The 144,179-nt window shown below is 42.9% G+C and overlaps 1 protein-coding gene across 2 annotated transcripts; it reads left to right on the top strand.

Annotated features, from left to right (window-relative positions):
* The first annotated feature begins 43,564 nt into the window (after positions 1-43,564).
* Positions 43,565-110,849, top strand: Hycc1 (hyccin PI4KA lipid kinase complex subunit 1). 2 transcript variants are annotated; one of them, XM_051152142.1, is made up of 12 exons: positions 43,565-43,779; positions 70,603-70,681; positions 78,630-78,731; positions 84,025-84,204; positions 86,118-86,198; positions 86,563-86,678; positions 86,972-87,067; positions 90,972-91,088; positions 95,898-95,985; positions 96,197-96,356; positions 108,786-109,081; positions 109,850-109,995. In XM_051152142.1, exons 2-11 carry the CDS (start codon positions 70,631-70,633, stop codon positions 109,052-109,054), a joined length of 1,260 nt encoding a protein of 419 aa, XP_051008099.1. In that variant the 5' UTR covers positions 43,565-43,779; positions 70,603-70,630; the 3' UTR covers positions 109,055-109,081; positions 109,850-109,995. The 2 variants fall into 2 exon arrangements, with proteins under 2 accessions (XP_051008099.1, XP_051008098.1); XM_051152141.1 differs by lacking the exon at positions 108,786-109,081 and having other exon boundaries at positions 43,566-43,779; positions 109,850-110,849.
* Positions 110,850-144,179: the final 33,330 nt, after the last annotated feature.

Raw genomic sequence — 144,179 nt, 5'->3', positions numbered from 1 at the left:
TGCATACCCAATCATGCATAGGCATAAGATGGTAAGTGCATGACTTTCTCTCAATGTTCATTCAGAGGACAGGATTTGCCTTGCTGTGTGTGCACCCCACACCAGGGCACATGGTCCCTACCTCTGAAATATGTTCCAGGATACATTTGGCCATGCATGAGGAGTTACCAAGGGGTTGCTATGGAGCTCTAGGCTGCAATGACCAGATTGCTTTGTTTGGAGAGGGATGTGTGTGTGTCTCCATGTATGTGCAGCTCCCAGGTTGCTAAGTGCTTGGTTGAGAGGTGGACAAGGGAGGGAGAGAAGGAGAGAGGAAGGGAGGGAGGGAGGTGTGGGGAGCCATGCCAAATTCTGCCGTATCAGAAATCCCGCGCTTAGGCTGCATACTGTGACCTTCCAGTTGCTGAGCTCTGCCGGAGGAGGAGGTCTTTGTGTTCCAGGCCATCCTTGGACTATTTTCCTTTGAAAGAAGTAGGGAAGTCCCTACTGAGAAACACCTGGAGGGTTAAGGAGGGAGGGAGGGAGGGGGAGAGAGAGAGAGAGAGAGAGAGAGAGAGAGAGAGAGAGAGAGAGAGAGAGAGAGAGAGGAGAGAGAGGAGAGAGAGAAGAAGCTCAAGCTAAATGGGGTCCCGGGTTGCTAGGTTACCACTTTGCTTGCCTGTCTCAATCTCAAAAGCACATAAAAGTATTAAGTATATCTTTTATCGATAATCTGTGGCATAGTCTAATTATAACATTGTGATTATAACATAATAACTATCCCCCCATGTGTCTGTGCATGCGTGTGTAAAAGAGCTCGATATCATATTTGCGCCTGTGTGAGAAACAGACTAGACATTTGAGAGATCCTGTGAGTTCGGTGCTCAGGCCAGTGACCACCTACGAGAGAAATCCCTCTTCTGGGCCCTCTGGCTGTCTCACAGGGAGGCTGGGAGAATGCCTGAGCCCGATAACTCAGATGTCCCTGTATTAATGGTGGCCAGACCTTTCAGAGCCAAAGAGCCAGCCTTAGTGGTTACTTTCATTCCGTGGGCAAGGCAGGGTGTAATTTTGTGTCTATAAAAACTTTAGCTATGGAGAGGAAACAAAAAACAAAAAACAAAAAACCTTTAGAATCAAGTGATGCCTGATTTCCACCAGAGGGGGGAAAACCCACAATGTGTCTCTTGCTTAGGGACTATAATGACAATTCCAGAGTCCTTCAAGACCCCGAAGTCTCTGTCACTGCCAAATGGGAAGTTAAAATTAATCTTTTACCTATTACCTCAAATAAGACAATCTAGTTCAAGCCCAGGGGCCTGGAGATTATTTGAGATGGAGCTCGTTTTTTCTTGCTTATAGTCCATATCTTGCCTCTGTGCTGCGTCTAATGTGCTTTTGCGAACCCGTCCACTTTCTGACCTTTCCCCCTTTCTGCTCTACAGAATCATTTATAGGATTAGAGTAAGGAAGGAAACAAATTCAAATTCAAACATAGACTATGTTTATAGCCCTCCCCAAACTTTCCCTCTGGACGTGCATCTCCCCCTCTCTGTTAATCAGGCACAGTATCTTTTGCTTAAACAATAATAGTAAAGTCTTAGAGGTGAGTGAAAATCCAGATTATATGAAATGAAGGGCACAGCAGTTTAATGTGCTGGGAAAATCAGCATGAACTCAAGCCTTCCAGTGACACTTTCCAGCTCCATGGTCTCTCAAGAGGCCCTGCAGCAAAAGCGCTGACTGCAGACACTCCAGGCCAGACCCAAGGCTGTGAAGTTTCTCTCCACTAGACGGCGCCTTATGCCTTAAGAAAAGCAACTTCCAAGACTGGAGACAGAAAATTAGTTTTTAAAATGGGTTATAAAGTAGCCTTTATGTACTACTGCTAGAAAATAAGACCCCTATACCTTAACAACAACCTCTCTCTCTCTATCTCTCTCTCTCTCTGTGTGTGTGTGTGTGTGTGTCTGTGTGTGTGTGTGCGTGCACGTGCAACCTTCTCCCAACATATATGTACAGGTCAGAGGACAACAACCTCAGGTATCAGTCATTGCCTTCCACCTTGTTTGAGAGGAATATCTTGTTTGGTGCTCTGCACACCAGCTAGCTGCCCCACAGGCTTCTGGGAGTTCTCCCTTTTCTACCTCCTATCTCTCGAGAGAAGCACTTGGATTGCAGATACACACTACTTTAAGTAGATTCCGGGAATCTTCTTACCCATTGAAGGATTGATTACCCAGCCCTAGAAAAGGAGGATTCTTGTGTGTGTGTGTGTGTGTGTGTGTGTGTGTGTGTGTGTGTGTGTGTGTGTGTGTGTGTGTGTGTATTTCAAGACCAGGCTTCTCTGTGTAGTCTTGGATGTCCTAGACTCACTTTGTAGACCAGGCTAGCCTCCTGGTCTACTCACATAGACCTGCCTGTCTCTGCCTTCCTGAGTACTAAGATTAAAGGTGTGCTGTTTATTAGATTGAACACTGACACATTGATTTTTTTTTCTTATCTGTGTAAGGAGTTAGTAAATAAAATAGAAATTTCTTTTCAATTAATTACATATCTGGCTAAAGAATAATTTTTAAAAGATTATTATAACCACATGACTTTCTTATATAGGTATAAAGTCAATGTGAAAGGTTTTAATTAACTAATTAGTGAAAAAATAGTGATTTGTTAGATTTTATCAAGGAACCGGGGGTGGGGGTGGGGGGTGGGGGGAAGATGCTGAAATGAATTTACAGCAAATAGGTGCAAAATACATCTTTACAAAGGACAGTAAGCAGCTGCATTCCACCGGTAATTTGTATTTCTACACAGAAGAATCCTTTGTAATACTATTAGTTCATTACAATTTAACCAAGTTGTAAAATATTTCAAATAAAACCTGGAAAGATGTGCCAGACAAGACTGCCAATAATCTTAAGAATTTCATTTTTAGCCTTCCTTCCTTCCTTCCTTTCCTTCCTTCCTTCCTTCGTGTGTGTGTGTGTGTGTGTGTGTGTGTAAGCACACACACGGGCACACATGTGTGAGTACAGTCACATATGTGATGGCATAGCTCACATACAGAGGGCAGAAGGTAACTTGCAGGAGGAAATTCTCTCTTTCTACCGTCTGGGTTCTGGGGATCAAACTCAGATTGCAGATAAGGTGGCAAGTGTCCTCTGTCTGCTCAGCATCATCTGGCCAAGCTTTTCTTAAAGCTCCTATTCCCTCTTTCGGTTGAAATCTATTGGCAGAGCAGCACTGTGGTAGATTAGTTGTCCACCTGCACATCTAGAGCTGCCTCGCTGTTCTGAGCAAGCTTTCGTACTAGAATCCTGGAGGCTAGTCAGTGTCCAATTGAGCAACTAGAGCTGGCTGGTAATGAGGGAAACCCAGATGCCTGTTAGATCTGAATCACAGTCCCTTGGGTTAATTCAGTTCCAGTTTCTGGCTGTGTTACTAACGCTGTTGTGGTTTCTTTGCTCTCCCCGGTGCAGGGTAGCTCCTCAGTGTTGGCTGATCTGGGTTCTTGAGTGGCAAAGACTTGTAGACTGGGCTCCCAGGCTCCAGGGCTTACACACAGCTCCATCTCTGTCTCCATCTCTGTCTCTGTCTCTCTGTCTGTCTCTGTCTCTCTGTCTCTCTGTCTCTCTGTCTCTCTCTCTCTCTCTCTCTCAAGTATTAGACAGCACTACGGCATTTTGTAGCAAAGTGCTTTAGTGGTTCAACCCCATCTCCCTGACCTCGCTCTCCTCCTAATCTCTTTTCCTCTTTCATTACTCACATGTCCTTTTGTCTACACCCATCATTCTTCATCCTCTATTTTTTACCATTTCATTTTTTTTAGTTTTTTTTTTTTTTTAGGGTTTTTTAGCTTTACCCACACTTACACTCATTTACATGTAGATGTGTTTCTCTGTGCACATGTGTGTGCATTTGTGTGAGTATGTATGTGTGCACATATGTGCTTTACAATCTAGGATTCACATATGAGACAGAATATATGGTTTTTGTCTTTCTGAATTTGAGCCATCTTATTTAACATTATAATTTCTAGATCCAGCAAATTTCATGATTTCATTTTTCTATGTAGCTTAATAAAATGTCCCTTTTGTTTATGAATTATATTTCATCATCCATTCCTGTGTTGATGAACATCTAAACTTGTTTCATTTCCTTGCTGTTGAAAATAGAGCAGCAGAGAACACAGACGAGCAGGTATCTCTACAGTAGGATGTGGAGACCTTTGGTTATATGCTGAGGCGTGACATAGCTGGATCATATGGTAGCTCTGTGTTTCATTTCCTTATATACTTCCACGCCGATTACCATAATGGCTGTATTAGTTAGCGGCAGTGAATAAGGGCTCTAATAATCTCTTTTGTTTTTCACATTTCCCCCTAACAGTTTGATTATAAAATATAGAAATATCTTTATTTCTTTATCTGTCTACAAACATATACAGGGAAGAAACATCAATAGAAGTAGATATTGTTCCAAGAAAGTGAGAAATTGATTGTCATATAGAAGTGAAGGGGGCGGGGGAGAGAATTGGCCACAAGAGAAAATACTTTTTCAACTTTGCAATGCAATTTGTAGAATTTGTAGTTCAACAGCCATGTGGTTGACATCATTTGCTTGTTACACGGGAAGAATCTCAGGCCCTGTACCAGCTCAGCTAAAACACCATCTGTATCTTGCTAAGCTTCTCAGGTAATTTGAATGTGCCTTAGTTTTCTGCAAAACCTTCATCTATGTTCTCTATTCACTGTGAGGAGACTACCCAGACGCTGGAAATCTCCAACCATGTCTTTAGACCAGAATATTCTGCCAGAGAGGTTTGGTGCTGCTGGACGTGGAAAACATAGAGCACGAATCCTTTTGTTCAGAAACCAGGTATCAAAAATACAAGTCCAGGGACCAGTGCAATGGCATAGTAGATAAAGTCACTTGCCGCCAAGCCTGACAACCCAAGTTCAATTCCCAGGACCCACCTGTAGAAGGAGAAAACTCATTTCTGAAAATTGTACTCTGATGTCCATATATGTGCACAAACATACACATAAAATAAAAAGGTACATATATTCTAAAGGCACAAGTCTATTTAAAGACAACTTATTAAAAGCAAAAGTGAAATTTAATTATAATATGGCTTCAATTTAGTAACTAGTGGTGCAAAGTTAAATAATTTTGGGAAGCGTGATCAGATTTCAAGTTCACTTGAGATTCAATCCTTTAACAACTTAGATCATGCAGAGCTGATAATCAATATAATATTGATATATACTTTATCTCTATTATAAATTATTTAAAACATGTACAAGAACGTGATACAGCAAAGTTGTCATTTTAAGTGTTTAAAGAGTATCAGTTTCTGTGGCTAAAGGTGTGACAGAAACAACTCAAAAGAGGAAGGACTAAAATAAAATAAAATAAATTAAAACAAAACAAAACAAATAAATTTTTAAAAAGAGGAAGGACTTACTTGCCCCTGGCTTCAGAGACTTCACTTCGGGATTGATTGCTTGGCCCAGTGTACTCAGCAGAATGTGACGGGAGGTGGGAGTATGTGGCACAGGAGAAGAAATTTCACAATAGAGAGGTGTGGGGGCTGGTGGTGGGTGAGGAGACTATGCTCACCTCAAAGGCACATGTCCTGAGATTTACCTTTGCCAGCACCATCCTGGCCTCTTAAGTGTCTGTAAGTTCCTGTGTCACCAGCTACAGACTGAATGTTCACTATGTGATCCTGTTTGGAGACATTGTATATTCAGGCCACAACATTTCACTCCTGATTTGCATGCATCTCATAGTACAAATGTATTGAATTCAACCTCATGAATCTCCAAATGATTTTTATTTTTAAGGTCTTTAAAATATTTACTTATTTGTTTGTATGTATGTGTTGGCGAGTGTACATATGTGTACCATGTGTGTAGGCTCCCACTGAGGCCAGAAGAGATATTGGATACCCTGGAACTGGGTATCTACCTAGATAGCCACCAGGTGGGTGCTAGCAATTGAACCCCAGTTCTCTGCAAGAGTGCTAAATGCTCTTAACCATTAGGCCATCTCTCCAGCCCCAAGAGTTTCCAAATTCTTATTCGTTGCAACATTGTTCAAAAGTCAGCTCAAAGATTCTACTGAGATTCAAGGCAATTACTTATCTATAAGCCTCTGTAAAATCAGAGTGAAAGTTACATATTTCCAAGATACCATGGCACAGAATAAATACTTCCATTCCAAAGGGGAAGGATAGAAAGAAATGATTGGACCTAAGTGAGACCAAAACCTAACTAGGCGAACATTAAGCCCTCTGATTCCATGTGCAGCACCTGGAAGGTGTGGCAGTGTGACGGAAGCTCCAACAGACTCAGACAGCCCTACCCTGCAGCCTTCCTGGCTACAGGCCACAAGACTTGTCTCTCGGGCTGGTTTAGTTTGTTGCCTGTGGCTTTGCTTAATAGATGCTCTATGTTACTGGCTTGTTCAACTTCCTGGACTCGTTGTTGGAGTTTAGGTTTTACACTCATGTCTTCACGTCTTGTCCCGTCAGGAACTTCTTACAGGGAAGCTGACTCTGTCACACATTGCTTGCCCTCCCAGGCTTTCCTTTGACACTGGGGCGGGAGGTGGGGGGTGGGTCTGGAGAAGTCCTCATGACTCTAAAATGTTTATATTGGCATGATTGTAAAATCCTAAGGCCACTGGGCAGTGGTGGCACATGCCTTTAATCCCAGCACTTGGGAGGCAGAGGCAGGCAGATCGCTGTGAGTTTGAGGTTAGCCTGGTCTACAGAGCAAGTACAGCACAGTCAAGGCTACACAGAGAAACTCTGTCTCAAAAAAACCCCCAAACAACAACAACAACAAACAACAACAACAACACCCCAAAAAACCAAAATCCTAAGGCCAAGATCAGTTCAGTAGTAGCTAGGCCTTTCTCTACACTGTGGCTGCATTGACCTCTGAGGGCCCGGGCTGATGGGGGAACACAGAGCTCTGGGGGACACTCAAGGAGAAGGTTCTATTGACTTTATGTACTCATTCCTTCAAGCCTATAATGGCTGGGCTCTGGCCAATTCCTGAGGCACTCTCAAGGCATCTTTCTTACTATTCCAGTGCAAAGTCCTTAGCTTGTTTTTACAACACTAATCTTCTCAGAAACTGTAACTTTGTGACACCCAACTTTTACAAGTCTCTCAAGTCTTTCTTCCTTTGTCTACTTTTTTGCTTCTATTCTTACTGTGAACTGGCTAAAAAGCATCCAGTGATGCCAGCGCTATAGCCTGGATGCTGGACAGCTTACATATTTCCTCTATGGTGAGGTCTCAGGATAGCAACACAATATGGACAAATTCTTTCCCACAGTGCAACATGCACAGTATCTAGTACAATTCCTATCTGAGACCACGGAGCAGTGCTGCACCCCCGCTGGCCTTCTTCTCCAAGCTTGCATTGGAATTTCCCATAATTAAAACTCAGACAGCATGCTATGGTGTCTCCAGCCTCCAAACTCCTCTAAATCTCTCTCCCAAATAATTCCAAGCTCCTCTCCCCCGACCCATCACAGCCAAGATCACAGTTCTTAGGTGTATGTGTGTGTGTGTGTGTGTGTGTGTGTATGTGTGTGTGTGTGTGTGTGTGTGTGTGTGTGTGTATTCATCACTGTGACCTGACAAACACGTTGCAAGAGAAAAGGGTTGCTTTGCGCTGGTGGCTTTAGAGGGTTTACATTATAGCTGCTTGGTTCTCTGAATGTGAGGAAAGCCATTCCCTTCTGATGTGCAGAAGCTGGAGAGGGGGTGGGAGGAGGGTAGGGAGAAGGGGAGGGGAAGGGAGAGAGGGCTGGAGAAGAGGCTTACCCTTCAAAGCATGCCCTTGGGTCCTATTTCCTCCAGGCAGGCCCCACTTCCCACCATTTCCACCATCTCCACCATATCACGACCAGCTAGGGACCAAGTGTTCAACAAGTGAACCTGTGAGAGACACTTCATATTTGAATGCCTATAATGATCAACCTCTCCCACTCAGGAGACTGAGGCAGGAAGGCGGCTGCATGGCTTTCTGAAATACGTGTCAGTGTGAGCTTCAGCAAATATAGCTGGTCAGTGTAACAGCAGTGGCAGTTTTTAAAAAACTCAGGAGCTTTCTTCTTTGGGTTTTCTTAAACATGTTTTTTTTTTTTTTTAACGAAGAGCTGAAAGTGGGTCTGGGGAGATACTGCTGTGGGTAAAAGTTCAGAGGCAGCTCAGACAGGAAGATCACAAGTTTAAACCACCTTGGGCTACATACTGAGACCTTGGCTTAAACAAACAAACAACAACAACAAAAAAAACCATAATACTATTCTGAAAGCAGAAGTAACTTACAGTGAATGCCACACTTGCTCTTTAGGGCTCGCAAGAACGTGAAAGCACTCCATATAAATTGTTTAGCTCATATACCGTATTTTTTGGACTGTAAGATGTACCTGACCATAAGATGCACCCAGTTTTTAGATCAGTAAAACAAGAAAACCAGTAAAAACAGCAATTGGATCATAAGGCCCACCCCAATTTCTCCCCAACTTTTGAGGGGGAAAGTGTGTCTTATGGTCCAAAAAATATGGTAATGCTATCTAGTATAGATTATTGAATGGTTTCCTGCAGGGGGTTTCAAACTGATCTGAGATTCCATCAGGACTTGCTAAAATCTTGAAGACCAACTGACTTCACCAATGAGAAGGAAAGGCAGTGCTCGCTGCGTCTGTTCTCCTCTGACTGTGGTGACACAAGGGCCTCTGTAACACTTCAACAGGATTGTGCCTCAAGTGACACAATTATACTGATGCAAGTATGTAAATGCCCCCAAACCCAGTCACTGTACCAGCCCTATTATCCCTAGCCTACCCTTGGACCGAGGAGATGATGCTAAAGTCAGAGGCAGTGATTCTTGTACCATTTTGGTTCCCTACACCCTGGGAAATCTTGGGTAAGCGTGGGCCAGATTTCCTTGAAGGGCCTTGCAGAGCTACTTTCTCTCTTCTTCTCCCTTGCTCTGTGCCCTGGAAGGCCACCTAGGTGACCTACCTCAGGGGCCTCAGAGGAATTTAGCAAAATCAGGAGGAGGAAGATGGTGACAGTGGTGATTATCCTTCAACTCTGCTCCGTCCTGAGTGGCCACATGTCTGTCACATGTCAGGAGTCCCTTCATGCAGTCTTGCTTTTCTTTTCATAACTGCTTACTTCCTCTCCCCTTAGGCCTGGAGTGTGAGTCTTCCCCATTAATCTTAATCTAGTCTTTTCCCTAAACTCTAGCCACCCCTTCATTACCCCCTGAGTTAATATGGTCACTAAATGTTTCTGAGCCCCTATTCCTTAGTTTACACATCACATGATAGATGTTATTATTATCTTATCACACATATTTTAGATTAGTTTTGTTGCTATCTGTTTTTCTTGTGGAGAAATGTTCTTACTTGGCAAAAAAAAAAAATCTTGCTAAGTAAATAAAAAGTACATTAGCTAGCTGTTATTGCATTAAGAATCACCACAAACATAGCAGCTTAAAGCAACACACATCCGTTAGCTCACACTTCCTGTGGGCCAGGAGTCAGGGCTAGCTTAGTTGGCCGTTTCCCCAGAGTCTCCCTTGACTGCACATGAAGGGTGGTTTCATCTGAAAGTTTGACTTGGGAAGACACTTCCAGATTCACAAGGATTGTTGGCAGGATGCATTTTTTTTGATAAGACTGAGGACCCAGGCTGCTTGCTGTATGTAGGCTGTATGTAAACTGCCCTCAGTTCCTGGTGACCTTCCAGTCCCTAGAAGACACGCCCAGTATCTGGGTGAGCAGGACTCCCAATGTGGCTGATTACTTCATTAGGTCAGCAAGGAGAGTCTCTTGAGGGAGTCTGCTTGCAAGAGAGAGTCTTGTATATGCCAACATAACCACGGAACGGATATTTCATTAACGTTACCACATTTTATTCACTAGCAGCAAGCTTCAGACGGTGCCCACATGCACCATCTGAAAAGGCATGGGTACTCCGAGATGTAGCTCCTAAGAGCCATTTTATAGATGGTCACACATGGAAGAGGAAAAAAAATGTCTGCTGAGAGCTTGAGTGTTGGATGTGGCCAAGATCTGGGGCTTGAGTAGAGATAATGCAACATGTTTGACAAAGGTAAAGAAATGAAAGAGAGAGGGAGAGAAAAGGGGGGTAGTGGTGGGAAGAAGGAACCAAGATGATAAAACAAGGCTGGAGTCATTGAGGAAGCTCAGTGGGTAAAGGCCCTTGCCAGACATGACTGCCTGAGTTTAATCCCCAGGTTTTAATCCCAAAAGGTAGAAGAAAACAGGCTCCTATTTCAATATGTGTGCACGCATGCACACACTCAAGCACAACATGCACACACACACACACATAAATGTAATAAAATTTAAAGTAAAGGCAATGCTCAAAAGACAAAAGTTAAAACACGGCTTAATTAAGCAAAACTGGTAAAACAAAAACAAAAACAAAAACCCATGGCTCAGGCAGTATAACAATGCCTGCCTATTGAGTGTACACCTTCTTATCCTACCTGAGCATGGAGAGTCTACCACAGCCAGGAATGAGAGGTGTGCGGGACTTTGCTTTTGATGCTGTGAAAATTCACCTAAAAGCCCCAAGTTTGACCTGAAAGAAGAGGTATAGGGCAGAAGTGCCTTCAAAAATACAAGAGCTCAGGGGACCTGGTGGCAACAATTAAGCAAAATCTTACAGAGGCTCTTGTTTCTCTTACCCATAGAAGCAGCCAGAGACCTGGGGGGCTGGGAGCTCCTCCAGGGGAGGAGGAGATTTGAACAGGATTGTGTCTAAATTGGGGAGGGAAGAAGGGGGGGAGGGAATGAGGGAGGAGGAAAAAGAGAAGGCAATTGGGATGGGGCTTTATTTGTCACCCAAGTCAATCTCAATTATTTAATACAAGGTATATGGTAACCAAATTACCCCTTTCCTGTGTGCCCTGGGTCTGCATAGCTGAAGGGAAACCAGGAAAGAGAGTGTATTTTATGTATATATTTGATCCTTGCCACAAATACTACTAAGTAGTATCTATTGTTTAGCCCGTTTAAAAAACAGGACATTGAGGCTCAGAGATAAAATAATTTGCATAAGGTCTTGTTTCGGGTTAAGCAGCAGATTTCTTTTGGTTTGGTGATGCTGGAACAGACCCAGCACCTCAGGACAGGCTGAGCACTTGCTCTACCAAGAGGCTGCACTCTGGTCCCCTCACGCCTTTGGCTTTGGCTGTGTGACCACACCACTGAAATACGGCCAACTATGATTCATTCCTAGAGGCAGACTCTTCCTTCCCTGTGCAAATTGCTGCCTGCTCGTTGAATGAATTTGGCATTCTGATGGCACCGGGAAATGGTGGGACTGCAGCCACAGTGTCTACAGCAGGACTGGAGCCCAAGGGGGCCTGCCTGCACTGGGCCTGTGTGGGCCAGCCTAGCTGCTGAGTCACAGGCTTGCTGAGAATTTGCCTTAGTAACCAAAGTCTCTGTCATCCCGCCCCAAGGCTTATGCAAAAGGGTTTGGTTCAAAAGAGTTTGTCTTTCCACTTGGAGAAATAACTGCCTTTCTTTGTTCTAAGTTTTTACTATTCAGTATCAAAAGTTTTTGAGGGCAGACTAATAGAAGTCTTACACAGTGTACGAATTGTACCCCCCTTTGAAAAAAAGCAAATGCCTCCCCAAATAGCAAGCATCTTATCACTATGCCCATGTCTTAGCATATCACAGTCATATGATAACAGCAGTAACGGTAACCGTAGTGGCTAATCTAGTAAATACTACCAGCCACCGGGGGAAGAACAGTCACTGTTTACAAACTCTTAGCTTTAAGTCTTTCACTGTGGTGTGGATGTTCCCAGGTCACAGATGAGGGAGTGCATGTCAGTGATGTCATCGGCCTGGCCAGATTACACCCAGATGGGCGCTGGACTTTGCATCCTGTCCCTGCCTCACTGAGGCTCGAATGACTGGTGTGGCACCAATGGAATCCATGACCTCACTTGCTTCCGATTCTGAATGAGGGGGAGACACAGAATAGGAAATTTCTGTGCATTTCCAATTCCGAACTATATTTAAGAATTTAAAAAATATTTTACGAAGCCAGGCATGGTGGCACATGTCTGTAATCCCAGCACTTGGGGGTGGGGAGAGTGGGGGGGGCAGAGATAGGCAGATTGCAGTAAGTTCAAGGTCAGCCTGGTCTACAAAATGAGTCCAGGGCAGCCAAGGCTACACAGAGAAACCCTGTCTTGAAAAGAATAAGAATAATAAGAAGTAAAAAAACTATGATTTTATGTGTATGAGTTTTGTCTGTATCTATATTTGTGTTCCATAGAGTGTCTGTTTCCAGGGGAGGCCAGAAAAGAGCCTCAGATGGCTGTGAGCCTCCACAAACTGTGGTCCCCTGAAATACAGCTAGTGTTCTTAACTGATCTTTGAGCTATAGTCTTAAATACTGTTCTTGTTTCTTTTTGATTTTCCAAGATAGGATTCCTCTGTGTAGCCCTGGCTGTCCTGGAACACACTCTGTAGACCAGGCTGGCCTTGAACTCAGAGATTCACCTACATGCCTCCACTTCCGGAGTGCTGGGATTAAAGGCATGCACCATCACGCCCAGCTTTGCCAAGCTCTATTATTATGTTCAGTCTCAGTTGGTGAGCCGTTTTGGAAGGATGAGGAGGTGTGGCATTTGTGAATGCCTGTGTGGAGGTCAGAGGTCAACTTTGTGGAGTGAGTCAGTACTCTCCTTCTACCACGAGGCTCCTGGCAGCCAGTTCTTTAGAGGGCAAAGCTATTTTGCAAGCCTCGTGTGTGTTGTTTTAGAGATGGGGGGGGGGTCTCTGTGTTACCCCAGCTGACATCTACTGCTGGGGTAAAATGGTCCTTCTGCCTCAGCCTCAGGTAGCCTGACTATAAACCTATGCTCCTGGGTTTCCTAGGGCCCCCTTCTTAACCAGATGTCACAGAGGAGGAGACTTTGACGATGGAGTCACCCTGAAGTCCCAGTGATCTCTATAATTATCATGTATAGTGAAGACCTAGAAATATTTGAAACATTCAGAATAAGGCAAAGAGATGCATTTGTTTTCAGAGTTTAGGCTGGTAGAGATTACATCAGGAGAGTCTTCTAAGGCCTCTCACAGCTGGCACTTTTGCCCTTTGGATAAAGAGCTATTAGCCACTCTGGTAGGAGACACCGAGCAAGCTATGCGCAGGGTAGGACTGCAGTGAACATACTGAGATTCACTTCCTTTGGTTCAGGTCTTCATCCATGGCAACCTTCTCCTTAGCCAAACGCCACACACTTTAAATGCATTAGACCAAAACAAACATCTCACAACCCCAAACATTCCTGTGTTTCACCTAAATAATATGAAAAACTGTGTTTATAATCTTATCTTACAGCGATTATTTTCCCCTGAAAGTTAAGGTTAGACTTTCTCAGGAGTATTTAGGAGTGAAAGCAGAAAGTTGTCATTCTGCAAAACGTTAATTACAGCAATAGCTCAGGCAGAAGGATGAATTGCTGTCCTGAGATGGTACAAGCCATCACCCAAACGTCAGCTTCCCTTCGAACTTTTTAAGATGGCCTAATGACATTTCAGCATTAGTAGGCGTGGTGGCTTAGTAAGAATGTCCCCACAGGCTCATTCATATATATGAATACTTAGTCACCACGGGAGTGGAACTGTTTGATAGGATTAGACAGATTAGGTGGGGTGTTGGTGGCACACACCTTTAATCCCAGCACTTGGGAGGCAGAGGCAGGCAGATCTCTGTGAGTTCGAGGCCAGCCTGGTCCACAGAGTGAGTTCATGGCTATACAGAGAAATCCTGTCTCAAAAAAAAAAAAAAAAAAAAAATCAAAAGGTGTGGCCTTGTTGGAGGAAATATGTCACTGGGGTCGGCTTTGAGGCTTTGAAAGCCCATGCCAGGCCCAGTCTCTCAGCCTGAAGATCAGGATGTAGCTCTCAATGACTGCTCCAACACCATGTATGTTTGATGGCCCCATGCCCTCTGCCATGGTGATAATGGACTAAACCTCTGAAACTGTAATCAAGGCCCCAATTAAATGCTATCTTTCATAAGAGTTACCTTGGTCACGGTGTCTGTTCGCAGCAATAGAGCAGCGATTAAGACAGTAGGCACCAGGGGTTCCCACGAAGACCCACAGGGACCATGATCTGCTAAGCTGCCACTCTTCTGTAGGATGAAAAGGTAACCAGTTTCGAGTCCTGCAGGTTTTCACAATTGAATTGACAAACCGGAAACGCTTTTTGGTTTTCACCAGCATCTGGGGAGCAGATCTCCCCACCGCACCACCACGCGTTGCTTGGTTGGCGGTGCTTGCTGTTCCTGACAGCTCTTGGCAAGAGCTTGAAGGATGGAGCCCTCCTCTCCCGTCCTGGCAAGTCACGGTGGATTTATAGCACTTTCTGGGAACGGCAGGGTCCAGTCCTAAGGGGCACACGAGGAAAAGCTCCCCAAACGAAGTGTTTAAGTTTAATCAGCCCGAGAATTAAGTACAAAGTGTCTCCTCCTGGAGGCTCCCCCAGGCAGAACAGGCCTCCTGTTGGGGGCGTGGTTACAAGAGCACCAAATAAGTTCCGGGGGTTGGCGATGGGCCACTGAGATGGGCCACAGGGGAAGAAAACACTAGAGTAAACGTAAGCCTGTCGAGTTCCTTACTCATGAGCTGGCAGGAGTTCCTAAGGAAATGTAACAAATAAGTCCTAAAATACGTCCAATGCAACAAGAATTGATTTCTTTTACTTTTAAGCTAATAGACTAGTTTAGAGCAGATTTAGATACAGGGAGGTTGAGTAGAAAGGGTGGTTTCCACAAATCCTCATTTCTTCCGACTCCTCAGCTGCCCCCACGACCCAACATCTTGAGTGGACGTGTTACAGTTGATGAACTGGATGGGCACCTCAGTGTTGTGATCAACAGTGCCACTTCAGGGCTCAGGCTGTGTGGCACGTGTTCTGAGCTTTGGCAAATGTGTGAGAACACGCATCCGCACAGGGCACTTTTGGTGCCTTATGCATCCTTCATGCTTATCTATTCACATCGTCTTCTTCTGCAGCTCCTGGCAACTACTGACTTTCTTTTGTCTCCATGGTGTTGTCTTTTTTTGAATGTGCTATACACAGAATACGCACATCGCACCTTTCCAGACCAGCTCTCTTGCTGAGCAGTACGCATTTAAGGCTCATCCAATACGTTATGGTTTCCTTTCATTGTTTAGCAACGTTTTAGATGCATATGCCACAGGTTTTGTTTTCGTTTACCCACTTGAAGGCATATTGGCTGTTTGAGATAGTGCTGATTATGAATAAAGCAGACAAAAATGCTTGTGTATATTTTTGTGTGGACAAATGCTTCCAGGGTAATACCATGAGCATGGTAGTTTGACCACTTTGTGAGAAGCTAGCAGACTGTCTTGCCAAGTGCCTGCACCACCTTCCTTTCTATGGGCACTGGGTAAGCACTGGCTGCCCAGCTCCTGCCCCACATTTGGTACTGTTGGTGTCCTGGACTTTAGAATCCCAAAGAGCCTCCACAGGGTTCCTAGCTGTATTACTGATAGGATGTGTTTCAAGGTATCTGAAAACACACTTCTTTCTCCTGGCTCTGCACCTTCTAGCTTTGTGTCTGAGAAATGAGATTAGGGAACCTCATAAAATTATAAGATTGCATGATATTTTTCTGGGAGACAGGAGTTATTTTATTATTAGATTTTTTTTTTTTTTTGAGACACAGCTTTATATAGCCTGTTCTTGTTTGCTTTCTGTTGCTGTGATTAAAATACTCTGACCAAAGCAACTTAGGGGAGGAGAGAATTTATTTGGCTTACACCTCTAGGTCACAATATGCCACTGAGGAAGTCAGGACAGGAACTCAGGGCGGAGCCAGGAGGCAGGAACCATAGAGGAATGCAGTTTTCTAACGTGCTCTCTAGCTTGCTCATGCTCAGTCAGTTTTTCTTATATAGCTCACCTGCCTAGGGGATGGTGCTGCCCATTGTGGGATGGGCCCTTCTGTATCAATTAATAATCAAGACAACTCCCCCCCCCCCCCCCCCCACACACACCAATGTGCTCTAGGCAATTTCTCAATCAAGGATTCCTTCTTGGGTGGCCTTAGGCTGTGTGTGTTGAGAGTCAGAGATAACTAGGACACCCCACGCTAGCTTCAAACTTGCTACATAGCAGAGGCTGGCCTTGAACTCATGATCTTCCTGCTTCGTCCTCCCAAGTACTGGGAATTACTGACATGCTTCACAGCACCCAAGCTTGTTATTATTGGAATTTAAAAGACGTCTGTCAGCTACAAAGACAAAGCATTCCCTCTCTAGACCAGGCTGGCCTCAAACCACAGAGGTTGGCCTGCCTCTGGCTCCTGAGTGCTAGGATTAAAGGTGTGTGCCATCTCATCTGTCCCACTTGTTTTAGAAGATTTTATGAATATTTTTTTAAAGCCTCAGTCACTCTTAACCAATGCCTCCTGACTTCGGGCCCATTCTTTTTTTTTTTTTTTTTTTTTTTTTTTTTTACAAAGGTTAAACGATAAGTGAGTCCGTTTATAGTCATCCATCAAGGCTTTGGAGCATCTGTAGAGGAACAAGCATGATGTGGCACTTGGAAGTACAGACGCTGCTGTGCACGGTCTCTGGTCTCTAGAGATCCAGCCCCCGTGCTTTCTGTTAGTCCGAGGGGCAGACTCCAGGGCTGCACTGCCATTTTTTTTTTTTTTTTTTTTTTTTTTGGTTTTTCGAGACAGAGTTTCTCTGTGTAGCCTTGGCCATCCTGGACTCACTTTGTAGACCAGGCTGGCCTCGAACTCACAGCGATCCGCCTGCCTCTGCCTCCCGAGTGCTAGGATTAAAGGTGTGCTCCACCACGCCCGGCTCTGCACTGTCATCTTGAAGGTTACCTCTGCACCCTCAGTGCTGGCTACGCCGGTGGATGTCACTTCAGTGAGAGCTGGCTGGCTCGCCTGCTTGATGACCATCAGCAATCTCTCGCTGCCCTCTTCTCCCCTGTGCAGCACGGTATACATATCAAATGGGTCTGCGTGAAGTTAGAACACTGTGGGCATAAAATCGTACTTATTTGAAAAGCTTAAGGAGCTTTTTGAAGCCTAATTAAAAATACGTCTTCAAAGGGCATATGAAAACCTACCAGTATTTTTAATCTAATATATGATATAGCTGGCATCTATAGACTATAGCTTTATAGCTGTGGGGTTTGCTGAAATTTCTAAACCAACCATTGCTTATGTTTGTAGTGTCTTCCCTCCTTTAAGACCTACCAAACGGGGGGGGGGGGGGGGGGGGAATGAACCAAAAAAATAAGAGCTTTGCTTTAATTTTAAAGGGCACATAGGGTCACTAAATAAAATTTGCTAATTCTTTAAATTTTCCATTATGTGTGCTAATATTTCAGTGAGTGTGGGTTTTCTGAAACAAAAAATAAGTAACGATTACACCGATAAAACCAGACTCACTTGGATTTAATGTGTTTTCTTTAGTCCCAAGACCCCAATAAACTGATGAGCTATCTTCAGCTACACTATGTTGAGGCTGAGAAGGTTTTCCTTGATCCTCAGGATCTGTTGCTCTGGGATGGCAGCTCATTGCATCCACAGCCCAGCGAGCCTTGACCAGTGCAGACCTCTCTTTCTTCAGTCATCTGGAGAAGTATTTGTTTGTAAATGTTCATCAAGTCATGAGGCATCGCAGGGGTGGGGGGTGGGGTGGGGTGGGAGGGAGAATGGAAATCTATGGACTGCACTGGAAAGGTCGGCATGGGAAGCTCACCTCATACAGCCAGTATTGTTTCATCTGTTTTCTGTGCAGAGGATGCTATTTTGAGAAGCTACTTAACCCATCCTTTGTTTTTTGTTTTGTTTTGTTTTTTCTTGTTTTGTTTTGAGCAGGAGTCTCAGGTGGTATTGGTGCATGTCTTTAGTCACAGAGCTTAGGAGGCAGAGTTGGGAGGATCTCTGAGTTTGAGGCCAGCCTGGTCTACAGAGTGAGTTTCAGGGAGGCCAGGGTTATACAGAGAGATCCTGTCTCTAAAAACACTAAAAACAAACAAACAAACAAACAACAAAAGAGTCTCAATGTGTAGCCCTGGCTGACCTAGAACTCAAGATGTAGACCAGGATAGCCTTGAACTCACAGAGTTCCGCTTGGCTTTGCCTCTCTATTGCTGTGATTAAAGGTGCGTGACACCATTTCCAGCCAGGAATTTAATTTAGAAGAAACTCAGGAGCCCATATAAACATTTTTATGCTTGAAAACTCAAATCTGTGAGGTCTCGGGACATAGCTTGTGACTACCGGGAGTCATGGGAGAAAACCAGCCCTCCAGTACTGCTGGAGAGCGAAGGATCAGGAGGTGTGGGCAGGACAGGGAGAGCTGTAAGGTCCTTGCATCTCTGTTTTGGAATCTCTTCTGTAGACAGGATGGCGCTACCAGGATATCTTACTTAGAGCAATGATGTGCTTAGATTTGTGTGCCAAAATAGCTAATTTGCCTGCATTTCTGGAATGTTGGCTAAGGGAGGAGCCAATATAGAGGGAAACAGTCTGCTTTTTGCTACGGAAATTGTCATGTGCTACACTGAGGGCCTGAATATAGATTAAAAAGCGCTTTTGAGAAATACCTAAGACGTGAAACTACTGGGCCTGGTCATCAGCTGAAAATGTGTAAAAAAGAGCGGCCCGGGGAGACAAGGCTGTCACCCCGCATTCTGGTTTGGATGGGTGGACGGTGATGCCTTTAATCTACTCAGTTATAGAGAAAGATCAGATTCAAACACAGCCATCTAATAAGAATTTAACTTTTCACACAAACAGAACAGATGAAAACTAGAGAAACATGTTAATACAATGCCCAAGTCTTTACGCCCTGTTCTCTTTTCCCGTCAAGGGCATGAGTTCTTTGTTATTTTTCATTCAATTACTGAAATAAGAAGAGATCTGAGATCTTTCAGACCATGACCAACTCTTGCTTGGAATGGCTCCCCAGTGTTCCAGCCGTTTCCTTAGGAATGAGACAAATACAGAATTGTTTCCTTTGCTGTGAACAATTGTCTTGTTGCCTAGGCAGAAAAACTCTAACCTCAGGGTCTCAGTTAAAGGGTACCACTTGTTCTTTTTCTAAGTTTATTTTTTTTCTCTCTGCTTCAAGATTTTCATTGCAGCCTTAAACCAAGTGCCTCAAGCTTATTGAAAAAGCCCACATTTAGGGCTGGGGAGATGGCTCAAAGGTTGAGAGCACTAATTGTTCCTCTAGAGCACAAACGTTTGGTTCCCAGCACCCACATGGTGGCTTACAACAGCCTCTGATCCAGTTCCAGAGGATCTGACCCTCTCTTTGGGCATCGAGTGCACATGGTGAGCACCCACATACACGCGGGCAAAACACCCATACACATAAAAAAAAAAAAAAATCTTAAAAAAAAAAAAAACAACAGTCCACATTTTCAATAATTTCTATAATGTGACAGCGGTTACTGACATTGTCTGTGTTAAATCTGAAAGCTATGAGGAGAAAGACCAAATCCACGGCCATCTAATTAAAACAAGCTTTATTTTGAGGTGCACCCGGAACTGGCCAGCTGGCAGTCTTACCCAAAGTCAGGATTTTAGAGAGCAGGCCTGGATGTGAAGAAGACAAGGTTTTTATATAGCTCAGGGGTAGGGGCTTTCCAAATGCGGGTTTGTGGGTTTTGGCGGGCAAAATAGGCGGGGTTCCAGGAACAGAATAGAAGCGTAACTACTTAGTCATAGGACCCCGGAAAGAAAGACGCGATCGCCATTCCTGGAACAGGCAGTACAGAACGGTCTGTAGTTAAGAGAAATAGAGGTTTAATCACAGAGGGGAATGGATCCAGCTCGTCTTTACGATAAGATGGCTTTTAAGCCTAAGATGGAGCAGGCTGTCCTTCATCTGCTCTGCAGAAGCTACTGTACCAAGGCTGAAGAGGTGCGGTTTCTTTTCATTTCCATGATACCTGTGAGGCATAAATCAGTACCATCACCTTAATGATAAAGCAGAAACTGCAAGCTTAAGAATCTTCCCTCAGGTGAGACTTTTATTAACTAATTAGTGAAAAGAGCACGTTTTGTAGTTGTTTTACCTGACTCCAAACGCTTTGAAATTTCCATTCAGCACACTGGTTAAAGAAATACATAGAAAAGTAAGCAAAAAATTAATAGAAAATTTGAACATAAACAAAAGGGGAGGGAACATGACACAGTGACGCCCGTATATCCCTCTTTTGTCTTCAGTTCCCTTTTTACCGGCTTACAATTAATTTCTCCAATACCTCCTCCTTCTGTTCATGCTGTGGAGCATGGATAAAATATCGAAAAAAATATATACATGTAGTTTCAAGAGGTAAATACTCTAGACAAACAGAAACATGTGCTATAGTTTGCATCTCAGTTTCACTTATTTTGTTGTTATAAAATATCCTGGTTGACAGAAGGGCACAAGGAATGGCCTATCTGTTTAGAGCTCTTGCTGTTCTAAAGGACTTGGGTTCAGTTCCCAGCACCCACATGGTGGCTCACAACCTTCTATACGTTCAGTTCCAGGGTCCTAACACCCTCTGCTTATCCCCTAGGGCACCGGCATGCGCAGGGTACACATACGTATATATAGGCAAAACACTCATACATATGAAATAAAACATAAAACTAAGAAAAAGAATTAAAACCAAGTTAGGGGTTTTAGCTCACAATCCCAGGTTACAGACTCACACTCCAGGGAAGGCAAAACAAGAGGAACTTGAAGCAGGCACATCATAGTCACAGTTACGAGCAAAGAGAAATCAGTTTGCGCATGCTCGTTGATTGCTTGCTTGTGCGCAGCTCAGTCCTTCACTCTCAAGACCCCCTTACCTAGGGAATGCTGCTCCCTACAAGGGGCTGGGTTTTCCACCTCATGCCTGCAGGCCAACCCAATGTAGGCAATCTCTCCTCAGCGAGCCTCTCTTTCCAGGTGCTTTCTAGGTTACATCGCATTGAAAGTCAAAGCGAGCCACCATATGATGTCTCAGGTTTAAACCTTGCTTCCGGTGCAGCGATGTTCAGAAGTGGGCTTTGGGGAAGTGACGGGCTCTGACTTCACCATTGGCAGGGTCATAATTTGTTGGGAAGTGATGGAAATTAGGTAGAACCTGGTTGGAGAAAGCAGGTCATTTAAGGGTATGTCTCTGAAGTGTTTGTTTTCCCAGGTTCCTTCCTGTCTGCCTCTTTTCTGCTTCCTGGCCATGCTGAGGAGTTCCTGTTCCCTTTGTCATGAGGTCCTGCCTCACCACAGATCTAGAAACAATGATGCCAAATGGTACCGGATGACCCCTCTGGAATTCTCCCTAAGAGGCATCATCTTCTCCCTTAAGTTATCAGATTATCTTGTCACAGCGTTTTAAAAAATTCTAATGTGTCATCTAACTATCATACTATTATTGTTTGTTTGGTTTTGTTTTTAGAGACAGAGTTTCTCTGTGCAACTCTGGCTATCCTGGACTCGCTTTCTAGACCAGGCTGGCCTTGAATTCACAGAGACCTGTCTGCTCTGCCTCCCAGAGTGCTGGGATTAAAGGCATGTGCCACTGCCCCTGGCTGGCTGTACGTTTCTTAACATTGAAAATTCCATCAGTATTCATATTTTATTTTCTTTATGTATTTGAGTGTTCTGTGTGTGTATGTGCATTTGTGCATGTGTTCATGTGTGTGCCTGTTTGTGTGCATGGAGACCAGAAGACATCTTAGGTGTCAATCCTCAGGTGTCATCCACCTTGTTTTTCAGATAGGGTCTCTCACTGGTTGGAAGACTCCCAAAGGCCAGACTGGCTGCAGAGCAAACCCCAGGGACCATCTGTCTCTGCCTCCCCAGCTCTTGGATTACAAGCACATACCACCGTACCTGGCTTGTTTTTTGTTTGTTTGGTTTGGTTTGGTTTGGTTTTTGTTTTAATGTAGATTCTGCAGTTTGAACTAAGGTCCTTGTGCTTGCAAGACCTTATGAATTGTTGAATATGTTGATGGATGGTGTTTTTCTTTCTCTGAGCCCTGGGGGGAGCTAGTGAGCACATGGTGCTAGTAGAGAGATCTGGCCCATCATAACATGAGAAGGAAAAGGATCACCTTACCTCATAAATATTCTGTACACTCATGAATATTCACAATAACATCTTAAAATCCACACACAGAGCCACCCAGTGGGCCACTGACTGCGCTCACCCCCACCCCCACCTCCCCCCACCCCACCTCTGCCTGCTCCAGCTTCTCTCTGCAGACTGTGCATCCTTTGCGTTGTATGGTAAACCTCACTTCAACTGTCTGTGTCTCTTAGCTGAGCTCTCTCCTTTGAGAAGGTTTCACCGGTAACACCTATAACTACACTCACATGCACCCGAGCTAGGGACATTCCTGTGGGAAAAATTGTAAATAAAACTAACTAATCAGCGTGTGACCTTGCATCTCGGGTTCTGAGATAGCCTGGGGCCCCGTGGCAGGAGCCAGTCTCAGTGCCATCACCTTACACAATGTGCAGAGGTCACAGCATTAGAGCACCTGTGGCACATCAGCTCTGTTCAGCTTCCTTTGCTGACTGCTTCAAAAACAAGCTGAACAATCAAATGGATACAGAATTAGAATATAGACGTGTATAATTAAAATGTTGCGGGATAAAAAGTGTAAGTGTTGTACACATCTCGTTTCCCTATAGCACCAAGCCCATGCCTGAACGTCAGACTCTAATCTGAGGGTGTTGAAAGGTCAGAGGTTGCTGGTGCAACTGTGTCAGGTTCTTCTTCTCCTTCCATCCATCTCATCGATGGGTGGTGCCCCTGATTTTTTTTTTTTTTGTCCTTTTAGAAGCCCTTAGCATTTGTTTAGGCACAGTCTGATCCCAGTTTCATGTGTCCCAAACTGTTCATGTTTTGTCCCCTTCTCTGAACAAAAATCTTTTCCCATAAATCAAGCCAATGTGGGAGAAGCTGATAGCTTCCGGAATCAGACATTCTCATGGGAATTGTGGGTCAAGTTTCAGGCCTACACTGGGTGACCCTGGTCAAGCTGCTTAGTTTCTCTGAGCATTAACATACTGAATTACAAAATATATTAAATATTGAGCTGTAGGCATGAGTACATTTCTGCACTCTGCGTTTTCAGCTAGTCCCATGTCCCAGCCTCAATTTTATGTGATGAGCTCCAGTGGCTTTCCTTTTCTGCATCCTTTAGGATGCTTTTGGGGACTTAATTTGGATGCAGTGGGACAATACATGAGAGAAAACTGGAGCATGCTGGGCAGCTTGCTTCATTCTTTGACCCAGCAGAGAAGCCGGTGTTTGCCAAGTGTGTCGGCACACACCTGTAACCGCAACACGTGGGGACTGAGGTAGAAAGATCTCACGTATAAGGTCATCTTGAGATTCACAGCAAGACCATGTTTAAAAAAAAAAAAGAAAGAAAGAAAGAAAGAAAAGAGAAAAAAATGTCCAGGACTGTGAGTGTAGCTTAGTGGAAGAGCATTTGCCTGGCATGAGTGAGACCCCAGGTTCAATTCCTAGCACAACCAAGAAAACAGAACAATAAACAAAACAAATCAAACTCTAACCAAATGAAAACCTCATCAGTTCAGAAGCTAAAAAAAAAAAAAAAAGCCAAAAAAACTACAACAACAACAAAAAACATTATTCCAGTCATGAGTGGATCCAGTGCTTCCGGGGTGGGGCCTCTATTGACAGCTCTGGGTTTTCTCGCTGCATTTGAAATAAGCCTTCATCTGGTAGTGGGGTGTATGTGTGTGTGAAATATATATATATATTTCACACACACATACATATATATATATATATTTCACACACACACACACACACACACACACACACACACACACACACATATATATATATATATATATATATATATATATATATATATATATATATATATATAACAAAGAGCCTTGCTAAGCACACACATATGTACGCCCACAGCAAACATTTGTTCAAGGGAAAGCTAAGGAAGGATCATGGGACAGACAGTAAGGCCCTTGAGCTTGTCTGTATTTTGACACTGTTACTAGAAGGATTCCTATCTTCCCAGTGAGGTTAAAAATATAGTGTTCACTTGTGGTGGGTAGAATCCATGAACTGTAGTCACCTGGAGACCTTGCAAGAACAAAACAAAACAGACCACTTGTGTCCTTGGCCTTCAGCCCATGGCATCTCAAGGGCTTTGGTATGAAGCCAGCTTTGGTTCTAGTAATTAAAACATCCATGCAGTAGTATTAGAATAATTATAAATTATAATTATGTGTAATAGCTCAATTACAAGTTTTGTTTTGTTTTGTTTTGTTTGTTTTTTTGGTTTTTCGAGACAGGATTTCTCTGTGTAGCCTTGGCCATCCTGGACTCACTTTGTAGACCAGGCTGGCCTCGAACTCATAGCGATCCGCCTGCCTCTGCCTCCCGAGTGCTGGGATTAAAGGTGTGCGCCACCGCGCCCGGCTCAATTACAAGTTTTATTGATTAAGAGTGACCATAAATAATGACATTTTGGCATGTTTTTTTAAAGTTTTATAATTCCTTGTGCTTATGAAGAGCAACATAAATGGCCATGGGCATTACTGACATTGTGATAGAGATGGGTTAAAATAGCTTTTATTATTTTGTGTTTTCTCAATGAGTCAGACATATAATAATATCCATTTAGCGCCATGATTGTTTTAGCATCTCAACTCTGAGGAAGAACATTTTAGAGATTTGTTCTCTGGATGGATGTCACCTATTTGCTTCAGAAGCTGACTGTAAGGATTGCTGGTCATAGCTTTGTAAAACACAAAACCATAAGCGTCCACTGTGCTCAAATACAGTGGGAAAAAAAATACAGTTAAAAAAAAAAGAAAGTGTCGAATAACTTCAAGAGCTGTTTGCTATAAACTTTCTTCAAGGCGTCTGCTAGTCTTCAAGATGACAAAATTAAACAGTTCACCACCAACTGTAATGTGAACACTCAAAGCAAACCCAGGGACTTCGTCCTTCCAAGAGTTTAAAGTGGACGCTTCCTAATTCTGTTATTTCTCAGTATTGAAGGTGAGATGATGATAGAGCCAGAAAAAAATGTCCTAAACAGTTCTTCAAAGGCCTGGAAGTGAGTCATGATAAGCACAACACCCGTCTGAGCTAAGAGGATAAACACCTTCCTCCTTGAGGTAGCTGTTGGCGGAAACCGCAGGCTTTGCCGTCAAATGCTAAATACTTCTTCTGAAGCTGTGGGTGCTGCTAACCACTTCACTGAATGGTGTGTGTGTGTGTGTGTGTGTGTGTGTGTGTGTGTGTGTGTGTGAAAGAGCAGACTTTTTAGCCCATAGAGACTATGTTATGTTCAGATCGACACCAAAGAGATACTTTGGAAGTTTGACTATGATGTTCCTGGTTTAATGTGGACCTTTAAGCTCCCATATGAAGATTGTGGCATGAAACGGTTGGGAGGGGATAGACTTGGGGAGAAGAATGGAAGGTTCCAGACTTGTCCTTGTCTGGATAAGGTTTTCTGCCTGGGTTTTGAGGTCTGATAACTGCCCAGCCTACAGGTCACAAGCATTTTTTGTTTTTTGTTTTGTTTTCGTTTTTCTTTCTATTACTGGTAATACTTTACAAGGTCACTTACAAATGGAAATATTTATTTGGGGAATTAAATAAAATTCCCAAAATACTCCCCCTTCATTCAGCAGATAATATTATCCACAGGGCAATAGGCAGGGAGGGAAAAAAAAAGAAAAAAACATTAACTGAGTATCTATTATAGCCAAGGAGGCATTGTGGAAAACACTTTTATGTGTCTCGTCTCCTTTAATCTTCATTTACATATTTTAGCTCTTACGGATACTGTGCAAGAGGTTATTTCACAGATTAAAAAATTAAAGTTGCAGAGGAGCTAGTTAACTTGTCCAAAATCATGCACCAGTGACTAATTCAAGATTCAAATTATAGCCTAAATTCAAAGTCTATATTCTTTTTATTATTCTTTTGCCTCATGCCAAAAAATCTGGTAAGCTAAAGCCACAGGAGTTGTAGAATTGTGAAGAGTTGGTTTGACAGGGCCTGCGGGGAAGTGGGGACACAAGGCATAGTGTGAGAGTGAGGGGGTCATGGCACCACGCAAACCAGGTTTCAGAGCACTCACTGAGTTAAATTACACGTATCCTGGGGGCTAAGCCAAGTATTAAATGGTATTGTGATCATTAAAACCTTGCTGACTCATGCACACAATAAGTACACCATAAATACTGCCTACAATTGTTTTCCTTTTAGAATTTAAGTGCTATATAGAAGTAAAATCTGAGAATCCAGATCAGCTCCCTAAAGAAAAGAAAATAAGAAGCAAGCCCTTTTGGAATTTCTGGCATGACTATGCTGAGTTAGAAGGTAGAGTTCTCAGGTCTGTGGCTCTGGAAGGCTCCAAGGAGTCTCTTTGGTGTTCTCTTTCTTTGTTTCCACACAGGGTTTCTCTATGTGGCCCCCTGGCTGTCCTGAAACTCACTCTGGAGACCAGGCTGGCCTTGAACTCACAGAGATCTGCCTGTCGCTGGGTTTGTCATTTTCTTTTGTTTGAGAAAATGTGTTCAGTGAATCTCAACACTTCTGAGCTCTTTGAAAGCTGATTTTTAATCTTTTTTTCTGATGGTTTTAAATTTATTATAATTTATTCAGATTAAATCTCAATTGTTATCCCTTTGCTTATATCTTCCTGTCCCCTCCCTCCCTCTCTCTTCTGCCCTATTCCCCTCCCTTATACCTATGACAGAAGAAGACCTCCTCCCCTACCATATGGCCACAGCCTATCAGGTCTCATCCAGATAGCCTGCTTCCTCTTTGTATGCCTGCAGGGCCTCCCCACCAAGAGGAAGTGATCAAATCAGGGGCACCAGAGTTCATGTCAGAGGCAGTCCCAGCTCTCATCACAATCGTGGAGAATGAGCTATCCGTTGGCTAGATTTGAACAGGGGGTCTAGGTTTACTGCACACACTGTCCTCGGTTGGTGCAACAGTTTATGCAGGCCCCGCTGGGTCCAGATTCTCCAGCCTTGATGGTCTCCTTGTCGGGGTCAATTTCTAATGTTAAAAAGAAGTTTCCCAGGCTGGGAATATGGCTGGCTTAGTAGAGTGCTTGCCAGGGTGATCAAGGGCCTGGCTTTGATCCTCGATGTTTTTCACTTCAAGATTTTCTTTTCTATAACCAGTGTCTTCTCAGTCTCCCGAGAAGGGCACATTACCATCTACAGGGCAGGTTGTAATTCGGTGGCTGCTTGCTCTCCATTGCTCAAAATAAAACAGCAAGCAGGGCAGGAGCATAGCTTAGCTCGGAGACTGCCTGTGCATGCGTAGAGCCCTGGCTTTGAGTCTTAGCACTGCATAAAGTTATGTTTTGGTTTTTTAGTAAGGTCTCACTCTGGATGTATGTAGTCCACAGATGGCTGGGAACTCACCATCAAGATGTGTATTTCTTTCTTTCTTTCTTTTTTGTTTTTTGTTTTTGTTTTTGTTTTTTGGTTTTTTTTTTGCTTTTGGTTTTTCGAGACAGGGTTTCTCTGTGTAGCATTGGCTGTCCTAGACTCACTTTGTAGACTAGTCTGGCCTTGAGCTCACAGTGATCGCCTGTCTCTGTGGTGTGCACCACCATGCACAGCTAAAATGCCTATTTCTTGATTGGAAGATTTACTCTGTCCTGCACTGGTTGAGAACAATATTGTTCTAGAGTTTGCTGGTGACCATGTTACAGTGTGAGGAAGAAGCCAGCATCCTTGAGAGGCTGCTGCACTTGATGCTGGAGAAGAGGGACAGATGGAGCCCACATCTTTCATAACAGCAGTAGGCCCTGACGAAGGCTTGAATATCCTGCACACCTCCCCACGTGACAAACTGTGCAAGGATCTTTGTTGTCTGACTAGTTCAAACAAGAACTTCTGTGATTTGGGTCAAATGTAACGACTTAAAGTCAGATAAATTCCCAAGATTCAACGGAAGGAAGATACGTGTATTTAAAATAAGGATTGTTTTAGTATACTATCATCCTTTTCTCTTGAAATAACTGGCAACTTCATCTTTTGCTAACGAGCTAATGCATGTATGTGCACAGATCTATTTCTGGGCTGTAAATTACAAAATGTGTTCAATAAAGGCAAGGCCCTCGTCTTAATGCTTCCTTGATACGCTGTGGGCAGGAAAATAATTCTCTTTCAAAAGAGTTGGTGTGATTGCTTAGATGTCAGTGAGAACTTAGCCCAGTACATTACTAAATTAGGAAACACTTGAAATTCTCAGACAAGCTCCATCCCTTCCCAGGAAGTCGAGCTGCACTGTGCCAACTATTGCCAGTTTATTTGCACGACTCTTCTGTTTTATAAGCCCAACTAAGATCAGAAATGAGAGCGAATCCCCAGCTGCTTGCTCTTCTATACCCACGTCGGCAGCCACAAGAGTGTTAAGAGGAGCAAGGGCAGGCTCACACTCCTAGAGCAGGAACCAGCAGCAGACCAGTCAGGATCTAGTCACTTCTTTCTTGTAGAAACCTGCCATTCACCGTTTATGGCTGAGCGAACATTTTTTCCCATGACTGTGGTGCACTGTCACGTAAGGCTTCGCTGTGTGAAAGGTCACTTTGTAGTACTGTGAGCATTTGGATCTCTCTGGAAACTCTAGGTTACCAAGCCTTTAAGGCTTCTAAACTAAAGCCCCTGAACAGTAGGGACAATCTGACATTCTTTGAGACTTTACTCCTTTTCAGGCACTGGGTTAAGCATACCTCAATGTTTTTCAATTTAGTTCAGTCATTAATTCATTCAGACCATTTATTAAGCATGGCACTTTGTGACATCTTCTGCTAGAATGTTCACTGTGTGGGAAGGAGCATTGTCTGCTCTGGGACTCCAGGGCAAGAACCATTTTGCCAGAGAGACAAACAGTGTGGAGGCTGGACATCATGTGACCCGAGTTTCTGATTCCAGTGTGGGACATCAGTGATAACAGGTGTCATCTGAAGAGTAGGCAAGAGTTCAACCATTGAAGAGGATTTGGGGCAGGGGGGCTATGAGACGCCTCAGCTGGCTAGGGGCCTGTTGCCAGGCCCGATGACTGAGTTTGAATCCCAAGACTCACATGGCGGAATGTGAGAGCGCCACCCCCTCTTGTTGTCCTCTGACCTCTGCATGAGTGAAAAGAGACACTGTGGTTTGATTGTTTTAAGATAAGAGCTCACGTAGCTTGGACTGGCATTGGGCTCCCTGTACAAAGGAGATTTTTACTGCCGGGTCCCAAACCTGATCATAACCTCTCTCCTCACCAGTGTCCCTATAGGGGCATCTAGGTTATTGGGGTACCAAGGCACAAACTCAAGCTGTTTTGTGCTTGTGGGGGAAAAAAAAAAACAACTTTGGGATATGTGGCGTCAGGGAAGGCAAAATAAGTTTGAAGCCCAAGCTAGCCTGGAACTCTCTAGGTAGCCCACACTGGCCTCAGACTTGCGAGCATTCACTTGCCTTAGCCTCTGACGTCACGAGATCACAGGCCTGAATCCCGACGGCTGGCTTGGGCAGTCTGTCTTTTGCTGGTCCTCCTGTTTGTTAATGCCCTGAAAGCTTCTGATCTTTGTTCTCTACGGTTGCAAACTCCCCACCAACCTTCTGCAACTTCAGCATTTCTAGTTTCAGCTGTCCCAGGAGTTTCTGGTCAGATCTGGCCCATGTGTGATTGACATTTAGCTCCTTAAGTCCCTTGGCTCCAGGATGAGTAAGAGGCCCGCCATCGGCAGTCACTGGCTGGGAGGGGCTCGGGAGAAGAAGAGGGCATAATGAGGAAGCCTAGGACCAGAAATGGAAAATGTAAATTTCAGCAGAGAAATGAAAACTTGGCACAGCCCTTCTGAAAAACTGCCAACTCCTGTCTGAACCCAAAATGTATTTAGATTAAAGTAATGGATCTCATTTATCTTTGGCTACAAGCGGGAGGGAGAACTTGGAAACTTCTGGCTTAATCTGGTTTCATTTTGTGATCACGTCCAATAATTCTGGTTAGAGGAAGTGTGGAAAGGGACAGAGTGGCCTTTGGAAGCCGCACCCTGCAGTTTGGCCTTTCCTCATAGCCAAGGAACCCAGCCATTTCCATGCCTGGGTGTCTCTGGTGTAAGTGTGAGGCTGCGCCATCCTTAGTTGCTGCCCAAAGTGTGCCAGGTGGGACACAATAGTGTAAGTAATAGAAAAGGGACATTTTAATTCCGTGTACTTTTCTCTCTTTCAAGTAATTACAATTCTCCAGACCTCAGTCCTCTCTAGCAACAAGAAATGCCATCATTGTGTGTATGTGTGTGTGTGTGTGTGTGTGTGTGTCTGTGTGCACGCATGTGAGCGTGTATGCAATGGGTGACTGCGGAGCTCTGCAATCACAGCTCTCCTTTTGAAGAGGAACTTCTTGTGTCACTCAGAGTCCTGGTAGGATGCAAAGTCCCCACCTCATTGCATTAACTGTAGCTCAGGGTGACTATGTGGCACTCAATGTGCAATCACTAACCCAAGGGGATTGGCAGAGCTATCATTAAACATTTATCATTTCTCTCTAGTTAAACATTCAAGACCTAATTATCTTAAATAGTATATATTATACTGTAATCACTCTGCTGGATCACAGTACATCAGAACTTATCCCACCCTGTACCCTGCCTGTGATATTAATTCATTACATTACACGTATAGGGAAAACATGTGGCATTTGCCTTTAACTGTCGTACTGACATCATGTACTATTGTCCAAGTTCATTTGTATTATTGTAAATGACAGGGCCTGTTCTTTATAGAGGCTGAATTGCACCTAGTGTGTGCATGTATGCACTCTCCCTCTATTCTCTCCTGGTCACAGTTTTAACCCATTCCTCTGTGGGTAGATGTCTAGTAGATTCCACTGCTTGCCTGCTTGTAGAGGTTAGAGCACCGTTCAAGGAGAGAGCTAGGATGCTAAGTCCCCAAGGACAAGCAGTAGCTGGCGTTCTTACTGCTAGTAGGCTGAGTTATCAAGAGAGGGGAAACAGGCTACCAGACAGGAGGGGCCGTCGCACAGAAGCTGTCCTTGGAGCTGCAGGACACCAATGCAGGAAGGAGGCAGAGAACAAAGGCCATGACTCATTGGTTCTCCCGTAATAAAGCAGCACCAATTGTGTAACAGAAATTTATTGGCTCATATTGGGAAGTTCATTGTCGAGGTCAGACAGATTGGTGATTTAGGTTCCAAGGTAATGCCTAGAATGACAAGTTTTCACACAGCAGGAGGCGGAAGGACAGAGAGGGCGAGAGAGTCGCAGGACCTAATTATCTCCTAAGGCCAACCCACCCCATCCCTGCCCCATTAGGAATTAGGTTTGAACAAATGAGTTTTGGAAGGGATGAAACGTTCACATCAAAGTAGCTGCTCTTACTCCCTCTTCTGCGGGCCTCGACTCTCTGCTATGACAGGAAGACCGAGATGAGCACAGCATGGGTGATGAGTTCAAGGTCTCCCTTGTGATGTTTTGACATTGGCTTATTCTAAGCCCTGACTTTGCCTTCGATCTTTCTAGATCTCCTCATGCCCTTACTTGTCCTCAAAGTCCACTCTCCAAGATCCCCTGTTTCCTACAGAAGGAAAACCAGAGATACAGGTTTCCTCTTCAAGCAGACCATCGCTGGGTGATTGACCTGAACCAGGGCAGCTTCCTCAGCTGCTGCAAATATGACAGGGAAACGAATCCCACAGAAATCAGGGGGCTATGATCTAATTGTCTTTCGCCCAAAAGGTTTATGTGTTAACGTCTTTGGTCCCCAGAGTAGTCTTTTTAAGAAGGACCAGTGTCTTTATGGTGTGTGGCTTGGTAAGAGGAGCTCAGGTCATCGTGCATGTGAGGCTATTCTGACAATCGTCACGGTTGGAGCACAGCTGTGACATCCCCTCCCACTGCCTTTGCTCCTGGTCTGATACAAACACTTTCTCCCAGCTGCCCTTGTCATTGCTCGCTGTGCCATGAGGCAGTGTAGCCAGGGGTCAGGTGCGGCATAAAAACTTGCACAATGCTGTTTGTACTTCGCACTTGCAAATGTGCAAGCAAAGGAACCCCAACTTCTGAGGTAGCCTGTGTCAGGTATTCAATTTGGCCCTGCGAGTCTGACCGACGCAAACCTATGTGTTACTTTTTGGTCCAGCTGGAGGCATTTGAAGAACTGGCTCACCAAGCGAGATCAATATGATTCGTCTAAGTGTTCCCAGGTGAGCTGTGTGGCAATTTGAGTGCGTGCTTAAAGAAGCCAAAATGTTGGTTTCATTAGGGCTGGTCAGAGCTCAGGCTGCCCAGGGGCGGGGGGTTGGGAGGGGGAGGATGTTTAGGTTGCAAGGCTGGCTTTTGGAGACACTGGGAAATGGATGATTTCCGGGGGCTGGGGGAACTTCATGCTCATCTTCTTCCAAGTCCCCTTTCTCCTCTTTTAGTACACCCCTTCTCCAGCTCGGAGCCACCCTCCTTCCTTTTCACACATGGTTCCTCACTTCGGGCTACCCTTGGCCTTCTGCTCAGCGGAGGTCTGCCTGTCTTTAGGGCTTTCCTTTCAGTGAGATTTCAACTGGGACTGTGCCAGACAGAGATGAAGCTAGCTGTGCACTTTTGCTTAGTGTATTGTCCCAAATGCTCTCCTTAGCTCTCTTTCCCAGCTACTCTTTCCACACTGACCTCATCTCAGTCGGGTCAGTTGGTCTTAGATGGAATATTCATGCACTGTGCTCAGCCTGTGACAGAAGCAGCATAGAGTAGCCTCACTGGTATGGCCTCTCTGTTGAGATGCCCTGGAAGCAAGTTCAGACTGTCTTCAAAAATCGTTACAAGCCTCAGCTTCCCTATCCCCACATCTACCTAAAGCTACTAGGTGGGATTCCAGGCCAAAGTAAACCATGTTTGGCTCTCAAAGTACAGTGTGTTACCAGGGGTTTGTGCACGCTTTCAGAGAGCTGGTTCTGTCTGAGTTGCTCCCAGCAAGGTCATTCTGGGCCACTCTTACAGTACCACCCCACAGCAGTTCAACTTTCTCTTGCATATGAGAACCGGCGTTATTGGAAGCACTATTAGTTGCCAACCTAGTTTCATGACTGATACTGGGAGTTTTGCTAACTGTTCTCCACTCTTTCAGAGCTGTAAGGTTTGAAAGTCCATCTGTTTTTTACTCTCCACACTCAAGCCCATCCCTACCCTGCCGCCTTCACCACTACTTGGACACTCTTCATTTGGAGTTGCCTTCTACACAGTGTTTATGATAATATATCACAGGGCTTAGTCAAGACTAACCACCCAAGCCAAAAAAAAAGTGCTCCGGGTGTTGAGTATGGCAGGCATCAAACCTGTGTGGACTGTGACTCACCATTGGGACTTAATAAATGATTGTTGCTTCTGAGTCTAAATACTGCCGAGCAATGATTTGCAATAAAACAGACAAGCGGAGATACTTTAAAACAGCATGGCATGAAAAGGTAGAAATTAGTCATCACGGAAATGCAAATTAAGCCCACAATGAGATAGTACTGCACACCCACCCGGATAGCTAGAGTTTAAAAGACTGATACTTCAAATATTGGCAAGAATGTGGAGCAACTGGAATTCTCATATTCCACTGTGGGTGTGTAAGAGGTACAAGTACTTCTGAAAGCGGTCTGGCAAAGTCGTGTAAAGGAGAGATTGTGCTGATTCTGCACCCGGTGTTTGCATTCTCGGCTGAGTACCACGGAAGTGCGTGTGCATGTGCACCAGAAGCAACTACTAGAAACACTTCAGTGTCCCCCAGATGCCCCAACGAGCCAACACATGTTCCTATAGGAAAACATCAGCCAGCAATGAAAGTGCACAAACTAGATCTACAAGAAACACGCGGAGTCTTCAAACACAATTATTGAGAGAAAAGTCAGAGCTGGAAGTCTAAATTCCATAAACTTAACAGGCATAGGTCAACTAAAGTGGTCGTCTGTGGGGATGGTGAGAACAGTGGTAGAAACAGATGCGCTATTGTTTTCTTGACCTGGTTGCAGAGTGTCCCTTGGGATGATATTGACCTAACTGTGTTTGGAGCTTTTTAATCTTTAATGTATATGTTGTACAGTAGTCCCACTGCCTCACCCAAGGTTTTGTTTTCTAACTTTTCAGCTGCCTGTGGTCTATGGTAGCCTGAAAATATTAAGTGGAGGATTGTAGAAGTAAATAACTATAGCTTTGAAATTGTGAGACATTCTGAGCAGCACAATGAAATCATATGATGGTCTACTTGTTGCCACCCAGAGCATGAAGCATCTGTTTGTCCAGTTACCTGCCCATTTGCCCCTTGTAGCTGCCTCACTTAGAATCTAGACTGTTTCAGTATCATAGACCTGTGTTCGAGCAACCTTCATTTCATTTACTGGCCCTCAGTGTATAAATGTAGTGATGGTGCCAATTTAATTACAGCATATTGTTATAATTATTCCTTTATTAGCTTATTGTTGTTTATCTCTTTGTGTTCTTTTTTTTTTTTTTTTTCTTTTAATGAGGGTTTTCTTTTCAAGAAAGTTGCTCTGTGTAGTCTTGCCTTTCCTGGATTTGCTTTGCAGATCAGGCTGGCCTCGAACTCATAGAGATCCACCTGCCTCTGCCTCTCGAGTGCTGGGATTAAAGGAGTGCGCCACCACATCCAGCTTGTTGTTCATCTCTTAATTTGCCTAATTCATAAGTTAGACGTTATCACAAGTACACATGTATCGAGAGAAAGAAGCCCATAGTAGGTACACAGTTTGATATGATGCTCACATATCCAGGCACCCCTGGCGGGTCTTGGAATACATCCTCTGTCAGGAAGCAGGAAAATACTGTATCTCACCATTATTGTAATTTTTTAAAAGTTTTTTTTTTTTTTTTTTTTTTTTTTGCTGTTTTTATGTGTATGGGTGTTTTACTTGCTTGCTCGTCTGTGCACCACATACATGTCATTTGAAGGGCATCTTCCTCAAAACCTCTACCCCTAGCCCGGCGTTGGTGGCGCACGCCTTTAATTCCAGCACTTGGGAGGCAGAGGCAGGCGGGTTGCTGAGAGTTCAAGGCCAGCCTGGTCTACAGAGTAAACTGCAGGACAGCCAAAGGTACACAGAGAAACCCTCTTTCGAAAAAACCAAAAACCAAACAACCTCCCCCCAGAAAACAAACAAAAACAAAACAAAACAAAACAATCTGCCCTTATAGGTTAGACCATGGCTGTAAGCCTTAAAGTCACTCAAGGATTTTTTTTTTCAGTGTTGGATTTATCAGTGAGATCAGCTGTCAAAAACTTACCAAAGGGTCACTGTTATCCTCAAGAAAGAATATTGGAAAGAACATTGGAAGACATGGAGATCTGTGATTAGGATGGTGCTAGAGAGCTCTGGAGACTACAGACAAGAAGACAGACATGAGGCTGAGAAGGACCAGGGTGACCACTGAAGGGTCATGGTGCGGCAGGCTGTATAGAGCTGGGGCAGCCCCACCGGTTCTGTTATTGTGACCTTTTACATTGAAATGCAGGGTCTGGAGAGATGGCTTAATGGTTAAGAGCACTGACTGCTCTGTCAGAGGACCCAGGTTCAATTCCTAGCACATGGATACTCTCAACCTTCTGAAACTCAAGTTCTTCCTGAGACAAAGCTTTCTCTGGCTGTCCCAGAACTTGTTCTGTAGATGAGGCTGGCCTCGAACTCACAGAGATCCTCATGCCTCTGCCTCTGGAGTGCTGGGACTAAAGGCGTGCACATCACACCTGGCAGAAGTACCTTTTAGAGACATTTGAATAATACATTGGCTTTGAATGAAAAGGAAGAACGCCGAACGGAAGTTCACTCAGGAAGAATTAACAGCCAGCTGTGTACAGTCTGAGTTGGCCTCATCTTAAAAAATAATTTGTACTTCCTCTTATTTGATTATAAACTTTAATGCTGAGGGCTGGGGAGATGGCTCAGTGGTTATGAGTGCAAACTACCCTGGCAGAGGACCCATAGATGGCCCACAGCAACCTGTAATGCAGCTTCAGGGGCTTCCACGGCCCCCATGGGCACCTTCATGCACATGCGCATACCCACACACAGACACACACACACATGCATGTATATACATAATTACAAATTAAAAAGGACTTGATGTATTATAGAACATTGACCAATGTAAAAGCACACAGAGAAGAAAACAAAGGTCATGATTTCTCCATGTTCATGCAATGCTGGGCTTGTCTTCTTGTGAAACTGTGACCTTGTCACTTATAAAGCCTCCTACCTCTCTAGCATGATGAAGAAAATGTCTTTCACCAGATCAAAAATATTTTCAAATATATGATTTATGAAAGAGACATGATACTCCTTCCCCAACAATAATCCTTTCAGAAGACATTGGCTAGTATGATAGCTTAAGAGATAACATGTTTTTTTGTTTGTTTGTTTGTTTTCATTTTCATTGGATTTTCAGCCTTTTCTTCATGGCTTGCCAGTAAGTATGATCCAGGTGAGCCCTATTACTAAAAGACAAGAGGAAGCACATCCCCAGCCCCCTCAAATGCTTGTAGTGGTTGATAGTTTAACTTGGAGAGCTTGCTGCCCTGAAGGCTTAACCCCAGGGCTTTCCTTGTGGCAGACAAATGCTCTGCCACTGGACTGCACCCTGACACAGCTCTTTCCCCTTTAAGATTTGGAGCTCCTTCTCTTTTTTCCCAGGCTTATTATTTCTAGAAAACTGCATCACCAACCTTGAAGGGTAAATTCTTTTTGCAAAATGAGATCTGTCTAGCTTCTTTCACTTTCCACCGGGGGAGATAGAGACAGCTCAGTTTTCCCTGCTACATGCCCGTGCCACAGACCGTTTTTATGATCCCCCACGTTTGGCGCTTTCTCCCCACCGGCAAGCTAGCAAGCAGAGTGTCTAACATGCTTCACTTCCGACTTTTCTACCTGGAGATAGTGTTTGATCCCAAAGGCTCAGGTGCCAGTTAAGATCCCAGGCTTCTAAAATTTCTGATCATTGGACTGAAATCTGGAGCTCTCATAACCTCTGCTTTAGGCATAACTAATTTGCTTTAAAAAGCCTCGCAGAACTCAGGGAAACGTTAATGTTGCTATGCCTCCTGGCTTCCCCAGGACTCACTCTTAAAAGCACACAGATGAGCAGGTAGTTTTCTGCACGTGCATGAGCTGTTCTGGACTTCTGCATGCCTCCACATGTTGAGCTGCCCAGCCAGCCCTCCCTTGAGCCTGCTCTTGGGTTTTCATGGTTATCTGCTGCATAAGCATGGTGGAAGCATGGACAGTCATGTAGAAGAGTGATTGGACGGAAAGGCATGATTTAAGGCTCACAGACTGAGTGGGGGAAACCCAGCAAAGCCTGTCTGTTCAGATTCCTCCTGGCTTCTCTGTGCAGCATTCTTTTCTCCTGGGTGTAGGACAGCACTTTTTTTTTTTTTTTTAATGGGGGCGGGGAGGGGTCTAAGGTCTGCTTTAGTCAGGGGACGTGGGAGTATTTCCCTGTGGCCAGCTCTAAGACTGAAAGTTCGGGGAAGATTAGACGCCATTTCTGGTTTGTCTTGCCTGCCTTTGGGAGAAAAAGGAGCTGGCGAATGAAGGCCAGAAGGTCAGAAAGAAAGATTTTGCTAAAGCCTGTATAGGAGTCCTAGAGTGCCCCAGCAGGGTAACAAGAGATTGGCTTTCTCCTTTATCCCTCTCATGCCATATCAAAGTTGCTTTAGAACCCAAAGTCAAAAGTCCAAATACTCTAAAAAAAAAATTGTCTCAATCATTTAGAGGAAAACAACTGTGACAGTTATGAGCCAGGAATGAGGACAAAACCCCAAATATGACTCCCTTCACTGTCCACAACTCTGAAAATCTACTTACTGGTTTCTACAGGAGCAAAGGGCAGTGTGAGTTGTGTTGAATGCTGTAGGCAGCTGCAGCTGGACCTCCCAGATGTGGAATGCAAACAGGGGTGGGAGTGTGAGCAGTGATCCAGCTACAGGAAACAGATTATCTCACTGTCCTTGGGGTCTTAGGTGCCCCAAGCTTTATGGTAGTGACTTGCTCCTTCTCTGTCTTCCATCCCCTCTGCTGTGTATGTCCATCCTCTCCCTCCCAGCTGTGTATGTCTCCCTCCGAGCTGTGTATGTCCATTCCTTCCCTCCCAGCTGTGTATGTCCATCCTCTCCTTCCCAGCTGTGTATGTCCATTCCCTCCCTCCCAGCTGTGTATGTCCATTCCCTCCCTCCCAGCTGTATATGTCCATTCCCTCCCTCCCAGCTGTGTATGTCCATCCTCTCCTTCCCAGCTGTGTATGTCCACCCTCTCCCTCCCAGCTGTGTATGTCCATTCCCTCCCTCCCAGCTGTGTATGTCCATCCTCTCCTTCCCGGCTGTGTATGTCCATTCCCTCCCTCCCAGCTGTGTATGTCCATCCTCTCCTTCCCGGCTGTGTATGTCCATCCTTTCCCTCCCAGCTGTGTATGTCCACTCTCTCCCTCCCAGTATCACTGAGTTCATTAACTTTCCCCCTCCCCTGGCTTCTGATGCCTTTACTCCCTGATGTTTTAGCTTTAGCTCCCATGCGTGATTGATGTTCTTTTCTTCCAGTTGTCAGTTCAAGTTCTTAAACTGTATAGGTAGCCATCATCATTCTGCTGTGTGCATTGCGATGTTCCTACAGGGTCACCTCTTAAGCTTTACTGCCCCAGGTCACGTGCTCTATGAAATGGGTCATATGGACTCTGGTCTAGCATCTGAAATGACAAATGTACTCCGACCTTTTGGGTATGCTAGAATCTTAGACTGTCATATGTTTAACATAGTATTGAAGTAAAACTTGGACACAATTTTACTGTTTTTTGTTTGTTTGGTGGCTTTAGACAGTACTTCACTTTGTAGCCCCTGCTGGCCGGGTACTTGCTGTGTAGCCCACAGTGGCTTTGAGTTGTGGCAGTTCTCTTGCTTTAGCCCCTCCCCCACAACCCCCGTCCTGAGGGGATAGGTATGCACCGCCATGCCTGGCTTCCCCACATTTGTCAAAATGAAATTCTTTCTTTTCATTAAAAAGTCATGCTATTTTCTTGTTTTCAGACGACTTTAATAGAAATACATGTTAGATAGCCTTCTCTTAGCATTCCTGGGCTTCAGCACCATAGAGAGAATGTTCAACTGGCTTCTCATGGATTCACTTCTAGTACGGTGAAGTGTCTTAACAGTGTGTGTGGACTTGTCCTCACAGACACCAGAGACTAGCAAAGACAGGCAGGAAGGGCTGGGAATATGATGGCCTTCATAAAGAAGTTTAAAAGCATTGCCCCTTTAAAACAGAACGTTCCAAGCTTAGGCTCTTCCTCCCTCTGTTGTTTAGCTACTAAAATATAAATGGTTCTGTGTAGCAGTTGACTTATTATTAGACTCTTATTATTAGGAATTAACGTGTACAAATTGTGACGGAAAATAGATGGCAGACAGGAGTTTGTTCTTCGGTTTGATTCTGGCTTAGAGGAGGACTTAACGTTAGCTTTATATTAGCTTACAACTGTAGAACAGGAAGTGAAGGCTGGCAGCAAACCATTTCCTGTCTTCCTAAAGGAAGAAACAAATTTATTTAAAGTATACTTAGACTTCAGAGTCACTCCGGTCAATCCAGCCACACAGTCTGAATTTAGCCTTAGAAAAATGTTCCAATGTGATATGCTTGACCTCATCCCTACTCCTCAGTTTTCTGATTAGGTGGCTGAGCATTAGCATTTTAGGAAAGTATCCTAAGGAATTCCAGTGAGTAGACAGAGAACAGATAAAGAATACTGTCTTCCTGGACACTTGTGCTTGTACTCAGAGTACTGTGTTCACAGCCACAGTGCCAGGCTGCGGCCAGCTGTCCTGCATCCAATGCCCTCTGAGCATCGTTTGTACTGGCCCACTCCTGTTATTTTCCCAGGCATGCTAACAGTTTCCTTCTTAGGCCTTTTTTTTTTTCTAATTCAGATTCCTCCCAGTTCAGCTGATACCTCCTCCACAGAGCCTCTCCTCATCATCTTTGACTAGAAGGCTTGCTCCTCTGACTCCTCTGAGGGCCACAGTGAAGTAATTGTGTACTGCCTTACGCCATCTTGTTGACTGTTGCATCAAAAGATTAACCATTAACTTGGCACGTTTGTTATCGGCTATCTGTGCTGTAGGACTCTAGCCTTGGGTTGTATCTGTGACTGGATCAAGTGTCTGTACCACCCAGTAAGCTGATATTTCCTACCGCTTTCCATAGGTGTGACTTGGCTCTTCAGTTCTTTGAATCTTGTCCTGGTTCTGTCTGTCCTGCCATCAGGTTCCCTGGATCTTGAAGTCAGGCCAACAAATCAGTGACCAACATGGCCAACAGCCAGTGAAACTGATTGTGTCTTATGCATAGCTTCTTTATCTATTTTATGACCTCGTTGAGTCTTTGGATTTCCTCCTCTATTCCTCAGGACCTGAAAGCAGAATTAACTTTACAGGCTTTGACTGTGTGTTCTCTAAGAGGTCAGTGTGTGATCGACTCTCTGGATCTTCCTGTCCCTGCACCCTGGGGCCACACACTCCCACTCAGCACATTCTATCCCAGGGTCACAGAAATGATCACATCAGTTCTCTTACCAGGAACTGGGCTGATCTGGTAAGATTCCCATAAAAGGGAATAGACTCAGTCTACTGCTTTGGAATTATTTTGGGGAGTGGGGTAGGGCATAGAATGTCAATGTCTCTGTGTAGCCCTGGCTGTCCTGGAACTCACTGTGTAGACCAGGCTGGCCATGATCTCAGAGAATTGCTTGCCTCTGCCTCCTGAGTGCTGGGATTAAAGGCAAGTGCCACCATGAGTGGCTTGAATTTTTACCTTTTAAGTGAAGCAGCATTACAGCGGCCATGTTATTTAAAAGTTCTCTTGAATTGGACATGGGAGTGCACTCCTGGAGGCCGTGAAAGAGGTGTGCTCAAGGCTAACACAGTGAGACTATGTTTCATAAAAAGAACTCAAAGAAATCCTTTATGGTGGTTTCTCATTGCCTGTGGAGTGAAATATAAACCCAAGGTGTTCAACAGGGGTGTTAGTAAAATTATGTTAAAACTGGAGTTCCTGGACTGGCATCATGGCTTACTGGTAAAGACACTTGCCACGCAAGTCTGACTATCTGAGTTAGATCTCTGGAACTCATATAAAGATGGAAGGAGAGAAGCAATTCTATAAAAACCAACCAACCAACCAACCAACCAACCAACCAACCAACAACTCCCCCACAATCTCCACACACATGCTATAACACACGCACATTTATACACTTGCTTCTTTCCCTCCCTCCCTCTCTCCTCCTCCCCTCTTTGACATACACACACCCCCCAATAAATTAAAAACACAACCCCTAAGTTCCGTAATCATGCTGTATCCCAAGTGCTCAATAGCCACATTTACTGAATTGTTTTCATTTTGAACAACACAACAGAGACCACGTCTAACATTGCAGACACCACTGAAGAGCGCTTTGACTTCAGACACAGAGATGCAGAATTTGGAGTTTCCCCAGCTGATTTTCCATCTTTCTCAGTAAGCTCCTTCTCTTCTCTTTTGGGATGGTAATGTATATCCTGTGCCATTATATGTTACAAGTGTGTTATCTACTTTTTGATTCTGATTTTACAGGGAATTACAGGTAAGAGATTTCCATGAGTCTTAGAAGAGATTTGGAACTTTTAAACATTATTGAGGCTGTTATAGACTATGGGGACTTTTGAAGCTGGACGAAATGCATTTGCATTATGACACGGCTACAAACCTATGGGGGCCAGGCAGTGAGTTCCAGGACAGCCAAGGTTACACAGAGAAACCTTGTCTCAAAAAAAAAAAAAAAACCCAAAATTAAATGTTGCGTAGTGCTTTGGGAGAGCTTTTTTTTTTATGTCTAGCCTTAAGTCAGAATGGCTTCCTGTCTTCCAGGTTGAAGGTTTGCTCTTCATCCCCAACCTTCCCCCAGGCACTTTTTCCAGTTTAACTAGATTAGAGTTGAAGGGCTGTAATAGGGGGATTTTGGAACATATGCAGTAGCTGGCTCAAGGGGGTCAATTTCCAGTCCTTATGTGTAATATATGTAGGGAAAAAGTAGGTAGGGAAGATAAAAAATGGCTAATGGAAAAAAGTGGGGACGTATACTTGACATTTTTGCTTTTTTTAAAAAAAAATCTTAATTTATTATAATTTATACATATTACATCCTGATTGTTATCCCCTCACTTGTCTCTTCCCATTTATACTCTCCTTTTCTCCCTCCCTCCCTCTTCAGCCCTATTCCCCTCCCCAAGATCTCTGACAGAAGGGGACCTTCCCCCACCCCATATGACCACAGCCTACCCACAGTTCTCATATATTTGAAATTTCTTTTCTTAAAAAAAGATTTATTTTGCTGGGAGTGGTGGTACACGCCTATAATCCCAGCACTTGGGGAGGCAGAGGCAGAGGCAGGCAGATCTCTGAGTTTGAGGCTAGCCTGGTCTACAAAGCAAATCCCGGATGTTCAAAGCTACCTAGAGAAACCTTGTCTTGAAAAACCAAAAAACCAAAACCAAAACCCAAAACATAAAAGTTTATTTAGTGTGTATATATGTATGCCTGAGTGTGTGTATGTGTACCACATGTGTGTACAGGGGCCTTCTGAGGAGCCCCTGGAAGTGGAGTTACAGGTAGCTGTGAGCCCATTCATCTGGAAGATCAGCAAGTGCTCTTAAACTCTGAGCCAATTCTCCATTCCTTTCTAGACTATGAAAATATTTTAATTTGTATGTATGTGTGTGCGTTATGTACACGTGTGCACACATGACTGTAGAGGCCAGAAGATGGCAATTGATCCCCTAAAACTGGAGTTATATTGGTTGTGAGTCCCACCACCAACTCTCACATGGGCCCAAGAACAGTATTTTTAACACCTAAATCATCTCAAATACCATATTTGAAAATTTCAAAACTAAGGCCAAAAGCAGTGAATATAACAAAAGGGAAGAAATGTCATTGCTGTTTTCGAAAACATACTCCCCATCCCCCTTTCAGAGGATCTGATTAAATTTTGTTGTAATCTTGTGAAATGATTTACTTGAGTAATTAAATATCAGCTTGGTTTTAATTTAATTTAATTTAATTTTTTATTTTTATTTTTCTGATCGCGTTTTACAGCATCTGGCAATACTTAATTTTTTCTGAGAAGACCATAAGCTCTAAAGGGCTCAGAGAGAGCCTGATCATCAGCATTTAGTGGCCACTACAAGCCCTGTAGTCACTCATGTCCCCTAGGCGGTCCCCGATCACCGCCCATCTCTCAGACCACGCCCATTCAAGTCGACCCCCTCCTAGTCTCAGCAACTGCAGATTCTCATTGGTGGAGAAGTTATTCTGGTCCCACCTCCAGGGCTAGTGATAGGCTGTCCCGGCGTGGGGCGGTGGTGGTTGGCTGCCTGGGGACGGGTCCCTGCTGGTGCCTGTCAGAGAGGCTGGCGGCAGTGGCGGCTGTCGGGGCTGGGTTGTCAGCCAGAGAGAGGAGGGAAGATGGCTCGCCCGGACCGGTGCTGCTAGGAGGAGAGGGGCAGGTGGCGCGGCTGCGGGCGGAACGCAGTCGCCCGGTCGCCGTGGTCGCGGTGGTCGCGAGGCGAGGCCGCGGCCGGTCCCGGAGCTGCTCTGGTGAGTCCGCCTCGAGCCGCATGACGGCCCCCGGGGAGCCAGGAGACCGAGAACTTTCTTTGGTTTGGGAGGAGCGGGACTGGGGCAGTTGCGGGCGGAGGGCAGGACTTCGTCCTGGAGCGGCGGCCCGTTGCGGGTAACGGCTCCCGCGCGAGGGCAGGGCGGCCTGGGAACCTGAAGTTGGCCACGGCGGCGGTCTGCCTGCTGCGAGCGAGGCTCGGTTCCTTGTTGGGGCGGTGAGTTGGGGGCGTCCCAGGGTCGGCCTAGCGCGGAGCCCACTGTAGCCTTAGGCCACTGCCCTTTAGTCCCCCGCCGCCCAGCGTCCGGCCCACGCGAGCTCCACAGACCCGGTCCGGTGCTCTTCAAAGCCGTGCTTGCCCGGGTCTCGAGTCCAGCGGGGCTCGGGGTTCCGAGGACCAGCCCGGTGTGTCCATCACCCGAAGTGCTCTTCTGCTGGTGCCGCCCTGGACCCTGGAGTTCTGCCTCTTCTGAGGCTGCTGTGGCAGTGCCAGAGAATCGTCGGGGTTTCCGTTGAACGGTTTTTCCCCCACGAATACACCCCAAGTCTGCACGCTTCGGCAAAACTGGGTGTCTGTTCTTCAGCGTGTACGTGTGTGCTTTGTACCTTTGGAGTTTAGATGTTCCTGAAGGATTTAAATTTGGCCCTAGTGGTTTTGCACTGCACCGAATCCTTTCTGGGATAAAACGTTACAGCACGCGGGCAGCGGCTGCGCGGCTCAGGTAGGGGGAGTGCTGCTACTCCTCAGAGACTGCTATGGGCTGCATGAAGGCGACACTAGCCTTTTGTCAAGTGGGTGTCCTTTGGGTAACAGTAGGTTTTGGAGGAGATGTGCCAGCCCTGTGGTTCATGCAACGCGTTACAGTTTGAGGTTTTCAGTTTTTAAACTTTCATCTACATAAAGCCATAAAGATTACTGTAACCTTGAAGCAATGAGATAGTTCTGGGAGGTGTGTTTTCCTAAGACCGATCTGCTGCCAACAGCACTAGCCCTCCCTCTATCGTTTGTGAGCACCTTTCCCCTTTAGGTGAGTACATTATAGGTTTACAGAATGAATCTTTGAAGCACAAGAAAGAAAAAGAAAGAAAGAAAGGCTGCTTTGTCAGGAGCAGCATCAAAGTCAAATATTCGGATAATCCGATCACTTTAGGGGCCAGGGGGATGCCTTTTCGTCTATTTAGAAAACAGATTTACAATTGACTCCCTTTCCAGTCATTTGCTTTATAGCATTATTTCCAGAAACAGATTAGAAATCCTGCTAGTAATCAGCACCAACAGGCTCTGGATATGAACACCGGGTGGGAATGGGTTGCCTCAGTGCACAGTTGCTTTTGTCTTTCTTTTTGAAAAAAAAATTTTTTTAAAGTGTGTGTGTGTGTGTGTGTGTGTGTGTGTGTGTGTGTGTGTGTGTGTGTGCATATGAATGCATGTAATTGCAGTGACACCAAGATCAGCCATTTGTCTCCTTCCACCTTGTGGGTGCCTATCCTACCTGGTCATCAGGCTTTGTGGCAAGTGCCATTTGAGTCATATTAAAGACCCTCTTCTTCCATTTTCTAGTTTTTTGTTTGTTTTTGATTCTTCTATTTTCTCAAATTCCCTTTGGTTGCATTTTTAAAGAATGGTGTAATTTTGACAGTAAGTTTAAATATATCTTCTAGTTCACTCTTATTCAGCATTCTTGTTGCCTATTATTTATTTTGTAATCAAGACTAAAAAAATCTTCATAGGTGACTTTTAAGAATGTAGCTCAGAGTAATCTGTTATTACCTAAAAATTAAAAATAAAAAGAGTAGCTCAGAAACCAGTCATCAGATTACTGTGGCAATAAAGTAGAGGTGTGTGTGTGTGTGGTTTTTCAAGAAAACTGAAGTAAAGAAAAGAGAAAATGCTGGCTATGGAATAGCACTTCTCTATTTGGCCACATGTAAATGATCTTTTGCAGAACTTATTTTTTTTTTCAACTCTCAGAAAGACCCCCACCCCCACCTCTTTGCCAATGAGGGCAAGATAGTCCCTTTAGATCAGCATTTATTTAAACAAGAACTTTCTCAAGTATAATTGGCATGTAATAGACTATACATATTTCAGTTGTGGCATTTAATGCCTAATATATTTATATTTGTAAGATCATTGCTACAATTAAAGTAGTGAACCCATACATTACCTCCTGAAACGTGTTTCTATCCTTTGTGACCCTCCCCTCTGATTCCCAGTGAACACTGACCTTCTGTTGATACAGAATGCTAACCTTTAAAATCTTAAAACTTTAAAAACATTATTATTCTAGATAATCTATCATGTGAACATGGTTGAAAAGCCACTCAGGGCCTGGGTACATGGTTTGGTGATTAAGAGCGCTTGTACATGCAGAGGACATGGTGTGGTTCCTATCACCCACAAGGTGTTCACAATCATCCATGACTCCGATTCCAGGAGATCTGATGCCCTCATCTGACCTTCAGAGGCAGCAGGCACACACGCAGTTCGCACACACATATGTGGGCACAACACTCAAATGCGTAAAGTCTTCTATAACAAGCCCCTTCAGTAAAGCGTAGGTTGAAGGAAGTTAATGTTTGCATGCACGCATGATGAAAGAGAGTAGACTGGAGGTAAACATTGGTGGGGGTTGGGGGTGAGGACGAGATAATTGTTCAAACTTAGTCCTTGGGAGCTGGAGAGAAGGTTGACGGGTAGGAAAGGACATTTCTGATAAGAAAGATGTTTTCTGGAAGCAGCAGCTCTAACAAGGAACAAGATAATAAAGACAGTGTATTTCTTTGTTATAATTGTTGATGTTGTCGATAGTACCAAGAGTGGCTTCCTGAAGTGCCTTTTAAAGGTTCTCAAAAATGTTAAGAGAGTGTCCTAACATTGTAAGAGCAGATGTCCTTCAGAAGCACACCTTCTGTGGAGCCTGAGACCCTCAGCATCTCTATGGAATGCTTGTTGGTTTTATTGGGGGATAGGGAGAGGAATTAACAGTTTGTTGCTTATTTTTGAAAGCCAAGTGCTGCCTGGTGGCCTTTTCAGTCCTCCAGACTTAGGCTGCTTATCTGAGTGGAGGGCATTTAGCAGTTGAAAATGACTGTCTAAAGTGGCGATGGGGTGCCTACCTCAGTTAAGGCATTGCAATAAACCCTCTACACCTGTGGCTCATTGAACAACATGGAAGAGGGGGTGGGAAGACTGCGAAGTCAGAGGACAGAGCTGGATGTCTGCTACGAGACAGTGTCTTCTCTTTGTGACAGAAATCCCATGTATGTATCAGGAAATCCAGCAATATGGTTTCCTAAGGCAGAGCAAAAGAAAAAAAGTGACTGCACCAATTGCCATGCCAGTGTGGATGGGGGTTCTCATGAGGCTTCTTTCATGAAGGAAGAGCTACAGGTGATTAGTGGGTGCTTGCGAGAGGGGGAATCAATTTCCCCAGGGAGGAGCCCCATGGTAGCTAGCCAATCCCAAGAAGTCAGCCCTAAATGTACAAGAATGCCTTTATGGTGTCACAGTCAACATTTTCATTTATGATCCTCTAAAAAACTATCTTCTGTCCTTTTTTATTTTGGGGTTGAGATATTAAATCTGATCACATGCTCTTAGAACGTATGCTGAGATGGCGGTGTGCTGTTGTAACCTGCTGATTGGTGCTTGTGTTAGACTTCTTAGTAGAGTGTGGTGCTCTTCTGGGGCTAAAGGCATCTTGATAGTAGCTTGTGTCTGAGAATGATCTCATAGTGTGCCCCTCCCCCATTATAAACTTTGTAGTGCTTTGTTTCCTGGATACAAAGAGAGGGCCTGAGCAGAGGACATGCAGGGGCTTCCTTTCTCTCTGCTCTGGTCATCTCTCCCCTGTCAGGCTTGAAATAGTTTAGCTGTAAAAATGTGTAGGTCTTCCTTGCAGTTTGTTGAGCTCACAAACTGGGCTTAAGTCTTTTCTAAGTACTTTAGAATTTAACTGCACAACTTTATGAAATAAGCATTATCATCCTATTTTACAGTTAAAAACTAAGACTCAGACGTTAAGTTGAAACCCAATTCGTGTCTAAAGTCCCAGCTCCTTTTGCCTGCGTGTTGAATATCTCCCTGTAGACTAGATATCAACATTGATTGGCTTCTTTACTTGTTCTCTGCATTAGTTTTTGAGTCAGGGTCTCTTGCTGACCCTGCAGCTCATCTATGAGGCTGGACTAGCTGGCCAGCAAAGCCGAGAGGCCTCCTGCCTCCACCTCTCCAGCACGGAGATAGCAGGCATGCAGCCTTGATGTGGGTGTGCTGGAGACACACATGGGTCCTCAGGCTTGCGCGGTAAGCACTTGACCAACTGAGCCACTCCGCAGTCCCTGCATTCTACACCAGTCCCTAGCGTTTGCCCGATTTGACAACTTTTTGCTTTTCTTACTACTGAAAAATAAATATAATCACTTGTTTGAAACTGTATTGTTTTTCCTCTTCCTATAATTATATTTTTAGTACCCTTACCATAATTACTACTGCTCTCTTTTGCGTTAATGATGTCTTTTCTACTGTTTTAATACGTATAGCCTAGTATGGTAATAGATGTAGATGACTCTGAAGTAGGGTAAGATGAGGTGGGGAACTTAAAATTGATTTTTATAAAACATACCCAATATACTGGACAGTTAAAAACTTGTGCCAAGGCTTAAATTAAAACTTAAAAGACAGACTTGTTGCGTCCCAAGGTTACTTTGTACTACCGAGTCCTGTTTGTTTGTTGTAAAGAATGTTACAGTGAAAGTTCTGTATACAAGAGATCTATGAGTTTGGAAAACATAGTACTTTCCCACTGTAGTCAAGTGTCTTTTGTCTTTGAGCTTTGTGTCAGGGTAGCATTCAGTAGTAGATGTGAAGTCTGTTTGGTGATTTCTTGAACAATGAGCCTTTTGATTATTTGAGGAGTCTTGTTGTTTCTCATTCTAATGCTAAGAATTCATTCAGTTATTTGTATTTGACATAATAAATACAGTGTGTATCCGTCTTTAAATTTATACTGTGAAAATCATGTTGTGTTTCAGCTACAGGAAGATTTATATTTATTTTTGCTTATGTCTGTGTGTAGGCCAGACACTGTAGCAAATGTCTGTAGTCAGTCTCAGCTACGCCAGAGGCTGAGGTGAGAGCCTGAGCCTATGAGACCAGCCTGGGCAACATACAAGACCCCGGCTTGAAACAAAAAGAACAGAGTGATGTAATGTGTAGGCTAGGAAATCTAAGAGAAGAATGTAAGCTTTAAAAGTGCTTAAATTGGGCAAACAATTGGGAACTCTTTGAGCTCCCCCTGAAATATAAATGAAGAGTATAGAGCATTGATTCTAATCAGTATCCACAGACTGCCCATCCCTATCTGCTGTAGAAAGTTGCCGCTCTGACATCTCTGAACTTGCTAGATGTACTACTTATTCTTTTGCTCTAAATATCAAAGCTCACAGTGACTGGTTAGTTGGTAGATGATACAGGTAGAGTAGCAGGCAGAGGGATGGCATAGTCCTCCCAGCAGCACACAGTAATTAGGGCAAAATACAAGGCATGAAGTTGGTCTTGTTAAGGGAACGGAGAGGAAGGTGGCAATGGCTGGAGCAAGAAGCAGCACCTGAAACATGCGAGTCAAACAGGCTATTAGAGGTGTGTAGGAAACACAGACCGGTCACAGGGACGGGGGTGGGGGGGGGGGGCGGGGAACCAACCCAGGAGTGTTATCATCTGTGAGGCCAAGACAGAAGTTCAGCATGGAAAGAAGCCAGTTGATGTAAAGCTAAAGGATGGCCCTGGAGGAAGGGCTGGCAGGTTTGCTGTCTATAGGGCAGTGGAGAGTTTATGATGAGAACCAAAGTGAGCCGGTACAAGGCTGGTTAAGGGAGCAACTGACGGCAAGCAGCTGGAGGCAGAAAGCTGGTGCAGCATGAATTAAGATGGAACTAGCGTTGGAATTGGAAGAGCCGGTCTCCCAGCGCTGTCTGGGACACATTCTCAGTTGTCCAAGTGATAAATTTCTTCCTAGTTATCCCATAGGTTCATCTTTTCTTGAGCATCTACAATGTGCCCGTTTATTAGTATTGCGGTTATTAATTTTAAGTATCTATGTGTATGTTGTACATGTGTATGTATGTTTCCATGATAGTGCTAAGTTGAGGAGGTTTTTAAAAAGCATCAGCTGAGAAAAACTAAAAAAAAAAAGAGCAAGACTTGTTATTTTCACCATAAGAGCTACAGATGTGTTCTCTGATGTGAGGTCACTCCTTACAAAGGCAGCATCGTTATGGAAATAAAACTGAGTTGGCCATAAAACAGCAATTGGAGCAGATGTTTTCCATATCACCATATTATAAAGTTTCCAAGAGTTAATTATAATATGTGATTTATTGAGTTGGAATTCTAACAATCACAAATTAATTATTGGTAAAAAATCCAAGTAGGCTTCTTTAAATTTTTAAAAGCATTGCCTTCAGAAACAACACATAGGTGAAAAAGAAATGCTTAAAATACTTTAGAGATTAACAATCCTTATAGGACTTTCAAGTACTTTGGGTGGAGCCATGATAAAAACTTTTGCTGTGCTAATTTTACTTCCTAATCATGCATAAAGCAACATCTAGAGTACATTTTGTTATATTAGTATACGACTTAATACTATTGGAAACAGCTTGTTTTTTTAATTACTTTTTAATTCAGCTTCTACTAAACCAAACTGACTGTTCTGCCAGTCCACATAATCCTAGCGCTTTTATTACTATAACTTTTAAGACAAACAAACATCTGTATTAATGAGACCCACTGCTAGGCGGTGGTGGCGCACACCCTTAATCCCAGCAATCAAGAGGCAGAGTCAGGTGGATCTCTGTGAGTCTAAGGCCAGCCTGGTCTACAAAGAGAGTCCGGGACAGCCAGGGCTACATGTAGAGAAACCATGTCTCAGGGCGAAAAAATGAGACCCACCACCAAGATTCTGATTAGAACGATCTGTTGTCTTTTGTCTTCTACTGAGTGGTAGAGACTGAATCTAAGGTGAGAGCCGCTCCCATGCTGGGCAGGGCTGTACCCCTAAGCTACATTGCCAGCCTAGATCTGTTGCATTTTAAAAGTATGCCTTGTTAGTAGGCATTGCTGCCATTGCCAGTGTTTGCTTGCGTTTTCTCCTTGTATCCCCTTATTGCTCACCGTTTTCCACTGAACATCTGGGGCTCCACTGGCCAGCTTCTCTAATAGTTGAATCCCATTCCAGTTTATTTTTTCCTTTTTTATTATTAATTTATTCAAATTACATCTCAGTTGTTAGCCCATCTCTTGTATTCTCCCATTCCTCCCTCCCTCCCGCTTCCCCCCCCCCCATTCCCCTCCCCTATGTCTGTGACTGAGGGAGACCTCCTTCCCCTGTATATGCTCATAGGGTATCGAGTCTCTTCTTGATGACCTATTATCCTTCCTCTGAGTGCCACCAGGCGTCTCCATCCAGGGGACATGGTCAAATATGGGGCACCAGAGTTTGTGTGAAAGTCAGATCTCCTTCTCCACTTAACGGTGGAGAATGTCCTGTCCATCGGCTAGTCTGGGTAGGGGTTCGAAGTTTACTACCTATATTTTCCTTGACTGGTGTCATAGTTTGAGGAGGACCCCAGGGCCCAGACCCGCCTGTAGTTTTCCAGGACCCTCTGGATCCTTCTATTTCCTCATTCTCCCAGGCTTCTCACACCTAAAGTCTCAATAGGAAGTCCTCCCCTCTGTCCCACTTTCCTGGTAGGTAAAGTTTTCCATGGGGACGTACCCCTTGGACTAGTGTCTCGATATAAGTGAGTATATACCACTTAACTCTTTTTGCTTCTGGGTGAACTCACTCATTATGATAATTTCTAGTTCAATCCATTTGTCCACAAATTTCGGAAATTCCTTGTTTTTAATAGCTGAGTAGTATTCCATAGTGTAAATGTACCACAGTTTCTTTATCCATTCTTCTACTGAGGGACACTTAGGCTGTTTCCATGTTCTGGCTATTATGAATAAGGCAGCTATAAACATGGTTGAGCATATGTCCCTGTTGTGTGGTAGTGCATCTTCTGGGTATATTCCAAGGAGTGGAATAGCTGGGTCCTCATGAGGCTGAGAAGCTTCTGTAAGGCAAGTGACACTGTCAAGAGAACAAAGTGACAGCCTACAGACTGGGAAAAGATCTTCACCAACCCTTCATCTGACAAAGGTCTAATATCCAAAATATATAAAGAACTCAAGAAATTAAGCACCACCAAACCAAATAACCCAATAGAGAAATGGGGCTCAGAACTAAACAGAGGAATATCAAATGGCTGAGAAACACTTAAAAAGAAATGCTCGACCTCATTAGTCATCAGAGAAATGCAAATCAAAACGACACTGAGATTCCATCTTACACCCATCAGAATGGCTAAGATCAATAACTCAACTGACACCACATGCTGGCGAGAATGTGGAGAGAGAGGAACACTCCTTCATTGCTGGTGGGAATGCAAACTAGTACAACCACTTTGGAAATCTATCTGGCGCTTTCTCAGAAAAATGGGAATAGGGCTTCCTCAAGACCCAGCTATTCCACTCCATTCCAGTTTATTAAAGGGCAGGGACTCACTCCAAGGCGTCAACCCACAAGTTAATTGGAATTTGCTTGTCTTGGTATTTCTCTCTTACTTTGTCCCTAGTAGTGAAAGCTGCCACTTAAAATGCAAAAAGCTTTAAGAAATTAAGACACAACTGTGCTTTGAAGAGTGTATTTTTGTATGCTATTATGTTTGGGAAATAGAAAGGAAGGGGGTGAGTGATAGCAAAATGATCGAAACATTTACTTTGTGTTTTTTTGTACATTCTTGAACCTATATAAATAGCATTTCTATTATTTCATTGCTTACACCCTGATTCATCTTGATTTGTTTCAAAAGGCATTAAGGAACATTCCTGTGTTTTAGATTGACTTGTCTCCACTAATAGACTGTGAATTCCTTAAGTCAGCTACAATGTCATACCCTTTTTTGTGACAAATAAGACATAGTGGACATTGAGTAGATATGAATAGTGGATGGTATTTAAGTGTCAGTACAAGAGAAGAAGAGCCAGGTTGATTGCTGGATCCAGGTTGCTTGTGGCTTCAGTGCTGTTATGGCTGACTTGTGTCCCCCTCAAAGTATATGTGGAAGTCCCAACTCCTCGCTCCTTCAAGAAAACTGGGGATAGACTCTTTATACAGGTAGTTTAGTGAACACTAATCCAATGTGGCCAGAGCCCCTGAAAGAACTAGAACTTGGGACATGACAGTTCAAGACCCACAGGATGTAAAGATGGCAGCCACCTACATGCCACAGAGAAAGCCTGGAGCACCTTGAGAATGTAAATCTCTGTGTTTAATTTACCCAGTCTGTGCTGTTTGTTACTACAGCCCTGGGAAAGAGTAGAGATGGCTTATCTGCTTGTATGCAGCAACATCTCAAATCCCTTCATTTGCTTATTCCCAAGAAACAGATTTCCAAGCTTACTGTCTAAGCCTCCCCACATTTTATGTTTCCTCTAGGCAAGACGTAGGAGAGAAATTGGCCTACTCTGCCAGCTCCGCAGTACAGTACTACAGTGGCAAGCCGCCACATTTTTAATTTGATTGAGTTTGTTTGGTTTGACCAAGAGAAAGTGTTTAATGGGCTTTTACCTTTTTAAGGGTGCAAGAGCCGCTACCAACAGACCTGTTGGGTCTTCAAGGTAGAAAATGTAAGACCAAGTGCAGTGCTTTCTAGTGTAAAGTTAATTGGAGCTAATTACATTACAGCCGCAGCTCAATATTATCTGCTTTGTTCTGCCCTCCTTACAGCCAGCAGAGGCAGCCCAGTGGCTCGCACTCATCGCTTTGATAACTTGTGATACTCTCTGGTCACCAGCCATACTGAGTTGCCACGGCCGTGTCAGCATTTTTTTTCATTAAATGCTTTAGCTATATGCTATGTAAATCTGTGCAAATTTTTTACCACTTAATTTTGTTTCAAAATTAAGTCATATCCAAATAGGGCTGTTTAGTCAGACGTTACAGATTCTTTGCTGAAAGCTTCAATTTGATTATTACAAAGGAGTTCTTTCATCATCTGGGGGCACTTTACTAGAGTTCTGAAAGTAAATTTGATAAACTACAGAATGGAATATAAGTCTTGGGTCTCTGAGGGAGCAAACTTTGTCATTCTACAAAGAAAAAGCAACAACCCTTAATTGTGGGAAAATAAGACTTCTCACTTGATTTTGGCATAACCTTGGGTCATAACTTGTGCATCTTTGGAGCATCCTTATTATGGATATGTGAGTGCCTTGGTAAATGCTAGTGATGCATTTTATTATTTATTAACTGATGCTAAGAATTGAACCTACAAGTGCTTACTTTGTAAGCTCATACCAGCACACATGCTACCAATGAGCTATACTCTCATGATGGCTTCTTTAGGCCTTTTCCTTTCTTTTGTTACAATTGAGGAAAGGACTGAAACCAAGACTTTCCCCCAAAACATATGCGGATAATATGTGGCAGGTCGGAGTCCTAACTAAACACCTCCTCTCTAGGACCCCATCATGTCCTTTCTGCAGCTCTCTTGTTCTCAACTTGGCTGCCAGGAGCAGATCTCTCCACTCTCTCTTTTCCCTTCCTCCCCTCCTTAATGAAAACAAAGTAGTCACGTCAGTTTAGTACATCTGTAATCCCAGCACTTGGGAAGCTGAGGCAGGAGGACTGGGAATTCTGTTTCAGCCTGGCCTATGCAGAAGCACTGACTAAAGGAGAAATACAGAAAATAAAGCTGGGCATAGTTGTTTATGCCTGGAGTCTCAGCGCTCAGGAGGCTGAGGCAAGAGGTTTGGTGAGTTTAAGGCCAGCCTAAACTCCATAGAGAATCGAAAGCTAGTTGGACCTCATAGCAATCAGAAGTGTTTATGAGGATGCTTTTTAAAGCCAAGGCATTAACGAAGTTTGCAAAAATATAAAATGTTGCCACTCATCTCAGTGTCTTTGTTTTATATTGGCATGGAATGGGCTTAATGTTTTATTTTTAAATGTATACTTAATATGCTTTTAAAATTATAAATATCAGAGAATTAATATAAAAGTAAGTGTAACCACTCTAGAGTTTTCAGCAAACTTTTTTTTTTTTAAGGTATTGGTGAAGCTCAATATTTTTTGTTTTAGATAGGGTCCTCTTGTCAAGTGCAGGGATGACAGGTGTGTACTAGCATGACAGGAACATACATACAAACACAGACACACATATGCATACACACACACTCACACATGATAATTAGATCATGGTGCTAAGCAGCTGTAATTATCCTGCCACAGGATGGCCTGTACTCCTTGGATTGATTTTTCTCCTCACTTACTCCGCCTCCTCTCTTGGCCACCTGCACTGTGTGCTCCTTTAGGACAGAGAGCAGACCTTACTGTCATTTTGCCAATAAAACAAAGTAATAGGAAAACCTTGCATTATACTCAATAAGCAAGCAAGGACTTGCTGAATTATTAATGTTGCAATTTGAATATATCGTAATATTGACTTTTTGCAAGTATAAAAATACGACATGCATTAACCCTTCACCTGATCTCCCTGTCTGTCAGTTTTTGCTGACGTGTAGCCTCTTTCTTTGTTCACCCCCTGGCGCTGCTAGCCTGTAGTCGGCATAAGCTGTATGAGCTTGTCAGGGATTGAACGACTCAACTGTCCACCTGAGGCTCTGGTTTAGTGAGTATGTGAAAAGCGTTCCTAATCACTGTGCTGCTTACCATGCATTTACATAACAGTCCTGTCAGTGAGAACTCATCAGAGACCGTCTGTAGTTCAAGCTTTTTACAGCAGCCTTCAAAAATCTGCCCCCAGCCTTTAAGATTTTCGTGTCTTACTTATTAGAGCTAAGTGAAGTTTGTTTGACTGAGACAGTACTTGAATCACCTAACATGTACTACAATTACATTTTGTGAAAGATGATACAAATATTTTGGAAAAAAAATCTTAGTTCGTCCAATAATTGTTCTTGCATATTTCTACCTAATGGTGTCTTAGAAAATGTCAGTTTTTGGTGTTCTTATATTTAATGAAGTAATTTTTATTTCTAATAAGAGATTTTCTGAGTGGTTACATGTATTAGTCAGTCAGTCTCTATTGCCATCAGGCCAGGCTTTGGTGGCTCACAGAGCCAGGGCATGGCTCTCCCTGGACGTTCCCTTGGCAGCACACACACCTCATCAGCAGAAGCCTGGGGTCCTTTCTGAGCAGACTGCAAAAGCTGACAAGCAAAAGGGAGACAGAGCAGAGAGGAGTAGTCCGCCACACGGAGGCTGGAGTGGCTTGGTGTATTTTAGACAGACCGCGGGAAGTTGAAATAAATAAACGATGCCCATTTTGTGGGTGAGTTTGATGTGGAGGGCCTGAGAGATGATGGCTGCATGTATTCAGAGGGAGCATGATGATTTAGGAAGAGCGAATGGCAGCAGTGCGAATGGTGCAGTGCAGAGGGGAGGGGTCCGGGAGCAGGAAGGCTGCATGAGCAACTGTGCAGACACAGTAAAGCGCAGGCTCTGAGTTGCTGTGGCGATGGAGAGCAGATGGCAAATTTGACAAGCATTGTCATGGGTGAAATTTACTCCTTTATTCAGCAGCTATTTATTAGATACTTTATGCATTTATGCTAATGATATCTGAGTCTAATTTTGTCTATAATTACTGTCACAATTTTAAGCTGTAAAATTGTTACATAATTTTATATTATTTTTAATTTAAAATTGTATATGATTGTGGTGCTGGAGACAGAACCCAGGGCCTGTGCATGCCAAGGAAGCAGTCTCCTAACAGCTACATCTCAAATTCAAAATGCTTGCATAATTTATATTTGAAAAAAATAATTAGATTAGCTTGATTTTGGGGGTGCACTCAGGATGTAGAGGCAGGTGGATCTCTGTGACTTTCATGCCATCCTGGCCTACCATAGCAAGTTCCAGGCCAGCCATGGCTATATAGTGAGACTCTGTCCCAACCACAAGCAAGGAACAACCAGAAACAAAATATTACTAAAATTACAAAATTATGACCTAGGTGTGGTGATGTTACCTGTAATACAAACCCTTGGAAGGCTGAAGCAACGAATCACTCACATAGCCAGGCTGGGCTACACAAGACCCTGTCTCAAACAGCTGAAAGCATGTACATAATAAATAACGTAAAATGACAAATAAGTCACTCTGGTAGTAGTGTTCTCAATTTTTTTCTGGAGGTTTGTGCTTTTAAATGTATGCTGTAGGTCCTTCCAAAATGAAAAGCAAGGCCTGGAGAGATGGCCAGCATTGAGAACACTTGGTGCTCTCCTAGCCACCTTAGTGTGATTGCCCACACCCACGCCACAGGGTTCACAGCCACCTTTACCTCCAGCTCAAGGGATCTGATGCCTTCTTCTCACTCTAAGAGACACCCCCCCCCAATATATACAGAAATACAAATTTTAAAAAGAGAGGAAGACGTTTTTCTTTAAATATTGTATAGTTTATTTGACTAGCAAACGGAAAGGCAGCTACTTAACCACACAAATAAGATGTCTTCTGGGCAAGAACAAAAAAGAAAAGAAAGGAAAAAGGAAGTTCCTAACTGGAGAGCAGTACTTAAAGTACTTAAGTGGTGCTTAAAGCAAGCTGTGGGATGGTTTAAAAGAAACTGAAAAACCCTTTTAAAAAACTTTTTTATTTTGGTATTTCTAGACAGGGTTTCTCCATGTAGCCTTGGCTGTACTGGTTCTCTTTGTAGACCAGGCTGGCCTCGAACTCAGAGATCCACCTGCCTCTGCCTCTGCCTCTGCCTCCCGAGTGCTGAGATTAAAGTGCCACCACGCCCAGCTCTGAAAAGTCGTTTTAAGTTGAAAGTAATTGTCTCTGCTTAGAGCCAATAACATAAAAAAATGAATCTACTAAATGGCATTAGCCATTCTTATAAAATAATGCTTTTCTTAAGTAAATGTTGATTAATATATAATCATTATATGCTAGGATATAAACAAAAGGACAGAATGAGACTAAGGAGTTACAAATAATCATGTTAGGAGCCATGTTAGAAAGTTAAGCATGAGCAGTTTACAGTGATGTCTTTATTTACACTAGGCAAAAATAGTACGTTTTTCTTACCTTCCATAGCTGCCATATTTAGGCTCATATGTTTGAGTTCTTCATCCCCTGCTGGTGGGACTGTTTGGGAAGGATTAGGAGGTGTGGCCTTGTTGGTGGAGGTGGGCTTTTGGGTTTCAAAAGACTGGAGCAGTTCTCGGTGTGTCTATTCTCTGCTTCCTGTTTGTGGATCAAGGCATGAACACTCAGCTATTGCTCCAGCGCCATGCCTGCCTACCTGCTGCCATGTTCCCTGCCGCGATAGTGATGGATTCCTATCTCTCTACAACTGTAAGACCCAAATAAACCCTCCCTTCTACAAGTTGCCTTGGACATGGTATTTTATCACAGCAATAGAAAAGTAGCTAATAAACCTTCATAAATGTAAAGGTACTGCCAACATATTTGCCTTAATTTTCCCCTCCATTAGAGTTCAGTGAAAACCTAGCTTCCATTGATTTCATCCCATTGTCATTGTTATGCTCTTGGGCCATCAGGTTTTCTTTTGGTAATTAATCCTTCTCCTATTTTCACATTCAGATATTTCTATTTTATTGTCTTATCTGGATCTCTTAACAGCATAGAACCCTGTTCCTTTCCTATATTAACTATATGAAGATATGAAATTTTAACATTAATATATACTCAGACCACATCCAGTTTGGGTAAAATCACTTATTGCTATTACACTAACAGTTACTGCTGGATGACTTTGCATGTCTCCAGCTCCGGTCCTTCTTCCTGTGTTGGTGATATGGCTCAGTAGGGTGAAAACACTTGCCATTACGCCTAGCGGCTGAGTTAGATCCGCTGAACCCACACAGTGAAAGAAGAGAACTGACTCTAGCAAGTTGTCTTTTGGCTATCACATACATATATTGCAGGCATGTGAACACACATACACACACACACACACACACACACACACACACATACACACACACACTTTCTTCCTTTTAGGGTGACTCTTACTGCATGCTATGATGTCATCTATCTTGGGATGATTAGTTAGTGATGTAAGTGTACTGTCAAACTAAGAATGGGGCTGGGAATGTGGCTCATTTGGAAGAGTGATTGCTGAGCCTGCATAAAGCGCTTGGCTTGTTCCCCAGCACAGCGTAAATCAGATATGGTTGCATAAGCCCATAATCCCACCACTTGGGAGGTAGAGGCAGGAAGACTGGAAGTTGGAGGCCAGGCTGAGAATAGAATCCATAGGCCAAACTAGCAAAAAGTTATGTTTATTCAAATATTTATCCATGAAGCAAGTATTTATGCACCTGTTATGTGAGCCAATGTAGCAAGGTCATCTTGTAACTCAACTGTTAAAAATATGACTAGGTAAGTGTAAGATAAGAGCTCTCTGTTTGGCAGCTGTTGTGTTTTGTTTTGTTTTTAAGAACTTGAGGTTTTACTGATGCCAAGCCTAATATGACTCTTTCTATGAAATGATAGAAGTGTTATACCCTGTTAGATTTCTCCAGTGTTATTATATTGACACAGATATTAAATATGTTTACCTTTTCTGTCCCTTAAAGACCCTTCTAAACAAACTTTTATCTATACAAATCTTACCTTGGTCTCAACTTTTGGATCATGGTTAAACATCTGTTCAAAGACAGCTAGTTTCTGGGATGGCAAGCGTTGTATTCAGGCCCAATATAAGGAAATTAGGGCTCAGCCAGAGATTTATTTAAAGAATTTAGAACTAAGAAATTGAGACACGTGGGTTTGAAGTGGAGCAGAAATGCAGATGGTAAAATAACATTTGTGGGCTATAGCACCTTGGTTAGGGAGCCAGTGAGCACTGACCTAGCACACGATGTGAGGGTGGATGATAACAGGGAGCCGGTCTCTAACTGTCATGTCCAGTCTCCTCAAGAGGCTTAACCTACACTTCTGCTCCTTGGATGGGAGCAGGATTCTTTGCAGCTATTCTCTTTGAGGGAACATCCAAGAAGCCTTTCTGGAACTACCTTCAATTCTTGGCTACTTTTCTTTGAATATGAGTCACACAGATGTTGAAATGAGCACTTCTTGTTGATATGAGAATAGCACACATCTCAAGGGCTTAGCATTTGTTCTAAATGGTATTCTCAGGCCAGGAACATAGCCTACATGCTAGAATATCTGAACACCATGTACAGAATTCTGGGTCTGATCCCCAGATCTAAAGGAAACCTGGCACGGCGGTGCACATCTTTATCTTAGCACTTGAGAGGTGGAGATAGGAGGCTCATTCTCAGCCACACAGGGGTTTGAGAACAACTGGGGCTACTTGAAATCCTGTCTCTACAACAGAAACCCAAGCATCTGTTTCATACCATGAGATTGATGGGTTTTGGTTTCCTGGTGGCAGATAACTGTATTTTTTGGTAGTTTTACTATATAGTTTCCAAATCTGCTGTGATTATCTCCTCTTTCCACTTTTTTGGAAGAGTTGTTAAATCTCAAAATTCAGAGTTTTAATTTAAAGGTATTATGTATAAAATTGTGCTCTGGGTTCTATCATCAAAATAAAAGACATTATCCCTTGAAAATTATTAACATATGAAAACTCCGCATATTCATCTTTTAAAATAGTAGGGCTTGAGTATATGGATGTTATGGTCTTTCCTGTGCATCTTTTTCTGAAGCATTAAGATGTTAAAATTTTTCCGACAATGTCTAACAACGCAATGAATTTGTGTATTGCTTATTTTATGCAACTCATTTTAATGATTTACATAAAAATATGAAGATACTAAGAACCTTCTAGTTTATGTCCTATTTTTATGAGTTATACTTAGTCAAACCTAAACAGGTGATAACTCTATCACTGTATTATTAGGGAATTTTGTGAACTTTTTCTCTAAATAACCATTTAAAATATTTATTTTATAAAAAAACTAAATTAAACTAAAATACTCTCTGTGGTGTGTGTGTGTGTGTGTGTGTGTGTGTGTGTGTGACATATTCATGGATGCCCATGAAGGGCAGAAGAGGCTGTTAGTCCTCTGGGAGCTGGAGTTACACACAGTTGTAAGCTGTCTCACATGGGTGCTGGGAACTGAACCTGGGTCCTCTGGAAGGCAAGTGCTCTTAACTGCTGAGCCATCTCTAGCCCCTCAATGTCCATTTTATACTGAAGTTCCCAGTAATAATGATAGTTATTCTATCAACTCTGAATTGCTTCTCTTATTGACCTTTTAAAAGCCTGTTATGGGGCTCTTCAGTGATACCTTGCACAGAGATGGTATGTTCCAAATATATTAAAGATAGCCTCTTGGCTGGGCATGGTGGCAGGCACCATGATCTCAGCATTTGCAGGGCAGGCATAGAAGGATTGCCAGTTTGAGGCCATCTTGAGATGCGTAACAAGACAGAGAGAAGACAGATGAGAGGAGTGAGGCCTGGAGTGGGAGGGTGGCAGAGAGAGGCAGAGATAAATATCCCCAGGGAAGGGGATAGTGTTTGGTGTGTCTGTTGCTCCCTGTCAAACCATTATCAGAGTTATTGGCTTAGCCCAGCAGACCCTAACTTCTTGCATGTAGGCTTCACTTGGTGAGGACATCTGAGATTGCCTGAGTCTCATGGCTGGTAGCTCTGCAGGGCCCCCACTTCTTTCCCACACAGCCTTCATGGTGCTCTGAGCTTCACTAACTGCCATCTGAGTTACAGGAAGAAGGCCCCTAATGCAGGACTCCTGGTATTGTGTTCACTGTGTTGGATTGGTCAAAGCAGCTATAGGACTAGTTCAGATGTCAACATGGTTATTGAAATATACTCTTTCTACCATCTGTTAGAGTTCATATCAGATATCCTCTTCCTGGACAAGGTATTTCTCTGAACTTCTGGAGAATTTGAGAAGAATGGGAGATGGCAATGAGAGAAGATTACCATCTCTCCTTCTCTTGTCCTCCCTTCCCCAACAGGCACCCTCAGGGCTGGTTGCCGTAGCACGCTGACATTCCAACATGCTCTTGTTTGTTCGTGGACTAGGTAAAAGATATTGTATTCAAAAACTATTTCCTTGAGTTTAAAAAAAAAAAAAAGCTTAAATTTCAGTAAGCAGATAGGAGATTTGTGATTTAGAGGGAAAACAGCTTACACAACAGACATGGAGAAGGGTTCCCACGCCTCTCCTACTGCTTGTCCTTAGGTGCTGAGCAGTAGTTTCTGGGGCAGCCCGCGGCACCACAGCCTCTGCTTCTGTGTATAGCATTTTAGTCAGTCTCTTACCAGTAAAATCCAGAGATGGAATCAGTTTTTTTGTTCTGTGACATAATTTGCACAGTTACCTCTACTTTGTTTTCTGCGTTTCACCTCGTAACTGTGAGAACATTCTGACAGCACTTAATTAGCTGTCACAATGGGCTCTTCGCAGGCACAGGGGAGAAGTTTGAAGTTTAATGATGTGGGGCTGGTGAGATGTTCAGTGGGTAAAGGTGCTTGATTCCAAGCCTGACAACCTGAGTCCAATGCCTGGAACCCACAAAGCTGACCGAGAAAACTGACTCCTGCAAGCTGTCCACTCACCTTCACATGGTATGCCCCTCCAATAAATAAATAAATAAATGTAAAAATTATGATAGGGGCTGGAGTGCTCAGATGTTAAGAGCACTGACTGCAATTCCCAACACCCATATGGCAGCTCACAACTGTCTGTAATTCCAAGATCTGACACTCTCACACAGACATACATGCAGGCAAAACACTAATGCATATAAAAGAAAAATAAATAATGAAAAATCATGATATACCATTATCCATGAATAGAAACTTGATTTTCAAGATAATGAGATAATTATATATATATGTATATATAAATATTTTGTTGTACTTTATAATGAATAACCTCATGATGAAGGTGGTTATAGGAAATTATAGTAGGGATAAAGAAAATATTAGCTTTGTAGTTCTAGTTTTTTATATTCTTCAATAGGCTGATTATAGAACTGATGAGCCAGCCTGCCTCCATCTTATAGTAAAAAGAAAGTAGATTCATTCCTGTTTATGACTAAATATCTGCTTCTCAAGGATTGGCCTACCCCCACCTGTAACCTTAACTAGAAATGGTTCTGCACTGCCTGATCTAGGAAGTGGCAACCATGTTTTTGTTTCAAAAAGATGTTAAGACCATCTTGCAACCTAGCCTTTGTTTTAAAAGGTTGTTATACCACTTTGTTATGCTGCTCCTGTAACCCACCTGTTTGCCTGCCAAATCCTTCATTTGGAAATCCCCTACCCTTATCTTGCCTATGTCCAGTGCTGACCTTTTGAAGGGAGGTAGGGCTAACCTATGTACATAAATAAAAAAAAAACTTGCTTTAATTAATTTGACCATGATGATTTTGGTCGGTGGTCTTTGTTCTCACATCTTTGGGATTAGCAAAAAAAATTATAATGCTGTATGTCTTTGGAGACAACATTTTTAAATGATGAATTTTGGTCATTATTGGGGTTAAAACAAAAATATAGTGTGGGAATAGAATACAATGATAGATTTGGGAAGGTTTTATTATGTTAGAAAGAAAACAATTATTTCATAGATTACACTTGTTAAATGCTTCTTAGAATCTTACTGAACTGTCTCGTGTAATTTTAACTGTTGTGCTCCAGAACATATTGCAAAAAAACAAGAAGTTAGTTACCCAGTGGGAAGCTTTTACTTTAATTTTGTTCCTTTCACATTTGAAAAGAATAAAGCTTTTAAAAATGTAAGAGTATATTTTGAATACTGCTTGATATCTCCAGCTTTGTAGAGAGCTGGCCATTACATAATCAAGGCTTTGTGGCACTAACAGGCTCCATATTCAGTAGGCACTGCAGAGGTGGAGTAGCAACTGTGGAAAGTCTCCTGCTGCTTGCTGGTAGACAGAAAGTCTCTTAAGTCATTGTTTTATTCTATGGTCACTTTCCATTTTGTCCTACCTAGTCTTTAGTGATGCCTTTAATTGTAACTGTGGCTCATCTTGGAGCCTGGGCCTAATGGAAAAAAATAGTTTAAAACAATGACATAATGTTATGAATGTGGATTAAGAACAAAGAAAAACTTCAGTCAGCCAGCCAACACTGGTAACTTTTCTTCTTCTGTTTCTTTAACTATGTACCCTGTTCTTCTTAGAGAGACAGTTTCTCTGTGTAGTCCTGGCTGTCCTGGAACTCACTGTAGACTAGGCTCCTAAATGATGGATTAAAGATGTGGACCACCATTACAATGAAAAATTTTAAAAGATCACCTTGATACAAATAGGAGAGGGAGAAGTAAAAGTACCTTTATTTTTAGATATGGTTTTATACATAAAATACCATTAAAAAAAAAAAAAAGAAATCCAGGAAAATCTACAACTGATAAACACTTTCCGCAAAGTAGCAGGGTACAAAATTAACATACCAAAGTCACTACCCTTCTTATATGCAAGTGACAGACTGAGAAAGAAATCAGGGAAACAGTATCTTTCACAATCACCTGGAAAAAAAATTTTGGGATAGCTCTAACCAACCAAGTAAAAGACTTGTTTGTATAACAAAAACTTTAAGACATTAAAGAAAGAAATTGAGGAAGACATTAGGAGATGAGAAGATCTCCCATAATTCATGGATTGGTAGGATTAAGATAGTGAAAATGGACATCCTGCCAAAAGCAATCTACAGATTTAATGCAATCCCCACCAAAATTCCAACACAATTCTTCACAGAAATTGAAGGATGACTTTCAGTTTCATGTGGAAACACACACAAACAGGATAGCCAAAACCCTCCTGAATGATAAAAGCGCTGCTGGAGGTATCCCCAGTCTCCATCTGAAATTGTACTACAGAGCTATAGTAATAAAAACAGCATTAAAAAAAACCCACATTGAACAATGGAATCAAATTGCAGACCCAGACATAAGGCCACACACCTTTGGACACCTGAATGTTGGCAAAGAAGCAGAAAACACACATGGAGGAAAAGAGACCATCTACAGTGTGTGCTGCTGGTCTACCTGAGTGGCTGCAGGAAGACGAGTGCAAATAGATCCTTACATACCAGCTTTCACCAATCTCTACTCTAAGTGAGTTAAGGACCTCCACTTAAGTAAGATCTGGTACTCTGAGTCTTATAGAAGAAAAAAATTTTGAGCTCATTGGCACAGGAGATGACTTTCTGAACAGGATATGGATGATACAGACATGAACAAACGGGACCTCATGAAGCTGAAAATACTCAGTTTGGCGAAGGGCATCATCCTTTGGGCAAAGCGGCAGACTACAGAATTTGAAACAATCTTTACTAATTACACATCCAATAGAGCAGTGGTTCTCCACCTGTGGGTTGCAACCCCTTTGGGGTTTCACAGGGGTCACCTAAGTCCATCCTGCATATACATTACAATTCATAACACTATCAAAATTAAGAAGTAGCAATGAAAATAATTTTATGGTTAGGGGTCACTACCACATGAAAAACTGTATTAAAGGTCACAGTATTAGGAAGGTTAAGAACCACTGCAATAGAGGGTTAGTATATAAAATATATAAAGAACTAAAACACAACCCCCCCCAAAAAACCAAAAAAACAAAACTGACATCAAGAAAACAAATAATCCAATTTTAAAAATGGGTTACAGAACTAAGTAGAGAGTTCTCAAAAAGAAGAAACACAAATGTCTGAGAAACAAAGATTTTTTTTTTTTTTTTTTAACATCCTTAGTCATTAGGAAAGTGCAAATTAAAAGTACTTTGAGTTTGAGTGGCCAAATCAGTGGCCAAAATCAAAACAGATGATAGTTTGTGCTGGTGAGGATGTGGGGGAAGGGGAACACAGATCTACTCCTGGTAGGGAGTGCAAACTTGTACAGCCACTGTGGAAATCAGTGTGGTGGTTCACAGCTGGGAGTAAATCTCCCTCCAGATCCAGCTGTACCATTCTTGGGATGTAACCAAAGGACTAGGCATCCAGTTGTACAAGTGCTTGCTCAGCTGTCGTCACCAATGCTCTGTTTAATGCTAAGAAATGGAAACAACCTAAATGTCTTTCAATTGACAAATGGATAATGAAAATGTGGTACATACATACTGTGGAATACTATTCAGCTGTAAAGAAAAATGAAATCATGGCCTTAGCACATAAATGGCTAGAACTAGAAAAGACTGTATTGAGCAAGGTAATCCAGAAAGACACATGTTCTTCTTCTGGATGTTCCCAGCTCCTAATCTTCAGATGTGAGTACACAACCTGTAGTTACTACAGAAACCGGGAAAGTGGAGGGGAACCGCTGCCAGGATAGAGAGATTGGGAACAATAGAGAGGGAGTGGCAGGGTGCAAGTCATCTCACCAGGGAAATGAGAAAAGGGGGCTCTTTAGGGAGAGGGAAGGAGGTCACTACAGCAGCAGGTGGGAGGAGGATGAAGTGGAATTGCAGGATTTGAGTGATCTGGTAGGGGGAGGGGGCTCTTTAAGGAGAGGGGAGATAAATATAAAAGGAGGAGGGTAAACTAACAATGAGGATGTCTGAAAAGGCCGCCTGGAGTCATACTATTAACTGTTACCTAAAAAACTTACACTCCATGTAATCCTATGTATTAATATCATCTATAATCTTAGTGAACTTTTCTTATATGGGTTGATGATGCTCCTTCCAAGAGTCAACGACCACCTAACAAACACCAGGTGTGAGAAGCCCTCTTTTGTGTTGTTGATCAGAGCCTTCAAAGACACTACAAAAATATATGTCCTATTGCTGTCCTTGGCTACTCCCCAGAGATGAAAGTTAGGTCCCTATTGCCGAAGATACCATGCACTTCAGAAACAGAGACCCTTGAACTGGAGCTGACTTGGGTGCCTCCTTCCTGAGAGCTAGCTTTCATGGAACCAAGAGGCACCATGTAGACTTAGAAATGAGGCAGACAGCCAGCAGTGCTACCCAGCTGGAGCACCGTGAACCACGTCAACAGCCCTAAGGGTGCAGTGCTGTCATGCATACCTTGGCAGTAACCAGCAGTCCTCTACTTGTTCTAAGAGCTGCTCAACAGCACAGAAACCATGCCTGGTCCTGGAACCCTGGCTAATGACTAAGTGCTAGTGAAACGATGGCTATTGGAGGAGAATCTATGCCACCAATTTGCTAAGCCAGCGTAACCCCTAACAACACTCTATAAACATGTCCTTGTATTCACAGGCAAATGTAGTCCTCACCCCGCACCAAGGAAACGTCTCTTTTCAACAGATGTAGACCACTGCAGAAAACCGCAGCCCATCAAAATGCAGCGTTGGGGAGCCCAGGCCCAATGGATATAGCTACAACACTCCCACACCAAGGCTCAGGGAACTTGCAGTAGGGGTGGAAAGGTTGCAAGCAGGGAGTTTGCCAGAAGCCATAAAGTCTCACCAATATGACTGTCCCCATGTGAACTGAACAAGGCTGACCCCAGTGGACATGCCAAAGTGGCCAGGGAAAAGCCCAAGTGGTCTCAACCTTACAAAGGTTCCTAGGTAACTGAGGAAAGCTGGGTACTGTCCACATGGTCTGCCTAAGGGAAGAGCACATCACTTGGTTGTCCAGTGCAAAATACTGAACCTTGAAAACACACATATAAGTAACATTATACAGACTATATGCAGGTTATATTTAGGAATATATTGTATATACATATATGCCATAAATTTGAAGGAAAGCAGGAAGGGGCATATGGGAGGGTTTGGAGGGAGGAAAATAAAAGAAGAAATGTTGTGATTATAATCCCAAAAAGTTTAAAAAAGTAAAAAAAAAAAAATCACCTTGAAAGGATTTTTTTTAAAAACCATGTATAGATTTGGTTTCTCCAAAGCTTTACTAAGCTATAGTTGACAAGTAAACATCGGAAGTAGAGGCAGCAGGGTAATTAGTCTGCGGCCAGTCTCAGCAGGATCTGTCTTGAAAAAGATATCTGTGTTTATTATGTACACCATGATTCTGATTTTTGTTTGTTTTTTTCTTATTTTTGAGAAAAGGTCTTGCTGTGTAGCCCAGGCTTGCTTTGAATTCACTATGCAAGCCAGGCTGGCCTTGAATTTTCTATGGCTGCCTCCCAAGTGCTGGCATTACAAGCTTTGCCAACATAATGTTTTAATATATGTCCACATTATAAAGTGATTAAATCAAACAGATTGACACTTCCATCACTTCACATACTTATTTGTGTGTGTGTGTGTGTGTCTGTGTGTGTGTGGTGAGAACTTTTAAGATCTACTCTCTTGACAGTTTTAAAGTGGCAGAACCCTCACAGCCTTCGCCCTGTGAGATGCTTTCTTCAGCAAAGCCACACTTCTTAGTCCCCAGACAGCCACCAACTGCAGACCAAGTATTCGATTGCCAGAGATTTGTGGAGGACATCTTATTCAAACTGCCACATGTGGTATTATGTCTTTCATTCTAGCTATATTTGGTGTGTGTGTGTGTGTGTGTGTGTGTGTGAGAGAGAGAGAGAGAGAGAGAGAGAGAGAGAGAGAGAGAGAGAGAGAGAGAGAGAGGAAGGGAGGATGAACTCAGGCCACATATTCTGTGGTCCTCATGTAGTCTGTGTCACCCACATGTGGCCATGTAGATGTAGGTCCGTTTCTGACCACTCTGCTTATTTTTCACCCTCTGAGCACATCATGTTGATTGAGCTGTAGAGTGTGGTAAGTTTTACAGTAAACTCTGCTATCTGGAAGTCTGGGTCTTCCAGCTCTATTGTTTTGAAGACAACTTTGGCTATCCTGTGCCTTCTGCAAGTGCTATTGATTCATCTTAGTAGTATAAAGATTAGTAGAACTGCATTTGTTTTGAATTTTAATGAAAAAAATTACCATCCCCATTATATGTAACTATGTGTTATGGCCTATTTGTGATAACTTTTTATCACTTATTAAGCAGTAGAATATAAAAAAACCATATTTGCTTTGTTTTGCAAAGTCACACAGAAGGATATATAATGTCAGTAGGTAGCGGTGGGAAGAAAATGAGTAAGAATGGGAAGTAGCTGAGCATGGGGCTCAGCGCCTGTAATTCCTGCAGTGCTCAAGCAGGAGGAGCGCATCAGAGGGCAGCAGGGCTGTGCAGTAAGACCCTGTCTCAGACAACCAGCTAACCAAGACAAAAGTCAACCACAGCCCAGCAGCGCCACAAAAGAGCGTAGACTACAGTGACAGATAAAGTTAATGTAGACCGACGGGGTAGACAGAGTTGGGGCAGAACCTTTGCTGTCAACGTTATTAGTCAAGATAGTAATAATCCACAGGAATTAGTATAAAAACAACCCATTTGCTTTAAAGGAGGGTTTCCCGCAATACTGAGAGCTGAAGAGGCGGATTGTTTTTCCTCTGTTGAATTTTAAGGATGATAACCTGATCCAGCAGTGCTTTGGGTAACATTTGAACACATTTCCAAACGTTGTTTATCTAGACAAGTCTATCAAATCAATGACACGGTACAAATGTGTGTTTTTCTGATAGTCTTGACTCAATCCAAGGATAGTAGGCTTCTTTGTTTATTAAAAAATAAGATATATGTCACTCAAGTTACCATGATTGATATATTTGTTGGCAAGAACCAGTGTTTTTCATTTAGGCTTGTCTATAGATTTTGATAAATAGTGGAGCAGAGGTTCTGTGAGTTTGTGCTTTTCTTTATTACAATAGTAGTATTGTAATGAGTGCTTTTATTTGCTTTATGAAATTTAATCCTCAGAACAATCTCTTGGAATAGGATGTGTGGTTATCATTTCTTCACAGATGTAGAAGTGAGACAAGCATCTAAGTCATATTACAAGTCAGCAGTGGAATCAGGACCCAGTTTCTGACAGTCCAGCCTCGCCTTTGCTACATTTACATTGCTGTCTAGAACCTACTCTAGGGCAGACTTATGCTGGAATCAGGCAATTCAGAGATTGAATAGAGTAACTGCTCTGCCTCAGGAAATGTGTCTAAGTCTACTGCACAGATTGATGGAGGAAGAAAAGGAGATTGTATCTTAACAAGATTTTGCATGAGATAAAAATTTTGCATTTCCTTTAGCTGTGTGCATTGTATTTATACTTAGGAAAAGTCAGCGTTCTAAATAACCATTATTGAATAGCCTTGGATATTGTCATTTGTCTTAAAAAAAAAAAAAACTATCTTGATACTAAGCTATCAAAGGAAGTGCTCTCTCCCAGAAGGGGTGGATGTTTCTCCCTCACAGACCTCCCACTTTCTGGATTTCCTTTTCACTTTTTCTTTATATAAGATGGGAAGGAGGGAGGAAGAGAGAGAGAGAGAGAGAGAGAGAGAGAGAGAGAGAGAGAGATCAAATGACTTGCTTAGTTAAATGAAATGTATGAAAAGCAATTTACTTTAATGTTTTCTGTAAAGTCACTTGTGGGTAGATCTGTTTTCACACACAATTTTAAGATGATTTTTGAAATTATATAATTAAAAGTAAAGAAGAGATTTTGAATGTTTTACAACTGCATTCCTGAAAGCTGGATGAAAATGGTAGAGGCAGTTTCATTATTTTATGATATTTATTTTTTTGTTTTGTTAGAGTCTTGCATTAAGGTTTGCCTGTGGACATTGGTTTTTAAATGACTGTAGGAAAGCATGTGTACAGCTAATTTCTCAAGTAAGGAGTAACTAACTATAGGAACATTTCTATAAATTCAAATTATCTTACACTTTTCTGTGTGCATTTTCAGATTGAAGGTTCGGAACAAATGTGGAAAGATGTTCACCTCAGAGCTAGGGGTTGTGGAAGAATGGCTGTCAGAATTTAAGGTAAGAGCAACTCTTCTAACTATATCCTAAACAAAGCTTGTCTGCACTTAAATTCTAGTGGGTTTTTGTTTTGTTTTGTTTGTATTATATGTGACTAACATGCTAAATCATTTGTGGTCAAAGAATGTTGTGCTGTGTCGTAGTAGGGAGCTGTTTATGCACAGTAATCTTATGTGGAAGATTAATTCCTTTTCCCTAAGCGCTCAAAGAGTTTATTCATCTGTTTATTCTCTTCCTTCCATGTGACATTACCACCAGGGTCTCCAGTGTTGACGTCACCCCGCTCACCCCTCTCGCCCCCCCTCCCCCGCAGTGGTCATCAGTGAGTGACCCATTGTCAGAAGTGGGTGGGAAATAGTGGAGCTGGGCATGATTGGCAGAAGTCTTCACCAAGGGCTATGTGTCTGGAGGGCTGACCTAGGCCCTATGGTAGGAGAGTGCAAGCCTTGGCTTGTGGTGAGGAAAACAAAGCGTAGGCTCTGTGGTCTGATGAAGTCTTCTCTTTGTAGCTAACCCTGTCTTCCCGAAACTAGCAGGTCCCTTTCTCCGCTCCTTGTGGACACTTCATGATCCTAAACCACAGATGTGAAAAGATTGGGCAGCAAATGTCACATTGATTTTGTCTGTGCTAATGAGCCCAGACACTGGGAAAGATTTACAGTCTGATAGCTCTCGGCTCCTTGGCTTGCTGTGGGGAAGGAGATAGCCCAACAGTTGTACAGTGACATCACCAAAGAAAGGACAAAATTTGGATAGCATTTGGAGGAAAGGCATTTTAGGCGAAATTTAAGTGAAGCCATATTTTGATAGTCTCAGAACACAGCAGGGATCTGTGTAATGGGCTTTACGTCTAGTCTGGACTTCATAGTGGACTTGGGATCCTGCTGTCTTGAAAACGACAATGTTTGTGTAGTAATGTGTTCAAACCTCTTGGTCTGAAGCTCTTTTCTGTGATGGAAACCAAGGCTGCTCCTCTTCATCAGTGATTTAGACAGCCCAGGCAAGAGGGGCAACTGTCTTTCTTATTGACACGTGTTCAAATGACAATGTTTGGGTGATCTGGGATGTTAGACAGGGCTTCTCAGTGCGTCCGAATACAGCAGTCCCTCGGAGAAGGAGTTATTTGTACACTCCAGTTGCTACGTGACGTTACAGAAGCTGTGCTCCGGCCAACCTGCTGGCTTTCTCTGCTTCTGTCATCTCATCCTCATGAATGCTGAATAGGCCTTGTTACTGTCTTAGTTTTTATTGCCACAAATTGAGTATCCTCCTTTGAATGTCCTAACTCACTATGAAGCAGTGTGGAATGCTATAGAAGTACACAATATAGTGCTTTTTGCAAATATTAATATTTGGATTAAATTTTATCTGTACTTCCCTCTTGTTAGCTTTGTAAATGATTGTTCAAGGGTTTTTAGGTTTTTCTCTGCTTCAAAGGTATTTCTAATATGTTTTGTATGGCATGATTTGGAGTGAGGGTCATTGGTGAAACTTTTCTGGTTTAACTGTGAGTACCATTTCTTGTAGACCGTTCTTAAGTCAAACGTGGAAAGGCCAACATAGCCAGTTCCTGATTCCTTAAGATGGATTGTACAAAGAAGACCTGCTAAATATTGGCCATGGGGAGGGGTTAATGAGTATGACAAATGTTTTAAACTCATGAAGCCTGTGCTGGTTAGATTTCATGTCAATTTGACACAAGCTGTAGTTATCTGAGAGGAGGAAACCTCAGTCAGACCGTGGATCCAGGTGTGGTGGCACACATCTTTAATCCCAGCACTTGGGAAGCAGAGGCAGGCGGATCACTGTGAGCCAAACGCCAGGGCGATCCACAAAACGAGTCCAGGGCAGCCAAGGCTACACAGAGAGACCCTGTCTCGAAAAACCAAACCAAACCAAACAACAACAACAAAAAACCCAAAACCAAAACAAAATAAAATAGATTGGGCTGCAGGCCATCTGTAGAACATTGTCTTAATTAGTGGTTGATGGGGAGGGCCCAGCCCAGCCCAGCCCATTGTGGGTAGTGAAATCCCTGGGTCCTGGGTTCCATAAGAAAGCAGGTTGAGTGAGCCATGTGAAGTAAACTAGTAAGTACCACTCCTCCATGCCTCTGCGTCAGCTCCTGCTTCCAGGCTCGTAAGCAGGGTCTTATTGCTTTGAAGAGATACCATGACAAGACATCTCTTATAAAAGAAAACGTTTAATTGGGCTGGCCTACAGTTTCAGAGGTTTAGTCCATTATTATCATGGCAGTGTCCAGGCAGGCAGGGTGCTGGAGAGGAAACTGGGAGTTCTACATCTTGATGCACAGGCAGCCTGGAGGAGACTGGGAGTAGCTTGAGCATTGAAGACCTCAAAGCCACACAGAGACACACTTCCTGTGGCAAGGCCACACCTCCTCCAATAAGGCCACACCTCCTAAGTGTGTATTTAGTATTTTCAATGACTTATTTGTAAAAAGAAATTTCAGGAACTAGTACCATCCTTATAATGGCTGCCTTTTCAGCTTATGTTTTTGCTCCATTATGCACTGTTGGAGATAAATACATTTTTGAAATATGGACACTGAAAAAAAAAAGAAATTTCAAACTGATTTGTGTTTTTCTTAATGCTGTATGTACATTATCTAACAGATTCCACACCACTGCCTATGGCCAACCATTCAAACACTTGACTCTATGGGGTGGGAGTGGCGGGCATTCCTTTTGAAACCATACCTCCCCAACTTGCTTTTGGTCATGGTGTGTTATTACAGCAATAGAAACCGTAAAACAATGCCCATCTGCTAATTCTTTCCCATTCCTGCCATAGGGTTCAGAGACCTAGGAAATGCAGTAGGGAGGACAGAATGGGCAGGGCAGCAGTGTGGACAGTGGTGTGTCTCGGTGTCTGAGAGAACAGAGCAGTTATCTGTTTAGTAAGAGAGGTGCAAATGTGATTCACACAAGAGCTAGCTGGAGAGGCTATGTTGGTAGATTAATGCTGTTGATTAAATCAGTCCAAATGTGAGAGTATGGGAATTCGAGTTCTCTGTCTGAGAAAGGCATTGCAAACCTGGAGTGAGGATTGTCCATAGGAAATCAAGGAGTGGAGCTTGACCAAAGCTGGAAGGCTGAGTGTGAAGCAGGGTCCTATAGATGTATAGATACATATATGTACATGTACATTTCCTGGTGCTGTTCCCAGAGGACCTGTAGGTGGTGGCACCCTCTCACACAGCACTGTAGCATGCGCCTGGGTCTTGTTTTCTAAAGACTGTATTTTACTAAAAGAAACTAAGAGGATGAAAATGTAAAAGTTTCATCTAAGTAATGCTTTGTCAGTAAGCAACATTTTTGTGAAATTTTAAAAATTAAAAAAAGAAAATCTGTTTGTTTGTGTGCCTGTTTGGTTTTTGTTTTGTTTTTTGAGTAGCACAACTATGGCAACGTTGTTGTAATTGACTGAGTGGGAGGAGAGTCAGCAGCCTGCCGACTGGACCGCAGGCCTAGTGGGTGGCTTTAGTGAGTGAGTCCTTGGCGCTCAATCAGTAGCAGCAGAAAGGCTGGAGGAGCTGATCTGCCGAGGTGACTTCAGCTGGATGGTGTGTCCTGGCCAGTCTGACTCAGCAGCCTCCAAAACACCAGACAGTGCAGTCTGCTTCCTGTAAAGCTTTATCTAAAAAGTGACGCACAAAGAGTTCTTTAGTGGGCTGCAGAGGTAGTTCTCGGTGAGGTGGGGGTGAAGGTACTTGCCACCAAGTCTGATGATCTGAGATAGATCCCTGGAACCCACAGGGAGGACCAACTCCCCCAAGTTGTTCTCTGACCTACACACACACTAAATGAATACAAATAAATGCATGCAAAAGTTTTAAAAAGTAAAAAACTTTTGCTTGTAGAAAAAATTCTGTCTCTCTACTGGCTAATTTCTTAATAGTGTTTTCTTAATAGACTAACAAGGTGACTAGACCAAGGCCTCATGAGTGTTTAGTATTTTCAATGACTTATTTGTAAAAAGAAATTTCAGGAACTAGTACCATCCTTATAATGGCTACCTTTTCAGCTTATGTTTTTGCTCCATTATGCACAGTTTGAGATAAATACATTTTTGAAATATGGACACTGAAAAAAAGAAATTTCAAATTGATTTGTGTTTTTCTTAATGCTGTATGTATATTATCTAACAGATTCCAGACTCCCAATTTTTTCAACTTTCTGCTACTCACTGAGTCTCAATATATGGCTCAAGAATTCATTTTCCTGTGTGAAGCTGTTGAGTGGGCTTGTTCTGTTCATTGATTTCTCCCCCGTCTGCCCATCTTCATTAATTCTCTTCCTCTCAGTCCATATCACCTTCTTACATTTTAAAAGCCATCTGCCAAATGGTACTTAAGTATGAAGCATCTGTTCTCTTTAAAAACTTGCCAAGAGTAATTTCAACAAAATTTTTTATTTCATCTTCGTTTCTTCCTTTTGTAACATGAGAAGCCTTAGCTGGTGATTGAGAAGGCCAGCAGCACTTAGTTCATCTGCTGCTTTCAGATCAGGTTGTCAAAAGCACCATTTGTTTTGTTTTACTTTTCATGTATTTATTTTGTGCATATGGGTGTTTTGTCTGCCTGCACGTCTGCGTACCACGTGCATGTCTGGTACCCACAGAGGCCAAAAGAGAAGCGGGATGCCTGGGACTGGGGCTGTGAGCCATTGTGTAAGTGCTGAGGTAGGACTCGATCCTAGGTCCTCTGGAAGACCAGCCATTGCTCTTAGTGCTGAGCATCTCTCCTGTCTCCTACCCAAGGCACTGTACGCACAGTAGTTACACCCTTCCTTTCTATAGAAAAGTGACCTTCTTCATGTCCATAGCATGAGGTGGTGATGGTGCCTTGAGCTGGGTGTGACAGCTGCTTCACTAGAGGCATTCTCTTCTCACTTATCGGCAGCAGCCCGGGGTACTGTGCTTTACAGGGTTTGAGGTTTAAGAAAAAGAGATGATCTTTTGTCTCTGGGTATTTCTTCCTCTCTTTTAAGAATATTTTATTTAATAGTCATATATCCATATGTGTTTTGGTCAAATCCTTCCTCTCTTTTCTTCCTTCCAACCCCTTCTCTATCCTTCCCCCTCATATTTCTCTCTCTAAAACATTTTTTAATGCCCACTGGGTCACTTTGGTGCTGCCTGTATGTCCATGGATGTGGGACCTTCTACCAAGCATGGGTAGCTCCTCAGGGCCTGCATTCCTGAAGAAAATGGTTTCCCACACCCCAGCAGCCAGCAGCTGCTAATGGCTCCTCAGAGGGATAGGGATGTTATGTCCTGAGCCCTCCCTGTCCCTCCCGGGTCTCAGGCTGCTCCATCTTGTGCAGTCCCAGGTGTTGTGAGTTCATGTGTGCAACTGGGCTGTCATGGCTGACATCCATTCCCTCTGCCTCTCACAGTCATCACTGTAGCTTGCAGCCTTCACAGGTAAGGCTATTGATGACATTTCCCCAGTCAGAGGCATAGAGCCTTCCAGCACCATGAAAGATAGGCAGTAAAGAAGAAGCTTCCAGGCCAGTGCCGGCGTGATGGTCCCATGTCCTGTGGTGTCTTTGCAGTAGGGTTCTATCCTGGGTCTGGAGGGACACAAAGCAATGGGACCAAGAGCAATGGCAAAACAAACAAAAGAGCAAACGCAACCCTGGAATTTGGAGGGGGTGTCTATGGGACCCTACTAAATAACAAAGAGAAGAAGTCCATACCCTGTATTGGGCTTTTTATTTGGTAGCTATGGTCCCCAGGGGTGTCATTGTACCCCATTATGAGGGAACTCATTTTATATATGTATACATTTTAGGAGGCTTCTATGGTACTCAGTTTCTATAAGACATTTCAAAGGCCTTCAGTGTTAGAATTAAATGGAGGTGGGGATGGGAAGGCAGGAGAGAAGTGGGGATGGGAAAGTGTAAGTAACGCTAAAAGCCTCTGGCTGTTTCACAAAAAATACTTTATGTATTCATATAGATGTATTGTATGCTTTACACGTATTTTCAGGCTTATTTTTTTAGGAGATTAGAAATCGGAAGCTTATTTGATTCTCACCCCCTTTTATATAAATGTTTCCAGTATTAAGTTACTCATGATCATATGATAGAAATGGTGTACTGCCTGGAGGCCTTTTGCTTCTTGCTTTTGAAATGTTGAAGAGTGCCCTAGCCTCTCTGGCCTGCTAAGCGGGGCAGTGAGACTGCTTTTGTCCTGAGGCTCTTGCTGCTGTTGTTTGGAGGGTGGTGGAAGGTTTCCAAGTGGCTGACGTTTATTTGCCATGCTGGTAAACAAAAACTCTCATATTAAATTAGAAAAACCTGTATTCACTTACATGTCTTCAAGCAAAATATGACCTGTTTTTAAAGAGTCTCCCCAAGTACCGACCATGATAGTTTCATTTCTTATTCTGTCCCTCTATGTTCTCCCAGCAGAGGTCTAAATGTGAGGCTCTGTGCTGAGTGATGGGGATGGGGTGGGGATAGGACAGCTCTTTCCCTCAAGGAGAAAGGAAAGCAAGAATTTATCAAATAACCCTGCTGCAAAAATGGTGGCAGCTTAATTTTCTGTGCATACTTGTGCACACATAAACCAATGTGTTCTAGCCACAGCCCACATTAAATCCTGAGATGCCTGGGTATGGGCTGTGTGACACATAGTGCGTGTCTTAGCGTGACTGTTAGGGAGATCCCGAGCTGTCGTGTCTGCTGCGGGATTGCACCGACTGGTTACTGAGTAAATGAAGGAGGGAACTGGAGAGACAGACACTGCTAATGATGTATGCTCTGAAAGTTACGGTTCTATTATTACAGTAAATTTTCTTTTAAGTTTTTCTACTGCTTTTTTATCCACAATTATATGAGCTCCTTCTGAGAGTGTCTCTCTTTCCATTCCTCTCTGGTCTGGTCTGCAGGGCCCCTGTCTGGAGAGGTGTGCTATCAGGTTGTCTGTATTTTAAATGGCATTTGGAAACTTACCTTGTGATTGTACAGTTCTGAGTTCAATAGTTGTGAGGCGTCTAGGTCTTCTGCTCAACCACAGACCCAGCACTGCAGTAGCATGGGACTCAGGCCTATTTGGGTCCAGGTGACCTGTTATATGCAAGTTAGACACTATCAGACCCTCATGTAACAATCAGGACCAGTAGGCCTAAGGTGGTGCCCCCCTGGCGCTGTGAAGACAGGTCTAGCTTTATATGGGGGCCAGTGTTGCTTCTAATCTAAAACTGCAACTAAAGATGAAGGGTTTTTTTCATTTGCGTGTCTACAGGTGTGTGGGCTGCATGCATGTGTGTATGGGTGTTTGTATGTGTGGGGATGCACTTGCATGTGTGTGAGTGCATGTGTAGGTCCAGAGTTGGTGTTGAGTATCTTCTTTGATACTTTGCACTTAACTCATTGAGGTGGGATCTCTCAGTTGAACAGAGCCTGCCACTTGGTGAGTTTAGCAAGCCAGCTTTCCCTGTTAATGGCGTCTTGGCTGCCAGAGAGCAGATTACAGGCAGCACTGTACCTGCTCGGCTTATAAGTGGTTCTGGGGTCCTAATTCTGGTCTTTACATTTTTGCAGCAAGTGCTCTATGCGCTGAGTCCCTAGTCTCAACGGTGATTTACCTTGTTGGTAATAAGAGAACAGAACATAGTTTCTTAACTTGTTGTTGTTGAGTTATAATTCACATCGTAAAATTCACTATTTTAAGTAAGAATGCAGGGCTGATTTTATTTTGTTTTATTTATTTTTGTTCTTGCTCTTTTGATATATTTATAAGGTTGCACAAATGCCTGCATGGAATTCCAGAAACTCCATGCCCATTAGACATTCTTTCTCAGTCTCCCTCTCCCTACTCCAGTCTGTGTCAATGACCAATATATATTTTCTTTTTTTATGAATTTTTCTGCTTTAGAATTTCATAAAAATAAAAAAATGTTTTTTAATTTGTTTAGACACTCCCAGAAGCATCTTTGCCAAATTATGCCACAAATTTGAAAGACAAGAGTTCTTTAGTTTCATCTCTCTATAAAGTTATCCAGGAGCCACAAAGTGAGGTAAGTACTTTACAGTTTGTATTAATTAATTCAGTTAATTATTTTTGTTTAATTAGGTAATATAGCATACATATGTAAAGTGAGAAAATTTATGTGTTTTCAAAACAGTAAAATGAATTTCAGTGTGCCATTCTCTAGAACAAAAACTAGAATCCTTCTATATCTTCCTTCCATCTTTCTCAGCATTTTCCTTCTCTTTGTGTAGCTCTGATTCTCTATGGCCTTGAAAATTCTAGGTAACTGCAATTGGTTTTTTTTATTCATTACCTACTGTGAGCCATTGCTGTGGTGGATATTAGGGGCCCAGAGACCAGGAATGTGAGGTCTTAACCCTGAGAGAGAAAGGTGGAAGACACTGAGCAACCATGCTTAATTGAGTCTCTTGATGCCGTGGTTTAGTTGTTTGTTCCTTCTAAAATCATCTGGAAACTTACTTACCATTGATTGTAACAATCTCAAGAAGTGGGCCTGGGATATGGTTCAGTGGGAGAACTCTTGCCTAACATACAGTAGGTCCTGGGTTCAGGTCCCAGGGTAGAGAGTGGCAAGAAAGACTGGAAAGATTGTGGGATTGGTACTGTTGTCGAGGTGAGTTGAGCCTCCTTAGCTCTCTTGCCCTTCTGTCTTCTTTTGTGAGGTGATGCAGAAAGAAGACTGTGGTCTTGGACTGCCCAGTCTGCAGGGAGGTGAAGGAACATATTCTTTATAAACTACCAGTCTCATAGCAACAATAAAAAACAGACCATGGACAAAGATGGGATTTTGTGTGTGTGTGTGGCAAGTAAAACAAACACCCCTAGTAACAGGAATGTGTATGGAAACTAGGCATTTATTGAACGGTATAGTTTGTTTGGTCTAGTGCCTTTCCTCTGGGACTAGAAAGAGACAGAACACAAGGGCAGTTGCATAATTCCTTTTGTTTTTGAGCTTAGGAAAGGATGTGATAGGTGGAAAATCAATCTCTCTCTTCCCCTGCCCCCACCCCCTCCAGGGTCTCATTTTGTAGCCCTGGCTGTCCTGGAACTCACTATGTAGACTAGGCTGGCCTCGAACTCATGGAGATCCATCTGCCTCCCGAGCCTTGGCATTGCTGGCCCCCACTAATCTCTGTTTTCAGTGGTAGGTAACGTACTGCAGAGTCCCGTCCTACATGATCCATGGGCCTTTGCAACAAGACTATAAAGCCAGGAGACTTTATTAATTTCTGTTGGAGAGAGTATATACTCTACTTGCTATGCAGTGGAGAACACTGTAAGTGGGGTGCTAGTGGGCTTAGGGATCTTCCTGACAAGCCGTCAGCCTTCATCTGGAATAACTAATCAAACGGCTATGTTTGCCTTGTCTTCTCTTTACCAAGCTTCTTTCCTCTTCTTTCTTGGGGTTTCGTGTAGCTCAGGCTTCCTTGACGAGCAGTCCCTAACTCCCAATGAGCTTGGAGTGTGCTACCATGTCTGCATAGCCCATTTTCTTGAAGGGTTTTGCTTGAAAATATATATATTTCTTTTTTTTTTGAGATTATAATTTAATTACATCATTTCTCTTTCTTTTTCCTCCCTCCATACCTTCCCATATACACTTCCTTGCTCTTTCTTAAATTTGTAGCCTTTTTAGTTGTTGTTGTTGATTATTGTTGCTTGCATATATGTATATGTAACCACAACCAATCAAAATGTAGAGTCATGGGACCACAGTCCCACTGAATACATCTCTAAGATGCTCTGAACCTAAGGCTTGGAGATCACTGTGGAACGGGGCGTACAGGCTGTAGGAGCCAGAGGATCAGGAGTTTGCTGTAAGAGTGTGTCTCCTGCTGATGTGGAAACCACACCCATAAGGCAGGACTGTCCAAACATGAGCAGAGCAAGGACAACCAACATGAGCTAGAGTGGACAGGGGAAAGACTGGACGCCTGCAGCCTACACACCAAACTACAGGCAGCTCTGGATGCAAGCTGGGAGTGTGACCTGGCTATTGTCTCAGCACTGGATGCTGAGATACAAATATTGGGAATTCAAGACCTCGGCTGCATAGCCAAACACTGACTTTAAAAAGGGAAAAGGTGAAACATTTTTGAAGTTCTCTTTGTTTGATTTAGAATTACTTCACCAAATAAAAGAAATATAGCTTTGTACATTTTTTTTTTACTTTTTCTTCTTTCTTTTTTGTTTTTGTTTGTTTGTTTGTTTCAAGACAGGGTTTCTCTGTGTAGACTTGACTGTCCTGGACTCACTTTATAGACCAGGCTGGCCTCAAAGATCTGCCTGCCTCTTCCTCCCTGAGTGATGGAATTAAAGGCATGCGCCACCACTCCCAGCTGCTTTAAACATTTTTTAAGAACTAAATTTTATTTATAATTTACTTGTCAGTATTTTAAAGGGCTTAAAATATGATTCGGTCAGTTGTGTTTTGACCAGGCTGCTGTGGGAAGAGAGTTCCTAGGACCAGATTTGGTTGGACTGTGTTTCAGTTAGAGCATTCCTTTTCTTCCAGTAACTTTAAGGAATCCAGCTCTAACAAATCAAAGAGCAAGGACTTTTGCTTTTCACACTTCTCCTTTTTGCACTTCTGATCCCTCAGGCTAATTAATAGGCTCACCTGTTCCACCTTGCACCTGGTTCACTGCGTAGACGAGGCACAACACAACCCAATCTCACTCTGCTCAGTGTGGCTGCTCCTGAGCCCCTGGTTGCTGTGACAATGCCGTGTTCCTTTGACAGTTCTAGGAACAGGGTGAGGGTGCCCTGTGGCCTGTGGTCCTAGGAAGCACTGCTGTAGGACACACTTTCTCTAAGCTTGTTTTGCTTTGATTCTTTTTAATGTGGGTGAAGGTAGCATGTATTCTGTGTTCTTAAATTATAACCTGGTTTTTCAAGTATGTCTAGAAGTGCTTCTGAAACGTGACAGTGTAATTGACTTTAATGTTGTTACTTTTTGTTTGCTCTTAGAGTAGTTGGTCTTAATTTGGAAATGTTCCCAATCAGTTGGTGCTGTCTTTTGACAGTTTTGAAACTTGGAACAGACACTGATTTTGTTGGTATTTGAAGTCTGGCGAGTTTATCATTTGGATTTACTAATGGAAATTTTCCATTATTCACTTAACACGTATTCATTGAATGCACATGGTATATTAGGAGCTGCTAAGGGATGAATATAGGCAAGAAAAGTAGATCAAATTCATGGTCTTATAGCGTGGAACTTATACTCCAGTACATGAGACTTACATTAAGCAGATACCTGAATATGTAGTGGTATCAGTAAAACAGAGGAGCAAAGTGTTAATTGGGGCTAAGAAAGTTACAGAGACACAGAAACAGAGACAGAGGGACAGACACACACAGGCACACACACACACAAAAGATCATTTAATACATATATATGACGAATAGGCTTTTCTTAACAGTTCTTTAATAACCTAATGACCATATTTGACAATGTTCCATGGGGAAATATATTCCAAAATATAACTGAGTCATTAGCAACCTAACACATTAATTACATACCTTAAATATACTTAAGCTCTCTGTTGCCTGCATTCCTCACATTACATGTTATTATTTTCTGACATCTGTAAGACTCAGACAGTGGTCTCCCTTCTGGCTCTTGGGAGTATGTGCTGTCTGTCATGGTAGATAGTCTTTCTGTCCCCACTTGCTTACATGAAAAACAGCCAATCCTTGTACTCACAGTGCAGTGGGAACTGACCGCGGTTCTCTGTGATAGTTCTTTGCACGCAGTAAAATGGCAAACAGATGTTGATATTTATCTGTATTGGCTTCAAATGCATAATTTTATTTAATCTTTTTGCAATGTGTCTTGTTTAATTCTGCTTTCATTAAGCAAAAATCCTTTTAATTTGGGATTTGAAACTGCTTATAAAGTCTTTGAGTGTGTTTTGATTAAAATTGATTATGTGTCTTAAATGAATTTTCTAGCAAGGTTCATAATTGCAAATAGTTGCTAAACTTAAGCAAGCTTCATGAATTGATTCAATTAAAGCTTGGGGTTTGGGAACTCAAGTGTTGGAGCACAGTGCAGAGTCACTTCAGGCTTCTGCTTTGTTTGAGACAGTCTTAACCTTTGCGTTCTACCCACCATTATGGAAACTGTCCCCTATGGAAGAGTAGCTCTCAGAAAGTGGATGGTTTCCTTCCCTCCCTCCCTCCCTCCTTCCTTCCTTTTCTTCCTTCCTTCCTTTTGTTTTTTTGGTTTTTGTTTTTTTGTTTCCCCGAGACAGCGTTTCTCTGTCTTGCCCTGGCTGTCCTGGAACTTGCTCTGTAGACCAGGTTAGCCTTGAACTCAGAGATCCACCTGCTTCTGCCTCCTGAGTGCTGGAATTAAAGGTGTGTTGCTTTCTGGTTTTGCTCCCTCCTCCCACCCCCCCACCTCCACAGTGGTGCTGAGAGTCGACCCCACAGCCTTGGGTATGCAAAGTGAGCACTCTGACCAGGAGCCACATTCCCAGGCCTGATTCTAGCACAGGCTAGTTTGACTTTAGCCAAAAATGTTTGACTTATTACTTAGTTTACTTATTTAGCCTATTTGAAATAAACATTTAGACTATTAGTTCTCTTTGTTGTAATTATTGGTCACAGAAATCTGCTTAGTAGCTTGATTTAATATGCTGTCTGCTAATGAAATGTATAGTTTGTTCAAATTTTCCTGAAAAACTGTACCGTGAATCTCTGACATGTTTAATCACAGTGTATGACTTAAAGTAACACTTGAGAGATATGAGAGCCTCTTAACTTACTTTACTGATTTGTAAGAGTCTTTAATAACTATCTGGTTTGCTCTACTTACATAATGTAACTGGGAGTATAGTGGGAGAGAAAAAGGCTGTAGATGACTCTGACTTATGTATAAGACCCAGGAGCAGTAGCCATGGCTTCAAGGGGTTTGGGTGTACCTGCACTGTAGCTACCCTACATCTCAGCCATTGCACGCATGGGAGCAAGCTCTACCCTGTTGACAGTCTCTTCTGTGTTGACTTCTAACTTACTAAGAAGAAATACATTAAGGAAGACACTTGCTGTAGCCCAGCCGGGAGGGAAAACACCATGACTTGAGTAAGAGTACTCCTTGAGAGCTGTAGAGTCTTGCTGATGTGTTACACTGTCCCTCCACTAGAATTTAAAGCTTTCTGAGGTAGCTGGGCAGTGACTAGTTTTGCTTCAGGAAAATGCAAACATTTGTATATTTCAGACTTAAGCATTCTGAGACACCTTCTGTAATTCACACAGTGGTGTCACTCATACACAGCCCAGCTCACGCTTACCGGGTCATCCTCTTGCAGTTACTCGAGCCTGTGTGTCACCAGCTCTTCGAGTTCTACCGCAGTGGGGAGGAGCAGCTGCTGCGCTTCACTCTGCAGTTCCTCCCAGAGCTCATCTGGTGCTACCTCGCCGTGTCGGCCAGCAGAAGCGTGCACAGCAGCGGCTGCGTCGAGGCCCTTCTTCTAGGGGTCTACAACCTGGTGTGTACTTGACAGATTTAATGGCTACGTAGTATTCCACAGTCCACAGTTTCTTTATCCACTCTTCTACTGAGGGACACGTAGGCTGTTTCCATGTTCTGGCTATTATGAATAAGGCCACTATGAACATGGTTGAGTATATATCCCTGTTGTGTGGTAGAACATTTTCTGGGTATATTCCAAGGAGTGGAATAGCTGGGTCTTGAGGAAGCCCTGTTCCCATTTTTCTGAGATAGCACCAGATAGATTTCCAAAGTGGCTGTACTAGTTTGCATTCCCACCAGCAATGAAGGAGTGTTCCTCTCTCCCCACATCCTCGCCAGCATGTGGTGTCATTTGAGTTTTTGATCTTAGCCATTCTGGTGGGTGTAAGATGGAATCTCGGTGTCGCTTTGATTTGCACTTCTCTGATGACTAAAGATGTTGAGCATTTCTTTAAGTGTTTCTTAGCCATTTGATATTCCTCTGTTGAGAATTCTCTGTTTAGTTCTGAGCCCCATTTTTCAATTTGGTTCTTTGGTTTGGTGGTGTTTAATTTCTTGAGTGCTTTATATATTTTGGTTATTAGACCTTTGTCAGATGTAGGGTTGGTGAAGATCTTTTCCCAGTCTGTAGGCTGTCACTTCATTCTGTTGACAGTGTCTCCTGCCTTACAGAAGCTTCTCAGCCTCATGAGGTTCCATTTGTTAATTGTTGACCTTAAGGCCTGGGCTGTTGGAGTTCTGTTCAGGAAGTTGTCTCCTGTGCCAATGTGTTCCAGGTTCTTCCTCCCTTTTCTTCTAACCAATTTAATGTCTCTGGTTTTTAAACAAAGGACCGCTTTTTCATTTTAGGAAAACCACTATTTATTTAAAAAAAAAGAAAAGAAAAAATAACCTAAGGGTATTGGGGCACCCTTTGAGTTCTCTTATAGAGATAGCAATAATAATTAATATTAATAATAACAATAGTAATAACAACAACAACAGTAGGATTTTATTTTATTTTGTCTCACAATATAGCCCTGGCCAGGTTGGAACTTTCTACATAGAATAGGCTGGCCTCAAACTCAGAGATCTGCCTGTCATGTGCTGCCATGTTAGATACTACTACTGTATTTAAAATTTTAAATTTAGTATCTTTTTAAGTTTATCTATAAGGTTTCTGGTGTTCAGCTTCACAAAAACGTCAGTAGAAAGACCTAATGTGAAATTCACTAGTCACACCATGTCTGAGTGTGTGCATTCTGATTAACAGCTTGCACGGCTCAGCTTGAGTATCAGGTATGAGATGACATTCTGGAAACTTAAGGCTGCATTCTTTAAGATGGAAAAGAAAGCGAGGTCCTTGTGTAGACACACTTCATGTTTGGTTGACTCAGAGAGTATAACTTGCTAGTGAGGAACAATCACACTGCTGTCTACACTGCAGCCATCCTGCAAACAGTGGAACTTTAATATAGGTGATGTTTTCTATGCTGAGCTACAGTGCATGCAGAGGTGCACACGTGAACTTCTGGTCCTCATGTGTGATTGATAATGGATCACGAATGTTAAAGATGTTTAACTGACTTTAAAATTCCATTTATTCTGGTCTTTAAAAATGTGTCTCAGGTGCTCCCTTGTAATCCCAGCACTCAGGAGCCCGAGGCAGGTGGTTCTCTGTGAGTTCAAGGTCAGCCTGGTCTACAAAGTAAGTCCAGGACAGCCAGAGATAAACAGAGAAAAACCCTGTCTGGAAAAACAAAACAAAACAAAAAAGAAAGAAAGAAAAGGAAAAAAGAAAATTGTCTTAGAAAAAATGGGAAGGAGAAATGTTGTAATTAATATAATCTCAAAAAATTAAACTTGGAAAAATTGTCCTAACTTTATTTTATTTTAAAATGTTATGTGTAAAAGGTGACTATTTCAAGATATTTTCTTTTACTTTTGTAGGAAATAGTTGACAAACAGGGACATAGTAAAGTATTGAGTTTCACAATTCCATCCTTATCCAAACCATCTGTATACCATGAAGTAAGTAGCTTTTTATCAACGTAAATGTATTGGGTCCTAAGCTCTGCTGGTAGGTCCAGATCGTTAAGCACTAACTGAGCCATACTGTAGCATTTTGTAATCCTTGTGTGATGGGTAAGACTCATCTTAATTTGTGTATATGTGGGCAGAGTGAGGGGTGGACAATTGTGTGCTCCATGATAGAATTTTGGAAATTAAACCTTTTGATTTTCGTTTGTAACTTAGTTGCTAATTTTTAATTAAATCTTGGAGTGGGAATTTGATAGCCTGACTATTCCTAAGCTATGTGGTGTCCCCAGCAGGCACTTTCCATGCTTTGTGTGTCCTAAATGTCACATTTAACACAGCAGTGTCCTTTCTCCAGCCGTCCAGCATCGGATCTATGGCTCTGACTGAGAGTGCGCTCTCCCAGCACGGCTTATCCAAAGTTGTGTACAGTGGACCCCACCCTCAAAGGGAGATGCTGACAGCACAGAACAGGTACACTATGAAGACTAATTCTTCTCCTATCGCCCTAAGTTGTTTAAAAGTATTTCAGTACATTTATAGTGTTTAATGAGTTCTATGTAACATATGTGGAAATTGAGTCATTTTATAAGAGACTGAGACATATCTTGCTCTGTCCTAGTACCTTGCTCCAGGCCTTATCTGGAACCCCGAGTTTTTATGATGTGTGACTGTGCTTGCAAAGGCTTTTCCCTTAGTATGTTTGTAATGTGTGAGTCTGGTTCTGTTGCATAGTATCTGTTAACATTCCTTTGGTTTGTCTTCAGGTTTGAAGTGCTGACATTCCTTCTGTTGTGTTACAATGCTGCTTTAACCTATATGCCCAGTGTTTCTCTTCAATCACTATGTCAGATTTGTTCAAGGTAAATCAAAATTCCTGTTTCTAATACTGAGTATATGAATATAAGGTGCTGATTTGTGCATACCTAAGTTATTTTTGTTTGTGTAATTGTTTGTTCAAAACATTACATATGTATACATATGGCTGTATATATGCCGTATTTATAGATATATACAGTTCAGCCCACCCAGCACATACAAGGTGGCTTAGAAATAGTAACTACCCAAAAAAAAAAAAAAAAACCTATGATGATGAATATCCAACTAGGTAATATTTGGGGGGAATATTAAATCAGAAGGGGTTATATTACACTTAAAATGATGGCATGGTCATGGACTTTTAATTTGTGGAAGGTGATTGGATATTTTTAAATCAATATTTGCTTTTATTTATCTATATTTACTATGCTCTAGTTTCGTGTGAAAAAATAAGAGAAACATGACATTGTTTTTTCTTCCTTAAAAAATAGAGATAAATTTTTTATTAAATAAAAATTTGGGGTATATTACACAATATTAGAAATCTTGATTTAAGAGTTTTCAGTGTTTGGATATTTAATAGACTATGTGGTGTGTTATGATAAAGGCCTTATATTTGCTAATATGATCAAAATGATAATACATAACTCTGATTGGCAGTAGTATAAAAATAATTTTATTTTCCTTTGTGATATTCCATGATTCTCTAGTTTTCTGTAATTAACATTTTTTAAACAATAGACAAAATAAACAAAACTGAGACTTTTACCTTTTGTAAGTCAAGGAAATAAGGGAACTGATGGAGTTAAAGAACTTAGGTGGAGCTGGGTGGTGGTGGCGCACGCCTTTAATCCCAGCACTCGGGAGGCAGAGGCAGGTAGATCTCTGTGAGTTCAAGGCCAGCCTGGTCTACAAAGTGAGTCCAGGACAGCCAAGGCTACACAGAGAAACTCTGTCTCGAAAAACAAAAAACAAAAAACAAAACAAAACAAAAAAAAGAACAACAACAAAAAAGATTAGATGGATATGGAGTAGCTTATTCAGTGAGGCAGAAGACCATCGTGGTTAACGTTTGTCATTACTATGACCAGATACTGACAAAAGCAGCTTCAGCAAAGAAGAGTTTATTCCAGCTCACACTCACAGAGTCCAGTCCATAATGACAAAGACATGGTGTTGGGGTGGCTCTGGCCGCAGGCCACCTGCCAAGCTGCATCAGCAGTTTAGGAAGCAGACTTGAGCCCCAAACCCACAAACACAGTACTGGCTGCATTCAGGGTGTCTCTTTCCTCCACTGTTAAACCTCTTTGAAAGTGTTTCCTAGCTGATTCTGAGTCCTCAGCCTCAGTGTAAAGGATCTTTTTCTGAAAGGCCCTGTGATCCTGCACTGCCTCACCACACCCCCAGTTTCCTAGTCCCATCTGGCCACCTCTGGAGCTAGCGGTTCGCCCTAACTAGCCTGCCAAGCCGGGTGCTTGCCCCACGTTTCTTTTCTCCATTCTCTGTCTCCACTGAGTAAACTGAGGACCCTGTTTTCACACATTAGTCTCCCTCCTCACTGTATTGGATGCCCATCTGCACGGTGGAGGAGAAAATAAAGACAGAAAAGCCCTCTGCTTCCTTCTCTGTGTGAGTGTAAAATGAACATTCTGGTCGGGGGATAGCTTTTTTGTGATTTTTTTTTTACCCACACAATTAAAGTTGGTTTTATTTCACATGCATCTGGTTTTCTTTCTTTTCTTTTCTTTCTTTCTTTCTTTCTTTCTTTCTTTTTTTTTTTCAGGTTCCCTACTTATTTTTTGTTCTTGGTTAGAAACAATTTTGAGTTTCTTGCAGTGTCAAGTGAGTTTATGTTTATGCTTTGAGTTAAAGGTTTTTAAAGAAAATATTTTTATCCCAGCCCTCAGGAGGCAAAGGCAAGTGAATCTCTGTGAGTTCAAGGCCAGCCTGGTCTATAAAGCGAGTCCAGGACAGCCAAGGCTACACAGAGAAACGCTGTCTTGAAAAACAAAAACAAAAACAAAACAAAACAAAACAAAACAAAACAAAAAAAAAAAAGAAAAGAAAAGAAAAGAAAGAGAAAAGAAAAAGAGAAGGGAAGAGAAACTAGAAACTATTTTTGAGGCTGGAGAGATGGCTCAGCAGTTTAGAGTGCTTATTGCTCTTGTGCCCACAGTGGATGACTCACAGCCACCTGTCACTCCAGTGCCAGAGGATCTAAAGCCCCCTTTTCTGGCCCCCTTGGACACACAGAGACACACATACACACACAGAGACACACATACACAAAAATAAAAATAAGTCTGTAAAAAAAGATATTTTTTAAAAGTCTGTGGTATTTAGGAATTTTTCATGGAATATTTCAATTTTTGAATATTTGTATGCATATATGTGTGTACATGTGGATGCATGCTTGTGTGTGTGCATGTGTGTATGTGCAAGGTGTAGGTATGTGTATTGTGTACATGTGGGGGGTGTTGGGGTGTTTGTGTGTATGTGTGCGTGCTTGTGTGCATGCTTTGTGTGTATGCTTGTCTGTACATGTGGTGTGTGTGTGTGTGCACGCGCACGTGTGCGAGCATGCGCATGCAGGGTGTGTGCATATGTGTACATATGGGGGGCACATGTTTGTATGTGTTTGTGTGCATGCATGTCTGTTGTGTATGTGTGCATGCTTTCATGTGTGCATGTGTGTACATTCAGGGGGTGTTTGTGTGTGCGTGTGTGCGTGTTGTGTGTGCACGTGCATGCACGAGTGCATACCTGAGCATGTGGAAGGTATGTGGAAGTCAGAGGACAACACTCAGGAGGCAGTTCTCCCTCTTCACCGTGTGGGGTGCTGGGGCTGAACTCAAGTTGTCAGGCTTAGTGGTGCGCATCTCCACTTGCTCAGCCAGCTCAACAGCTTGAGGCTGGGATCTGAACAGGAGAGTGAATATTTGCTGGCTGGTGCATGGCTACAAGGAGAGGTCAATTGCATTGTCTTGGTTAATGCTGCATCAAGTGAGGCTGTATCAGTCCCACAAAATGAAAAAGAAGCCACTTGCTAGAAAGTAAGTAAACTAGGACTAGAAACTTCTTGTTCCTCTTAAAAGTTCATGTTGTTGATAGACATTCTAGGAGATACATATATGCACAAGGTCTGCAATCCCGGAGATCAGCAATGACTGTGACTTTCTATGAGAACTACTGTATGGCCATTTATTTCTCACTAGCTGGTATTGTGGGCCATGTGTTGTTTTGCAGTTTCATACAACCCCCAATATTTAGATAGATGCTCCTACACACCCTGGGGCTGAAACCCAACGCGTCACACGTCTAGGCAAGCACTCCTCCACCAAGCTACATCTCCAGTCCTGAAGAGATCCGTGTTTGTTTGTTTGGGTTAGGCTTTTTTTCAAGACAGGGCCTCACTATGTAGCTCTGACTCTCCTGGAACTCCCTCTGTAGACCAGGCTGGCCTTGAGCGCACAGAGATCTGTCTGCTTCTGTCCCCCGAGTGCTGGGATTTGTTACTTCGTCTGGCAGGAGCAGTAAAAAAATTTTTTAATCTGTCTGAAATTTATCATGGCTATTTCATGAAACTTGAGTTTGAGTTATAGTAATTTTTCTGATTCTATACTTTGCACCAAGAACTTAATCAGGAATGAAAGATTATGCTAAAGATTTGTTGATAATAAGTTCCATGTAATGTCCCAGAATTATTGACAATTTAATTTATCAAAATTAGTAAACTAACCAGTGAGCGTCTGACTCACCAGCTGCACACACGGCCTGCCTTTGGCTCTATAGTCTTTTCCCAGTATAACATATTCAGGGAAGCGTGACAGGCAAACGTTTTGTCTGGGAGATTGTTTTGTAGATACTATATTTGTTATTTTTATCACTGGATCATAAATGTTAGAAAATTATCTGCATTTAACAAATATGTTTACTTGGTCTTTCCAGAATCTGTGTCTGTGGGTATCCCCGGCAGCACGTAAGGAAGTTCAAGGGCCTAAGTAGCAGGATACCAATGTCATCCGGATTCATGGTGCAGATGCTGACCGGAGTCTATTTCGCCCTGTAAGTGTGTCCCACACACAGAACACACTGTGGGTTCTTTGGTACATAAAAGCCTGCCAGTCTGTTTCTACAACAATATAATCTCAATACATAAATAATCATCATATTTTTGCAGAAGAATGGGAATCAAGTTCTTAATAGTTAGACAATTTAGAATATGTATCTTAAAGTTGTGTAGAATTATAAACTGACTAAAACACTTTTTTTTAAAATTCAAGGTTAGAATGAAAATGGATAAAATGTGAATGTGTTGAGTTCTTTTGTATATGACTTTTTTTTTTTTTTTTTTGCTATGATCTTCAAATTAGATTTTTTTAAAACCCCAATGTAATTTTTTTTCTGGAAAATTTAACTACTACAAAGCACATTAGAGAATCTTCAATCAGAAATATCTTATTAATTTCTAACATTGGTGTTCAGTCTTACATAGTAAGTTAGGTACCAGTGTATATTTGAATCCTGCCTTGTACTTTGTGGCACAGATGATGAGAGACTTTGCACTGTATTCATTTGATACTTTCGTTTACTCTGTAGATAGTAAGATTCTTGACTGAGGGAAGAATTATGGCTGAGGGGCCAAATCTGAACTGTGCCTTGTAAAGTTTTCCTAAGACACAGCTGTGTTCATGTGTTTTTGTGCTGGCCGTGTTGCCTTCTCTTGCCATGGAAGCAAGTGTTGAGTAGTGCTGATAGAGAGGCATGGCCCATGGTTTAAAGCGTTGGATTTGGGAGTTCAGCGGTGGTTGTTGCTAGAGGCAGCATGGCCTTGGACTCCTAACCCTGCTACTACCTCCCCAGAGTCCTGGCCTCATAGGTGTGTGTCACCATGCTCAGCTCTAACACTTGTTTGCTGGCCTTAGAGCTTTCCTGTGCTTTGTGTTAGATCTTTAGTATTGTCCACAGTGCTTGGATACTCTGTGGTTTTCTTCTCGTGTGTTTCATTTTGAGTGTCTTCTGTTGGTCTGTCTCCACGTTATCTTATCTTTTCCCTCACTTAATAGACTCGATCTGCAGTCTACTCCGAGGCCATTGGAGGTTTTTCATTTCTTGTGTATTTTGCTTCCACTTTTTGTCCTAATCTTTCATACAGAGCATATCTCTTCTGAAATATCAATTCGTTTGTTCATGTTGCCTGTCTTTTCCACCAGAGTGTTTAAAAATATTGATCATAGTACCCTGATGGCGTCAATATTTGGTCGCCTCTGGATTTAGTTCTTTCTTTTATTTACTTATTCTCTGTGGTACTGGGGATTAACCTGGTATCTCATGCAAGTACTCTACCATTACTGTGTCTCTGGCGCTGAACTTAGTTCAGTTAACTATGTCATTTATTGACAGACTTCCTTCCTCTTGCTTATAGTATGCCGTGTTGTTTTTGACTGTTGACGATTTCATTCAATAGTAGGGCGGTAGAAACTTCTGTAAGCATGATTTATGCCTGAAAATGAGAATGGTTCTTTATCTAGAGTACTAATGAAAATTTTTAGGTGGTGCTACAAAGTTCTTAGAGTCAGAGCCTAGGGCTCCCGGCAGCCTTAACAAGAAATAGTGAAAATCAGAAAAGGGAGTTCTACTCAGTGTAGGCCTATTGAGAGAGAACAAACTGTAGAAGACAAGACAGATACATAGCTACAGTCTACCTATCATGGAGCCATCATTGTCTCTGCTCCAGTCTCTCTTGCAAAGTGTGGTAACAAGTTGTCAGACTGTTGACTTGTATTGGAAGCCCCCTCTCTGGCAGGCTCCATAGCCTCAGCCTTTTCTTCTTCTGCTGTGAGACTCTTGGGAAATTTTCAGTTTCTTGGGGTCTATAGCTTCGATGGGCTGATAGCCAAAGAGGCACAAGTGTCTCAAAGTAACTTTTATTTGCCTGATTTAATTGTCATCTCCGAGGCTTATTTCCTCCTTGTGCTAACCTAGTCCTAGTCCTAGAAGCTTCTAGCCTCTGTACAGTCTAATCTAGGCCTAGAATGTTTTGGCCTCTGAGATTTACTGCTGAATAAGCTCACCCTTTCTAGCTTTTTCTGAACTCTGGCTGGCAGGTTCAACTCAGCTGTTCTGGCTCAGACTCGTCTCCTAGCTGACTGATTGAATCTGACTGCTCTCTTGGCTTCTGACTGAATTGTTCTGCTTGGCCTCAGACAACTTTAGCAATCTGTTCTAATCTTCTGGCTCCTTCTCATTCTCTGGCTTGTTCTGTCCTCACCTGTGTCTAGCTTGTTCTCTCTTTACTCTCTCTCTCTGTACAACTCTCCTGGTAAAAACTGCCTGTGAATTCCACGAGCTCACCTGTTATGAACTCAACTCCACTGCACTGCCTCTCAACTGACTGACTCAACCGAACTGCCTGAGCAACACTGACTAGAACTCAGAGCTCTGCAAGCCTCTGTCTCCTGAGTGCTGAGATTAAAGGCATGTACCACACCACACCTGGACCTAAGTTTTTCTTTACCTGAACCTTGCTGTAAACCAGGCTGGCCTTGAACTCAGAGCTCTGCTTGTCTCTGTGTCCTAAGATTAAAAGCATGTCTTTATTCCAGACAGATCATATAGACTTAGAAGGTCTTTGGATGTGATCTCTTGACAAAGCATCCATGTTCTGAATTAAAATTCCTCTATATAAGTCTCTCTTTGCTCTTGCCAAGATGGTTCCCACAGGGTTGTTACTGTTGCCATGGTAACATTCTGGGTAACAATTACAGATCCCCTGTTCTTACCTAGCATTCTGGGTGGGAGCTGGATTTCGGATGAGTTTCCCTCCTTCAGTTTTTCTGAATGCCTGCCCCTCGGAGAGGGTCTCTTCCTCAATTTCCTAGGCCCTCCTTCAGCAACAGAATGCTGTTCCTACCCCTCACCTGCTGCAGCCCTCAAAAGAGCTGGTCCTGCAGCATTGATGAGCTAGCCAGGGCAGTGCTCAAGAGCTGGCCTCTGTGGCTTAGGCATGGGAGAGCTGGCAGGCTGACCAACTCAGCTACCTCGCCCCAACATCTACCCCATCTATGAACTGCTGGAGAGCTTGAAGGGGGCGGGCCTGCAGATCCAAAGCTGCAGGATCTCCATGACACAGGGCGCCAGCAGGATATCCCAGTGGAGTCCCAATGAGGACAGATTCAGTATCAATAAAGTAGCAGAAGCCAAGGCTCAGACCAGACTCACTGCAAGGAACATTTGCTCATAAAGATGTGTGGACAGAAGGGTGCACTGTGGGACACACTGTGACACACTGCAGCTTCCATGATGAGATGAGGCTTTTTTTGTTAGTTTGTCTTTGTCTTTTCTAGGGTTTTGTTTATGTTTTTTGGGGTTTATTATTATTATTATTATTATTATTATTATTATTATTATTATTATTATTTGGTGGTTGTTTTGTTTTGTTCTTCTTTTCGAGGGGAGGTTGAAAGGGCAGAGGATGGAAACGAAGGGGTGGGGAGATGAGTGGGATTGGAGTGCATGATTAAAATTAGCAAAGAATCAATACAAGGTTAAAACAAAGAGTTGTTCCTGATTTCTTAGTGTACACCAGCCCGGTGTTGATAAGGGTGGAGTGTCAACCAGAGTTCTCTGTTGTCCTGATGCCCTGTCAGTTCTGGGCAAACTCCTTGTCCCTGAATGGTATGTGTGCTGGGGACGGGGTATCCTCAGTGACCTTGCCTCTTTCAGAAGTAGAGAACCCCTAGTTACCTCAGCATAGAATGAGGCTTATATCCCTTCCCCTCAGCTGCAGTGCCTCTTCCGCTCTGCCTTGTGCCCAAAAGCTGTAGCACTTTCGTTCACATGAAAAGGTGTCCGACAGGCCTGTGCTTTTCCCATGGCGGTGGCCGTTATGCTCCTGCATGTCTGTGCCACCAAGGCTGCCTGTTCTGGCCCCCAGTCCTGCTTCTAGTGTCCCTTGTGTACCCACAGGAGGTGTGGGGGAAGCCTGTGAGGGGCATGAACTGTCCGTGCATACACTCAGAGCTTCTGTATTCCCTGCTAGCTCCAGAGCCAGCTTTATATGGTGCTGGAACTCGCTAGAAAGCTTGGCTGAATTCTCCCCATTTGATGCCTGTGGCCCTCCCTCCCTCAGACTGCTTGGTTGCTGTCCCTCATCTCTTTGATGGATTCATTAAAAGTTTTTATTTTGAACATAGCCTGGGTTTATCTTGGCCTTAGCATGGGAGCAATGCCTTTCCTATGGAGTGTCACTTGTGCTCTTGATGTACTTCACATTTCTTTATTTTGTTGACAGATGACCAAGCCATTATATCTCTGTTGACTGTGATCACTCAGCTGGTTTTAGGAAGGGTTTGATATATCATTGGAAGTCAAACATATGAAATGCACACATGCTGAATGTTCTCTCTCGTGTTTGCAGCACTCACTTCGTTCCCTTCTAAATGGCTATCAGAGTACATAGGAAAGTGGGGAGGGCTGGGTTCTCAGTAACACCGTGGGAACTACAGAGAATTTGACCATACATTGTTTGGAAAATTATTCTAAAGTATATACTTCATTATGTTCTGAGTTACTGTGGCAGTCTAAGATGCTTTGAATTGCCTTCGCTCTTTGATTTCTGTTCTATAAATAGTCATGTTCCTTAGAGAAGAAATGTACATGTATAAAATTTTCATTGCTATTAATACTCTTTCAGATAATAGGAACTTGGTGACTTAAAAATGTTTTTTTAAGGAGAATAAAATGTTAAGCACTGTTCTGATGTGGTCTGTTGCTTTCTTTAGTAAAGATAAATAGTTCCTCATTATGTCTTGTTCTGTTATATAGGATAAATTAAAATAATACAGTCTTTGTTTAACTCCCATGATTATGTAGATACAATGGAGAATGGGATCTAGCTCAGAAAGCATTGGATGATGTTATCTACAGAGCCCAGCTGGAGTTATACCCAGAGCCACTGCTGGTAGGTTCTTCACTTAATTATGCAAAATTTTAACTTACAATTTTTCAGTTTGGAACTTTGCATTGAGAAGTAAGTGACTCCATATGGAAATGTCATTAGTCCTCAGAGCTTCCTGTTTTTTTGTTTGTTTGTATTAACACAGCCTTATATTTTATCTAAAAGTAAATAATACGTCTGTTTGCTGATCTTAAACTTTGATTTTTCCTTTTAGGTTGCTAATGCAATAAAGGCTTCATTGCCTCATGGTGCTATGAAGTCTAATAAGGAAGGTACAAGGTGTATTCAAGTTGAAGTCACACCAACTTCCTCTCGAATATCAAGAAACGCAGTCACCAGCATGTCAATAAGAGGCCACAGGTGGAAAAGACATGGTAAGAACCCTTCAGGCTCCAGCACTGGCGGCTCTTTCACAAGTCTCTCTGCAGCTGTGGGGTTAGAACTTGTGACTTTAGGAAATGGCACCATCATAGCCTGGAAACAGAAAGCCCCACTTCATCACATTTACCTCCTAGGTTCTCATCCAGGGGCTGCAGACAAGGAGGGGACGAAGTGTCTTGCGTTAGTGTATGAATGAAGAATTAGTTAAAGCTGTACTTGCTGCGGAAGAGTAGGGGAGCAAGGAAGTGCATTTTAAGTGCCCATAGGTGTTAGGCTGCCTGTCTTGAGGAGTTGTGTAGCCCTCACTGAGTGCTCTTGCTCCTCTGTCAGGCACTTAGGACTCAGGCTTTCCTGTTGGAGTGGAGCTAGCCACCATAACCTCACATTCTGTCTGGACTCCTGGTGGAGAGTGCCATGCTGTCCACACAACACTAGGCATTCCTATTTTACAAATTTATTTCCATTCAAGGTTGTATTAGTATTCCTTCTTATCTGCTTTGTCACATTATTTTAAAATGTTGCTGGAAGTTAATTTCATTCACCATGCCATCTCCATGCTTTCCCACTTCCCTCCTCTTTTAATCTACTTCCTGTTTCATCTCTTCTTCCTTTTATAACTCCTATCTAGCAAGAACCAGGGGATTAATATCTCCCTCCTCCAAAGTAGCCTTAGCATGGGAGGCAGAAAGCCACTTCTTTGCCCAAGTGAGCACGGAGCATGTGTGTTAGGGGAACCTACTCTGCTTTCTTCCTCCTCTGCACTGAGAAGAAAATGACAGCTCAGCTTGGTAGACTGTGACCCCTCTCCATGCTCCCTGTGTCCACAGAGAAAACAGGAACAAGAAGGAAGAGTTACAGACATAACTCGGAAAGCTGAGCCTGTCTGAGAAGGCTTGCCATTTCCTCTCAGACATGCTAAGAGAGACTACTATATTTTGGACTATAAGATGCACCTAACCATAAGACATACCCACTTTTTAGAGCAGTAAAACAAGAAAAACAGTAAAATCAGCAATTGGACCATAAGGTGCACCCTAGTTCCCCCCACATTTTTGGGAGGAAAAGTGCTTCTATGGTCCAGAAAATATGGTATGGCAAAAAGAATAAAGGTGATGTTACTCAGTTGAATCAATGATCATTGTTGATCCTACTCATTTTTAAAGTCACTCTAACGAGTCCTGAAGGCTCATCAGGGAGGCATAAAAGAGGCGATGGTGTTTGCTATTAGACGACTACAAAGTCCATTCACACGCGCCAACCTCAAACATACTTCGGTTTCTTCAGTGGAGTCATGCTGTTAAGTGAGAATACACTACAGAAAGCATGTAATTTAATGGATGGCCACCTGTGTGAAGCAGGTGCAGATGTGACAAACCAGACACTGTATTAGCCACTGTGGACACAATCCCGTCCAAACTACTGCTTCAGAGAAGTGCAGGAGCTCTGATAGCTTCCCTACCATCCCTGCTTGCTCTTTAGATTGGGAATCGGGGGAGGGGAGCTGTGGGTTGTACAGTCCAAACACAAGAAATACTGCACCACCCTAGTGTGTGTGGATTTGTGAGGAAGAAGTACGTATCTACAACAAGGTGGAAGTTATTTCTCTGAAGCATTTCAAGATAAAACTCTTTATGTATATTTTGTCTGAGATGCCTTTATGGATATGGGTTCCATCTTGACCGCCACTTGCAGGGTTTGTACTTCCTAAAAATATAGACAATTCTCTAATTAAAAATAGATTTAAATTTTTCTTTATATGTAAAATTGTATGTATTATATTTATGTAACAAAATATAAGTAAAACAGTTCTTGAAATAGTATGGAAGGACTTATAGATTCCAGGGTCACCCACAGTGGCCTTTCTGTCTGCTCATGTTTCTGAAGCATGGTCCTGTGGCGCTCACTTCAGGTGATGGCTGTGAAGACCCTGAGACTTCCTGTGTGTAATGGAATCCTAAATAAGCTTTCCATTCAGCTCCTCCACCAGCCTCACACAGCCATCGAGTGGGAGGCCGTGTTTCTTCCCAAGCCCTTCACCGTGTGCCGCAGTCAGAAGGAGGAATTTGTAACGGGCACACTAGTGCTGATGGAGCCTGGGAAAGGAGGCAGGAAACACAACATCGATTTTAAGCAATAGTCTGCTTCTCCTTCTTGACTCCTTTGTTTTTCCACTTGTGACAAAGACTAAAACATTCCTTTTCTGCTGAACTTTATCTTAGTAGTTACTTTTCTGTTGCTGTGAAGAGACACCATCATGACAACTTACAGACGAGAGGGTTTACTGGGCTGGCAGTTTCAGGGGGTTCATGATCAGAGGGTTCAGAGTTCATGGTCAGCATGGGGACCATGGCAGCAGGTAGGCAAGCATGGTCCTGGAGCAGGAGCTGAGAGCTCATATCTGATCCACAGCAGGAGAGAGAGACAGAGATAGAGACGGAGAGAGGGAGAGACAGAAAGAGAGGGGAGAGAGAGAGACAGAGAGAGAGAGGAGAGAGACAGACAGACAGACACCGAGAGAGACAGAGACAGAGAGAGAGAGAGAGATGCTAACTGGAAATGGCATGGGTTTTTGAAACCTCAAAGCCCACACCCACTGACTCATCTCCTCAGAAAAGGCTAGGGACCAAGCATTCAAAGATATGACCTATTGGAGCCATTATTTCGTTTTAATTTTTTATTGATTCTTTGTGAGTTTCACATCTGGCACCCAGTGCACTTATCTACCTGCCCCTTCACTTCCGCCTTCTGCCCTTGCCCCCCGCCCAAGAAAAGAAAACACAACTAAACAAATAAATAATTAAAACAAACAAAGAAAAACTACATTTGCCAATTCAAAACACCACAGTTGCTACAACAAAATACCTTGAAAAAAGACATTGAAGGAAAAGGGGGTTGTTTTGGCTCATGGTTCAAGGGTCCAGTCATCACGGTGGGTTGTGGAGACAGCAGGAGTGTGAGACAGCTGTTCACATACGCTTCTGCTTAGGAAGGAGCTGGGGCAGGGTGCTCACCGTGCTCTTATTACATACAATATGTCCTCTTATTATATACCCTCAGCCCAGGGCGCATCAGAGCCAGCGTCCTGCGTGATTGTAGAGCTCAGTAGATGATTGACAGAGGAGACCGGCCAGCTGCTTTCCCTTCTTTTGTTGTCCTTACCTCTCTTTCCTTATTCCTGATTAGGAGACGGAATGGGGGAATGAGCGGCTCCCAGTGAAGCAGGCAGCTGGAACTTTCTCTGTAACTTTTCTTTCTGTGTTTATCACTCAGGGCTATAGACAAGTAAGCTGTGTAGGTGTAGTAGTTTGCGTGTATATCTGAGTCATCAAAGGTTATAACAGCAAACAAATACATCCAATTTTAGCAACTCGTCACATTGGTTCTTTTCTGCTATTGGTATAACTTATTCTCCTAGTCCAAACCCATGTTCTGTTTTTTATTATTAATTTTGGACATTTTAATTACTCGTAACAAAGTACTTTTGAGCTGCTCTAGAATGTATTTCAGGATTCTCTGAAACATCATGAGTGTGGTGTTACTTCCTTAAAGAACTGCCCACAGCTCATATTGCAATGGAAAACTCCTAATGAAGGTGAGAAAGCTGCTTTAGCCTTAACATTTGCTCACATCCCAGAACCCAAATCTCTACGTGTGTGTGTGTGTGTGTGTGTGTGTGTGTGTGTGTGTGTGTGTGTGTGTGTGTGTGTCTAGTTTTGTTATTTGTTTGGCCCTGTGCTTTAATTAACAGACTGGTTTTTTGGGGGCAATTTTAGTTTCACAGCAAGACTGAGTGGAAAGTATGTGACCTCTCATGTCTACTGTCAACCAGCAGCACATGGTATCCTGCAGGCCCTGCATTCACATTTGATCATAACTCATCCTTAGTTCAGTTCAGTGGAGCAGTAACAGGCTAACGTCCATAGACAGGTGTTGTTCTAAAGAGCTATATTAGATCACCAATCACATGTTGACCTGATCTCCACATTTTTTGGGGGGGGTTAATTTTTGTTTTTTTTTTTTAACAGGGTTTCTCTGTGTAGCTCTGGCTGGCTTGGACTCCCTTGCCTCCCCGAAGGCTGGGAATTATAGGTATATGCCACTGTACCCAGCTGATCTCACATTTTTTAACTTGGTTGTTTTAATATTATGGTGAAGTGGCCTACTTCAGTGTTCTGTCTTTCCAATTTTTGAAGTCATTGAGAAAGTTTTAATGACTCAGTCTATGTCTGTGCTTGAATTTGGAAATAGAAGTTATAGGACACAGTTCCTGCTTTGACTTTTTATAACCCCGCGAATAGTGTCCTTATTTCTGTGGTGATGATTTAATTTTCCAACCCTGTTGAGTTTCCTTTATTCTGTAGAGGTAAATAATTCAAGGCAAAAGTGTATTTTTCTTTTTCTTTTTTTTTTCAAACATAGATTTTTTTTAAAGCACCTATATGTTGAGGCCTATTTAGAAAATAAAAAGCAAGTAGAAGAAGAAAAATACACTTTAAAAAAGCGTTAAATTAAGAATGAAAGGTTATAGTGATAAAAAGAGTCAAGAAATAAAAATTCCAGTAAGAAAAATAAGCTAATTTTTAAAATAAAAGCAATAGCATTATTTTTAAAAATCAATAAAGGCAATTTTACTTTTCTTAATATTTATTTTAAAAAAAGATAGGAAGAAAAGGAAAACAAAATATGTCTCTAAGCTTTATTCTGTGATTTGAAAGTTTCTGTGAAGCTCGTGCAGCTTCTGCCTTCACAGCTAAGGGAGCCCATCCTTGACTCCAGAGTTCCAGGCTCCACATTCCACCACAGCATCTGTGCACCACCACCCAGAGTTCCCCTTTTCACCTCTCCTCTGCTATTTTTTGTTTACCACAACTAACACCATTGTGACTCATTCTTCCTCCACTTTAAAAAAAAAATTACCTACATGGGAACAGCATAAGCTATTATCCATTCTTTCAAAATGGTTACTGAAATAACACTGGCCATTTGTATGAATCCGCTAAGTCAGGGGCTGCATATGGTGCAAATGATGAGCAGGGAGAACTTTGCCAACTAGTATCTGAAACCCCACCTAAGCCAAAGTCTTTGTCTCTTACCCTTTCGTCTGTGTGTTTGTCCAGTGATGCGAGCAGTAAGTCAGAAGCATTTGGTGTGCTTTGAGGTGCCACATAAAGGCTGGTTCTCAGTCAGCCAAAGGGTGACTGGTTCTATAAGAATTGCTTTGCTAGCTAGCCAGTAGTTCTGTTTTTGATAAGCTTATATTAGCTAATTGGCCATTCAGATGATAGTCTCCTCCTAAAACTTAAATTTTGAATTTTCTTAATTTGAAATGAATGTGCTCACTTTGAGAACACTATGAACACGAACTCATGCACACGTTATGTAACACAGACGATGTGTCTAATGTGTTTGTTGTTGTTTCTGTGAAAGTGCCCTCTAGTACCTGACGTGTCTTCATTAGAGCCAGTATCTTTTAAATGTTGTTTAATACCTAGTATCCCACTTCATCTTGTTAATGTTAAAGTAGGAAATAGATCTCACTTGGGTTTCTCAGTTATGTACAACCACAACTGTTTTCAACAGGAAGGTGCCAATAATAAAAATAATGAAAATGATATTTCTAAACTAGATCCTTTGAACTTTACCCTACTTTTGGCCCTAGCATATGTTAAATACTTAATTCTAAAAACATTCATTTTCAGTTTTGCCTTTAGAGGTGGTAGGGATTGAATCCAGGCGCCCATGTACTATATCCCTAACTTTTGAGTTTTTGAGGTAGGACCTCTGTATGTAGCCCAGGTTGGCCTCAAACTCAGAGGCCCCTTTCTTTAGCCTCTCAGCTACCAGCACATGTGGATATTTTTAATTAGTGCTACTTCTTAATTATTTTGATTTAGAATTTCCAATATTACAAACTTCTAAGGTAGTAAAAAGGAATTAGAAATAAGAAGTAATATGTATTTTTAAGTTTTCTAAGATGGTGACCAAAAGCAAATACCTTGAGAATTTTAGAATGTTTTACTGTGTGGAAGAATCAGGTTAATACAGTTTAAATATACTGATCCCATAGAAACTACAGTTGCAAGTTATTACAGCAAGCAGTTTGATTACAATTTTGGCTTGAAATTTTGTTTCTATTTAATGGATTCCATGATACTTGAAGCTAAGTGAGATAACATAGTTCAAAGAGACTTGTAATTATGTTACAAAAATACCAGAAAAAGTGATTTATGTTATAATTTGCTCAGTGGTTAAGTACTATCTTATTGGATGAGTTAAAAAAAAGAACGATAAAAAGGTTTGGAGGCTGAGGGAGGCTCAGTAGGTAAGTGCTTGCCGGGCAAGCAGAAGGCCTGAGTGCGGATCCTACCGTCCATCTAGAAGCTGGAGTGGGGGTGCAGGTCGGTGACCCCAGCATGGGAGCTGGCTGCTGAAGACAGTGGGATTCCTGGAGCTCTCTGGCCAGCAAGACTCACTGCATCAGTAATCTGTGGGTTCAGTAAGAGACCCTGTATTTAAAAACAAGGTGAAGAAACAACTGAAGGAGGTGTGTAACTGAACTCTGGCCTCCATACACATGTACAAACACATGCACACACAGACAAATACTACACACAAATACAAAAGACACAATTTATGTATAAAATAATTTATTTTATCCAAATGTGGTGATGGACACCTTTAATCCCAGCACTGGGGAGGCAGAGAAATTGGCAATCCTAAGGCTCTCACTAGTAATCTAAGCACCAGGGGTTGAGACAGTGCCATGGGGATGTGGGCCAGCCTGGTCTGCAGAGTCCCCTTGAGTTCCTGTGCCTTGTTCGTCTTCATCCTTGTCCTTGCTCAGGGTGCAGCCCTTTAGCTCTTGGGCCTTGTTCTGTGCTTCTGTGTAGCTTTGATTTCTTCCTAAGACTACTGGCTGAAACTGAGCCTTGGGCCATATTTTGTGTTCAATGTTTTGTGTTAAACAGTGTGACTCCTATTGATTAAAAAAGGCGAAGAAAGTATGCAGGTGTCGGATCCATGGTCTGTCTGTGTCTGCCTTTGCCACTGGGAGATGCAGATGCAGGTTACCTAGTGCTTAGACTTCACTCAGAAAGCATTTCCACTCTAACTCACTAGAGTCTTTACTTCTAACGCTTGCCTTTGACTAGTTCTTTGGAATGTTTGGCTGAAATTTGAATACTAAAAAGGCACCAATTTGCTCTCTTCCTTCTTCCAAATTGTTATGTAGCCAGAGCCTTTCCAACATTCAGATCTCAAATAATCCTTCCACAAAACAACCTCCCAAACCACCCATTTCAAGTAGCCGTGTCCCTTATTACCTACCTCACTTACTGGTTCCCCTGTTTCTGTTTGAATTTTTCTATTATTCAAATTTGCTTCCTATATAGCAGGAAGGCTGGGAATCTGTTATGTTTGCCATTGACTTCTCAGGGCCTAAATGGTGACTGGCATATCCTAAGTGCTCAGTACAGTGTAGTTATATTCATGGATGGATAAGTAGATGGTTAGAAAAGTTTTAGGGTGAGCAAGTTATCCCTTCTTTTCTAATTGTTATAGAAACAGTGAAGCTGATGCATAAGGTGATGTTTGTTCATCTATAACTGCAGTCAGTTGTTAGAGCTTTCATTTTATTCTTTCCTGTGTGTATATAGTTCTCATAGTTGTACCTTATTTAAAATGTTTGATGCAAAAAAAAAAAAATGTTTGGTGCTTTGATTTTGTTTAATTAACATTTCAAATGTTTTCCCAAGTTCTCCTGGTAATTCTATTGTAGTTATTTCAATGGCTGCATAATATATATGCCACATTGAGTTGATAATTTGTCATTAACTTACCTGTACCCATATGTTGAGTAATTTGCTTTAAATTTTTCTTGTTATAAATAATACTTTAAGGTACAACCTAGTAAATATATAGAGCACTGGATAGAGTAAATTATAATCATTAAAAGATAGTGTTAAGGAGTAGAATTGCTCAGACGCCTTCTATCCTCTCTCTCTCTCTCTCTCTCTCTCTCTCTCTCTCTCTCTCTCTCTCTCTCTCCTTATGCTAGTTTATTATTTCACAAAGAAGTCTCAGAATCCTCAGATCATACCATACTTTTGATACCAAAATGTGTAAATTCTACTAATAATTAAATTGTTTTTATTAAAATTGTCACTTTTAATAAACAAAACAACCATAAGGCAAGTAAGAACAGAAGCTTAGGTTATTTCGTGGATGCAAATAGACTAGATGTTTGGGCTTATGAAATTATGTTTGAGAAAAATCACAGCTTTTCGCAATTAGTTTTTGTAATGTTTGTAATTCACTTCACTTTTTTCCCCCAAAAGTCAGAAAAAATGTTTAAGGCAGATTATGAGTTGCCTTTGAGAACAAAATTGGAATTGTTTACTTAAAGTGTTTGTGAGCAAGCGCAGTCTGTAACTCCGGCTGCTCACGGGGCTGAGCAGGAGAATTGTAAGTTTGAGGCCAGCCCGGGCTGTACAGCAAGATTCCATCTGAAAATAGATACGGCATCAAAGAAAAACCTAAACTATTAAATTCTAATTTTTATAACGTGTGTGTGTGTGTGTGTGTGTGTGTGTGTGTGTGTGTGTGTGTAAGCGTGTGTAGGCAAGGGGCCCTTGCATGCCATAGTGCACATGTGGAAGGCAGAGGGCAATGTGTGGAGTTGGCTCTCTCACCTCTCAGGGCTTCTCAGGTTCAGGCTGAGTTTGAGGCTTGTCTGTTGAGTGCCTTTGCCCACCACGTCTGGCTAAGCCTAGTGAAGTATTCCTTTACTCTCCATTTCTGTATGTGAAGAGCACTTATGGTCATAGGAGTTATAAAATAAAATAGTCTCAGAAAAATTTTTTTTGGATATTTCAATTTTTTTTCAAATTATTTGCAGTCAAATGTAAATATTTCTTTTTATAGGTATAAATTACTCATGATGTCTTTTACATACATTTTTAAGTTCCAAAGAAAAGCAATTCTTGTTATGTAATTCATATTCCCTTAAAAACATTCTCTATATAATTTTTCATGAAAAGGATTATCTCTCTTTAATTATGTATGTCATTTTCAGATAACAGTAAAAGTGAACTAGCTTGTAAAAGATTTTTTTGTGTTAATAATAAGCCTACATTTAAAAATGCCTTCTTTACTTTTCTCAAACAAAGAACTTTCTCTTTTTTTTTAAACCACCTAAGAATATTTATTTTCTTAAGCTGTTTTACTTGACTGAATAAAGGGGAAAAATAACATCTTTCCAAGCTTACCTTTTTTCATATCTTCAGCATTTTCACCTTTATTTATTGCAATAATAAATTTATCTTGTTATAGAGATTAATTCTGTTCATTAAAAATACATTTACTGGGGCTCTGGAAACAGCTCCGTGGTTGGGAGCACTGGCTGTTCTTCCAGAGGACCCCAGTTCAATTCCCATTACCCTCAAGGAAGCTCACAACTATTTCTAACTCCAGTTCCAGGGGATTGGAAGCCCTCTTTTGGCCCACACAGCACCAGGCAAAAAATAGTACATACATACATGCAGCCAAAACATCCATACAATTAGAATAAACATTTTTTAAATTAAAGAAAATAATAACTGAAAATATTTATTGTCTAGTATACATTTCCAGTATTGGGTATTTAACAGTGGCCAGATAAAAATTGCTGTCACTGTGGAGTATACAGCTAGGTAGATAAGATAATTGTAGCTTGTTGTAGGTGATTTTTTTTTTTTTTTTTTTTTAAGAAACAGAATAGAGGAGGGGGCATATAAGATATAGGGTTGTTTGAGACTTTTGATGAGGCAACAGGGAAGTCCTCATTGAAAAAGCTCCTGAAGAAGTAAGATGTGCCTTTCAGCTATGGGGAACCCTAGGAGACCCATCCAGCATGCTCAGTCACAAGATTAATGCGGTGAAAAATGCCAGGGAGACATTAAAGAAAGGACCATGTAATAAATGCTTGGACTATATAATTATCTTTCTTTACTGTCTAATTTTCCTAAGAATGATCTTTTCTTTCTTGCTCTGTCCAGAATAACACGCTTTTCTTTCTAATGAGCATGTTAATGAGTTTAATGAGCAGCTAAGGCATTGCAGTTGCCTTCAGAGCAACCACATGTGTCATTAGCCAGAGCTGCTGTTACAGTTCGCTTCGTGATTTGACGTCTGCTCAGCCCATGACTGCCGTCCTGAGAGTGACTGATGCTTCAGTGGCCTGTTCTGCTTTATAAATACTCTTCTTGCCATTTCTCAGCTTCCCTGCGAATTTCCACTGGTGAATTGCCATTTTTGAACCATTAACTTCCATCAGCATATTTTCACAAATAAAACCAACTAAAAGTAAAAGCAAACTGGCCTTGAGTTATAAATCCCTGTGTATTCTTCTAGAGTGTACATGCTGTGACTTTTTGTTCAGCCAAGGTAAATTATCTGCCTTCTTTGAAATGACCAAGAGTCTAAACAAATAAGTAAACATTGTTCAGACATGGCAGAAAGCATTTAAGTCAAGTTGATTCTAACAAATTGAATTAGAATTCACTGTATGTGTGAATGGCTGTTTGAAACCAGAAGTCTCCCTTAAGCAGTTACACACTTTCTAAACTTCAGTTTCCTCTTATGAAAATGGGGGTTAAGTGGCCTGCTTCAGGGTCTCACTGGCCTGTTGTTTTGAAAATATTAAAGAGTAATATCTGAGAATGTGCTAAAAAAAAAAAAAATAGTGCCATTGAGTGTCCTTATTGTGTTAGAATGTCTATGTGTATCTTTTAAATTTTTATAAAACTTAAATATTTTTATATTAAATTTGCCTTTTGGACTGGAGGTCCCTGTAGTGTTTCTTTTTGAAGTGGCTTCTACAGTGTAAATGAACAAAGTCTTGGCTGCCACCCAGCATGGCCACAGTGACTTGACTCGGTGCTGCCATGACCTCTGGCACACACTTCAATAAGTATTGATTGGCCCTTACTTTTGAAAATAGCTGTTAGCAACTGGGAATAGGCTTGGTTGGAAAGTGTACACACAGAAGCCCGTGGCTGTAAGGGGTCACCGTCCTCCAGCCTGCCTGAGAATGAGGAACTCAGTGTGGAGAGCCTGTGGCCACAGGGGTGGGAGGCAACAGTTACAGAGAAGTGACTGCATCACGACATGAGCGTGATGCAGGGCAACAGGAGCCGGGGGGGGGGGGGGGGGGGGGGAGATGTGCAATGGTGCCTGTGGGAAAGACTCAGAGCAGAGCCTTGGTTTCCAAACTCTGTTTTCTGCACACAGTCACCTGGGAGCTCAAGAGCTGTGGTGCTTCATCCCACTCATCCTTCCAGTGAGTCAGGTGGCTTGGGCACCGGAATGCCCAAAGATGCCGGGGTGTGCAGCAAAGCTAGGCCTCCCTAGGCGTATGTAGCTGTGGCCTCTGCTCCTTTACTATACGATGCTGTTTCTCAGACTTTTAGCGCAATCCCAAAGGCTTTGGTGATTCTAGCTCTGAAAACAGATTCATGTGCTACATTTTTAAGGGTATATACCGTTTCTGGTTTGGGTTTTGGTTGTGTTGTCTTATGTTGTTATGGAGTTTAAACTTCACCACTGGCCCATTGTTTTACATGTTTATGTTATTCTTATTACTTAATACAGATATTTACTTGCAAGCTTTAAAATCTTTTGTATTTAAGGTACAGAATAAAGTCATCTTTATAGATATTCACTACCTATGAGTTATGCTCCTTGTTTGAATTACAGAGGCTATTTTTACAGTAAACTGCTGAGAACCAGTTTGTTTCTCCATGCCTCTTTTCTTTTTTCTCCATTTTGGTAATGGACTATTACAAGCAGATCAAAATTTCTAGACTCTGTACGAAGCTGAGGAAGTAGATTGCTTAATTCTACCTTAAGCGCATTAATGTGTCCTGAGTGTGTGAGGCAGCAGAGTGCCGGCCATGGGGCCATGTTGAGGAAGCATGTCCATAAATACCACGGTTGGTTAAGCCAGGCTCGTGCAGCCTGATGGCAGCCAAGATCTCCAGTGTGCAACGCGGCTTCCCGAGTCCTTTGCATGTCGCTGCTGACGAGAGCCAGGGCTTTGGCCTGTATGTTCTGGAGCATTGACCTAATGTTTACAAAAGCTTAGTTGGTCACAATATTTTTAAAAGGAATTCTGTTTTCGTTTATTTAAAAAAATGTTTCATAGTCCATGAAAAATGTGTGTGAACAATACAGAACATGAACCGATGCCCTGTGGACGTCTAAAGACTGTGATCCCGTTGTCTCCTGCGTGGTCACTGGACTGTCACTTATGGGAACCACAGTGTCAGTGTTTGCCTTAAGTCATAACATACAATCACCCCGTTTTGTTCTCTTTGGTTTTTTGTTGTGCATTTTCTTTTGTTTTGTCTTCAGCCATCATTTTGTCTTATCATCTTCAATTCTAGAGCAACCTGACAGCAGTAATGATGCTACTGCAGTGGGCATCCTTGTCATTCCTGAGATTAGTGTCACAAGTGTGTCCGGAGAGAGACCCGGGAATGGGGAGAAGGGCAGAGCACTAGCAGACATTGATGGCCAGCATATGCAGGGCCTGCAGGAAGCAGCCACAGACCCTAGGAGTGAGGGCAAAGGCTTGCCTGAGCTCAGGAGGCAGAAATCTGTGAGAAAAGTGATGGAGGATGGAGTGGCTGCAGCTGGCAGAGTGCAGTTTTAGCAGAGCGCTTTATAGCCGCACCCCAAGGTATCTTGAGGCAAGGGCACTGGTGCATGCTAAGCAACAGTTGCACAGTCACATACGATTTGCATGTCATCTAATAAAGTGCATGAATTATGCATCGTAATTTCTCAATGACTTTTAATGCTCTTCAGACTGATCACCCCTATGTGGTCTCAAGGAATTTGTTAGAGAAACTGAGGCAGAAAATTGCTTCTGAGCTAATTTTCTGCTTAAGTTTTGCAACTAAAATGATTTTTCTTTTTTCTTTTTTTAATATATGAAGCGTAATGTATATAGAATTTAACAAGTTTTGAACTTATAATATTTATAGTGTATATATGTTTGCGATTTTTTTTTTTTTTAATTCTTAGAGTATCTGGAATGGAGAACACAACCTTCTAAACCCCCTCTTAACATATTCTTCTGTTTTAACTTAAGTTCGTGGGTAGGAGCTACGATAGAGAGGTCGTCCCCGTTTTTACTGTCTGATGGTTTTTCTAATGGCTTCTACTCTTTGCATGCATTGTGGGAGAGCTGCTCCTAAAGCTATGGGAGGGGGGCTGACAGCATGCTACTGCTTTGATATACTTGGAATCACTGTCATTTGATTACAATGAACTGTTTTAACATTTATAAAATGTTTCAATTTCTCCTTTGATTTTTATTCTGTAATTCATCGCTTTAAGAAATTATGCTTAGGCACTGATTGCAATGTAATTGATTTGGTATTACTCTTTTAAAAGTTGCTTAAGATACTTCATGTTAATTCATCTTTGTCATTTCTTTGTTTAGGAGATACAGAATTAACAGGTCAAGAAGAACTGATGGAGATAACTGAAGTTGACGAGGGATTTTATTCCCGGGCTGCGTCTAGCACCAGCCAGTCGGGTCTATCAAACAGTAGTCACAACTGTAGTAACAAGACAAGTGTAGGGAAGAACCAGAGACGGTCGGGAGGAAGCAAAGCTGGAGCGAAGGAGAGAGAGACTGCAGGGGAATCTTGCAGGGATCACTTTGCTCGCAAACAAACCCAGAGAGCCCAGAGCGAGAACCTTGAGCTTCTCTCTCTGAAGAGACTGACCTTAACCTCCAGCCAGTCCCTGCCCAAGCCCAGCAGCCAAGGCTTGGCCAAGACTGCAGCCACTGTGTTTAGTAAGTCCTTTGAGCAGGTCAGTGGTGCGCCAGGCCCTCACATCCCCTCTCCTGCTATTGTTGGCTGTGTGGCTGGGGCAGATGCTCATAGGTTTTCTGCTTGTAGTCTCCAAGAAGAAAAGCTTATTTACGTGTCGGAAAGGACTGAACTTCCGATGAAGTACCAAGCAGGTCAGCAGGGACCTCCTAGTATTAGCATCACTTTGTCCGCAGATTAACTTGTAATTTATTTTTCTCCTGTAATCAGTGAAGCTGGAAAAGTGGCTTTGCTCCCTTATGAAAGTAGCCAGTCCTTCATGCCTGGTCCTGGCAGGGGCCTGGCGTCTTGAATTCTGAAGGCTCCTTTGACTCTGAAAGGAATAATGTCTAGCCTGCAGTAAGCTAAGATATGGTCTTATTCTTTCTTGAGTACACTTCTCCCCTTGGCTTAAGTTCTTTATTCTTTTATTCCGCTTTCTTTGTTATTGTTGCTCTAAGATTGTCAGTGCGACAATAAATTTTTGCCAGTTGTCTGAGTCAGTTACATTCTCAGTGAGGTTGTTTTTAGTACCTTGTATTTTGATGGTTGTGTATTTGCCCTGGGAAGTCAAAGAGAGTCTCCGTGTGAGAGGACTGGGCTGTAGAGAGTCCATGACATCATGCTGAGATGCAGGCATGTGAGAAGACAGGAGCAGTGAGAGGCCATGCGGATACAGAGTGCCCAGTGAAAGCGCTGTGACCACATCATCCTCACGACGGGGACAGTTGCAAAGAGAAGCTGAGAGAATTTCTGTGCAGTTCTTAGAACATGAAACAGCAAAGCTGAGATTGCTGGGAGATCATGTTTTGAAGTGTTTGATCTGGATTCTATGGGTGACAGTCCCTTTAGGTTTCTAAAGTGTTACCAGCCACAGAGCTGATTGACTGTGCTGTTCAACTTTGGAAATCCTACTTAGTTTGAATTTTGGTGTACAGAGCACGCGTCCCGGAAGACTTCCTGGAAACCACTGTAAATTTTGCAACACAGCTCCCAAGATATCAGTATCACGAGTTTAATAGTGAATTGTCTGCGAATGAAAGAAACTAGATTCATTTCTCATCTACAAAGTGTGATGGAAGGAGATAAAGATCCTGAATATGGACAGAGGACTTTTGTGCATTAACTTAGGGTTGCTTGCATTTGTTCTTAAATTTAACACAAGAAAAAAGAGCATCCTTCTTGTTTGTGAGCTTTAAGAGTTCTTGTTACGATGTAGAAGGAATAACTCAGTTACACACTCACTGCTGCCAACCGGACACTTAAAACTAGGAAGGTGGTGAGGCAGTGACCTCTAAATGGACTCACGAGCTTGGTATCTGTGGTCTGCTCAGCCGGCCGCTGAGGCCACTGGGAGAGCAGAGTGCTCTGGTAGTGACTGGGAGTGAGAGGAAGCAGGTCAGTGGGAGGCCTGGGAAGCTGTCCAGTTCTTGGCCACTGACTCTCAGCACACCAAGGCTGCCACATTCATGGTCCCTCCCTGTGCTCAGGAGAAGATGCCTGCATGGGTCCAGCTTACAGAGATGACAAAACCGCACATGTCGTAGAGTGCAAAGCACTTACACTTGAGATACAGTTTTAAATGCTTACCTACTACTTTAAGCCGATTTTCCCAAAGTCTGTGCTTTTAGCATAAATGAGTTTAACATTTGAGTTTCTGTAACAGAAAAGAACTGCTGTCTTCATTGGTCCTCAAAAAATTTAAGGTAACTAGACAGTAAAATTGATATTGGAATAATTTAATAGTAATGTAGTATACAGTTGAAAGTGTTTGTAAAATGTCACTGTGAATTTCTTGTTGTCTTTTTCTAATTCTTTAAGGACTTTTCTTATAGTTACTAACAGTATTGATATTATTAAGAAGAGATTTGAAAGATTGTCATTAGGCAAGTTGAGGTGCTTGCTTACACATAGAGTAAGTTTAAAGAAACATTAGCTGGCGTAAGTGAGAGACCAGAATAATGTTCAGCTACTATAATGAAACCTCATTTTGATATTGTCATAGACATTTGGTACTCATGTGGTTCAAAGACCACTGGGGTCACCTAGTATCTCAATAAATCTTCAGAATTTCAGGGGCAGACCATGTAAACTAAAACTGGCATTTAAACACGGTCCCCAGTGATGTTTGTGTACGTTCATCCTTGTGAAGACAGTTTCAGAGTGCTAGTTACTTGTCTGGTACATAGGATTCTCAGTGGTGCCACAGCCACAAGCACAGAGTAGATACTGGATCGTCACAATCGCCATGGTTTTTGACAGCTAATTAACTTTTTAATAACATTGACACATGACTTCTTATACTCTCTCATCTTAAATTTCTAGTTCCTCCTTGTTTCTGTAATAAAAATGTAGCATCTTCTTTTCTTGCTGATCATAAATGAAACCAGAGCTGCAGATGCTGCAGGTTTTAAGTAGGAAAGGCCCTCCCTATTGTTCAGGAACTGTCAGTGATTGGTGCACAGCACATTTTCATGTGTCCCTTCTCTTTTACAAAATGGGTAACAGAGTGAGTCTGAGGTTTTGCTCCAAATGATTTATACCATCTGATCTTCTTGGGTGTGGAGTTATGTTAACAATAAAACTCTTTCATACTATTTCAAATAAGGATTGTGTGCATTAAAAGGCTTTTCTAACGTCGGATGACGTTATCCGTGGCAACAGTTGTTGTAGTCACTACTCTTCCCCGCTTGCAATCTTGCAAATGTGAGACGCTGTGTGGCTTTGTTGGTCACTTTCCTACAAAGATGTCACCAAGAGGGTTCCACACAAAACTGGGGTCTGGCACTCCATAGTTCGGGAGCTCTAGATGGGGGTTCTCAATTAACTCATCCCATGCATTCTTAAAGCCGTACTTCCTTGTGTCTCCGTGAAGCTGTGCCCAGCTCGAGCCTCTGAGAGCTGCACAGTAGACTTCTCAAGGGTCCCACCTTCCTCTTCCGGGAGCCTCGGGAAAGCACCTCGGAGTTGTGGCACCGCCTGAACTCTTGAAGTCCATCCCTGTAGCGCTGGAAAGCAGGAGTTCCCAAACAACTTGTTTGTTTTGAAAAGGCAGTGTTTCATTTCCCTTTCAGTTATAGAGCAACAACTCTGCAAATATTACTCAGCTGCAAAAAGTTTGAATTAAAGAGAGATGTCTTTAAATAAAAATAGATGAAAAGAATACCAGTTTAAAAGTATTTTTGCCTCTTTTGGAAAATCACAACTAAAATGCTTAAAGATAAATTATGTAAGAAAATATTTGCTCTGAAACACAATTTTAAGCAAAGAGTTAAAATAAGGCAGCTTCATGTTTAAGTCTATAGGCACATTAAACCTCCATGAAGTACATTAAGAAAGCATATGTCATGTATTGTAACTGAAAAATGCTAAAAACCAAAAATGTTGGTTACTAAGACATCGTAGGTAGAAATTAGTGTACAATAGTGTCTTTCCAGTCCCTGGGTGAAAGGCTAAAACCCTGGTCCTTTAGAGAGCACGAGTTTACACTTGCAGGTTTGCTGTTGATTGCTGGCACGTTGAGTGGTTGAGATGTGTACTTGATATTGTCCAGGTCTTCACCAGAGAGCACAGAGTGCATCATTTGAAGATGTTGTGTTTTACATAGAGTGCTAGTGGGCTTGGGTCATAGTTGTGTTTTTTTCCTGTCCGGTGACTTCCTCTTGTTGGAGCTAGTGTGTACCTCTGCCCTTTACTTCTGATCATGTGGTAATGCTAAACTCTTATCACAAATAGACTGGTTTGTCCTTTTATTCTTAGAGTTTACATTTCTAAGAATAAACTTTGGATATTTTTATGTACTCTTTATGTTTTTAAGGTATGAAATAAACTGGAGTTGAATTTTTGGAAGTTTTGTACATTTGTATACACGTTCTCCATATGCAATACTTTATACATCCATCAAGTGTCTCCTCTTGTTTTGTTGAAATAAAAACTATATAAAAAATGTTTTTCCAGGTTGCTTTATTCATTAGAAACTGCTATAAAAGTTTGTGAGCTTCACAGTGGAACAGAAAGTAAGCTTGAGTGAGCAGAGCCACTGGGGAGCTGTTGGGTGAGCCCACTGATGACCCTCACTCCTGGCTTGGGATGAAGAACTGGGGGACCCCGTTAATGTCCGTCTAGAGATGGGTCCCAGAGGCATTGAAGCAGTGGCAGCGTTGTTATACCAGAAGCATGGGCGAAGTGGATAGCACTGCCTTTAACTTTAGTATGAGTTTTTGTCTATGAGTGCAGATGCTTGCCTCTAGACCTGAGCACAGGCCTTCGGGTGCAGTGGGCATGTAGACAGTGGATGAATTGGGTTGCAGCTAGCTTCCTGACTGTAGGACACAACACAGTATTTCATTTCTTGGCTACAAGTGCCATTCCTGGTCTGCATCGTGTATACCGAAATGAACCCATTAAGAAGAACTATTCTACCGGGCGGTTGATTATATATGTGAGTAATTCCAGCTGATCTAAGGAAGTTAGGAAATATTTTCTGAGTTACTCTTAGAAGATGACTTGTATGTAGAATCAACACCTGATGATTTAAAGATGGTGACTGCAGAGTCCCTGACACAGAGTTGGCTCCCTGATTAGAGTCTGACTGTGTTAATATCTCATGCATATTTTATAATCATTGATTAATGATTATAAATAGTCATTCCATAATTTCTTTTGTATTAGTATTATGGTAGTAATAGCTGATTTGTCATTTAAATTAAGTACTCAAAACAACTTTTAAAAGGGAACGGCACCCCATTTTACAAAAGAGGAAACTGAAGTGCTCGGGGAGCAGGTGCCCAACTTTGCCAAGTGCTGGGCTCACGCTGACCTTGAACATAGACCTTACAACTCTCTCTTTGTTATCACATAGTAAAATAAAACCCTAGGTACTATCAAATGAACATGTATTTCAATTTCATTTATTCCATCTTATAAGGTTACAATTTAAAATAAAGGACAATTTTCACGAAGCTAAATGATGCTATATTTTGTAGACTATAAGATAATTGTGTTTCATTTGTAACCAGAATGTTAGTTATTGCTATATTACAAATATGCTAATTCAAATAAAAGTAAGCAATTCTTTAGCTTTTCAGATTGATAAAGATGGAACTAGTATCTGCACTTAGACAATTGGTGGGCGTGTAAATTGCTACAGATGAACTGGTGAGCAGTTGAGCGGACTCTTTACTCATGTACTTTGACCTAGTGATTTGCTCCTGTATCTGTTCTACTCCGCTTTGCATTACAAACATGAAAACACAAGATATTCATTGTAGCATTGTTTGTAATACAGAAAGAGCCGGGAATTTAAATGTCTCAACTAGTACATAGAGTGGAATATGATATAGCCATTAAAACGCAGCTCTGTGTTTGTGTTGTATATAGTATGAGCCCGCTTAATTATGTTTATGTTGAATAGTGAACGTGTGAGCATATTCCATGTACACTGTGTGCATGTGTGTTTGCTGATACCAAGGAAGAACATTATTTCTCAAAATGTGATCTGAAGGCAGGCTTGGGGCTCAAGAAATGACTCAGCAGTAAGAGAGAGGGCTTCCTGCCTGCCCTTCCAGAGGGCCTAAGTTCAGTTCTCAGCTCCTATGTCTGGTAGCCCAGCCAAATCCAGTTCCAGTTCTGGTTCCAGTTCTTTTGGCCTCTAGACACTTAAACACGTATGGAATATACTCATGCGGACACACACACCATACCACACCACACAAATATAAATAAAATAAGTCTTAGCGACAGCCTGCATTGTAGAAAATTGATGCTTTTAAAAACGGAAATGTTGGGCCTTATGTTAATTCCCAAGAATCAGAATCACTCTGTGGGAAACTTGGAAACCTGAATTTCTAGTAAGTTCCTCATTTAGTACAAAGTCTGGCCAGCAGTGGACTAGGCATGGTGGTAGACTGTTCTTAGAAAAGACTTTCAAAGAGATCTTGTATTCTCGGAGGGGCTTCCCAAAGATCAGTTATCAGTGAGTTTATTACTAGAGACCTGTAGTGAAAGACAAACTGTCCTGACCAAAAAAAAAAAAAAAAAAAGACTACTTCCTGTATGAGAGTATAAACCCATTAAGCTAATAGTCTCTTTTAAAGCATTGTTGCTACTGTTTAGTGAACCTGATGTGTCAACAAAGCAAAACTAAGTAGAACTTCCTGCATTCAGGGTCGCCTTGGTAGCCCTATCTACATCTGCACCACAGAGTAAGGTACTTGCAGAACCTGAGATCTGTATGCAAATGAGCATCTCTGTCATTGGGGGTGTGGAAGAGTTAATAATTAGGATTTGAATGGCAGCAAGCAGGAGTCATAAAGAGCTTTGCTTAAGTCAAGCACTGAGCAGCCACTGCTAAGATTCAGATTAATGCTTGGAGAGAGAAATGGAGATACTTCCTGCTTTTCCTACACTTTTTTACATTCTATTCTTTCCTAGACATGAGTTTCCTGGAATCAGTAAAGCCAGGTTGACATGGGCAGGCCCATCCTCTCTGAGCCTTCTGACACTGGCCATTGTAGCTGGAGTTCACAGCCTTGACTTACACTCTTTTTCGGGACTGGTAAGTCAGGGTGTATAGGCAAGGTGTCTCTCTGGACATCTCAGGATCACCCTGAAGATCCCCACAGTTCCTTCCAAAGCATCTCTCCCCTATTAGCCCTTGAGCCTAACTGTTTGCTCCGCTGCGGTCGTTACATTGTGCTGTGCTGGTGTTTTCCCCAACAGTGCACTTGACCGGATGGACTCTAGTCCAGGAAGGCAGCAGAAACCCCATCAATCCAAATTGCTTCCCATGCATTCAAGGGAAGTCAGAAAACCAGTCCCTCCCATTCCTCTGCAGGGAGAAGGCTGTAAAATGTGATTACGTTTACATGTATCTGCATAGTCTTTTGTAAATCACAACATTTGTGTTTCTTTTTCCTCAGAACTATAACAGGATGGAATAATTTTTCTGCACTAGGGTTTGCATTAACATTTTTGTTGTTTTGTTTTCTACCAGAGCACTCTTTCCTGTGTATCTCGCGCACTTGAGTGATAATGAGACTCAAAAGAGGTGACAAAATTGCCCATTCTTCTTGCGTCAATTGCAGTGGCTGTCACTGGGCCCACTGCTGTGACATACCCTGAGCTGTTAGCTCGCTCACAAGCAGTTTCTTGCTTCCTTCTTTTAGCCAGCACCTTTCTGTTTGTGACCCTCCCGCGGTGCCCCATAATCCTTCATGGCAGTTTCTTCTCTCTTGTCATTTAAAAACACACCCCTGCCATAATAGGCCACCGCCTTCTCTTCTGCTGTAATTCCACACTAGTCCAGAGTCTTGTTTCAGTAATTACCTCTTTTCCTAAGCCTCTGAATTCACTTACATCAATCAGGCTGAAGTCCCTAAGACCTTTGACAGGAGAGAAACCAGGCAGACAACACGCTGTGAGTGGCACCTGCAAGAGAAATTGTATACATTTTGAGTTCACTGGAGAAACCACACAAGCAGAACCGCACAGCGCTGGGACGGGCTGGAAGAGGCTGAGATGGTGCCAGAGGACAGTGGGACAGGGTGAGGAATGTACACGGTGCTCTTCTCTGCTCAAGGAGCCATCCTGAGGCGCAGATATGCACCTTCTACACCCACCCAAGCGCTTGGGGACACGGAAGTAACAAAACTCGAGGATGAGCGATGACATTTTGGAGCTAGAAATATCATTGGACCTCTAAAAAAAACAGGCTCATGTTGTAAGAAGAATTGCTTGTCACATAAATGCTGGACAGAGGCATTCACCACTGGGAAGGAGGCTCTTAATAAGCATTTGATCAGTATTAGGGTGCAGGCGGGTGTTGGTGACGTTCTTTGGGATCCTGTTCAATAGACAAGTATGCGCAGAGACTACTGGGGGCACAGGATCAAGGCTATGCACAGACACCAACAAACAGGCCTCCTTCCCTCAGTACCCCCTTCTCAAGGAGAGGCAGCTGTCTGTTTTCTCAGAACATGTCATCACTCTGAGTCTGGACTTAGGTCTGCCTTCCCCAAATGTCCTGCTTCTATGTGCGATGCTAGCTACTGTGTATGCTGTCGGGATTTTCTCCAAAGGCTCCTGAAGGACCTCACCTGAAAACGTAAGGAGAGTCGGAGTTCCACTTCTCCTTGCTGCTTGCCCGTTAAAAGCCACTCGAGAAAAGCAGCGTTCGTGTTGGCCCAGTGTGGAGGCCAAGGCAGTCCGCCGTGGTAATGACACTGTGCGGCGGGAGTGTGAAGCCATATTGCATCTGCAGCCAGGAAGGAGAAAGAAATGAATGCTGGGTGTTCAGCTCACTTCTCTTTTATTCAGTCTGACACCCCAGCAAAAGGCCTGGTGCCATCTGCATTCAGAGTAGGCCTTCCCTCATCGGTTATCCTTACAGAAACACCTTCATAGACACTCAGAAGTCTGTTTCCATGGCGACTCTGAATCCCATCCAGCTAATAGAAACTAGCCATCATAGTAACTAACATTAAATCTTCCATTAGGTGATTAAAAAAAAAAAAAAAAAAACTTAGAAAAAGACTTTCTCCACTCATTTATCGTGTCTGTGACACATGCGCACACACCCATGTGAGTCCCGCACTCTGTGGAGGTCAGAGGACAAATGCTCAGGAGTTGATTCTCTTCAACCATGTGAGTCCTGAGGATACATACCTTCAGGTCCATGGCAGCAGATGCCTTCGCCCACTCACATCTCACTGGCCCAACAAAAACTTTCAAAAGCAGTTTCTTTCCTGGGGATGCTGGTTGGTGCTAGAAGAAATACGTAAGATGCTTACTTTCTGCTCTTCTGGCTGATCCCGAAACCTAAAGATTGGGTGACAGGGATGGCCAAGCCAGGAGCGAGAGCTGAGAAATTGTGTCTTAGGTTAGGGCAGCAGTTCTCAACCCTTGAGTCACATGTCAGATAGTTACACTACCATTCATTAACAGTAGCAGAATTACAAAGTAGTAATAAAATGATTTTGTGGTTGGGGGTCACCACAGCATGAGGTGCTGCATTAAAGGGTCGCAGCATTAGGAAGGGTGAGAACCACTGGCTTAGAGCCTTAAAAATCTCTACCATAGGCGTAAAAGTGAAATAAAAGTACAGCTGCCCTACAGACGCATGGACGGGGAACTCAGGAAGCCATCAGTTGTTCCAGTCCCCAGAGGAGGCGTGCTGCTGTAGTCTAGCACTTGAGAGGCTGAGGCAGGAGGATGGTGAGTTCACAACCAGCGATGCCTGCATGCATAGCTGAACTGCCTCAACCCCCTCCGCAGATCAGCTCAGTTCCTGAAACCTTGTTCAAATATGCCTCTAGCTGCTTGATAACGCACTTCTCATCTACTCCGCAGGAGCAAACAGCCCACTGTGTGCAGCTTAGGATGTCTCAGAGACAATGCTTAGCAGGAAGGAAAAACAACCCGAGGTTTTATAGCATTGCAATAGCGCTGGATAACATTCCTTAAAGCCCAAGTTTGAAGCTATTGAGGAACTTTAAGTTGGGCTTTGGGTCTGGTCTGGAAACTCAGCTTTCTAAAGCTTTTAGCTCCTGCCTTCCCTACTCTGTAAACTGCTTATCCCCAGCCACAGCCCACCTTGTGCTGCGTGCCTTCTTTGGGGAGCGTGGAATTATGTGTACCAGCCGTAACACAAACTGTGGGCAGTACGTGTCATTTATGAGTATCCCTAGCTGGGCACAGTCCGGCACTGGCTGAATCAAGCACAAGGTGTGGAAGGCAAGCTGGGCTCTTGTTTCCCCCAGATCTCACACTGTGCATTTTGCTCCCTTTGTTGACGTTGCTCTGTTGGTTTGCTGTCATAAAGCGTAGCCATGAACACAACCAGAAGCCGAGCCCTTGGAATCCTTTTGTGAGTCCCTGACCCTGGAGCTGAGGTAAGATGTGGGGGTCTCTCGGTACAGAGGATAATCTGAGGAAGGGGCAGATGTCCTACAGTGATTTCTTCCATTTGAAATTTGCCAGTTTTGGCACAAAGTAGAGCAAAAGGTCCCTGAGAAGAGTTACTGCTAAGCATCAGAGAAGCAAGCATACTACAGCAATAACACACAGAACTAAAAACAAGTGAAAGGCCACCAAGCCACCTGTCACTTGAGAGAGCCAAGATTCTAGTAAGGGGGAGACCCAGAAGCGAGTCTGGCCCTGAGGGCTGTCCCCTCTGAGATACTGACCCTTAGAGTGGCTGTCCCCATGCGTGGATGTGTCGCTGTACTTATCAGTGCTCAGAGCAGAAAGACTGACGAGAGGAGAAAGGGAAACAGAGAGAAACAGTGAAGTTTCAGTGGAAACCCAGAACCAAGTGTTTGGTTTTGATATTTTCATTGCTCGTGATATTGAACAGGCAAAAAGAAAAAAAAAATGTATTTAAGGACCTCTCAAGAGGAAGACACAACTGTACATCTCGGAAGCCCCCCTATGATCGGACCAGGGGATGAAGCACTGTGGTAAGGCACAGGTTCAGTGCATGTAAAGCCCTGGCTTTGCTACCCAGCACCAAATGAACAAACCAAAACGAAATGAAAACCAAACAAAACAACAGAAAACCCCATGGAACACCGAAGAGCCTTACCCTAGAAACAGGTGGGTCAGCATAAATTAAGCCTTATAAAGTTGCAACCTGGATCAGGTCAACTGAATTATTGATTGAATTAATGTGATCTACATGTCCCCACTCTCTTCCCGCTAGGAAATACCATGAGGCCTCTTTGGCAAATGTGCCATGCACAATTCTAGAAGTATGTGAGAGTCACAAACTCTGAGATTCACTGAGGGAAACTGCGATTAAAACAGAGTCACAAAGCCAGACATAGTGTTGCATGCCTGTGATCCCAGGATTTGGGAAGTTAAGGCAAGAAAATCAAGAGTTCCGGGCCAGCCTGGGCTGCATTGCAAGCTCCAAGCCACGCTGGGCTTTATATCTCAAAACAAAACCAAAAAGCAGAGCCCCTTCCCAAAGGAATTTAGCTTCCTGCCTTGGCTAGGAAAGTCTAGCTTTGACACCCTTGTTTGTGTTTTTAAAAAGCCACTTTCCTCCCCTCTCTCAGCAAGGGCTTCTTAAAGAACTGCCTCTGCTTGGCATCTCTGGAGTTTGTTTCAGTTTTGGTTTTTCTGCAGCCAATGGGAGGCCTTGGGGAGGGGGATCTAATTAAGAAGCTGTGAGTGCTTGCCTGAGAAACTTAGGAAACAGTACTAAGAAACTGCTTTCTGCTTAAGTTTAGATTCTATATAAGTTCTTTCTAGATTAGTGTAAATTCTGCCCTACTTAGTACACCCAAATGTTATGATTATCTTTACAAACTTGTGTTTGTTTCTCAGCTTCTCTCTTAATCTGGCTATCACATAAATAATTGAGACTCTATTATATATTTTGTTTATAAGCTTTACAACACAATAACTGCGCAGTTATTACTCTATTCCTCTTCCTCTACACTAATCTGGCCTCTTCTTTGCCAAAATCTGTGAGATACTTGCACTTTGTGTCTTCCCTGCTCCAATTAAATCTTCCTCCTCTCTCCTGGACAGATTCTGCCTGTGTCTGAGCCCCCTATTTTCTTCTCTAACTCCTCCTCCTCCTCTCGCTGGCAGGAAGCCCAGCCCTATTCTCTCCTCTGTTCAGTGATTGGCTGTAAGCTGCTTTATTGGCATATCAAGGCACAACCGGGGAGCAATGTTTACGTAATATTGGGATGGGAGATTCTCAAAACAAGGATCAAAACCAGTTATTGGGGTACATAATTAACATTTGAATTATACAATAACCTTATGCCTGTAGCTTTCCTTTGTAGGCAGATCCTAGCTACAAATTTTTGGAATAGCATGCTTAGCACTGAATACTAAGTAATAAAGGCCAGAAAGACAGACCGGGGCCACTAGAGTGATGGAGGGGGTATAAGAGACCACCTAAGACATGAGATGAACGGTAGAGCACTGCCAGCAGAAGGGTCTAAGCAAGGAAGGGGGTGGGAGGCTAGGAAGGAGGGAAAAGTAACTGAAACTAAGAATATGTGGGAACGCTATACAGAAACCTGCAATTTTATGTTTATTAAAACTGTAATCTGAAAAACAAAAAAATGGGCCCACAGTTAAGGCAATTATTAGTGTTTCCAGAGATGGACTGAAAAGTAGCTTTGATTAATGAACACAGGGGCCAGAATCGTGTGTGTGTGTGTGTGTCTGTCTGTTGCACATATATGCATGTTCACATATACATGTGTGCTGTGGAGGCCAGAGGTTGACCTCAGGCTCTTCTATTGCTCTCCAACTTATCTTTTGAAGCAGATCATCTCACCGAACATAGAGCACACCAGTTGGCTAGACTAACAGCCAGCGAGCCTTAGCACCCTTTATCCTCCCACCCTGTGGTGGTTTGAATAGGAACGGCCCCTAGACTCACAACGCTGATCCCTGAGAGCCACATGATAGAAGGAGAGAACTGACTCTGGCAGATTGTCCTCTGTTCTCCACACATAAACCATGGTGCACACACTACACAATAACTGGAAAATGAAATGTAGAGATAGAGACATTTTGATAGAAGATAGAGGCTTAATAGTGAAGATCAAGGTCAATCTGCTATAAAGAAATGTACCTCACAGCAAAGTTTCAAAATATCTGAGGTAAAAACTGACAGAGCACAAGAGAGAAAGTGGCAATTCTGTGGTTATGATAACAGGCTTCAAAAGCTCACTCTCTGTGATGGCTTATGTTCATAGGAGGCAAGAGTCTACTCTGAAGCTCAGAAGGTCAGGTTTTAGTTCCTGGAGCCATTGTAACAGGTCTCACAAATTCTTTGGCTTAAGACATCACAGTGTATGTTCTCACAGCTCTTGCTGCATGAAATCTAAGTGTGATGGGGACCGTGTACATGCGGAATGTCCTAAAATCTTTCCCTGTTTCTTCTTGATAGCTAGTGGCTCCCCTCAGGTGTTAGCTTGTCGCTCTCCTCGTGGTCCTCTCTTTTCAAGGCTGTTTTGTCTGTTGTCTTTGTAGCACTACAGCTGTGATGTGGGCTGTGTGGCATTTCCTTTCCTGCACTTTTGCTTTCGACTTGATTCTTTTTAATCTTTCAACCTGAAACGCGTCACACATGAAGATCATGTAGTTGGATGTTGTTACATTTCTAGTCTGCCAGTCTCTGTCTCTGGGTGGATTAATAATTTATATTTGATGCTGTTATGGATACAGTTGGACTCACCATTGCCAGTCTGAGTTCTACCCCTATGTTGCATCATTTTGTTTTATTTGTTCTTTACTACTTCTATGTTCAAATTAATGTTGTCTGGGGCTGAAGAGATGGCTCTGTGGTTAAGGGCACGGGCTGCACTTCCAGAGGACCTGAGTTCAATTCCCCATACTTATATGGTAGCTCACAACCATCTCTAACTCTAGCTTCTGAGGATCCTGTGGTCTCTTCTAGCCTCTGTGTGCACTACAAACGCCTGGATAACAGACACATACACTCATACAAAGCCATAACAATAAATCATAAATCTTAAAAAATATAAATAAACATTGCCTGTCATCATGTTTACATTTATCCAATGATTGTCCCACTGTGGGCTTTTGTCTTTGTCTCAGTGGTTGCCCTGGAGTTCACTGTATACATTTTAACCCATCAGGGTCACCGTCAGATGTGTGCAAACACAATCTCACTGAAAGCAGACACTGCTCCTACATTCTCTGTCTTTGTCTCCATGCTACTGTTGTTGTACATACTAAGACAAAGCCAAGAAAGCATCGTTGTAATTGTTAGTTTATGGAACTGTATGTGTGCTACTGATAAAAACAATATCTCTAAGGTATATATTTATATTTAGTACTTCTTATATTTAGCTTTCTTGTTTGTCATTTTGTGATTATTGCTTGTTCTCATGGGTTTGAATTTCTATCTGTGTCATGTCTTATGACCATGCTCTAACCCAAGCTGTCCCCTTTGTGCTGGTGCCAGCATATGGCTTTGTTCAATGTTACAGGCTCAAAAATATATACGTGCTTAAAGTGTATGTATATGTGTGTGTGTGTGTGTGCATGCGCGCGCATATATATATATATATATATATATATATATATATATATATATATATATATATATATATATATTGGCCTGGTAAATCAGCTAAAGGAATATAATTCTAATTTGATCCACACTTTCTGTGCTTTGGATACATTCAAATGTAATCTGAGTTTATTTTATTTTAGCATGATGGACTTCATTTAATATTTCTCTCTCTCTCTCTCTCTCTCTCTCTCTCTCTCTCTCTCTCTCTCTCTCTCTCTCAATTCTTTGAGTATTCCATACAACATATTTTGATCATACCCACCCTCTATTTGCTCCTTTAACTCTTCCAAGAGCCACTCTCACTACATGCCACCCCACCCCACCCCAACAGTGAGGGTACTGTTTTTTTTTTTAAGTTTATTTTATTTTTAATTATGTGTGTCTTAGTTGAGGTGTCAATTGCTGTGGAAAGACACCATGACCACATCACTTATAAAGGAAAGCATTTCACTGGGGCTGGCTACAGCTCAGAGGTTTAGACCATTACCATCACCAAGCATAGCAGCGTGCAGGCAGACATGGTGCTGGAGAAGCAGCTGAGAGTTCTACATCTGGATCCACAGGCAGCAGGAAGAGACAGTGACACTGGGTCTGGATTGAGCTTTGGAAACCTCAAAGCCACCCCCAATGACACACTTCTTCCAACAAGGCCACACTTCGTAATCCTTTCAAATAAGTCCCTTCCTTATGAGCCTATGGGTGCCATTTTAATCAAAACTACCATAATGTGTGTACATGTGTGTCTGTGCATGTGTGGCCCATGGAGGCTGGAGGTATTGGGTCCCCCTGGAGCTGGAGTCACCCACAGTTGTGAGCTGTCTAATGTGGGTTATGAAAACCAAACTCTGGACTTCTGCAAAGGCAGTAAGTGTTCTTACCTGCTGAGCCATCTCTCAAGTCCCAACCAGAGAAGCAGATTTTAACTCTCATTTTGCTTGGTTTTCCTTGGTGAGAAGCCTGGCGGCTGGCTCAGCTCTGCTCCTAGAGGAGCCATTGTTTTCTAGAGCTCCCTTAAGCTTGGACTCTTTCATACTCTGTTGCAAGCAAAGGCAGTTACTAGGCAGAAGTGACAGTGTGCCACTGTTCTTCCAGACTCCTGTAGAATGGCGTCGGACAGCTCCCAGGGTGTCTGAGTCTGGTTCTCAACCAATGCTGCGACCCTCTCATTTCCCTTCTTCCTGTTGCGGGGACCCCAGCTATAAAAGTATTTTGTTGCTACTTTATAACTGTAATTTTGCTACAGTTATTAATCATAATGTAACTATCTAATAAGCAGGATATCTGATACGCAATCCCCAAAGGTGCCATGACCCACAGGTTGAGAACCAGTGGTCTGAGCAGTGTGTTTAGTATTTTTTACTAACCGTACTTGTTTTCTGAGGAGGGGGGGGTCCTCAGAGTTCCTCATGCTGACACCTCAGAAGAAACATCATTTGAGTTTAGAAAACAACTGTTACCAACTCTGAGATTGGAAACGCCCAGTGGCTTCTCCGGTGAGACCAGTGGGTATACCTCTGTGATACTATCAGTACAGCCAGGCTTCAAGTGCTGACTAACTGAATATATCTTTTGGGGGAAACCAAACAAAACAAAGACGATGGGCACGTGACTGCCTTGCTGAGACATGACTATGTAACCAAAAGTGTTTGTTAGGATAGACTTAAGGACATCATGCTGGGACCAGAAGCATTACAGGTGCTTGGACTTGAAGGTAGACATGAGAGCTGTAGTAGGCGGTTCTAATGGTGAATTATCGTGCTGCCAAAGCCACTGCTGAAGCTAATGTCTGAAGCATAAAGAGTGCCGGGAATGAAAGCCAAACAAGACTAGTCCCAGCATAACGACCAGCAGTAAACAAAGGAGCCAAAAACCGCAAACAAATAAACCCCACTTCCTCAGTGCTGCTTTCTTTTCTATTACAAGATCTTTGGAGGCCTTCTAGGCTTAAGGGGCCTGAGCAGCCACCAAAGTGTTGACCGTCGCTAAGATCCGGGCTCAGTAACCACTTAAAGCTGTTGTACAAAAGTGTGTCACGGATGTCTGCCTTCTCTGCTCTTGAGACCAAGCTGCTCATAAACAGGCACTTTAGACACTCACTTCTTCACTCCTGTCCTGAAAGGATGTTGGCTGTAGACATCATTGGTGTAAAACCAAGTACTAAAAATAAAGGCATCTGGAGAGACCAGCCCCAGCTTTGTAGCTATTCCAACAGATCAGTGAGTTTCGTTTGATGGTTGGCAACTGGTGCTTTAGAAAGAAAAAAAAGCACATTTAAGCCAAGCACAGTGGCTTATATGTGTAATTTCAGCTCCCAGGGCACTGGAATAGGAATATTGATGTGTTTGAGGCCAGACTGTGCTAAATTGTAAGTTCCAGGCCAGCCTGGGCTACAATGTGCCTCAAAAGAGAAAGACAAACGCCTATTCTTGAAGTATTTTCTTAGAGTAACTCCCAACTCAAAGTTAACTAAAATTAATTGGCCAAGAAGAAATGGGAGCCTGTAATGATGTGTTTTCTTGCTAAAATAAAATGGATTGCTACAAGAAATTGGCACATAAATTTAAATATGGAAATTTAATTCCTTTTAGTAACACTTTTCACATATTTTAACATTCCTAACCTTGTAGTAACACATGGGCCTCTTTTGGTAACTAATTTTTACTGTATCTGTTTAGGTCTTTCATATAAAAAGAAAGCTTGCTTTTTCAAATGAAAAAAAGCAACAATTAATGAAGTGTTTGTTGCCCCACCCCCCCCACCCCCACTATATCGCCTTGGCTAGCCTAGAACTTGCTCTGTGGATCAGACTGGCCGTGTGTAATGAGAACTCATGAAAGACATGGCATGAGAGACAGGAGGATGATGGAGAAGCTGTGGTGGAGAGGCTTTAGGAGTAGAGGTCTGGGGGCAGGAAAGACAGTGTTACAGTCTCAACGCAGAGTGCAAGAGGTTCAAGACAGACTTCAAGTTCGGTAACTCACTAGGACTGGGCAGTTCACACACACAGCACAAAGCTACACTAAAGCCAGCTGGTGGGAGGGATGCAGAGTCCAGGGGTCCCTGTGTGAACCAGGGGTCCTTGTGTAAAGCCTCCTCTCTCCTCCCTGTGGACTCAGCACACAGTCAACCTTTCCTGCAGTGGGTTGAGACAAGATGAAGAAGTGTCAAGAAGGACAGCTCATCCAAACTGAGCACACAGAGTTTTCATCACAGTCAGTGGCATAGCTATGGCTGACTGCCCCCATAGCTGACCTTTAACTTCTGGCATTCCTGAAGGGTAAGCCGGCACCGCAAGGTCAAAAGCCCGCCATAAACCACATGATTGAAGTCTTGTGTGTGTTAGTGGGCAGGGGAGTCCCATTCAGGAGGTAAGGACAAGGGCCTGAACTTCCTTTGGGGATAATTACTTAACTCTTGACACCCGTGTCCAAAGGTTCTGACTAGGTGGAAGCTGAGTGGGCGGTCAGGGCCAGATGAAAAGCCTGGTTGGCTGACAAATGAGAAGGGGGGGGGGGGGAATGCCACCGAGAGAAGACATGGTTCAAAAGCACGTGTGGAATTAGCAGATGGATTGGGGCAATGTGGTTGTCATACTTGTTTCCCTCAGCACAGGCAGAGCTAGAATAAAACCAAATCATAAGAGAAAGGGGGTGGTGAAGAGGGAGGAGGAGCCTGGTTGTACCGTGTGCTAGAATAGCGGGTGCGTGTGTCACAGCAGTGCCAGCACAGGAAGTCTAACCAAGGCACCTGTCTTCAACTGGAGAAGCAATGGAAGTGGGAGTTTCAGAGAACCATAAAGCCAGGAGTTGTGGTACATTCCTATAGTCCTGGCCCTCAGGAGGTGAAACAGGAGGATTCCAAGTTGCAGGTCGTAGGGTATGGGATACATAGCAAGACTGTTACAAACAAAACAAAGAAACATCCGGGTGCCAGTCAAATGCCTGAAATCCCAATATTAGGAGGTGAAGGGAAGAGGATCATGAGTTCAAGGTCAGCCTCTGCTACATAGTGAGGTCAAGGCAAGCCTAAACCATATGAGACCCTGTCTCTCTCTATATTCCATATAAAATGTTTGTCTGTGTGCATATGTATGTATGTGTATGCATATATGTGTGTGTTTGCGTGTGTGTGTGTGTGTGTGTGTGTGTGTGTGTGTGTGTGTGTGTGTACCACAAATTATGCCTCTATAGTTTTCTGAAACTCCCATTTCCAGTATTTCTTCAATTAAAGAAACATCCCTTAGTTAGGCTTTCTGTGCTGGCACTGGTGTGACATACTCAGCCTGCTGTTCCAGCACACAGTACAACCAGGCTGAATCTTCTTCCTCTTCTTCACCACTCACCCTTTTCGTGTGTGTGTGTGTGTGTGTGTGTGTGTGTGTGTGTGTGTGTGTGTGTTGAGAAAAGAAAAAATAGATTAACTCTCAAAGGAGCCTTAAACAGGTAACATTAATCACTAAAAACTATAAAAACATGGGGGCATGGTAAAAGCAATTTTATTTTCCTGTTTCAATTGTGTCTGGAAGGCTTACTGCCTCCTTCTGCTAACCTCAGCCTAGACCTGGAAGCTTCTAGCCTCTGTACAATCTGATCCAGGCCTAGAATGTTTTCAGCCTCTGAGACTTACTGTTGAATACGCTCACCTTTGCTTGTTCTTTCTGAGCTCTGGGCTGGCTGGTTCAACTCAGCTGTTCCGGCTCAAACTCCTCTCCCAGCTGACTTATTTAATCTGCCTTCTCTCAGCCAAGAATTATTGTTTGGCCTCAAACTAACTCAGAAATCTGCTCTAATCTTCTGGCTTCTTCTCATTTTCTGGCCTGTTCCATCTTCACCTGAGTTCTCTCTCTGCAACCCATCTCTCTATCACTGTCCTGGTAAAACTGCCTGCTCTCAGTAAAACTGCCTCTTAAGTAGCTTGCCTTTCCTCTCTCTTCTCCTGAGAGTTGGGCGTTTCCTAGTCTGTCAAATCTTCTTTGATTTGTCACCTTTTCTGCCACTCAATTAGACATCATTTTCAAACATGATGCTTCCTTCTACAAACTAACTTTACCTTCATTTGGGATTAAAGTCATGTATCTCCACGCCTGCAACTCAGCTTTTCTTTACCTGATTACTTGCTCTATACCAGGCTGGCCTTGAACTCACATCTGTTTGCCTCTGTCTCCTGGATTAAAGGCAACTGGATCACACAGACCTAGATGATCTTTGGATGTGATCTCTTGCCAGCCGGATCACACACATATGTGTACATATGCATATATATGTTGAGAGAGAAAAAAGAAACCAACTAATAAGTCATGGGTTGGGGGCTCTGAGTAGCTAATAAAACAGAAGAGCACCAAAGTTCTCAGAAAATTTTCCAACAGGCCTCTCTGTCTCTCCACTGTTTAGAAGTACACCTTAGGAAATTTGCATAGCCCCGCAACAGGTGTGCTGTAACTCCGGCCCCACCAGCCTGTACTTCCAACCCTTGGCCTTTATTATTTTGAATGCTTAATTTAACGGGTCCAATAGATGTTCAGTTGTGCCATAGGCTGTCCCTTTGTTAAAGAAGCCCCAGGAGGGTACCCATTTTGCATTTTGGAAACTAAGCATATATACATATGTGTACATATTTATGCTTCCTTATCAATAATGCATTATGCATTTCTGATCCTCTGATTACTTTTCTTTGGATATTTTATGATATTTTATGACAGTATGAAATTTTCATGTATTATACAGTTCTGGAAATGGCTTCTTTTTATCATGTGTCATTGTTCTATAGCTGAAATAAAATCATACCAACTCAATTTTTCCTAATTTTGAAAATAGTTTTCAGTGACCAATGTTACCTGTTTAAGGTTCCTTTGAGAGTTAATCTTTTTCTTTCTTTCTTTTTAATTTTTTTATTAGATCAAGATCTCATACTGTAATCCAAATTGCCCTGAAACTTCACTGTATAGCGCAGGTTAGGCCAGGCTAGGCTTAAACTTTCAGCAGTCTTCCTGCCTCAGCCTCCCAAATGCCAAGAATGGGCATGAACCCCCCATGTCTGGCTTAATCCACCAGGCTCTGATGTGTTAATCCATCCTTCCTCTTGAGCTCCTCCTGACTTCACCCATTAGATGTCTCTATGGGCAGGTTAAATGTCCTCTGGAGAAGGAGCCAGTGGCAATGACTAACATGGGCAGTGAGTGTCGAGGCCACTGAGGGTTAAGATGGTGACAGTAGCTGACTACTGATATTACTCATCATCATCACCACCATCACCCTTAACCCATCACCATCATGACTGTGGCCACCATCACCCTTTCTCTGTCTTGTCTCTGTCTGTCTGTCTGTCTGTCTCTCTCTCTCTCTCTCTCTCTGTCTCTGTCTCTGTCTCTCTCTGTCTCTGTCTCTCTCTCTCCTCTTTGAAACAAGGCCTTGCTATGAAGTCCAGGCTGGTCTGGTACTCACAATCCTCATGAGTGCTGATGTTACAGCTGTCACCACTACACTAGGAAAATTGTGTCACTGGGGACGAGCTTTGAGGTTTCAAATGCTCAAGCCAGGCCCAGTATCTCCTCTCTCTCTCTCTCTCTCTCTCTCTCTCTCTCTCTCTCTCTCTCTCTCTCTCTCTCTCTCTCTCTCCCTCCCTCTTCCTGCTGCCTGCCAATCTGGATGTAGAACTCTCAGTTATTCTCCAGCACCAAATCTGTCTGCACGCCACCAAACAGACTAAACCTCTGAACTGTAAGCCAGCCCCAACAATTGTTTCCCTTTATAAGACTTGTTATGATCACTCAGGTGGTGGTGGCACATGCCTTTAATCCCAGCACTCAAGGAGGCAGAAGCAGACAGATCTTTATGAGTTCGAGGCCAGCCTGGTGTACAGAATGAGTTTCAGGACAGCCAGAGCTACATCGAGAAACCCTGTCTTAAAAACCCAGGAAAAAAATTGCTATGGTCATGGTGTCTCATCACAGCAATAGAAACCCTAAGACAGAAGTTGGTATCAGGGACTGAGCTATTACTGTGATAGGCCTAACCATGATTTTTTATTTTTTTGAAGAATGTGTATTTTGAGAATTTGAATTAGATATGCAGTTGAGTGCTTTAACTGGGCCTAAAGAGAATGTTAGTACATGGCCTAGAGACTGTTCTTGTGATATGTTCGTGAAGAAGGAGGCTGCTTTCTGCCCTCATCCAAAAATATGTCTGAGGCTAAATGGAAGAGTTATGAATTAACAGCTTTGGCAGAGGAATTTTCAAAACAGCCTAGGGTTGACTCTGTCCTATGGTTATTAGTGGCCAGTCTTATGCATATCTATAATAAAAAGGAGCAACTGAACAAGGAAAAAATACAAAAATGATCCGCTTAGGAGAAAAGGAGCGCTGGCAAGTTTAATGGGGTCAAATCCAGTGCTCAAGGAGATGAAAAGTTTAAAGAAAAACATGATGCTAAATGTAATAAAAGGAGCGGTGACCTCAGGGCAAGACCCCCACCCAGCTGCACTTTCAATTTGTGAAAAGGAATTAAAGAAAAGTTTGGGACCTGGTATAGTGGAACATGGCTTAATCCCAGCACTCTAGAGGCAGAGGCAGGTGGATCTCTGAGTTTGAGGCCAGCTTGGTCTACAGATCAAGTTCCAGGACTGCCAAGCTTAGACAGTGAGGGAAACAATCAAAACCAGGAAATGTAATTGAATGAGGGTGCCATGTTCCAGCCCCAGCAAGCAGTGGAACTTGACTCTGGCTTTAGGGTCAAGGATAGAAGAAAAAGATTGTGGAATCTCCCCCAGAGACTAAGGAAAGCCACTGAGGCCAGGCAGGTGTCAGGGGTGGCACTGCATGGAGGGCCCAGAGAGGCCATTGCTGGAAGCTGTAAAAATGAAGCAGCTTGCATTGCCTTGGAGACCCCAAATGTCGGAGATGCCAGAGCCATGGGAGACCTGCCTAGGAGAGCTGCCAACAGGGAGTGGAACCAGCCAAGAGAGAGAAGTGTGTTACAGTCAACAAAGCTGAATGGAGTTGAGGATCTGAAGAGCACTTTGACATCGGACATGAAGGTGCAAAGTTTGGAGCTTGCCCAGCTGGTTTTCCGTCTTATTGGTCCACTATTTCCTCACTAAGCTCCTTTTCTTCTCTTTTAGAATGATAATGTATACCCTGTGCCATTATATGTTGGAAGTGTGTCATCTGCTTTTTGATTCTGATTTTACAGAGGATGACAGTTAAGAGATTGCATGAATCTCAGAAGAGATTATGATATGGCTGCAAACCTATGGGGGCCAGGGAGCGAAATGTGGTGGTTAGAACAAAAAAGGCTGCCATAGGCTCATAGGGAGTGGCACCAGTAGGAGGTGTGGCCTTGTTGGAGTAGGCGTGGCCTTGTTGGAGGAAGTGTGTCACTGGGAGTGGGCTTTGAGGTTTCAAATGCTCTTCCTCCCTCTCCCTGCTTCCTGAGGATCCAGATATAGACCCCTCAGTCCTCCTCCAGCACCCTGTCTGCCAGCATGCTGCCATGCTCCCCGCCATGATGATAATGGACTAAACCTCTGAACCATAAGCCAGCCCCAGTTACGAGTTGCGGTGGGCACAGTGTCTCTTCACAGCAATCGAAACCTTAACTAGGACAGCATACACCTGTGGTTTCAGCGCTTTGGAACCTGAGGAAAAAAGATCATGAGTGTGAGGACAGGCTAGGCTACGTATGAGACTCCACCTCAAAACAAGCAAATTAAAAATAAGTAAAGACTAGGAGAACAAGGTAAAGATGGTGATGATTAGACCAGAAACTGCTTTTTAAGGTGAGGCCTTTTCCACCCAGAACTGCAATGAGTTTTTGTTTGTTTGTTTGTTTGCTTGCTTGTTTTGTTTTATTTTCCTTTGCTTTTCAGAAACAAGAACTTAAAGGCAAAATGTAAGGAGGTAATTACTACCTTAACTTTTTCTTTTCTTTTCTTCCTTTCCTCCCTATCCCCCACCCCTACCCCACTGAGACAGAGTTTCTCTGTGCAGCCTTACCTGTCCTGGACTCACTTTGCAGACCAGGCTGGCTTCGAACTCACAGAGATCCACCTGCCTCTGCATCTGGAGTGCTGGGATTACAGGTGTGCACATCCACACCCGGCACACTACCTTAACTTTTTGATGTGGCTTTTTGCTGGCTTGGTTTTTGGTTTTTCAAGACAGGGTTTCTCTGTGTAGTCTTGGCTGTCTTCAAACCTCTCCGTAGAGCAGGCTGGCCTTGAACTCGCAGGGATCCACCTGCCTCTGCCTCCTGAGTGCTGGGATTAAAGGTGTGCGCCGCCATATCCAGCTTCATTTTTATATTTTCTATCTCCCTGGCCTTACCATGTTGTTTATTTTGTCTTATCAGCTTTAATATTACATTCGTGGTATCTTTATAGCTATCTACATCTAGGTCGAAATTAAAAATCTGTTAGAATCTAAAGAAATTATAATCCTCCATTTTTTTTCCTTCAACATTCTATAATAAAGTAAAACCTTCCAAACATCTCATAAACATAGTTCCTAGTGTCGATACCTCCACTCGTTTTGGCTCCCCTCTGACCAGCCATTCCCCACATTGTGAAACAAGCCCCCAGGAGGGGGGACTGCAGCTCATGTAGGATGTCACCATGTGGTGCCTCTGTAAGGATCTGCAACAGTTACAGGCTCTCAAGTACGGAGCATTGGTGTTTTCACCTTTGCTTTGTGAAAAATTCCACAGGCAGTCAGTGCTCTTTGTTCCTTGATTGGCTAATTCACTAGGGAAACCTTGAGCTCACCCTGTGTGATCGCGGACAGCGCATCCAATTTGTTTAGCCACGGCGCAGGTGCTCTGCCAGACTTGCTGTTTCTTCTCTCTGTTTTGGTAAAGTGTAGTTTTCTAGGAATTTGTTCAGCTCATCTAAATTGTCCAGTTTGGGTTTTGGTTTTTGTTTTGTCATGAAATTGTCATAACGTCCTTTGTAATCCCTTTAATTTCTCTTGCGGGTAGCTTTAACTGTTATGTGTTCAAGAATAGCCACACACTGACCACTCAAACACCAGACTCAGATGGATGAAAGTGTATTGAACGCTGAACTAAAACTGAACAAAAACTGAACATAACTAACCGGTCAGGGCCATAATCTGGGCTCAGGAGCCGACCATGACACTGGCCTGTTTCTAAGGCAGGCTATTTATACAAAAAAACAAAAAACAAAAAACGTAACCTGGTAACCAGGTGGGAAGCAAGGGGAGAGCAGCATTACGTCATTTTGACCAGCTAAACACAAGAAGAATTGATTTTGTTCTGAGCACAATGTAACCAGGTGGCTAGACAAAGCATTTTAATCTGATTGGCTGCAGTTTAGGGTAGGAGAGCTCTTGGGGACTTTCTGACTCTCTGGGAGTAAGGAACATAGCAGAATACTGAGGCTTTAACTCTAATAGAACATACGTTTATCTTTAACTCAAGCAGAATATGCATTTATCATCTATTTTTTTATTCTAAGCAGCAAGCATTGAACCTTCCTGGTTTCAGCCACATAAGGCCTGAGAACTGGAACTGAATTTTACCTTATAATCAAAATAGAGCCTCGGGAGTAAAATGGCTTCTGATATGCTAAGGTCAATAGATGGTGTTAACAGAGGAGCCACAGTTATGCTAGGAACTAAAGTAGGTCTCAACGGAGGGACTATAGAAGTTAAGCAGGTTGCAACATTAACCTGAATTGTTTTGTTTTGTTTTTTTTAATTCTCAGTATCAATTATTCATGTTTTCTCACAATTTTTCTTGATCTGCCTACCATGAGTTTGTCAGTTTTGAGTTCTTTCTATTTAGGGGTAGCGACAAATGCTATGAACATTTCTGTGCCAGCTTCTACATGGACATGCATTTCCATTTGTCCTCAGCGTATGCCTGGGAGTGGAACTGCTGTGCTCTGGTAACACTGTGCTTTCTGGGGAGTCTCAGGCTGCTCTTGGGGGTCCATGCCACTCTGCGCTGACCCAGTGCGATGACTGTTCTTCCACCCGCTCGCTAACTTGCTAGCATGGATTCCTCTTCTTGCCACCCCAGCATATTGGAAGTGGGAGTTTGCTGAGCTTGGCTGTGTAGGTCCCTCACAACCCTTGCACGGAACATCTTTCAGTCCTTCCGTGCTGACTCTTCTTTCTTTGGCTGCTGAAATCCAATATCTTGTTTTTCCCATTGACTTTTCATATTTTCATGTTCTCATCTAAGAAACTATTCTGGAGTAACTATGTTTTCTTCTAGAAGTTTTATAGCTTAAAGCTTTACATTTATTTGCTGTATAAAATTCAACTTAATTTTGTATATGATTTGGGGAATCAGTGACTATTCTCCCCCGACACCCCATAAATAACCAGTAACGTCTCTTCAGTGGCTTGACATTAAAAATACATTTAGCTGGCCCTGCGGGTGGCTCTGTCTAACTGACCCTGTTCTGGGTTCTGGGCTTTTGCGGTCTATGTATCTTTTTCCAATACTAAGCTACTTCCACTACTGATGCTCAGAGAGTCTCAGCTTTGGCTTTCTGATGCTTTTTAAGCTTACAGTAGAATGGTCATGGCCTTAGAGCTTTTCTAGCATGAGCATTTGAAACTTTCTGTGCTAGATAGTTTTACGTCATCTGAGAGGAGGGAGCCTCAGCTGAGAGAATGCATTCTCTTAGTTGGTGATTGGTGGAGGAGGGCCCAGCCCATGGTGGGTGGGGCTACCTGTGGGCAGGTGGTCCTGGATTCTATAAGAAAGCAAGCTGAGCAAGGCCTGGAGAGCAAGCCAGTGAGTAGCACCCCTCCATGACCTCTGCGTCAGCTCCTGCCTCCAGGCTCCCCTCCTTTGATGATGGACTATTATATGGACCATGAGTAAAATAAGCCACAGGTTGCTTTTGGTCATGGGGTTTCATCACAACATTAGTGACCCAGCTAGGGCATTCTTGTGCCTGGTCTACATCACACATGTTCTTATGTGTTGGATGCTCACCGTTCCGGACAGAAGAATTCTTCAATTCCCTTCTGATCTTTCCTTGAATGTCTAAATATTTAAGATTTCCTGGATACCTTTTTAAAAATTGACTTCTAATTTAATTATCTTTTTCCTTTCAGTATTAGAAATCAAATCCAAGGCCTGAACGTTCACCCTAGCTCTGTGTTGATCAGATGAAGAGCTCTGCTGTTAGTGCCTTCAAAGTTCTTGGGATTTGTTTTATGGGTTAATAAATGTGCTGCCTTGGCAAATGTATGAACACCTGAATAGAATATCTATGCGGTTATTAGATGTAATACTAAATATTGAGTATCTTAGTGTACTTTTTTGTGTTATTCAAATCCTGTCTTTCTTGAGATTTTTCTGCCCTCGCAGGCTGCTCCCCATCTGTGCTATGGTGCCTGACTGACCTGCCCTTGTACCGCAACTGCTGCAGCTCGTGTGTGCAATGACTTTGCCGAATTTTCAACCTCAGCATGTTTTAACATGTCTCTATTTCACTGTAATTATTTATTTTATTGACTAAGGAGAGGAGTACTATCTTCCTCAATAATTAGAGTCCTTATTTTAGCATATTTTGCTCATATGCTCCCAATTTACATTTTGTTTTTTATTTGTGGTTGAGTGTCCTTTTAAATTTTTTAAATTTATATACATGTATGTTTGGTGTGTGTGTGTGTGTGTGTGTGTATTTGTATGTGGGAAGGGTTTGTGTGTGTATGTAAGGGGAGATGGGTTTTTGTGTGTATGTGTGAGGTATGTGTGTGTATATCTGTGTGTGTGTGAGTGAATGTGTGTATATTTGTATGTGTATGTGGGAGAAGTTTGTGTGTGTATTTAAGGGGAGATGGGTTTTTTGTGTGTATGTGTGTGGGGGTTGTGTGTGTGTGTGTGTGTGTGTGTGTGTGTGTGTGTGTGTGGTGTGGTGTCTCCACATGTATGGAAGTCAGAGGTCAATTCTGAGTATCTTCCTCAATCTTTCTCCACCTTATTTTTTTTTTTTTTCTGAAGTAATGTTGTTGCTGCTGCTGCTGCTGTTGAGACATGTGTAGACCAGGCTGGCCTTGAACTCTCAGAAGTCTTCGGGCCTTTGCCACCTGAGCACTAGGATTAAAGTCGTGCGCCACCACACTTGGCTTCTACCTTATTTTTTTGAGATAAGGCTTTTGCTGGACTTGTAGCTCAGCATTCTCAGCCACCCAGCAAGCCCCAGGGATACTCCTGTCTCAGCCTCCCAACACTGGGGATGCTGACCTGTGCTGCCTTCCCAGGTTGTACATGAGTGCTGGGGATATAAGCACAGGTACCCATGCTTACGTAGCAAACCTTTGCTACCTAAAACATCTATCTAGGCACCACTATTTTCTGTGAGCAGAAATTAATTTTGAGTGCTAGTTCGCTTGCTGCACTTGCAGAAGGCCTAGCTTTGGTTCCCAGCATCCCACATGGCTGCCCACAGCCATCTGTAACTCCAGTTCCAGTGGATCTGGCACCTTCTTCTGACCTCCTTGGGCACCAGTCATACATACCTGCTGGCAAAACAACCATATATGTAAAATAAGCAAACCTGAGAAAAAAGTTTTCCCATGATATTTTGTAAGGAATTGGTTCAGTTTTATTTTAGCAGATCATAATTTCTCTCAGTGAAATTAATTTTCTGTATAAGAAACAGTAGTACTACCCCCACCAAAAAAATCACAGCAATAAAAGGCAATAAGAGACATAAAAACCTAAAAGCAAGTGGCATCTTGGACACTTTTTTTTTTTTTTTTTTTTTTTTGGATATTTTGAAGTTAATGCATTTTAGTAGAATGAATATGCTTTGGAAAAATATCCTTTGCTTTAAAAAAAAAATCGACATTAGCAAGTTTAATTAAATATAAGATGTTTGGTCTGTGAAAACAGCCCTATAATTTTGAAAGCATATTTCCTACTTTGTCATCTAATAAAGGCTTGTAGCTCTTTAATTCTGCTGATTGAATTACAAATTCTCCGGGGCATAGACTGCATTTTTTATCTTGTTAACAGCTGTGTGTGCAGAGGAGTGCTGCTTAGCCCCGCGATTTACAGTGTAATAAAAGCATACGCAGTGCACATCTTAATGAATATCTGTAGCCTCCTGCAGCTGGTGAGAGGAAGAGCTTCCTGTTTTATGGATACAGAAGCTAAGACAAAATAATAGCTTCAGTGAGATGTCTCAGGTCCTGTTTTTACATTGTTAGCGTTGAGTCTGACCCTCCGTGCTGTCTCCTCTGGGGCCCAGGCTTCTTAGGTCCCCTACAGTGAAACATGCTACATGAACAACCTACATGCAGGACTTCCTGCCATCTTCGTACTTCCTGTTGTGTGTCGGGTGGGTCCGGAGGAAACCACGTTTCCTCACATTTTGGCAGTTAAACAAAAGAGAGCATTCCTTAGGAATCTGTGAAGCCAGTTCCCTTCTACCAAAGGAGCCATTTCTTTTTATCTCTGGAGGCGGTGCCTATTAGCATACCACAGTGCACTTGAGGGCCTCCAGGCTCCCTCAGTACCACGATTTCAGAGCACAGGTTGGCATCCTTGCCCTCCCTTCCCCTAACTTTTTCCAGCTCACGGGCTTCCTTCTGCCTGGCTACTCATTACTCATTTCTCCTTATAACCCTGCTGTTTCGGTTTATGAGCTCTGTTCCCCTCTCTCTTTTGCCCGTTCCTGGGTTCTTTTCTCTCTCTCCTCTCTCTCTCTCTCTCTCTCTCTCTCTCTCTCTCTCTCTCTCTCTCTCTGCTGGCCATATTCAGTCTACTACTTTTTCACTTCCCTTTGGACTTTTCTAGATGCCTTTGGCTGTACCCTCCCTCATATCTACAATAAAATCCTTCCCCTTAACCTTACCCCTGGAGTGGTCCTGACTTGAGACTTTTCATTGCTTTGCTTTTTGTTTGTTTGAGATGAGGCTTTTCTATGTCGTTTCAGGCTGGCCCAAGAAGGCTTCCAACCCACAATCCTCCTGTCTCAGCCTCTCAAGTATTACAATACACCTGCACACCACCACGCTCAGTTGTTCAGTGCACTCTACATTTTTGACCAAGCAATCTTCTCGGATGCAAAGATGCTCTGTGCCCCTTAAGGAAATGTTTGGAGGTGATCGAGGAGCATTTGGAACCCTTTGATACAGGGTGGGGCTAGGAGCAGGCTCCTTTTCTCTAGTGATTAAAAAAAAATTAAAGGGAAAAACTCCAGGCAAGCCAAGCTATCAATCTCAGCAGCTTCCTGGAGGAAGTGGAGGAGAAAAGAAAGGCAAATAAATAAATAAATAAAAATAAAACAAAACAAAAACCTTGGTTCGGCTTTTTGTTTGTTTGTTTTATTTTGTTTTTTGAGGTATACTGGCACATGCAGACCAGCACCCATATGAAGTGGAGGGGTCCTTTAGAGAAAGAATGAGGGAGCATACTTATGTTCTGGTATAAGTCAGACTTATGTTCCTGAGCCAAGACTCATAAAGGTGGGCAAACCCAATAGAACCTCATGGCAGCTTGTAGCGACAGCAGTTGGGATGGGTGTGCTGGGAAGGAAAAGTACAGAGTCTCACTGAAGGGATAATTATTCCACCCATCTCTTTACTGTGGCTCAAGGTGAGACTTACCTTCCTAGGAGTGGTTCTACTTTCCAGACTCATGGTCCCTTGGCCAGGTGACTCGCTCACCCAACTGGATTTATCATGTTTAGTCAGGTCTCCACCAAGGATTTCATCCTCTTGAACAGTTTGCCCTTAATGAGCCTTTACTGCTGCTGCGACACCTTGGGCAATGAATAAGAGTGGCGAAGAGCGAGAAAAGCTCTGCAGCAGGCAAAAGAACCACCTGCAAATAATGGCCATGAGAGTGAAAATGCTCCCCGGCCCAGTCCTTTCTACACAGAGTAAGCCACTCCTATCGTTGTATCTAGTTGCACAAAGCGTCACTGCGTCAGGGGCTGGAGCGATGGCTCACTGCCTAAGAGCACTTGTTGCTCTTATAGAAGCCCTGAGCTCACTTCCCAGCACCCATGCTGTGTGATTCACAACCACCTTAACTCTAGAGCCAGGGTACCCCACATCAGATGCTGGCACATGGTTCATACACACATTAAAGATAGATAGATGGATAGATGGATAGATAGACAGATAGATAGACAGATAGATGTAAAGTTCTTCCTTTGTTCCCTGTCACTGGATATACCCTAAAGACCCGCACAGTGCAATAGGACTCACACTCCCTGGCGCCAGAGACAAATTTGACCTTATCTACCTACACTTGTGTCATACCAGCCATGCTGTCTTAGTTTCTTCATGGAACAGACCAGGCTTGTTCTCACCTTGAAGACTGCAGTTGCTGTCTCTCCCTCAGACACAGCTCTCTTTCCTCATTTGGTGTCTGACCAAACCTCCTATTCTAGAGAACCTTTCCTTTCCTACCACACCTGCTCACAAGTCCCTTCTTCATTGCCTTCCCTTTGCTCTGCCTTCCATGTTGCAGGACGTGGTGCTGTCCACTGGACTTGAAGCCTTTGTACCATGCCATGTGTTTCTCTCTGATGAGAGCTCAGTGCATGAAGTCCCTAAGTCTCTGTGCCTTAGCCAGCTGCTCCACAGAGACAAGCCTGATGTGTATCTGTTGAGTACATGCAGCTCAGAGAAGTGAGACTTTTCCCCAGAGCTCAGTGTCAACAAGGGGTAGATTTATACTCTGATATCCCCCACCTGTTAGAGAAGACTCCCCTTTGAAAAAAGAAAAATTAAAGAAGACATGGCAGGGTTAAAGAACAGAAGATAAGAATGCTGTAAGGCCTCTCTCCTCTGTGTCAGGAAACAGAATGCCTCTCTTCTCCTCCCCTCCCCTCTCCTCCCCTCTTCTCTCTTCTCTTCCCCTCCCCTTCCCTGTCCTCCCCTCCTCTCTCCTCTCTTCCCCTCCCGTCCTCTCCTCTCCTCCCCTATTCTCTCCTTTCCTCTCCCCTCCACTCCCCTCTCTTCTCTCCTTCCCCTCCCCTCTATTCCCCCCTTTACCTTCCCACTTTTGGTTCCTATTGTTTTCAAATTTGTGTAACAACCAAAGAGAATTGTACACAAGATGACCCTAGGGCACATACACCTAGATGAGGTGGAAGCTTGTAAGGAAACTGGATCCAAAGTCCACTCCTTTTCCTGGGGTTTGTAGCTGCTAAGCAGCTCTGCGGTGTAGCCCTCACTGCTTGATACCAGAGGAAAGGACTTCATGCCACTGGGTGTATGGATCCTGCTGACTTCAAACAGCTCTGTGTGTGGTGAGCACTTTGAACAAATCAGCCCAAGGTGAGCTGAGAAATAACTGAAGCCTCTAGAGTAGCCAGAACTGCAGTCCACCCATTAAAGTGTGCTTTGCTCCAGGGCTTGAGAGTCTCACTTGAACTCTGCCTGGCATTATACTGTTTCTCCTTTTTCTCCTTCTGTATCATGATTCTTAAGGAGCTAGCTGTATGTCAGATGCTTAAAACAGTTTTCAAAGTAACGTTACGCTTATGAAAATGGCTTATCTTTTTGGCTAGGAGGAAGCAGAGGAAGTCGGCAGAGTCGACCCAACATCGACTCAGACACAATCTCCTGCTGGAATTTGCAAAGCCGCTTTAAATATGATCATAGCGTCCAGAAGTCTGTTTCTAAAATATAGAGAGGCAAGATGACAGCCCTGAGGATGCCAGTTTTGAAGAGCTTGGAGTCTTTTCATTTTGCATTAAACCTCGGGGCTCATCTAGCTGGGTTTCAGTGTGCACAACAGAAGGAAAAACGGCAATAAAAATGGCTTCCTCTCCTTGCTGGTGTTTAACACTATGAGCTATACCAGGTTCTATACGCTGTTGACTAGAAGACCAACACTGACCGCGAGAGACCTAAAAGTGGGGAGGGATTAAGTTATGACAAGTAACCAGGCAGCAGCGTGTGCTTTCCAGCAGCCGAAATATGTCGCTCAGCGTCCTGCGGATGGCCTGGGTTCCACATCTGGTGGGTCAGTCCAGGCACTGCTTGATTCCAGACTAGAAAGGATGGCCCTTGAGATCAAAGGTCCCAAGATGCTATTTCTGGCTCAGTGGCAACTTAGAGCGCTTCGGGTGAGGCCCGAGGCTCGGACACTAGGTTAGGTTTCCAGTCTTCCCCGAGGGGGAGGTGTTACAGTTGAGCTCTTTTAGAACGAGCTGTTTGGTATCAGACTCAGTGGCGGCCCGGGAGCTCCTCAAGCCCATGATGACACCAAAAGTGTTACAGCTCCTCGGTGGAGCACAGCGGAGGAAGTGGGTGGAAGCCTGAAACCAGCTGGCAGCCAGGTCTCGTCAGACACAGGCCCAATGGTTGCTTCACTAGCAGTCAGCATAGAGCTAGTGGCAGCAACGAAACAGGCTCCAGTGGCTGCCCGGGCAGTTCCGTCATTACTTCCTGACCACCGGTGTCCAGCAGCAGTTCTTCCCCAGAATAAATGGAGTCTCAGACGAGGAAGCACCCGAGCAAGCAAGCAGGCATGCCAGCCAGCCTTTATTTATAAGCCTTGGGCAGTGGGGAGGAGTTTGAGGATGAATGTTTCTGATTTGATGGGGCCAGAGGTGCCAGGATACTTAATCTACACTCAGTGGTACAATGCCTTATTTACATGTAACATGGGGTCCTATCTCAAGAAGAAGAAAACAGTACTTAATTATCCTATGGGTGAGGGAGGAACTTCTAGGTACTATTAAAGGTCATTTGTTGGATGCTAGGGTCTCCTTAGCATAGGGTGGGGGTTGCTAAACCAGTTTTCTTATCAGGAAAGGGTCAGGTCTGTGATCTTCCCTGAGGGCTGTGTGATGCTCCTTACAAGACCTGGGCTTACCACATCAGGTGAAGCAAGAGCCCCTGGTGAGAAAAGGGAGTCCACCATCATAGATGGAGAATCCAGCGGAGTTCCACAGTCTTGGTCACTGTGCAAACTTGTTACTGTAACAGAATACCTCACAGAGACAACTCTCTGGAGAAATGACAGGTCTGTGGCTTCAGAGGGCTCAGTCCATCATGTTTGGGAGAGTATGGCAAAGCCCAGTGACCCTCCCACAGTGGCAAGGACCCAAACAGAGCACCCGAGCTTGCAGGTTTTCTCCTTTCACTCTACCAAGGTTATGTTCACATTTAGAGTGAGTCTCCCACACCAATTTAGTCTCTTTTGAAACTCACAGAATTACCCAAAGTCATGCTCGCTGATCTCTTAGGCCCTTCTCGGTCCAATCGAGTTGGCAACCAAAGTTAATTGTCATACCTGCCCTGTGTCAACTTGATATACAAACCACTCTTTAAACCCTAACATTACACCCCTGGCCTCAAAGTACAACAATCCAACACTGTTCAAAAGCCCAAGTTCAAAGTATCTTCTGAGACTCAAGACTAAAAAAGAAGAGAAACCGGGGTATAGAGAGGTGAGGTGAGGGCTGGAGAGATGGCTCAGAGGCTAAGGGCACTGACTCCTCTTTTAGAGGTCCTGAGTTCAATTCCCAGCAACCACATGGTGGCTCACAACCATCTATAATGTGATCTGATGTCCTCTTCTGGCATGCAAGTGTACATGCAGGCAGAGCACTGTATACAGAATAGTAAATAAATCTTTAAAAAGAAAAAAGAAAGAAAGATAAGGTGAGACTGGGTGGGGCGGGTATTAAATCCTCTGGCTTGTCTGACATTTGGCACAGTAGCATGATGTGAGTGCAAACTTAGTTCTCCAGCTGGCTTCACGTTTGGTCTTTGCTTGGCAGATATTCCACTGTGTCCTCTGTTTCCTGTGTCACTTCTCGGGTGCTACCTGAAGGGATTCTGGCCCAGCCACACCCTGCCTGGCCTGGAAGGGCTTCCTTTTGAGTAGAGGCCTCCATGGCTGTTGGATGCCATCAGGTCATCAGCATTGGGCCC

This window comes from Acomys russatus, chromosome 10 (assembly GCF_903995435.1).
Source record: "Acomys russatus chromosome 10, mAcoRus1.1, whole genome shotgun sequence".
Lineage (NCBI taxonomy): Eukaryota > Metazoa > Chordata > Mammalia > Rodentia > Muridae > Acomys > Acomys russatus.
This window is presented reverse-complemented; position numbering and strand designations above follow the sequence as displayed.

What these genes read in the sequence shown, in the direction of transcription:
- Hycc1 (XM_051152141.1), top strand. Translation starts at nt 70,631, where the DNA reads ATGTTCACCTCAGAGCTAGGGGTTGTGGAAGAATGGCTGTCAGAATTT. An exon ending in AACCATCTGTATACCATGAA is followed by an intron (nt 86,199 to 86,562) that starts GTAAGTAGCTTT and finishes TCCTTTCTCCAG; the next exon opens with CCGTCCAGCATCGGATCTAT. An exon ending in TATACCCAGAGCCACTGCTG is followed by an intron (nt 95,986 to 96,196) that starts GTAGGTTCTTCA and finishes TTTTCCTTTTAG; the next exon opens with GTTGCTAATGCAATAAAGGC.